The 142,472-nt window shown below is 51.2% G+C and overlaps 1 protein-coding gene, 1 long non-coding RNA gene and 2 pseudogenes across 10 annotated transcripts; 3 read left to right on the top strand and 1 right to left on the bottom strand.

Moving 5' to 3' along the window:
- Nucleotides 1-22,821: 22,821 nt before the first annotated feature.
- On the top strand, nucleotides 22,822-69,548 carry LOC142365512 (talin-1-like; annotated as a pseudogene).
- Nucleotides 69,549-73,951: 4,403 nt separating this feature from the next.
- LOC142365555 (tropomyosin beta chain) lies at nucleotides 73,952-87,908 on the top strand. 9 transcript variants are annotated; one of them, XM_075446419.1, is made up of 9 exons: nucleotides 73,952-74,155; nucleotides 74,794-74,919; nucleotides 81,183-81,316; nucleotides 82,371-82,488; nucleotides 82,602-82,672; nucleotides 82,923-82,998; nucleotides 83,648-83,710; nucleotides 84,428-84,497; nucleotides 87,604-87,908. In XM_075446419.1, the coding sequence occupies exons 1-9, from the start codon at nucleotides 74,042-74,044 to the stop codon at nucleotides 87,684-87,686; spliced, it is 855 nt and encodes a 284-aa protein (XP_075302534.1). In that variant the 5' UTR covers nucleotides 73,952-74,041; the 3' UTR covers nucleotides 87,687-87,908. The 9 variants fall into 9 exon arrangements, with proteins under 9 accessions (XP_075302534.1, XP_075302533.1, XP_075302532.1 ...); XM_075446418.1 differs by lacking the exon at nucleotides 87,604-87,908 and adding an exon at nucleotides 84,857-85,681; XM_075446417.1 differs by lacking the exon at nucleotides 82,923-82,998 and adding an exon at nucleotides 83,443-83,518 and having other exon boundaries at nucleotides 73,953-74,155.
- A 27,778-nt stretch (nucleotides 87,909-115,686) lies between these two features.
- On the top strand, nucleotides 115,687-117,264 carry LOC142365513 (atrial natriuretic peptide receptor 2-like; annotated as a pseudogene).
- Nucleotides 117,265-133,103: 15,839 nt separating this feature from the next.
- On the bottom strand, nucleotides 133,104-142,230 carry LOC142365703 (uncharacterized). Its single transcript, XR_012766572.1, has 4 exons — nucleotides 141,867-142,230; nucleotides 138,768-138,891; nucleotides 136,434-136,568; nucleotides 133,104-133,176 (listed from the first exon to the last, which is right to left on the bottom strand). It is a non-coding gene; the product is annotated as an uncharacterized LOC142365703 (long non-coding RNA).
- Nucleotides 142,231-142,472: the final 242 nt, after the last annotated feature.

Below are 142,472 nucleotides of genomic sequence, written 5' to 3' on the forward strand. Positions count from 1 at the left end.
CCAACAGTCTGCAGGTTGGAGATGTTGATCTTGATGAAGGTGCTGGGTGCCAGTTGCTGAAAACCAGGTCCAGTTCCATCATCGCTGTGCTCTGCTAGGTTTCATCCTTCTTTAATCTGGACGATTCTTACTATGCTACTAATGGTATAACATATAACAATTATAACAGTGATAACAGGGAGTGACAGGGTTATTATAACAATGAACTTTATACAATTTATTTATGGACTATTCTCACCCAAAATCAAATCCCCATGAGGTACACATCGGACTTGCCCATCCTTCCGCATTACCCACCAGGTACACCCAGGTCCTTGAGCAAAAGCAATCCTGCAGACGGGCTTGCCTTTGCCCGAGGCAGGACTAACCCAAACCATCTTCCCTAACACGTTCCGCATGTTCACTATGGGGACTTTATCCCCTTCTACGGGGCACTGAGGTTTTGACTGGGCAGGACCAGCCCGGTTGGTGGATCCTCTGGTGTTAACCAACCAGGTGGCCTTTGCTAAATGAGTATCCCAGTTTTTGAAAGTCCCACCCCCCATTGCTCTCAAAGTGGTTTTTAGCAGCCCATTGTAACGTTCGATCTTTCCTGAGGCTGGTGCATGGTAGGGGATGTGATACACCCACTCGATACCGTGTTCTTTGGCCCAGGTGTCTATGAGGCTGCTACGAAAGTGAGTCCCGTTGTCCGACTCAATTCTTTCTGGGGTGCCATGTCGCCACAGGACTTGTTTTTCAAGGCCCAGGATGGTATTCCGGGCGGTGGCATGGGGCACAGGGTAGGTTTCCAGCCATCCGATGGTGGCCTCCACCACTGTGAGCACATAGCGCTTGCCTTGGCGGGTTTGTGGCAGTGTGATGTAGTCAATCTGCCAAGCCTCCCCATATTTATATTTTAGCCATCGTCCTCCATACCACTGAGGCTTTACCCGCTTGGCTTGCTTGATTGCAGCGCATGTTTCACATTCATGGATAACCTGTGCAATGGTGTCCATGGTCAAGTCCACCCCTCGGTCACGAGCCCATCTGTATGTCGCATCTCTTCCTTGGTGGCCCGAGGTGTCATGGGCCCACCGAGCTATAAACAGTTCACCCTTATGTTGCCAGTCCAGATCCACCTGAGATACTTCAATCTTGGCAGCCTGATCCACCTGGTGGTTGTTTTGATGTTCCTCAGTGGCCCGACTCTAAGGGACGTGGGCGTCCACGTGACGGACTTTTACAGCCAACTGCTCCAGCAGGGCCGCAGTATCTTGCCACAATGGGGCAGCCCAGATAGGTTTGCCTCTGCACTGCCAGTTGTTCTTCTTCCATTGCTGCAGCCACCCCCCAACAAGGCATTGGCCACCATCCAAGAGTCGGTGTCAAGATAGAGCACTGGCCACTTCTCTCGAATGGCAATGTCTAAAGCCAGCTGGATGGCTTTCAGCTCTGCAAACTGGCTGGACTCACCTTCTCCCTCTGCAGTTTCTGCGACTTGTCGTGTAGGGCTCCATACAGCAGCCTTCCACCTCCGCTGCTTCCCCACAATGCGACAGGACCCATCTGTGAAGAGGGCATACTGTTTCTCATCTTCTGGCAGCTTGTTATACAGTGGGGCCTCTTCAGCATGTGACACCTCCTCCTCTGGTGATACTCCAAAATCTTTGCCTTCTGGCCAGTCCATGATTACCTCCAGAATTCCTGGGCGACTGGGGTTTCCCATTCAGGTGCGCTGGGTGATCAGCACGACCCACTTACTCCACGTAGCATCGGTGGCATGATGCGTAGAGGGGACCCTCTCTTTGAACATCCAGCCCAGGACCGGCAATCGTGGTGCTAGGAGGAGCTGTGCTTCAGTGCCGACCACTTCTGAAGCAGCTCAAACGCCTTCATATGCTGCCAGAATCTCTTTTTCAGTGGGAGTATAGCGGGCCTCCGATCCTTTGTATCCCCGGCTCCAAAACCCCAGGGGTCGACCTCGAGTCTCTCCTGGTGCTTTCTGCCAGAGACTCCAGGTTGGGCCATTCTCCCTGGCTGCGATGTAGAGCACGTTTTTAACATCTTGCCCTGACTGGACTGGACCAAGGGCTACGGCACGAACTATCTCCCGTTTAATTTGTTCAAATGCCTGTCGTTGCTCAGGGCCCCATTCAAAATCATTCTTCTTCCGGGTCACTTGATAGAGGGGACTTTCAATGTGGCTGTAATTTGGGATGTGCATCCTCCAAAAACCCACAGCACCCAGAAAGGCCTGTGCTTCCTTTTTGCTGGTTTGTGAAGCCATAGCTGCTATTTTGTTGATGACATCCATTGGGATTTGACGGCGCCCATCCTGCCATTTTATCCCCAAAAACTGGATCTCTTGCGCAGGTCCCTTGACTTTACTTCGCTTAATGGCGAAACCGGCTTTCAGAAGGATCTGAACTATTTTCTCCCCTTTCTCAAAAACTTCCTCTGCTCTGTCACCCCATACAATGATGTCATCGATGTACTGCAGATGTTCTGGAGCTTCACCCTTTTCCAGTGCAGTCTGGATCAGTCCATGGCAAATGGTGGGACTGTGTTTCCACCCCTGGGGCAGTCGATTCCAGGTGTACTGGATGCCCCTCCAGGTGAAAGCAAACTGTGGCCTGCACTCTGCTGCCAAAGGGATGGAGAAGAATGCATTAGCGATGTCAATTGTAGCATACCACTTGGCTGCCTTTGACTCCAGCTGATATTGAAGTTCTAGCATGTCTGGCACGGCAGCACTCAGCGGTGGTGTGACTTCATTCAGGCCACGGTAGTCTATTGTCAGTCTCCACTCTCCAGTAGATTTTCTCACTGGCCATATGGGACTATTAAAGGGTGAGCGAGTTTTGGTGATCACTCCTTGACTCTCCAGCTGGTGGATCAGCTGATGAATGGGGATAAGGGAGTCTCTGTTGGTACGATATTGTCGCCGGTGCACCGTTGTGGTTGCGATGGGCACCTGTTGTTCTTCAACCCTCAGCAACCCCACAACGGAAGGATCCTCCGAGAGACCAGGCAAAATGGACAGCTGTTTAATTTCTTCCGTCTCCAAAGCAGCTATGCCAAAAGCCCACCGATACCCCCTTGGGTCCTTGAAATACCCTCTCCTAAAACAGTCTATCCGAAGGATGCACGGAGCCTCGGGGCCAGTCACAATGGGGTGCTTCTGCCACTCCTTCCCAGTGAGGCTCACTTCAGCCTCCAATACACTCAGCTCTTGGGACCTCCCTTTCACTCCCGAAATACAAATGGACTCTGACCCTTTGAAATCTGATGGCATTGAAGTACACTGTGCACCAGTGTCCACTAGAGCTTTATACTCTTTGGATCTGGCGTGCCAGGCCACCAAATCCACACCGTCCAATAAACCCGGTTGTCCCTTTCCTCCACCTGGCTGGAGGCAGGGTCCCTCTAATCCTGGTCAGAGAATTTGCTGCTCACTTGCTGTAAGAATGACTTGGAGGTCCCCTCCAGAGGATCGGAATCAAGATCAAACTGCCTACCTGGTCTGGAGAGCTGGCTGCTGGAAACTGGAGTGGCATTTTTCCTAGCAGAATCCCCTTTTGTGACTATTTTACCTCGCAACTCACGCACTCGTGCCTCTAGACTTGAGGTGGGTTTTCCATCCCACTTCCTCATGTCCTCTCCATGGTCACGCGGGTAGAACCACAGGGTGCCCCGGGGTGTTTAGCCTCTGTATTCCCTCTCCTGAGCAGAGAAACACTTGCCCCTAATAGCTGAGACACTGGCCCATACAGGTGGGGAGTGGGATATATTCTCTTTGATTTGCCGCACCTCCCGGGCCAGTTTCTCCACAGCGGAGACAAGGGAGGAAGAGAGACTTTCCTCATATTGCTGGAGTCTGACAGCCACCTCATCCACTGTTGGTGCCTCTTTATCTTTCCAGTCTACTAGTGCCAGTGAGTTGGCATATGAGGATGGCGCGCTCCGCACAAACTTCCTCCACATAGATGGTGTGCACTGGACTTCATCTGGGTCTGTGGGTAACTGCTCATCGTCTGGGTCATAGTAAACCAGCTCCCGCACAGCTAATTCCCTCAAGTACTGAATACCCCTTTCCATATTGGTCCACTTGCCAGGATAGCATACAACATCCTCACTGAAGGGGTACCTCTCCCTCACGCCTGAGAGAAGTCTCCTCCAGAGGCTGAGGACTTGTTCCTTTTTCCCAATGGCCTTGTCAATGCCCCCTTCCCTGGCCAGGGATCCCAGCTGCTTGGCTTCCCTGCCCTCTAACTCCAAGCTGCTGGCCCCATTATCCCAGCACCGCAGCAGCCAGGTGACAATGTGCTCACCTGGGTGGCGGCTGAAATCTTTGCGCATGTCTCGCAGCTCGCCCAGGGACAGGGACCGGGTGATGATCTCTGTCTCTGTCTCCTGCGATGACCCTGGCTCACTGTCATCCCTCCCAGAACGATCTGCTCTCTTTGCGTCTTTAGTTTTACAGGGGCAACTGCTACCGGCACAGGTTGGTTTTTGGGCTCAGCCGCGATGCCTGCTGCTGGAGCTGGGGCTGGAGCAGCTGCCGTGCGTGCCGGGCGAACCGGGGCCGCCCCTGCCGCTGTGGCAGCGGCAGCGGTGGTGCCGGTCGGAGGGGCTGTGACTGCCTGCTGGGCTGGAGGGGCTGCAGGGCCGGCTGGGGGGGCAGCGCCAGTCGCAGCGCCTGCCACTTCGTTTCCCCCCCTTTCCCTTTTAGGTCACTGAATCAGGTTGAACAGAGCTCGGTAGGCGGGGGCCAGACCCCAGCACGTGGCGGTGATTTGTGTCTGTCTGGAGTTCCCAGGGTGGCAGCACACTTTTTGCAGATATTTTACTAGATTGTCCGGATTCTGCACTTTCTCAGGGGTGAGTTTAAAACACACCGGGGGTGCCCACTGCCCTAGGTACTTGCCCATGCTGTCCCACACACCCAGCCACTCACAGCTATCCGGCCCCGGGGCAGGTCTCTGCATGATGTTCTTAACTACTTGTTTAACCCTAAACAAAACCTGAAACACATTCAGGAGGCAGAACAATAGAAACACACTGGCCTGAGCATCCCATGGGTACTTGAAATTCTCAAAAGCCTTTAGGACTAGCCTGAGGGAGAGAGGGGGGGTGACAGAGTGGGGGAAGGTATCCCCTCCGGTTTTCCCCACAGATTGGGTTCGATTATTAACAAACTCCAAGACATAGGATCGGAGTTACGGAAATGACTGCAGTGCCGCTTGCAAATACAAGCCTAATTTCATGCACAGTGATGTTATCATGTCATAAGTCGACATCATACAGTACAACAAAATCATCATCCTGATCCTTTTCCCCGAGGTAAGGAACATCACCACAGATAATGCGTACACCAGATACGGATTTACATACCACAGCCATTTGATCAAAGTCAGCAACATTTTTACCGGCGACTGTTTAACTAACACAGTAAATGCGTACAACAAATTATAACAAAATCTAAGAAAACTGTTCTAATACACGCTGCTCAGCCCTGCCGTTATCCCCGCCCCACGTTGGGCACCAAATTAATGTTCTGGTTTGGCTGCGGCCGGCAACAAAAGCGCCATGCGGCCACCCCTCCCCCCGCCGGGGTGTGGAGGAGAATGGTAAGAAACAGACAGAAACTGGTGGGTCGGGATAAGGGCAGTTTAACAGAACAGCAAACAAAGGGAACAGTAACAACAACGATACAGATGAGGAGAAAAGCACAACACAAACTGCACGACCCAGAGAGCTGTTCTCCCAGACTAGACCCGGCGCTCGCGCTCCTGAGCCGCAAGTGAGTTCCCGCTGCCCCGCTCTCCCCCACCGGAACCCAGCATGACGGCACATGGTATGGAATACCCTGCTCTGGTTGTCCAGGTTGGGTCAGCCCGCCCCGGCTGTGCCCCTTCCTGGAGTCCGGTGAAAATTAACCCCGTCCTGGCCAAACCCAGGACACCATTCCTGTAATTGCTTCCCAACTCCTCACTATCAGTATGCCACAAGCAAAGGCATTAGATTTAAGAACATTAATGTTCTGTATTCCTCTTCACATTATATGTACATCAATACTTACAAAGCAATGACTAAGTCACTGGTGTAGCTTAGAAAATATAATAGTGCTCTCACCCTGTGGTCTTCGGGCTTCACCTCTGGGAGGAGCTCTCCCAGCAGCTGCAGATCCAAGTAGTCTTGTGAACCAGGTAATAAAGAAATCAGTGATATTTGGGGAAGGAACTTGTGGTCAAAAGAGGGGTGGTCTTATATGCAACAGACTGAAAGAAACCTCTAAGACAGCATAAACTGAGGCATTTATGTCTTATTTTCTTAATTTCAAGCAGGTAACTAGGTATAAATAACATTGTTCATGAATATGCAATTTTAAGTAAATTTGTTAAATGTCAAATGTTATGTTTATAGCTGTCCTGGTTTTGGTTAAAACAGAACCGATTCCCTTTTAGTGAATCTTCCTTACAGCTGAGGTCTTCTAAGTAACTGCTTTTTTCTGAAGTTGCCTGCATATTTTATAGACGCTATCTGCTCCAAAGGTGATAACACCTAATGTTTACAGTTGCACTGAGCTAATGGTAGGAATGGAATGCAGAAAAAGGCCCCTGTTTATAATTATTACTATAGCAGCCAAGGTCACCAACAGATCTCTTAGGTCCCGCAAGTGAGGATTCATAAAGGGCTGTACTTGCAAGGAGGGGCAGACAGAACAGGTGACCTGATATTGACCAGTGAGCTATTCCATGCCATGCACGTCATACTCACTTTAAAGCTGGGGGATCATGAGGGTCTCGCTCTCTTTGTCCATGGCCAGCTTCTGAAGACGACCCTGCTCCTTGTTCTGCCTGCAATCCTGATCCAGATTCTCATCTCTGCATTCCTGAGTCCAGTTCCTGTGTACTGCTGAGGCCAATCGAGGACTTCCTGGTGCCTGCTTGGCAGCTGCTGGGCTGAGGCCAGCACCCTGGCACCCAACTCCGGGAAACTCAGTATCGTTTTTGTATATTTTGTTTTATTTCTCTTATTATTAGTATTATTAGTGTTATTAGTAAAGCTGGTTTTATATCCAGTTTGTAAGTGTCTCTCCCTTTTCCTCCTTTTTCCCTTCCTCTGGTGGGAGGGTGGGGATTAACAGAGAGCATCTGCCACTCAGTTTATTGCTGCCCTGCTCTAAACGGTGACAATAGCATAGCATAGTTCAGTTGGAAGGGACCTGTAATGATCATCTAGTCTAACTGCCTGACCACTTCAGGGCTGACCAAAAGTTAAAGCATCTTATTAAGGGCATTGTCCAAATGCCTCTTAAACACTCACAGGCATGGGGCATCAACCATCTCTCTAGGAAGCCTCTTCCAGTGTCTGACCACCCTCTCACAGTAAAGAAATGCTTCCTAATGTCAAGTCTGAACCTCCCCTGGCACAGCTTTGAACCATTCCCATGCTCACTGGATACCAAGGAGAAGAGCTCAGCACCTCCCTCTCCACTTGCCCTCCTCAGGAAGCAGTAGAGAGCAATGAGGCCACCCCTCAGCCTCCTTCTCTCCAAACTAGACAAACCCAGAGTCCTTAGCCACTCCTCATAGGACATGCCTTCCAGCCCTGTCACCAGCTTTTTTGCCCTCCTCTGGATGCATTCAAGGACCTTCACATCCTTCTTAAACTGTGGGGCCCAGAACTGCACACAACACTCAAGGTGAGGCTGCATCAACGCTGAATACAGCGGGATAATCACTTCTCTTGACTGGCTGGTTATACTGTGTTTAATGCATCCCAGGATGCGGTTTGCCCTCTTGGCTGCCAGGGCACACTGCTGACTCATATTGAGCCTGCTGTCGACCAACACCCCCAGATCCCATTCTGCAGGGCTGCTCTCCAGCCTCTCCTTTCCCAATTTATACTTGTGCCTGGTGTTACTCCATCCTGGGTGCAGAATCTGGCATTTCGACTTGTTAAATTTCATGCCATTAATCCTAGCCCAATGCTCCAATCTACCTAGATGCCTCTGCAAGGCCTCTTGTGCCTCAAAAGAATCAACAGCACCTCCCAGTTTAGTATCATCAGAAAACTTGCTAATGGTGCATTCGACTCCTGCATCCAGATCATTGATAAATATATTGAACAGAACTGTCCCTAGAATTGAACCCTGAGGAATGCCGCTGGTGACCGGTTGGCAGCCAGATGTAGCCCCATTCACTACAACCCTTTGAGCCCTGCCCTTCAGCCAGTTCTTCACCCAGTGCACCATGAACCCGCTCATCCCACAGTTGGACAACTTGTCCAGAAGGATGCTGTGAGGGACAGTATCAAAAGCCTTACTAAAATCCAGAAAAACTACATCCACCGCCTTCCCTTCATCCACTAGGCAGGTGCCCTTATCATAGAAGGATATCAAATTAGTTAGACAGGACTTTCCCTTTGTGAACCCATGTTGACTGTGCCTGATGATTGCATTGTTCTTTTAATGCCTTTCAATACTACCCAGTATGATCTTCTCCATAAATTTTCCAGGAACTGAGGTTAGACTAACAGGTCTGTAGTTCCCTGGGTCTTCCCTCAAGCCCTTCCTGTAAACTGGAATAACATTGGCTAGCTTCCAGTCAGAGGGGACCTCCCCAGACTCCCAAGACCTTTGGTAGATGATCGAGAGGGGTCTTGCTGTAACATCTGCTAGCTCCTTCAGTACTCTGGGATGAATCCCATTAGGCCTCATGGACTTGTGAACATTCAGCTGATAAACTCTTGTAACTCTTGCAAATTAAACTTTTTGCCTTTTTCCTTCTGATTCTCCTCCCCATCCCACCGGGGAGGGGGAAGGAGTGAGAGAGTGACCGCATGGTTCTTTGTTGCCAGCTGAGGCTAAACCATGACAGTTACCTAAAACTGGTGGCTGAGCTGAGCAGTGCCACGGCCATGCAGCAAACTAACAGAGGTAGCGATGTTGCCTCTGCTTGGGGCCCCTTAGCCAGGTGTGCTGGTTCTCTTCACCTTCCACCTTCTGCATGTGCATATTCTCCTGTGTGTGATCCCAGGAGAACATTACCATTCTTAGAAGAAGTGAGAGAGTCCTTTCCTACTGTGTTTAGTTAAAAAGCGTGGTCAGGACCTTTGAGGAACTGAAAGCAGCATTTGATAGTTTGCAACTGATCTTAAGGGACTCAGGAATGGGATCGCAACCAAAGTGATCCCTTCAAAGGGCCCCTGCCTCTGACCTTGCGTTCATGCCCACTTTCCCCCTCTCCCCACTTTCAGTCCACTCCTTTCGATAACTTCCTGGACCCTTCTGCACTTCGCCCTGTTCTGGGGACAGAGGAACAGACTGGAGAAGAGGCAAAAATGAAGAAACTCAGAGAGGAGCAACTCTCTACTGGTTCAGAGACACACAGGCTCAGAAAGTCATGCAGGATGATGGGGCCTTTCCAAGCTGGCTGCATGGGATGATCAGCCGGAGGTGAGTATGCTGGACACAGTGGCCACAGCTTGGGCTGTGTCAGGCAGGTAGAAGCTGCTGTGTCCTTAGGAAAAGCATATAGGTTGGATTCGCTGGGATTTGCCTCCTTAAGGAATGGGAGTGACCTGCATAACCTTTCACTTTTAGGCTGTGAGCTTCAAACCATGAGATGGAGGCTTGGAGCTCTCCTTCACAGGATGCAAATACTGAAACTTTACATGGGTCCAGGGAAAGACTGTGGAAACTCATTGGAAATAAATACACTGTGGGTTCCTAAATACAGATCCAGTGCAGGGAAGGGAGACTGGGAAAGTACTTAGAGAGGAAGAGTACACACATGCGTTCACCCTGTTCTGGACCATTTGCAGAGACATGATACGGAATGAAGATGGACTTTTGGTCTGACTCATTATGACTGTTCTCATATCTCTCAGTTTAGGTCAGGAGGAGACCTCAGATTACAGCAGGAGAATACAGAACTCAATGTACATTTATTTTTAAAAGTATTAAGAGGGGCTTTAGTGAGTATCCAATAGCAAGATTCCCCAAAGCCCCCAGATACGGGAGAAGGAAGGCTTTTTGTAGATACCTCTGCCCACCTAAGGAGAATGCAGCATAGGTGGAATTTACAACCCTTTAGGCTGGGAGAGACATCCACAAAGCCCTACCTTCTTTTGAATATGTTTAGGAGACTCTGAACTCTCAAGCTTTTTTGGGAAAACCTTTATTTAAATGCCTGAAATTCTGCTACTGGGTATGCCTTCACTTCACTGTCTTGGCTGAGCCAAGCACTACTTCTTTCCAAGCAGTGTGATAATCAGCAAAATGCTGATTATGCCAGTGATCAGATAGGAGCAAGACAGTGGAATTAGTAGGTAGACGTCAGAGTTGCTGGCTATAGCTTCCTCTGTGTGCAAATTAATGAATGGTGTTGCATGCTTGCTAACTGACAGTGTCCTTTATTTAGGGGGACTTGTGTGTGGGCATTGCTGTCAAACATGCCTGTCATTTGAACACCCTTATCACCTTGTTCCAGTTTGTAACTTTTTTCTATTTATGCTTCAAGTCTCCTTCAGTCTTATTAGATCACAAGTTGCTGGATTTTGTTAGCTTATCAATGTGAACATTACTCAGAGACATTACACAGCACATTATCTTAATAAAGGACACTACAGTAGTTGACAACTCTTTGGTAGCTGCAATTTTTTTTTTTTAAGATAATTAACAAGGTCCCCACCTGTGTTAATGCTTTCGTCCATGGATCCAAGAATGTAGGAGAGGAACTAGCGCCTGGAAGACAAAACTGAATTCGAATATAGGCTAGCCATGAGCACTTCACAATGAAGGACACAGCAGGTTCTCTGCCTGAAGATCCTTCCCAAAGATACTGAAGATATTAAATACTTTTTAAGTGGTGTTTCCTGTTGCTGGGTTTAAGTCTCCGTACAGCAGTGAAAGCTCAGCCTCATATAACAGAGCAGCCAGAGCAATCCCAAATTACACTGGTGATTTGCAGTCACCTTTAGCCTGGAGCAAGGCAAATGACAAGCACTAAGTGGTGTGCCGGGTTTCAGCATCCATGCAGGGACAGGAACGACTCTCACACATTGATACAATGCACAGCCGATTCCCGATTTATTGGTCTGCTTGCGTGGTTATATACATTTTTCATATCTGCACATGTGATCACGCTTATTCGGATAGGCTACAGACATAAATCACGCGCTGTTCACGCACCCCATATTCCCTTATGATTGGTAACTATGCACTAGCGCTAATAGCAACAGACCGCCTCCACGTCCTTGAACACATCTTGTTTTTGCTAACCCACATCATGTACACTATCAGAACTTTCTCAATTGTTATTCTTAACTGCCCTTTCCAGCAGCCTGTTCAGTTATGCTAACTGTTTTGCTTAAGCGGCCTAGTCACGCTAACTGTCAAGCTACATCGACCCCAACAGTGGTGCTTTGTCTGTTGGGCAGACAGGGGGAAGACCTCCTTCCAGCAGGAAGTTTAGAGAGGCCAGAGTGGTGTCATCCAAGTTGGTGTTTTTCCAAGGCACTGGGCTTACCTTGTGCTGAGCACCACCACCCCATAGCATCCTGACTTCTTCCATCAGCCCTGGAGCATAGGAAATGCACATGTACACAGCCTCCTCATCTCAGCGACACTTTGCAATGTGCTCTGTGCTGGAAGGCAGCTGTTGCTATTGTACTAGTCAGACTGCTGGAGCAGGTTTGGAGCAGCCCTGCTTGGAGAGGCTTTGGCTGAGAGTATTATGCCTTCTCAGCATGCTAATGCCTCACTGCACCTGATATCTGTGAATGTAGCAAATGTAGCAGATGTAGCGGATGTAGATAAAGTTATCACTTTAAGTCATCAGAATCATTGCACAACGGATGCAACTAAACAAAGGCAAATTTTGGTTCTTTGTGAATAATTGGGATGGCTGTAAGATAAGAGACTCCCAAATAAACCCACTCTAGACAGCTCAGCCTTGGGAGAGCAGATGTGCGAACTATAAAGAAGCCTACAAGACCAGAACAAAGCAACCATGAAGGACATGGTAGACGTGATCTTAGAACTGAGTTTGCGCAGAAGCAAAAGTCAACTAGCGGACACCGTGATGAAGCATACAAGCCTTCATCTGAAGACCCTCGACGACCATCCAGAGGTGCCAACAGACATGTGCGAAAGACATTAACATATGCTAATGAGTTCCCGGAAAAGCCATGAATATGATAAGCATTTCTCAGAAATATAAGGAATATGTATACTAACATAGCATAAATACCTAGTAGTTGTGTCTTTTTGGTACAGACATTTGGGCGGAGCTATCCCCTGTGCATCCAGTGCTGCAGTAAAGAATGCCTGCTTTCTAAAACTCCCCAAACTTAAGTTTTAGAGAGTGAATTATTTTGCCGCTTTCTGGTAACAGATTTTGGTGACCCAGGTGGGACACTGCTTCTGACTCCCTACAGATCTGTGGGATCATGGGACCTCCAGCCAGCACTGGGAACTTCTCAGGGAGAACTTCTGATCCCTGGACTGAGAGACTCGAAGTAAGACCCCTGGTAAATGGAAAAAGGCATTCTCTTGGGTATTTGGTAAACCTGCCTGTCAGACTGGGTGAAAGCCGAGCACAGTTGGGTTAAAAAGGTCCTTAGGGGCTAGAGTCCCCATTTGGAAGTCCCCTAAGACGAAAGTCTTGGAGACGCCCGAGTTTTGGAGGGGTTAGAATCCCCATCTGAATTGGATAAAGGTGCAGGACCTCTTAAATGTAACAGTGATAATAATTGTAAGTCCCTGTCTGTTTGTAATATTTGGTCTCTGTCTGTCTGTGATATTTGGACTGTTGTTTTAAAACTTGGTGTGCCTGTGCCTGTGCTATCGTGACTATAATTGTGTGGGTTTGTGTGTTTGTTGTCATAGTGTTTGTAATTGTGTGATCTGATGGATTTATTTGATTTCTGTCATCTAATGGATTTGTCTGGATTAAGTGACTTCTTTTGCGCTTTTCGGTTTGGTAAATTCTGCAGGTATTGATTATTTCCAGTTTTTGACTTGGGACTGTTGTATTTGGACTCTGATTCATCGGGGCTGCGGTTTATAATCTCTTAAGTATTGGTGCAGGGAAATTTTGAAAAAGTCTCCCCCAGGATGTATATTGAAACATTGGAAAAGTAGGGGGAGACCCCCCCCTTCACTCGAAAACAGCTTAGTAATGTATGGGGTTTGGTTTGTTTAAAGGGAAATTGGCACAATTTAGGAATTAAATTGGGAATTTGGGAATTGGTTTTGGGATACTTACAAGTTGGCAGGTATTGTGGGGTTACAAGTTCTCAGGTTATTTGGCATTGATCAATCATTTCGGGACTCTGGTTTTGGGATATATATTATACTGTATATATTGTTTTGAATGAGCTCTGTGTATCTGTATATATAAATATATTGGCTGAGGTAGTTTGGTTATATATTGTATATATTGTTGTACTTAAGTGACACACAGTTTGTAGAAAGAGGGATTTTAAAAAGATCCCCTCTAGGATATGTGTGTGTATATTGTGTTAACTGATCGGTGGAGAAGTTGAGAGGTTATTTTGTTGTAACATGAGCTTCGGAGGGAGGTGATCCTCTCACAAGAAAGCAATTAATTGAATTATGATATGCTGTTACAATTGATGCTGTTTTGTACACAGTTAGAAAAGTACAGGAGATGAAAAGTTTAACCCGGTATTAGAAAAGAAACCAGAGGAAAATCCCTCTGGATTTTACGAATGGTTGTGTAAAGCGATTAGGACAGAAAGGTATCAGGTTACAGGCTGCTTTGCTAGCTACTGCTCTGAATGGAAAAAGCAGAGGAGTACTTAGAAGTCAAGAGACAGAAAAACAGAACGAAAGGGGGGGGGGGGAGACAGGGTAGTCTTCCTCAGCAAACAAAGGCGAGTAAACAGAGTGTTGGGGTTGATGTAGTTTGAGAGTTAGCATGACTAGGCTGCTTAAGCAAAACAGTTAGCATAGCTGGACAGGCCGCTGGAAAGAACAGCTAAGAATAAACATGATGTGGGTTAGCAAAAACAAGATGTGTTCAAGGACGTGCAGGTGGTCTGTTGCTATTAGCGTCAGTGCATAGTTACCAATCATAAGGGAATATGGGGTGCGTGAACAGCGCGTGATTTATGTCTGTAGCCTATCCGAATAAGCGTGATCACGTGTGCAGATATGAAAAATGTATATAACCACGCAAGCAGACCAATAAATCGGGAATCGGCTGTGCATTGTATCAATGTGTGAGAGTCATTCCTGTCCCTGCATGGATGCTGAAACTCGGCAACAGAGGAAGATTTCGGGAAGGTAGAAATGGATTCCTAGGAAGAGGATGAGGTAGAGATCTTAGAAATCAATGCACTTATTGTAAAAATGAGGGACACTGGAAAGCAAACCGCCCTTCCCGACAGGGAATAAAAAGAGCTCAGTTTGCTTTAACAACAATAAATGCAGTTAACACTGAGGAATGAAGGGGACCGGAGGAATCTTCCCTAGCAGAACCTCTGGTTAAAATGCAACTGGGGGAAGATCAAACTGAAATATTATTCTTAGTAGACACTGAGGCTGATTATTTGGTTTTGAATGAAACAGGTTTTGAACTTAGTAACAAGAAAATCAAAGTTGTTGGTGTTGTAATAGACTAGAAGATGATTCGTGTCGAGTGCACATATTGTGCAACTGTGGAAACTAGCATAATGTGAAATAACAAAACCACATAAGGCATGGAACAATAGACAGGATATCTGTGGGTTTGAGATTGGGTTAATATAGAAGTCCAGTGCGGTTTGAGACTGGGCTAACGTATATTGCTTATGCAAGATGAGTGGGCAGCGGCGGGGAAGCTGTGGCAGCGCGCCAAAAAAGGACATTTAGAGAACACCAAGGAAGAAGAGACACAGAGGTCCCTTCCAACCCCTAACATTCTGTGATTCTGTGATTCTGTGATTTGCCTTTGAGTGGGAAAATCCAGAAACTAGTCACAAATCACAGTACACTTGGACAGTGTTGCCTCAAGGATTTAAAAATAGTCCCACAATATTTGGAAATCAATTAGCCAAAGAATTGTAAACCTGGAAAAGAAGACAAGAGACAGGGATTGTGTTGCAGTATGTCGATGATATTCGAATTGCAGCTGTGACCCGGGAAGAATGTTTAAAATCAACTACAGTAGTAAACCCAGCAGTTTTCCTGTCATCTCGACAACTGAAAGAGGAAGAACCTACACAGGACTCTCTATAGACCATCGAGGAAGTATATGCCAGCCGACCTGACCTGAAAGACACCCCTCTGGAAAACCCAGACTGGGAACTGTATCGTACGGGAGCAGTTTTGTGAGAGATGGGATCCGGATGTCAGGCTATGCTGTGACTACAGTGGATACTGTTGTAGAAGCAGAGGCTCTGCAATCAAAAATGTCAGCCCAAAAGGCAGAACTAATTGCACTGACAAGAGCTTTAGAGTTAAGAGAAGGAAAGCGAGTGAATGTATGGACTGATTCCAAGTATGCCTTTGGGGTATTACATGCACACGGGGCAATTTGGAAAGAAAGGAGTGGAATTAAACATGCTACTTGAAGGTGTACAGAAACCAAAAGAAGTGGCTGTTATGCACTGCAAAGCTCACCAAAGCAGACAAACCCCTCAAGAGAAAAGCAATCAATTGGCCGATCTGACCATTTGTAAGGTTGCAGAAAAGGGTAAAGGAATATTGGCAATAATATCAGAGAAGAAAATAGAATTAGGAGAATACCCTAATTATGATAGTCAGGGTCGAAACTTAATTGAAACATTAAGAGCTAAGATAAGCCTTCTATAGGTAGAAGACCTGGTTACCCGGGATATGGAGAAAGCTGAGGTGTTTAACGACTTTTTTGCCTCAGTCTTCAACAGCAAGTGCTTTAGCCACACTGCCCAAGTTGCAGAAGGCAAAGGCAGGGACTGGGAGAATGAAGAACCGCCCACTGTAGGAGAAGACTAGGTTCGAGACTGCCTAAGGAACCTGAAGGTGCACAAGTCCATGGGGCCTGATGAGATGCATCTGAGAGTCCTGAGGGAACTGGTGGACAAAGTTTCCAAACCATTCTCCATCATATTTGAGAGGTCGTGGCGGTCTGGGGAGGTCCCCACCGACTGCAGAAGGGGCAACATCACCCCCATTTTTAAAAAGGAAAAAAGGAAGACCTGGGGGACTACAGGCCAGTCAGCCTCACCTCTGTGCCTGGCAAGATCCTGGAGCAGATCCTCCTCGAAACCATGCTAAGGCACATGGATAACAAGGAGGTGATAGGGGACAGCCAACATGGCTTCACCAAGGGCAAATTGTGCCTGACCAACTTGGTAGCCTTCTATGATGGGGTTATAGTGTTGGTGGACAAAGGGTGGGAAACTGACATCGTCTACTTGGACTTGTGCAAGGCATTTGACACTGTCCCGCATGATGTCCTTGTCTCTAAATTGGAAGGACATGGAGTTGACAGATGGACCACTTGTTGGATAAGGAACTGGCTCGATGGACGCACTCAAAGAGTTGCAGTCAATGGCTCGATGTCCAGGTGGAGACCAGTGACGAGTGGTGTGCCTCAGGGGTCAGTACTGGGGCCGGTGCTGTTCAATATCTTTGTCGGCGACATGGACAGTGGAACTGAGTGCACCCTCAGCAAGTTTGCCGACGACACCAAGCTGTGTGGTGTGATTGACAAGCTGGAGGGAAGGGATGCCATTCAGAGGGACCTTGACAGGCTGGAGACGTGGGCCTGCATGAACCACATGAAGTTCAACAAGGCCAAGTGCAAGGTCCTGCACCTGGGTCGGGGCAATCCCAAACACAAGTACAGGCTGGGCGCAGAGTGGCTCGAGAGCAGCCCTGAGGAGAAGGACTTGGGGGTACTGGGGGATGAGAAGCTCAACATGAGCCGGCAATGTGTGCTTGCAGCCCAGAAAGCCAACCATATCCTGGGCTGCATCAAGAGAAGCATGGCCAGCAGGTCCAGGGAGGGGATTCTGCCCCTCTACTCCGCTCTCGTGAGACCCCACCTGGAGTACTGCGTCCAGCTCTGGAGCCCCCAGCACAAGAAGGACATGGATGTGTTGGAGCGGGTCCAGAGGAGGGCCACAAACATGATCCGAGGGCTGGAGCACCTCTCCTACAAGGACAGGCTGAGGGAGTTGGGGCTGTTCAGCCTGGACAAGAGAAGGCTCTGGGGTGACCTTATAGCAGCCTTCCAGTACCTAAAGGGGGCCTAGGAAGGATGGAGAGGGACTTTTCACAAGGGTGTTTAGTGATAGGACAAGGGAGAATGGCTGTAAACTCAAAGAGGGCAGATTTCGATTAGATATTAGGAAGACATTCTTCACCATGAGGGTGGTGAAACACTGGAACAGGTTGCCCAGAGAAGTTGCGGAGGCCCCCTCCGTGGAAGTGTTCAAGGCCAGGTTGGCTGGAGCTCTGAGCAATCCGGTCTAGTGGAAGATGCCCCTGCTCATGGCAGGGGAGTTGGAACCAGATGATCTTTAAGGTCCCTTCCAACCCTTACCATTCTATGATTCTAAGATACAGAAAGATGGATGGGCTGTTATTCCTATGGGGCAGGTAATTCTAACCTCAATTTTGATGCATGAAGTAGTAAAGAAAGAACATAAGAGTGTTCATTGGGGAACCAAGAATTTACTGAAACATCTGCAAAAGTCAGTGGTGAGTTGTAATATGGTAAAAATTATAAGATCTGTAGTTGAGAGGTGTGAAACATGCCTTAGAAATAATGAAAAAACACAGAATAAAATTCAGCTTCAATCCACAAAAACAGAAAACACTCCCGGAGAGCACTGGCAAATAGATTTCACTGAACTGCCAAGAAAAGAAGGGTTAAGATATCTGTTAGTATTGGTAGATACTTTTACAGGATGGCCTGAAGCCTTCCCATGTCACACCAACAAGGCCAGGGAAGTTGTCAAAATCTTACTTAAAGAAATAATACTGCAATTTGGTGTTCCTTTGGGGATTTACTCTGGTAGGGGGCCACATTTTGTTGCAGACATTGTCCGACAAGTAAGTAGAGTATTACAAATAACATGGGAACTGCATGTCCCCTATTGCCCACAGTCTAGTGGACGGGTAGAGTGCATGAATCAGACTTTAAAGCTGCAATTGAATAAAATTTACCAGGAAACCTCCATGACTTGGATACAAGCACTTCCACTTGCTCTGTTAAGAATTCGAGTTCAGCCTAAAGGAAAACATCGGTTAAGCCCTTATGAGTTGTTATATGGGAGACCGTACCAGATTCCTAAATTACCAGGAGAATTAAACATCAGAGGTGAAACAGATTTACAGAAGTATCGAATATCCCTAGGGACAGTGATGCAAGAAATGAAAAAGAATGTGGTTGTAAATAAATCTCTGAATCTCGATTCCCCAGTATATCCGTTCCAGCCCAGAAATTAGGTATACCTGAAGTCGTGGACTGGAGAACCCCTGCAAGAAAAGTGGAAAGGACCATTTCAGGTTTTACTTACAATATATATAGCTCTAAAGCTAGATAAGAAAAACCCTAGGTTCATTACTCAAGAGTCAAAAAGGCTCCTAAACCATGGACTTCCAAGGAGACAGCTCTTCTCAAGCTCGTTTTCAAACAACAACTCTAGTTTCTTTGTTATTGATAAGTTTAGAAGTGTCTGGGCAGAAACTAGGAAGTCCATGGCATGAGAATGTCCATGTGAAATTAGTGGCAGAAGTGGATTCAGCCACTAATGCAAGCAAATGTTGGGTCTGTACTAGATTCCCAAAGCATAGCATTCAATCTACTGTAATACTAATTGGAATCCACAAGTTTGGGAAATCCGGACTCCTCAGTGAATGGACAAGGTTAAGTGCATTAATGACTGGAATTCAGAACGAAAAGGAAACTATTCTGTAAGGAATTATTCACAATATGATTGGTACATGCAATTGCGATTACAAAAAAACCAACAGAAATATCGAGGAAAATTTTGGAAAGTGCCCAAAAGGGACAAGATGATATTGGCTGTGTAGAAATCAAGCTCAGAAATTGCTACCTTTAGGATGGAAAGGAGTGTGCACTCTGGGAGTTTTAGTCCCCAATCTGACAATAACCAACAAGTAATATCAACAGAAAGGATGGGTTAAAACTTTTATTAGGCGAACTAAAAGGACCCATAATGCCATTACAGAAAGACATAGTGGTTTTCATAGCTTCGTTAGGTAATTACTTCCATAGCTTGGAGTAGTGAATTAGAAAAGACCATTGTAAACACATCGGCATTAACAGAAAACATCGAAAATAGAACCACGGATGTCATAAATGCCCTGCAAACTGAAGTATCCAGCCTATCAAAGGTAGTGATCCAAAACAGGATAGCCCTTGATTTATTACTGGCCTCACAAGGTGGTGTTTGCACAATCATAAACACAAGCTGTTGTGTATATGTAGACCAAAGTGGTAAAATATCCACAGACCTAGAGGAGATGTGGAAACAAACCAGAATATTACATGAAGTAACTAAAGATGATAGTTTCTGGGGATTTAAAGAGATATGGAATAAGCTCACCTCATGGCTACCAAATTTATCCTGGTTGAAGAACCTGGGGGTTTTTTTTTTTATTCTTGTGGTAATAGGTGTATGTGTCTTAGCTTGTATAACGATTCAATGCTGCAATTGCTGCAATCAATTATGTTGGAAGTGTAAGTATGGGAGAATGATCTAACAATTATTAAGACTTTTGACCTGAAAGGGACAAAAGTCTAAAGAAAAGGGGGGATTGATAGAAGGGATAATAAGAAATGTGAAACTATAACAAAGTAGTTTTAATGATATTTTCTAGTTGTTAGTAGTTTTTATTATTGCAGTTTGTATTCTTGCACATATAATGATCCAATGCTGTAACTGTTGTACTAACCCCTGTTTCAAAATATATGTTACCTGTGAATGTAGCGAATTAGTAGATGCAGTGGATGTAGATATAAGTTATCACTTTAAGTCGTCAGAACCATTGCACAACAGACTAATTAAAACCAAAGCAATTCTTGGTTCTCAGGAAATAATTGGGATAGCTTTAGGATAAGAGACTCCCAAATAATTCCACCCCAGACAGCTCGGCCTTGGGAGAGCAGATGCACCAAACTACAGAGATAAAGAGGCACCAAGAAGACTACAAGACCAGAAAAAAACAACCTTGAAGGACATGGTATATGTGATCTTAGAACTGAGTTTGCACAGAAACAAAGGTCAATCAGCAGACACTGTGATGAGGAGTATAAGCCTTCATCTGAAGACCCCCGACGACCACCCAGAGGTGCCAACAGACATGCGTGAAAGATATTAACATAAGCTAATTAGTTCTCAGAAAAATCCATGAATATGTATATTGTGACTATTTAACCTGGAATGAAAAGGGTGTTTGGTGTGCACGTTTGGAGGAAAGATCCCCCGTGTGCCTGGTGCCGTAACAAAGAATACCTGCTTAACAGTATACATTGTACTGTTATTACCGGATCTTCAAATCAGTTTTTCAGGAGGAAGTCAAGCAGGTCCTCATCTGTCAGGGCAGCCAATTCCTCTGGGCACGACATCTGAGCAAGACGCCCAAGGTGAACACAGGCTCCGGGGGAAACACCAGCACTCCTTTGGGATGTCACTCAGCCCCTACTGACAAAGTCTCCCCATGCAATGGCAACAGCTGCCATGGCCCTGCAGCAACGACCAGGCTATGAGTACTGTCCCAACAAGGCTGTTAGCAGCACTGGCTGCCCCCACCAGACTACTGGGACCCAGCCACAGCAGCCAGGCTCCACTCAGAATGCAAAAGCTTCAGGAAAGGAGAGGGAAAGTAGAAGGGCCCCAGACTTTTTGCCACGGAGGGTATGCAAGATCCTGCCATTCCACTGAAGCCTGAAGGTGATGGCATGCAGCCAGCTGGAACAGCCTCCCCATTAGCATCATTAAGATTTCAGATCTAGCTGACAGGTGTCACAGTCCACACACACACAAAAAAAAAGCAGACCCCGGCCACAGGGCTGCTGTGCCAGCTGCCTAGGAGCAGGAAGTTTGTATGCAGGGCTGCCCTGCCAGATGGCATGGAGAGCAGTCTAGCCATCAGGAAGCAGAGCAATGAGAGGAAGGGGAGGCAGGCAAAGTCTAGGCAATGCTGGGGCCCGTTGTTTCCACAGACATGAGGACTTTCTATCTAGGAAGTGATAGAGGGGATTGTAAGAAATGTGAAACTATAACAAAAAGCCTTAATATTTTCTAGTTTTTAGTAGTCTTCAGTACTGTAACTTGTATTTCTGCATTCATAGTGATCTAATGATGTAACTGTTACACTAATCCCTGTTTTCTCATTAAGGAATGTAGTGGAAGGACATGGGCACAAGCTATCACTTAGTCGTTAGACAAAATAATTAAGTGAAACAAAAGTGGTCTTGGTTCTCAGCAAATAATTGGGATAATTGTGGGATAAAAGAGACTCCTAAATAGTTCTACTCCAGACAGCTCGGCCTTGGGAGGGCAAATGTGCCAAAGCTACAGAGATAAGGAGGCACCAAGAGAGCAACAAGACCGGAGCAAAACAACCTGAAGGACATGATATACGTGATGCTAGAACTGAGTTTGCGCAGAAACAAATGTCAACCAGTGAACAGCGTGATGAAGAGGATGGGCCTTCATCTTGGGACCCCCGAAGACCACCCAAAGATGCTAACAGACACGCGTGAAAGATATTTACATATGCTAATTAGTTCCTAGAAATATAATGAGTATTTACATGTGCGATTGCATTTAACCTGAAGCAACAGGGTGTCTGGTGCGCATGTTTGGAGGAGAAATCCCCCGTGTGCCTGGCACCGCAATAAAGAATACCTGCTTAACAGTATACATTGTACTGTTAAGTTTTTTCCTACCAGATCTTCGAATCAGAAGCATGCACTGGGCAGGCAGCAAGGAGAGGAAGAGAACAAGAGGAGACAACAGCACATGAGGTAGAAGGAAGGGTCACAGGAGCGTACAGGACAGGAACCGTTCCCCCCAGCTGGACACCTACCCAAAGGAAACCAAAAAACCTCTCACAGCCACAGCCATGGGGCTGGCCCACAGGCAAGCACGGCGTGCCGCTGCCTGGGGCACAGCCACAGCCTGCAGCCAGCGAGTCCCTGCCGGGCAGCACAACCCGAGGCCTGACAGCGTAGCCCCACGCGGGAGAAGGGCCGAGGCCCCAGGCGCTCCACCGACAGGCTGTCAGCAGCAGGCCATGCCACAGCTGCGAGCTCCCCTAGCCGCCAGCCCCCGCGCCCAACGCCCCGCAGGACACCCTGGCCGAGGACGGGAGGGCGGCGGTCCCAGCCCATCCCGTCCCTCACCTCAGGGCGGCACCACCCAGCCGCGCCGCTTCCAACGCACCACCAGTGACATTACCCGCCTCCCAGGCGGCCGCGCACGCTCAGCAGCCCTGCCTCTCCCAGGAGCGGCGCGGCGGTGCCGGCGCCTGTTGGCCGGCGGTGCGTGCGTGGTGGGAGCGCGCGGCGACCGGGAGGGGGTGTGGTGTGTGTACGTCTAGGGGTGCCCGGACCCCGGTTGTGTGGCGGCTCGGGCCGTGCCGGGTGGGGGCTCGGGGGTGTGGACAGCGGGCGGAGCACAGCCCCAGGGTGCGGGCGTAGGGTCGTGCCGCTTGGGCGCTGGGCAGCGCGCAGCCCTGAGCGTGAGGCCGGAATGCGGAGGGACCGGGCGGAGCGTAGCTCCGGGATGCTGTACGGTGCCATGCCAAACCGTGCCGCCCGGCGGTGCGCGATGCTCCGACGCATGCGCGGCGGGGGGCGGTGGGGCGGGAAGCAGGCGGGGCCGTTCTGCTCCGCACAGCCTTGTTGGGGTTGTCGTGCTGCTCCTGCCTGCGTACAGGTATGGGGGACGGGGGGGAGCACGGGGTCCCGGTAACCGGCAGCACCCTGGCTCCTGCCGGAAGCGGATATCCTGGAGGGAGTCGGTTACTCGGGGCTGAGCTCTTTCTACTCCCACTGGGGCGCCTCCCCGGCAAGGAGAGGTTGCGGTCACCCCAGGGGCTTCCTAGGGCACGGTCACGCCTTAGCCTGGTTTTGAAGCGTGCCCTATTGCCCCTGGGGCTGGTGACATCCCCCTGCCAGGTACTGGCACTTGCCCGTATTGGTGACCCCCGGGCAGTGTGGGCAGGTACGGCTGGGCTGGGCCTGGCCTTGTCCTGCCCCAAAATAGCTGCCACAGGCCTCAGCCTGAAGTTAGCACTCACCAGGCCCTGGTTGGCATCCCTGCTTTGGGGATCCCTGGGGACTGAGCGGGAGAGACCTGGATGTAGCCACAGGCACTCAAACCAGGGGGACGAGTTTTGGCATTGGTCGGTTACGGTGGTGAAGCTTTCCCACTGCCCTTCCTGCCCACCCTGCCTACATGCAGGGGGAAGTGAGTGGGAAGGGTATCTCTGGCCTGTGGTGCGGTTTTGGGTGGGGACGCTGGAGGACATGCTCCCCACAGCCGTGATGCAGCTAGGGGAGATAACCCTGGCAGCTTCTGATGATCGTCCTGGCACAGAAGGCTGGTTGTGGAGTTGGGTGCTGCAGAGCAGGACTGACCCCCAACAGGAAAAAGCACGGGGTCCTCACCATGCCCTGGCTTGAGCAGCTAACCAGGCAAGGGAAACACTGTCACATCCTCTGCCTCTTCCCTGCCCAGCCTTGCTCTATGATGGCTCCTGCCCACGCCCCTGCAAGCTCCCCGGCCCTTTGAGTCTTCTTGCAGGATGTCTACATGCTTCTGCTATGGCTTCATTGCTGGCTGTTAGACCCATATTTGGTAGCAATAATTGTATAGTCCCTTCTTTCTCCCTGCGCCTCTGTGCTGAGAAGGGGAGGGGATGTATGTTTTGGGATCTTCAGTTTTGCCGGAGCCCGCAGGTTGCCTGGTAAAGGGTCTGAACTCCCCCCCCCATCCCCACAGACCATGGGGTGAAAGCCCCCAAGTGCTAAAAGAGCAGCTGCTGCTGCACAACATACATGGTAGTGTGTGGTGAGCACCAGCCCGAGTGCATGGCTTGCTTGCTGAATGGCAGCGTGGGAGTTTGGGGCATCCTGAAGTGGCACATCCTGGCAGATTTGGGGAAGGGGAGCAGGAAGGCTGGGGAACAGGGACCTGTGGGGTGCCCTTCTTTTCACTGGCTGAGCACACCATCCTCCTGCCCCTGCTTGCCCCTGTGCCTACCTTGGTGGTGGGCAGCCTGGGGATGCCGTTGTTTGTGCCCCCTCCCTTTGGAGGGCAGGGGATGCCTGGCAGGAGCAGATGGGCCTGGGGATGTGTGGGAAACACCAGTGGTTAATGGCCAGAGCTGCTTCACCCCGGTGCGGGTGAGCTTGTGGGCTGCCTGCAGCTGTGGCTGTGATCCCCTAGCCCTGCTGCCCATCCCCTGCCCATTTCCCATGCCGAGCAGGGCTGCCCTCCCTGCAGGGGCAAGAGGATGCTCCTGCCCCAGCCACAGGTAATAGCCAGGTGGTCGCAGAGGTTCTGCAGGGCCGGGCTCACCAGCCACTTATGTTCCCCAGGAGCAAGCTTGACCCCGGCTGGAAGAAACCATCTCACCGTCCAGTGTGGCCATGCAGCTGGGAAAGAGGATGTGGGCTGAATTGGCTCAGCAGTGTGCAGCACCGTCACTGGTCAGGGCTGCTGGCTCAGCCTTCCCATCAGCATGAGGCTGAGCCACCCGTGCCCCCAGTGCTTGTCATGGCTGTGTATACTAGTCCTATACTGGAAGACCTGTCCAGAGCCGGGTCTGGCTTCTTACTGGGTTATTTTTTGACCTAGTTCCTTCTGCTGTTGTGCAAATGCTAGTGTGCAGGCCGAGCTGCCACTGGCAGACACTGCAGTGGCCTGGGACCTGCCTGGCTATGTTTGCAGCTGTGCTGGCCAGGCAGGCATCCCTGTGCCTGTGGAAAGCCCCAGCAGTCGGGCAGTTTGCAGCTGATAAAGCTTCCTGCAGCCAGCTCCCGGTGCTGCTTCAGGGCCTTTCCCAAATGAAATTTTGGCATTGCTGTAAAAAAAAAAAAAAAATCAAAACCACCAAAAAACCCAAACCTCATCCAGAGTCTCCCTTGGAAAGGGCACGTTAAAAATGGTGAAATTGTTGTGTTTGAACATTTGTGGCTTGTTCTGGAAACTTGCTGTGAGTGCACCGGCAGGCTGCTTCAATGCTATTTAATTTTGGTTGGGGTTTGGGGGGGGGGGTTTGTTGTTTGTTTTTTTTTTTTTTTAAGATCTAAAACCTTTGTAACCATTCTCACAGTGCTAAACTCAGCTGATACAAATATAGCAGTTATGTCATGTGATGGAAAACTTGCTCTCAGTGGTCCTGGCAATGATGCAGTGGTTCCTCGGGCTGGCGTGGCACTGGTTCCCCACGGCTGTCCTTACTTGTGCTGGCCCTGCCTTTAAGCAGAGCCCCACCACTGTAATGGTTTTGCTCACCTAGTGGCGGAGTGAGATGGAGGCAGCCGGGACGGCTCCCGAGAGGGTTGGACACCACCAAGAAATCCCCACCCCCCATTTTGGGATCGGCTCAGGAGCATGCTCGTGGCTCAAAGGCTTGCACACAGTTTACCATAAAATGCAGAAGTGCCTTAATCTGGCTGCCAGATGGCCGGCTTGCTGCTCTGGTGCCTTATCTGCCTTTGCATACCAACAAACAATTGCAAATGGGTTTGCTTGCTCTGGAGGTGAGCCAACGCATAAATTTGGTGTGTGTTCATTGAGACTTGGTTTGTTTGTTTTTGTTTTTTTTTTATTTCCAGAGGGACAGCTTGAATTTTGCTGTCCTTTTCCTTTATTTTTCTGGTTTGCAGAACCAGGCTCCCATGCTGTCCTGTCCCTTATGTCTAGTCTGGCTTTTCCTTCCCCATGTGGTATCCAGAGGGGAGAGGTCTGCAGGGGCCGAGCCCTGCATCGGTGTCCTCTCACAGAAGGACGTGTGCGGGCAGATTTGCAAACCCCATGTGATTAATTGCTGCGTTTGCTGACAAATCTCTCTAGGGTTTGAGGAGGTGTACTTCTTACGCAGTAGAGAGTGTTTCTGCTTTGGACATTGATATCAGCAAAGTTCAACTGGTGGAGCCTGAACTGTTTCCATAGAATATGGGAATTAAAATGAACCATCTGTCTCCCTTTCCTCCGAGGGCTTGCTTGATGTTGTAAGCACCTTCCCCTCTAAGCTCTGTCATTTTTGTAAGAGCTCGGGAGTAGGAAAGCTTGAGCAGTCATCCTTCTGCGAGGTCTTGCAAAGTGCCGTGGCCCCCGTGAAGGGTGCCTCCAGTGTAGTGCCTGATTTTGGTTGGCTCTGGGAGGGCAAGAGGAGACTGCAGAAATGGCTGGGGCAGGAGCGACACCAGCATGGCCTGACTCCTCTTGCTTCTTCTCTGCCATCTGGCATCCTCCCCTCCTCTTCCTTTATGGTGTCTGACCTTGTCCTGGTGGTGACATGTTCTTATTTTCCTGCAGAGGGACAGAGAGCAGCTTTATGCTCAACTCGAGAATATTTTTAGATATAGAGAAGATGTTGAGTACTGGCCTGGTGACCACAGCAGCCTGCTCTGTGTATGAAATATTCAAAAAGCCCTTTCTACAGCAGGGTGTTCCTTGTCCCTTTGGTTCTGCAGCTTTGCTGGTGCTTTTGGGTGGACAGCAATGGCACACGCGGGCACCTCTGCTGCCTCCTTCCCGCTGCCAGTGGACTCCCTCGCTCCAGACTCAATATGCATTTCATTCCTCCTCAGCAGAGCCAGTGGGGGGCACAGGCCTCTACAGAAACATTGCTGAACGGCTCAAGAATATGGAGCTGGAGCGGCTCTGTGTGCTGGCAGAGGTGGTAAGCTCCTCTGTCCCTGCCTCCCACCCGGCTTTGTGGCTCTGCGTGAGTGGGACCCCTGCCCTCTGCTTCTCCTTCCTCTGACTAACTCCTGCCCAAAATCAGATGCAGGAACTTTTTATCCATTGCAGGTCCTGCCCCTAGCCCGCTTGGGTCCGTGGTTGGAAGCAGCCCATGCCAGTGTACCCCCTTCTGCGGGGAACTGAAGCCGGCAGCGCCAGGCAGGGATGCACAGACTTGCTGTCTGCTGCTGTAGTGCAAGGCAGGCAAGGGAGGCTGCTAGCAAGCCTTGCCCAAGAACCTGCCTGGGCCAGGCTGATGATGCACATGGCCAGTAACCTTTCTCTGACAGCCATAATAGGAGGTCTGGTAGGAGAAAATCAATCTAAAAGAGAACAAACAGATATGGTGCATCCCACCAGTGCTCTTGTGTCTTCCTACCAGCTGGGGTTTAAAGACAAGGCAGCCTGGGTCAAGGCAGAGCAGGGGACTCCTTCCCCATGAGCAGGCTCTCAGGGAGAGGAAAAGGGGTGTCACTACTGGAGAGCGTTGGGTTGGGGCTGGCTGAGGACTGGGGATGCTGAGAAGGGCAGGGAGGACCTAGCACAGGGATCCCAAGGCATGCAGCAACCTGGGAAAGCACTGAAAGCTTCTGCATGGCGGGTAAACCCAAAGGAAAGCGCTCACCCTACAAGCCACAGCAGGCAAGTGGGGGGGCTTATTTACAACCTTCTTTAGTTAGTTATTTCAAATTTTGCTCTGCTGTAAGAATATCGTCATTCTAATTGAGTGCTATTAAACCTGGTGTTTTGGAGCCCTGTTGAGGGGTGCTTGCTCTAAAGCTGATCTACGCAATCCTTCAAGCTTCAAGCTGGACCCAGCTTGGGGCCCATTTCAGATGGCATGGTGTGGCTCTCGTGCCCTTGCAGCAAGAGCTGCAGCAGCTGGGTCCCTCGCCCTCCTGCGTGTTGCCCTGCGCATGGGCTCCCCTGCCCTGGTTTTGTGCCAGGGCTGCTGCCATAGACCCCAGTCTCCAAGCACCAATGCAGTACTTGGTGTGAGTGGTGCTTTCCCCAGATATTTTTTTTTAATGGGCAGGTTCAAGTGCCTGGTGCCCTTATCTCACCTCCCCAAGCGACTCTAGGCTTTTCTGTCCCTCCAGGTCCCTCTGTGCTCAGGTTGCTGGCTCAGCACAGTCCGCTGGCAATGTGGGGGACCCTGATAGCCGGGGCAGGGCCCCACCAGCTCCAGGTCAAAGCTTGGTTTTCCTCTTGAGGTTTCAGTGTCACAGCAGGTTTAATTATAACCCCTTCCGTCACACTCTCCCAGCTTATCTCACATGCTCCCGCGTGGTAGCTTCCTCCTTGCTGGCAGCATCTCTGCCAAGTACCAGTCACTGTCACTCCTGCAGGCAAGCAAAATTGGCTTTGGGACCTTGGGACGGGGAGACGAGCATCTCAACGCTGGCCAGAGATTCCATGGTCAGCATGGGGCTGGAAAACGGGACCCCTTCGTGGGCTCGCCAGAACGAGATGCAGCCTTTGCTTGCTGCTAGAAGCCAGGTCCCAGATTTTGGGGAGCAGAGGTGCTGCCGGAGGAAGAGGAAGGACCCTGCGCATCAGAAGGGACTGCACAGGGACGGCAGTCAGAGCTAACCTGGCTGTCTCCTCCAGCAGGTGACACAGGAGTGGGGACAGCCGAGCTGCCACCATGGTCGCCCTCTCGCTGAAGATCAGCATTGGCAAAATGATGAAGATGACGCAGTTCGAGCCCTCCACCATGGTGTATGATGCCTGCCGGATGAACCACAAGCAGGTGCCTGAGGCCCAGATGGGACAGCGTAAGTCTGCAGTGGGGCTGTCCGCCATGCTGCTGTGCCAGGGCCACCCTGGCTTGGCTCCTGGCATTTCACTGGCTTCCCTTTCCTCTCTTGTCCCTGTGTCTGTCTGGGTTTTCCCAGCCGGCACACAGCAGTGGGGCTGTGGGGGAAGCAAGGTCCAAGTCCTCCTGCCCAGTTGAGGTGAGGGGCTGAGCTCCTCGGGCTCCCTTCTTGACACCCCAGAAGAAATTTGGGGGCTTGGGAGGTAGGAAAACACATTTGGAAGCGAAATACTCATTGAGCTCTTTGAGCCTGCTGCCCTTTCTGTCTCTGCTCTGCCCTCCTACTTGCATTCATCACCACTAGCCAGGACTACATGGGTTTAAACAGTCGCAGGGGTCGTAGCGAGCATTAATAAACCATATAAGTTAATTTTTCCTTTCTTGGGGAATATATAGTCCTCTGTCAGATCTGTCCCCTCCAGCAGCTCTCTGCCAGACTCTGTGCTGGTGCTCTGTTACCTTGCTGAGCTTTCTCAGCTTTAATGTGTCCCTGCTGCCGCAAGGCTCAAAAGTAAGTTTATGGCACATGAGCTCATGATGCGATTCATGCCCACACGGATGTGGCCTGTCCCTGGCATGGATGGGGGGGCTGGAGTGCTGGGACACCGTCTTGGGGGCTCTCCTGGGTCCCTGCTGCCTCAGAAAGCAGCTCTGCTATGGAGGAGAGCCATGCATCGGACAGGCAGCAAACAGGAGGTCAGGAGTTGAGGGAAGAGGAGGGGGATCGCATCGACATCTGGGAGCTGCGAATTCCATGACCTGCAGAGGGGAAAGCCTTAAAGGGAACTGCTTATTCCCGTGTTCCTTTTCAGTTGCTCACAGCTTTTCTTTTCCTATTGGTTCCTTGCAGCTTTTTTTTTCTCTTTGCTCTCCTTACCCAGTGGCACTCAGGGGTCCCTTTTTGAGCTGCCCTGGTTTTTTTTGTGGCCTTTGGACTGGGGGAGCTTCAGTGTAGGTTTCCAGCCCTGCTCTTGCTCTGTCTCTGGAAGCACCTCTCCCTGCCCAAGATATGGATCTGGGGCAAGCTGCTTAGTTTTCAGTGCTTTAGAATTATTGCATTAGAATTTGCTTTGAAAATAGCTTTTTTTTTTTCCTTTTTTTAAAAAAAGTTTTAAAAAAAGCAAGCCTCAGTGATTTTTCTGCTCCCTGTTTAGTAGGATCCTAACAGCAGTGTTAGCCAGGCAGGAGCGGGGTGCCTCAGGAATTTGTCCCTCCCCCGCAGAGAACTGCCAATGGGATGACTCATTATAAACTTAGCAGCCAGCCAAGACAGCCTGCTGCACGGAGTTGTTGGAAAGGTGGAGAAGGACCTTTCCCAGGGCAAAGCCAGGCGTGGTTCTGGCCTCTTGCAGCAAGAAGACTGGGCCATCCCCGTGGATCAAAGCTGGGGTGCCACTGCCTGGGCATCAGCAGCAGCACTCTCACTGGGTACCCCAGCCCCAAGGGAGCAGGATTTGGTGAACAGCACTTCTACACTTTCTCACCACCTCTGAGACCTTGTAAGCTTCTATCCCATCCTCCTTCAGCTTCCTCCCCAAACAGAGGAGTCCCAACTCCTTTAGTCCCTTGTACCAAGGCTCCATCTTTTAAGTTGCCCCTCTCTGTATCTTTTCAAACTCCACTGTGTCCTGGGGAGGTGCAAACTACACCACCATGGAGTACTCAAAGTGTGGATGTGCCTAGGTTTTATAGACCAATTCCCAGCACCCTGCCTGGTGATACCCAGCATTTTACTACCTTGCTTTGGCTGCTGCTACATGTTGCACTGAAGATTTCAGAGAGCTGTCAACCATGACTCCAAGCTCTTTCTTCAGTTGTGGTCAGTTCCAAGTTTGGCATTGCGTAGGCATGCTTCTGATAGAGGGGATTGTAAGAAACATGAAACTATAACAAAAAAAGCCTTAATATTTTCTAGTTTTTAGTAGTCTTCAGTACTGTAACTTGTATTTCTGCATTCATAGTGATCTAATGATGTAACTGTTGCACTAATCCCTGTTTTCTCATTAAGGAATGTAGTGGAAGGACATGGGCACAAGCTATCACTTAGTCGTTAGACAAAATAATTAAGTGAAACAAAAGTGGTCTTGGTTCTCAGCAAATAATTGGGATAATTGTGGGATAAAAGACACTCCTAAATAACTCTACTCCAGACAGCTCGGCCTTGGGAGGGCAAATGCGCCAAAGCTACAGAGACAAGGAGGCACCAAGAGAGCAACAAGACCGGAGCAAAACACCCTGAAGGACGTGATATACGTGATCCTGGAACTGAGTTTGCGCAGAAACAAATGTCAACCAGTGAACAGCATGATGAAGAGGATGGGCCTTCATCTTGGGACCCCCGAAGACCACCCAAAGATGCTAACAGACATGCGTGAAAGATATTTACATATGCTAATTAGTTCCTAGAAATATAATGAGTATTTACATGTGTGATTGTATTTAACCTGAAGCAACAGGGTGTCTGGCGCGCACGTTTGGAGGAGAAATCCCTCGTGTGCCTGGCCTCGCAATAAAGAATATCTGCTTAACAGTATACATTGTACTGTTAGGTTTTTCCTACCGGATCTTCGAATCACTTCAGATTATTTTTTCCATATATAACTATATGGTAAAACATGTACTTTGAAGCTCACTTGCCAGCTTTTTACTGGGCTCCAGCGTGCACAGTACTGCTATGCTTCATGTGCTGAGCTGCAGGCACATCCCTGGGTGTTGGGGTTGATGTAGCTTGAGAGTTAGCACGACTAGGCCGCTTAAGCAAAACAGCATAACTGAACAGGCCACTGGAAAGGGCAGCTAAGAATAACAATTGAGAAAGTGCTGACAGTGCACATGATGTGGGTTAGCAAAAACAAGATGTGCTCAAGGACGTGGAGGCGGTCTGTTGCTATTGGCGTTAGTGCATAGTTACCAATCATAAGGGAATATGGGGCGCGTGAACAGCGCGTGATTTATGTCTGTAGCCTATCCGAATAAGCGTGATCGCATGTACAGATATGAAAAATGTATATAACCACGCAAACGGAGCAATGAAGTGAACTGACTGTGCATTGTATCAATGTGTGAGAGTCGTTCCTGTCCCTGCACAGATGCTGAAACTCGGCACCTGGGTGCAGGCTGGCATCTTGGTGGCCCTGTCCTGCTCAGGATTACCCTGGCAGAGACTTTACCTGGTTTTCAGCCAATGATTTTGGGCTGTTCCTCTCAGATGAAGACCCAAAGAAAGGGATCTGGCAGGAGGCTGGGAAGGCTCTGGACTACTGTATGCTTCGCAACAGGATAAGCATCCATCCCATGTCCTTCCAGCTGGTACCCACCTTGGCTCTGTGGTCAGACGTGCCCACGGTGGGGAGGTGCTGCAGGTTCCTGCCCTGCTTCCTTGCATCGCACCTGGATGTACCCCATGCCCCCCTCCCCCACAATTGCACCGGGGAGATGGGAGCTGTCAGTACTGTGGCAGGATGCGGGCACCCTGCACCAGTGCTACTGCTGGGAGCTGTGCTCCACTGTGCTCACAGGACACCATGGAGTACAAGAACAAGCAGCGGCCCCTGAAGATCCGCATGCTGGATGGGACAGTGAAAACGTTGATGGTGGATGACTCCAAAACAGTCGTGGACATGGTCATGATGATCTGTGCCTGGATCGGTGAGAGGAGGGGCCAGCAGCAAGGAGGAGGAAGAGAAGTGGGGAGAGATGGCAGTGTCTGGTGGGGGATACCAGGGTACTGGCAGTAGCTCTGCGGCAGATAGCCTGGCAGTGGGGATGTCCGAGGGGTACGTGATGCTGGGGAGGGGACACCCCTCTGCACCCCATATTGGTCCGGGCTCTGTATTTGGTAGTGATGACATGCTGAGCTCAGTCCTCTGCACTTCTGCAGGCATCACCAACTACAATGAGTACTCACTTGTTCGGGAGATTATGGAAGAGAAGAAAGAGGAGGTTACCGGCACCCTCAGGAAGGACAAGACCCTGCTGCAAGATGAGAAGAAGGTGATGAAGCTCAAGCAGAAGTTGCACACAGATGAAGAGTGTATGTGCCTGCACATGCTGGGGATGGGGTCAGCCTGTGCCGAAGGCAGTGGGGAGGAGAGCTGGCAGGCAGGGAGGGAAGCAGGGTCCCCCCCGCAAGGGGAAGACCCAATGCGGGGGAGTGGAGAGGACTGTGACGAGGGGGCATGCACCCACGCTCCTTGGAGCCTCTCCTGTGTGGAGGCCCAGGGCAGAGGGATGAGAGCTGGGATGTACCAAATGGACATCCATTTCTTGCTCCGCATGAGCAGCCCCCGGGCCAGGACGAGTTCTGCTTGGTTGTCTGTCCCTGCTCACGCCCTGGTGTTGCCTGCAGTGAATTGGCTGGACCATGGCCGGACCCTGCGTGAACAAGGTATTGACAACAATGAAATGCTGCTGCTGCGGCGCAAGTTCTACTCTGACTAGAACGTGGACTCGCGAGACCCTGTGCAGCTCAACCTGCTCTATGTGCAGATACAACCCCCTGGAGCACCTCTCTCTGCTGCCCACTGCCAGTCCCCTGCCAGGGCTGGTGGCTGCGGAGCAGCATCTCCTGGGAGAGATTTCCTGGGTAAGAGCCAATGTTGGCAATCCCAGCCCTGCCCTCTGTACTCTAGAGCTTCCCAGGGAATCCTGTGTGTCCTCTGCCTGGTAGGAACCATCCTGAAGTCATAGAATCATAGAATGCTTTGGGTTGGAAAGGACCTTTAGAGGCCATCTAGCCCAACCCCCCTGCAGTGAGCAGGGACATCTTCAACTACACCAGGTTGCTCAGAGCCCCATCCAACCTGACCCTGAATGTTTCCAGGGATGGGACCTCCACTACCACTCTGGGCAATCCGTTCCAGTGTTTCACCACCCTCATGGTAAAAAATTTCTTCCTTATATCCAGCCTAAATCTACCCTCCCTTAGTTTAAAGCCATTATTCCTTGTGCTATCGCATCAAGCCCTGCTGAAAATATTTTCCCCATCTTTCCTATAGTCCCCCTTCAGGTACTGAAAGGCTGCAATAATGTCTCCCCAGAGCCTTCTCTTCTCCAGGCTGAACAAGCCCAACTCTCTCAGCCTGTCCTCATAGGAGAGGTGCTCTAGCCCTCGGATCATCTTTGTGGCCCTCCTCTGGACCCGCTCCAACAGCTCCATATCCTTCTTGTGCTGGGGGCTCCAGAGCTGGATGCAGGACTCCAGGTGAGGTCTCACGAGAGCGGAGCAGAGGGGCAGAATCCCCTCCCTCGACCTGCTGGCCATGCTTCTCTTGATGCAGCCCAGGATACGGTTGGCCCTCTGGGCTGCGTGTGCACATTGCTGGCTCATGTCCAGCTTTTCATCCACCAGTACCCCCAAATCCTTCTTGGCAGGGCCGCTCTCAATCCCTTCATCCCCCAGCCTGTATTGATAGTGGGGATTACCCCGACCCAGGTGCAGGACCTTGCACTTGGCCTTATTGAACCTCATGAGGTTCACACAGGCCCACTTCTCCAGCTTGTCCAGGTCCCTCTGGATGGTATCCCGTCCTTCTGGTGTGTCAACTGCACCACTCAGCTTGGTGTCGTCTGCAAACTTGAGAGGGTGCACTCGATCTCGCTGAGTCATTGATGAAAATGTTAAACAGCACCGGTCCCAGTACGGACCCCTGAGGGACACGACTTGTCACTGGCATCCATCTGGACATCGAGCCGTTGACCACTACCCTTTGGCTGCAATCTTCCAACCAATTCCTTAGCCACTGAACAGTCCACCCATCAAATCCATATTTCTCCACTTTAGAGAGAAGGATGTTGTGAGGGACTGTGTCAAAGGCTTTACAGAAGTCCAGATAAATCACATCCATAGCTCTTCCCTTGTCCACTGATTTAGTCATGCCATCATACAAAGCCACTAGGTTGGTGAGGCAGGACTTGCCCTTGGTGAAGCCATGCTGGCTGTCTCGAATCACCTCCCTGTCCTCCATGTGCCTTAGCAGAGCTTCTAGGAGGATCTGTTCCCTGGTCTTCCCAGGCACAGAGGTGAGGCTGACAGGTCAGTAGTTCCCAGGGTCCTCCTTCCTACCCTTTTTAAAAATGGGCGCACTGTTTCCCTTCCTCCAGTCACCAGGGACTTTGCCTGACTGCCATGACCTTTCAAATATTATGGAGAGTGGCTTGGCAAGGACATCAGCCAGTTCCCTCAGGACTCTGGGATGCATCTCGTCAGGTCCTATAGACTTATGTATATTCAGGTTCCTCAGGTGGTCCCAAACCTCGTCTTCCCTTACAGTGGGAAGGGCTTTGCCCCTCTGGACCCCATTTTGCAATTCATAGACTCGGGAGGGGCGAGGAGAGAGGTTGCCAGTGAAGACTGAGGCAAAAAAGTGGTTGAGTACCTCAGCCTTCTCCTCATCTGTTGATATGAGGTTGCCATTCTTTCTTATCAGGGGGGTTACGCTTTCTTTGACCTTCCTTTTCCGGCTGACATACCTGTAGAAGCCCTTCTTGTTATTCTTTGCATCCCTTGCCAAGTTCAGTTCCAGCTGCACCCTGACCCCATCCCTACACAACCGGGCAGCATCCCTATACTCTTCCCAAGATACCTGTCCCTGCTTCCACTGCCTGTGCAGTTCCCTCTTGCCCTTTAGTTTGACCAGCAGGTCTTGACTCAGCCATGCTGGTCTCTTTCCTCCCTTGCCTGACTTCTTACACCTGGGGACTAAGAGCTCCTGCGCTCTATGGAAAGTGTCCTTAAAGATCTGCCAGCTCTGTTGTGCTCCCCTGTCCCTGAGGACCGTTTCCCAGGGGGTCCTACTGACTGACTCCTTCAAGAGCTGGAAGTTGGCTTTCCTAAAATTTAGGGTCTTGACTATACTCCTCACTGTTCCCATATCCCTCAGGAGTGTGAACTCCACTAATGCATGATCACTGCAGCCCAGGCTGCCTCCAGTCTTGATGTCACCAATGAGCTCACTTGCATTGGTGAGCATCAGGTCCAGTATTGTATCCCCTTGGGTAGGGGTGTCTATTATCTGGCCTAAAAAGTTATCCTCAGTGCATTCTAGGAATCTCCTGGATTGCCTACAGCTTGCCGTGTTGCTTTTCCAGCAGATGTTGGGGTGGTTGAAGTCCCCCAGCAGGATGAGAGACTGCGAGCGCGAAGCCTCCTGGAGCTGGAGGAAGAAGGCTTCATCAGTAGGCTCCCCTTGATCAGGCGGCCTGTAGTAGACACCCACGACCAGGTTCCCTTTGATGCCTCTGCCTCTGATTCTTACCCGTAGGCTTTCAACCTGCTCGTGGCTATTCTTCAGGGACAGCTCTTCATACTGCATTGATTTCTTGATGTAGAGGGCAATGCCTCCAGCCTTCTTTCCCCACCTGTCCCTTCTGAACAGCCTGTCGCCATCGATAGCCACGCTCCACTCATGGGATTCATCCCACCAAGTTTCAGTAAGGGCAATCAGATCATAGCTTTTTAGCAGCCCGGTAGCTTCCAACTCTTCCTGTTTGTTTCCCATGCTGCATGCATTCGTGTAGAGGCACTTCATCTGGGCTGTTGGCCATGTCACCTTCTTAGAGGAACACCCCTTGTTTCCCTTGGGGTGTTTCACAGAAGCCTCCTTGTTGGCTCCTACTACCTCAGGAGCTCCCAGCTCATCTCCGCAATACTTTGACTGTGCTGCAGTGTCCCCAGCATGCTTCTGGGCAACAGGCTGAGGGCCCGTACTAGCACCCTGTCCCTCCAACCATTGTGTGTCACCCCATAGTTTGTCACCGGCAAGCCTGATATGTTCCTCCTCCCCCTTCACATCTAGTTTAAAGCCCTGCCAATGAGCCCTGCAAGCTCTTGAGCAAAGACCCTCTTTCCCCTTTGAGAAAGGTGAATCCCATCTGACGCCAGCAAGCCTGATGCTGTGTAGGCCATCCCGTTGTCAAAGAACCCAATGTTGTGTTGGTGACACCAGCCACGGAGCCATGTATTAATAGATTGGGTCCGCCTGTTCCTTGCAACGTCACTGCCTGCCACTGGAAGGAGGGAGGAAAAAATAACCTGTGCCCCGGATTCCCTCACTAGTTGCCCCAAGGCCCTGAAGTCTCTTTTGATCACCCTTGGGCTATGTACTGCAACTTCGTCCCCACCCACGTGGAAGAGCAGTAGCAGGTAGTAGAAGTCCTGCTTCTGTTCCTCTCCCAGGCATGGTGATGGTCCCTGTAGGGGACAGCCTGCTCCTAGATCCTCTTTTTCGTGGCCATTTCTTTTCTGTCTGGAAAATGCGTCCTGCCCAGAGTGGAGGGGAGCGGTGGCAGGGCTGCGTGGCTGCCCAGCCCACAGCGGTGTCTTCTCTTCCCACACAGGCTTGCGATGACATCCTTAATGGTTCCCACCCTGTCTCCTTTGATAAAGCCTGTGAGTTTTCTGGTTACCAGTACCAGATCCAGTTTGGGCCACACAACGAGCAGAAGCATAAGCCTGGCTTTCTGGAGTGAGTGTCCCGGGGAATCCCTGAGCTTGTCTCCAGGTGGCTCAAGCAGCTCAGCAGCCCCCAGCACTGCGCCAGCACACAGCACTCGGGGATGCGGACGTCTCTGGAGTGACCTCTCTCTTCTCTGCATCACAGTGCCCAAGCGTGGAGGTCCATGCCAGCTACAAGGGGTGCCAGCCCCCCGTCTTGCTCCCTCTGCCACCTCCCTGGGACATGCAGCCAGCTCCCCTTCTGATGAGGGGGACCTCAGCCTGCCATACAGCCTCTCCTGATGCCACGTGAGGGGCTGCATCCTTAGCACCTCCAACCTGCTCTTGGCAGGGTGGCTCCTGGGACAGCTTTCATTACTGCAGCAACCTCTCCCACATCCTTCCTGCTCCCCAAAACTCCCAGCCCATGCCCTGGCAGGGGTTTGTCCAAAGTTCTGGGTTGGGCCTCTTTGTAGGCAAACACTGGCTTTGGGCTCTGCCACTAACAGCTGGCTTGGCTGTCTCTTGGCAGACTCAAGGATTTCCTGCCCAAGGAGTACATCAAGCAGAAAGGGGAGCGCAAGATCTCCATGGTGGTTGAGGCTGTTCTTGTCCCTGGAGGCAGCATGTAGTGGCTTAGCAGGTGAGAAATAGGAGCATGAATCTGTAGGTGGGCATACAAGGCAGCTCCTGAGGTCTCAGAGGGTCAGAGGGATGATGTAGCAGGGGCAGGTGATGCCGGTGGGGCAGGGAGAGCCTGGAAAGGCAATGATAAAGTGATGGTGGCACAGCCAGGGGACTGTGGAGCTAGTGTGATGTTCTCTTTTTGCTGTTGCAGGCCCATAAGAACTGTGGGAACATGAGCAAGATTGAGGCCAAAGTTTGCTACGTGAAACTTGCCCGTTCCCTCAAGACCTACAGGGTTTCCCTCTTCCTGGTCAAGGGAGAGCAGTGGATCCCCTGGCCAAAATTTCCCTTCTCCAGCATCTCTCCATCTGTTTTTGAGCTGCTTCCCATCAACCAATGTTGCTCCAGTTTTCCCTGCATCCCCACTATCTGCCTGTCCTTCTTGGCCTTCCCTGTGCACTGCCTTCCCGCTTCTTGGTTCACAATTTTTCTCATTTTCAAGCCCCACGTCATTGTTGTCACCACCTGGAAGTGTGGCCTTGGGGGTGTTTGGCAGCCAAGGGAGGCTGTCGTGGTTTAACCCCAGCTGACAACTAAGCACCAGACAGCCACTTGCTCACTCACCCCCGGTGGGATGGGAGAGAGAATCGGAAGGGTAAAAGTGAGATAACTTGTGGGTTGAGATAAAGACAGTTTAATAGGGAAAGCAAAAGCCATGCACACAAGCAAAGCAAAACAAGGAATTCATTCACTACTTCCCATCGGCAGGCAGGTGTTCAGCCATCTCCAGGAAAGCAGGGCTCCATCATGCATAACGGTTACTTGGGAAGGCAAACACCATCACTCCGAACGTCCTCACCTTCCTTCTTCTTCCCTTAGCTTTATATTGCTGAGCATGATGTCATATGGCATGGACTATCCCTTTGGTCAGTTTGGGTCAGCTGTCCTAGCTGTGTCCCCTCCCAGCTTCCCATGCACCTGGCAGCATGAGAAGCTGAGAAGTCCTTGACTGCCTAGCAACAACTGAAAACATAAACATATTATCAACATTCTTCTCATACTAAATCCAAAACATAGCCCCATACTAGCTAATATGAAGAAAATTAACTCTATGCCAGCTGAAACCAGGACAGTATTCACTCCTTATTCGATACTATTTACATCATGCTCAGGTCCCACACTATCCAATACATCCTCATTAACCACCCTACCCCCCTTCCCATTCTTTGATATAATACTGCTTTGGTTTGGCCTGGATAAATGCCAGGTGCCCACCAAAACCACTCTATCACTCCCCCTCCTCAGCTGGACAGGGGAGAGGAAATATGATGAAAGGCTCGAGGGTCGAGATAAGGACAGGGAAAGATCCCTCACCAATTACTGTCACAGAATCACAGAATAGTAGGGGTTGGAAGGGACCTCTGTGGGTCATCTAGTCCAACCCCCCCGCCGAAGCAGGGTCACCTACAGCAGGCTGCACAGGACCTTGTCCAGGCGGGTCTTGAATATCTCCAGAGAAGGAGACTCCACAACCTCCCTGGGCAGCCTGTTCCAGTGCTCCGTCACCCTCAGAGGGAAGAAGTTCTTCCTCATGTTCAGACGGAACTTCCTGTGCCTCAGTTTGTGCCCATTGCCCCTTGTCCTGTCACTGGGCACCACTGAAAAGAGCTTGGCCCCATCCTCCTGACACCCACCCTTCAGATATTTGTAGGCATTTATAAGGTCCCCTCGCAGCCTTCTCTTCTTCAGGCTGAACAAGCCCAGTTCCCTCAACCTCTCCTCGTAGGGGAGATGCTCCAGTCCCCTCACCATCCTTGTAGCCCTCCGCTGGACTCTCTCCAGTAGCTCTTCATCCTTCTTGAACTGGGGAGCCCAGAACTGGACACAGTACTCCAGATGAGGCCTCACCAGGGCAGTGTAGAGGGGAAGGAGAACCTCCCTTGTCCTGCTGGCCACACTCTTCTTGATGCACCCCAGGATCCCATTGGCCTTCTTGGCACCCAGGGCACACTGCTGGCTCATAGTTAACCTGTCGTCCACCAGGACACCCAGGTCCCTCTCCGCAGAGCAAAGTCACGGACGAAACAGACTGAACTTGGGGAGAAAAGGGAGTTTAATTCATCACCAATCAAATCAGAGTAGGATAGGGAGAAATAAAACCAGATCTTAAAACACCTTCCCCCCACCCCTCCCTTCTTCCCGGCCTCAACTTCACTCCTATTTCTCCACATTCTCCCCCCCCTGAGCGGCGCAGGGGGATGGGGAATGGGGGTTACAGTCAGTTCATCACACATTGTCTGTGCCGCTCCTTCCTCCTCAGGGGGAGGACTCCTCACACTCTTCCCCTGCTCCAGCGTGAGGTCCCTCTCACAGGAGACAGTTCTCCACAAACTTCTCCAACGTGAGTCCTTCCCATGGGCTGCAGCTCTTCACAAACTGCCCCAGCGTGGGTCCTTCCCACGGGGTGCAGTCCTTCAGGAACAGGCTGCTCCAGCGTGGGTCCCCCATGGGGTCACAAGTCCTGCCAGCAAACCTGCTCCGGCGTGGGCTCCTCTCTCTCCACAGGTCCGCAGGTCTTGGCAGGAGCCTGCTCCAGCACGGGGCTCCCCACGGGGTCACAGCCTCCTTCGGGCATCCACCTGCTCCAGTGTGGGGTCCCTTCCACGGGCTACAGGTGTATATCTGCTCCACCGTGGACCTCCATGGACTGCAGGGCTACATCCTGCCTCACCATGGTCTTCATCACGGGTCGCAAGGGAAAACTCTCTGCTTTGGCATCTCGAGCACCTCCTCCCCCCTCCTTCTTCACTGACTTTGGTGTCTGCAGAGTTTTTTCTCTCACATCGTCTCACTCCTCTATCTCAACTGCCATTTTACCGCATTTTTTTCCCCCTTCTTAAATATGTTATCCCAGAGGCACTACCAACATCGCTGATTGGCTTGGCCTTGGCCAGCGGTGGGTCCATCTTAGAGCCAGCTGGCACTGGCTTTATCAGACATGGGGGAAGCTTCTAGCAGCTTCTCACAGAAGCCACCCCTATAGCCCTTCCGCTACCAAAACCTTGCCATGCAAACTCATAACAAATACACAGATATCGTTCCCCTAGTCCATGGACTACCCCTGTAAAATGTCTGTAAAATGTCCACAAATCATAGAATCATAGAATCATTAAGGTTGGAAAAGACCTCTAAGATCATCAAGTCCAACCGTCAACCCATCACCACCATTCCTACTAAACCATGTCGTGAAGTTCCATGTCTACACATTTTTTTGACACCTCCAGGGATGGTGATTCCACCACTTCTCTGGGTAATGTCCATTGAATTAATTTAGTCCATGACTTTGGGCTCCATCTGTTATGGTGGTCAATCAGGACAGGAGAGGTGGTGTGTTGTGTGGATTTACTCAGCACCAAAGCCAGCTCAGTTTGAGTCACTGCTGCACTTGCACTGTTTCTCATAAGGCTTGTCCTCCATTGGTTCAGGTGGTTCCTGCTACAGTAATTCCTATAACATGAAACTCAAATCATGGGTTACAACAATTTAAAGGTATTTCTGTTACAATCTCCACCCCTGGTCCTTTTGGGCCAGCTTACAGGGTTTAACACTGCAATGAACTCCTCCCCTTGCTCCTAGCCTGGCTAGCAACAAGGGGTTCCTGCTACAGTAATTCCCATAAAATGCAACTCAAATCCTGGGTTTAACTTTACTCCTGAATTCTCTACCTCCTTTGTCCCCCCCACCAAGTGGCACAGGTGGATGGGGAATAGGGGTTGCGGTCAGTTCATCACACGTTGTCTCTGCTGCTCCTTCCTCCTCAGGGGGAGGACTCCTCACGCTCTTCCCCTGCTCCAGCGTAGGGTGCAGTCCTTCAGAAATCCACCTGCTCCAGTATGTGGTCTTCCACGGGCTGCAGGTGGAGATCTGCTCCACCGTGGACCTCCATGGGCTGCAGGGGGACAGCCTGCCTCACCATGGTCTTCACAATGGGCTGCAGAGGAATCTCTGCTCTGGCACCTGGAGCACCTCCTCCCCCTCCTTCATTGTCCTTGGCGTCTGCAGAGTCGTTTTGACTTGAGTTCATGCTGCAGTTCCAGCCTGTCCAGTACAGCAGCACAGAAACAGCAGCGATGACCTGGCCATCTGTCAGCCCAGGCACATCGCCATTGCTGTTATCAAAAACATAGAATCATAGAATAGCACATTCCAATCAAACCTGTCATTATCTTGAACCTTTCAAGTCCCTGTTTGGGCCTTAAAGGTCTCTGCCTGGACAGATCCGTCCCAGGAGCAGCCTGTAATCTTTCTGTCATGGCCCACAGGAGAAGATGAAGGAGAAGAGCAAGCTGGTGCCACGGCTGCTGGGGATCACTAAGGAATACGTGATGCGCATGGATGAGAAGACCAAAAGTGATTCAGGAGTGGAGCCTGACCAATATCAAGCACTGGGCAGCCTTGCCCAAAAGCTTTACCCTGGTAGGGGCCAGCCCTGGTCCTCCACCCCGCCTCCCTGGTGGTGCCCCTGTGGGGGGCTGCTCTCACGCCAACCCCTCTCTTGGGTATTGCCCTGCAGTGGGACAGCCTTGCCTTCCTCTGGTGCCTCTCCCAGCCCCAGCTTCTGTTTTGGAGGCCGGCACTGGGTGCTTAGTGCATACCAGAGGGGCTCAGGATAGCCGCGCCCTGCTCCAGTGCTACCCTGTGTTGTGCCATTGCAGGATTTGAGAGATTACCAGGATGGTTACTACTTGGTGCAGACGATGGAGGGGGAGCAGATTGCCTAGCTGATTGCTGGCTACATTGACATCATCCTGAAAAAGGTTAGGATTTAAAGCATTTAAAAAGGTCCCTCTGCATCTGCTCCCTACGAGCAACCTAACTGCGGGACTCACTCATACCCACCCTGGGCAGACACTTTGCAGTGGTATGGGGCATTTCCCAGAGGGTGGTGCAGAGGGGAGACCCCCTTTTTTCTGGATGCACCCCCTTTTGCAGAGGCGCTTTCCTAGAGTGCTGCCATCAACAGCATGTTATACCATGTTGTGAGGGGGTGCATGAGATGAATATTTGAGCCTGAACACAGAGCCCCTGGCATACCTCAGTCTGTCCCTGTGTTGTAGGCTTCAGCTCAGCAAGCCCTGACTGGCACCATCGACTCCAGCATGCAGGCTGTGCACGCAGTCCAGGCCACACTGGACGACTTCAAGACCTTGCCACCCCTTGGGCAGGATGCTGTGAGTGCTGGGTGAAGAGGAGGTGCTGGGGGGAACCTTGCTGGAGGTTGCTGACCAATCTGGGTGAGGCTGGCCGCATTCCTAGGAGAGGTGTCAGCAGCTCCCAGGAAGAGCTGCTGCTTGCAAAGAGGTGGGGTTGTATCCAGCTCTAGGGGCAGGAGCGGAGAGGGGTGCTTGGTCATGTCAATTGGTCAGGATGGGCTGGGGAGTTTTGGGTGGTGACAGCTCTTCCTTCCCTCTTTCTTGTCTCCTCTCTCCTGCATCGTTCTGTGTGAACGTGGGCGCAGCTCCCCACCTCCACCATCACCTCCTGACCTTGTTCTCCCAATTTCAGGCATCCAAAACTTGGCACAAAAACAAGATGGATGAGTCGAAGCATGAGATCCACTCCCAAGTGGATGCTATCACTGTTGGCACAGCCTTGGTGGTCAACCTCACTGCAGGTATATGGAGGGTTAGAGAAGAGGGATGCCCCGTCTCTGGAGGAGGCTTGGTCTCTCATCTGGCAGAAGGTTGCATCTCCTGTCCTCCATCAGAGACTGGAGGAGTCAGCCTGCCCTAGCTAGAGCTAAATCAGCCCTGACTGCTGCTAATGTGCCCGTAGAGCTGGCTGTGCCCCCACAGCTCGCCCTGCCTTTACATCCCCCAACATCCCTGCTTGTGCCCAGCCCAATCCTTCCTCCCAGACTTTGGCTGACCTGCCATCCTCTGAACCAAGAGTGTGTTATCCAGTCCCTGCTATAGCTCCGGGCACAGCCACAGCATGGTGTAGCTCTTCTTCCCCAGGCTCTCTTGCCCAAACTGCAAATGTCTTTCAGGCTTAGGAGCCAGGGCATCTCTACCCCTGCTCCTGGGAAGGAGGACCACATCAGTGACAGGTGCGAGGATGCTCTTGAAGCATCACTGAAGCACATCCCATCCTGACTTGTCTCCTCCTTGTGCAGGGGATCCAGCAGACACAGACTATACTGCCGTGGGCTGCACCATCACCACCATTTCTTCCAACCTGATGGAGATGTCCAAGGGCGTGAAGCTGCTGGCCGCACTGATGGAGGATAAGGGAGGGAATGGGCAGCAGCTTCTGCAGGCAGCCAAGAACCTGGCAAGAGCTGTCTCGGACCTGCTGAAAACGGCACAGCCTGCCAGTGCTGAGGTGGGAGGCAGGAGGGGCAGTGGGGCCAAGAGGCAGGTGGAACACAAGGGGAGCCATTAGGAGAGTTTTTAGGGCTTGCTCATGAGCCTGGTGTTGCTTTTGCCTCATTCCTCACAGCTTCGCCAAATCTCCTGCAGGCTGCTGGCTTTGTGGACCAGACCAGAGGGGAGGTGCTGCAGCAGATTGGGGAGAGTGACACTGACCCTTGGTTCCAGGTGAGTGCACCTGGCGGCACCCAGGGACACCTGCTCCCTAAAATCTTTGGCCTTTGCACAGGACCGGCAGGAGGGCTCCAGGCCAAAGCTTAGCCTGGTGCATGGCAGTGACTTTGCCCATCTCCAGCCCTAGAGCCACTGTGATATAACATCTCTTATCTTGTGGATTCCCACGTAGATCCCAGAAAGCCAGTGTGCTTGGATTCTGCCTGCCTCTGACCTAAAGATGGTAAAAGGGGGCTATAAGCATGGCTTGGTGGTCCCTGACCTCTCTGATGTGAGGAGTGCTCCTCTGGGGATGATCAGCTGAACTCTTTGGAGAAGGATTGTTGTCAAAAATCTGCTTTTCTGATTGGTGGTCAGCTCTCAGAAGTCCATGCACTCAGGTCACCGCTCAGGCAAGTGCTGCCCCAGGAATCCTCCCTTGCAGCCACCTTGGCTCCTGCCTGCTGCCCTCTGTCCGTGGTCAGGAGCTGCCTGCCTGCCCTCATGGGGAAACTGGAGTGGCTGGAGCCACGTGGGATTTTGGGGGGGGGGGGGTTCTTTTTTTTTTTTGACTGAGCTGGCTTCCAGCTGGCCTGTTTTCCCACAGCTGCTGCTTCCAGCACAAGGGAGGTAGCACACTGTGCTGGGGAGGGGGATCCAGCAATAGTATAGACCAAAACAGACGCCAGAAAGGAGTTTCTGTTCACTGCAGCCACACGGCCTCAACACGAGAGGAAAAGCCTGGACAGAGAGCCAAGGAGAGCAGAAAAGCTAGCACCAGGGCAGGGGGCCGTGCACAGCCAGGCAGCAGTATCAGAACAGGGCAGCCCCAAGGGGCAGATTTAGGACCTGGAAGACGATTTGCACACGTGTGAGGTGCTCTACCCTGCAGCTGCCAGGCCCGAGTGTATCTACTTCTCTCCCTGGGCTCCGCTGGTGGGATGGCTGCTTCTTTGCCACAGTTGGATGCTGCAGACTGGGGACTCTGGAGCTGGGTGCGTGTGCTCTCCAGCCTCTCCTCCTGTCGGGAAGGGTGATGGTTTGCAACAGGAGTAGTCTTGGCTTGCAGGAGGTGAGGGGATGCTGTGACATTTTTGGCTTGGTGGCTGGAGGCTTAGCTGCCATGGAGAGCGGGGCCACTCACCGCAGGTCGGGTGCCAAGTGGGGAAGCAGTTTGCTGTGTGCTGGTCACTGCCTGTTGCATGCTGACAGGGTGGCTTCATGCCTTCCCTGCTGCCCCTGGGGGAGAGGAGGCTGGTTGCTGTGTCATACCCCTCCTTTAGCCCCAGGAATGACAGCAGAGATGTAGCCTGTCACTAAAGTGCTAGAAAATTGCTGGCATGCCTGCAGTACAGGTGACCAGTGTGGGCAGCAGCTCCTGCTCACCTCCTGCTGGTGGGGTGAGCCCATGGGCAGGCAGTGCCGTGGGACGGCACTGATGTTGCCCACAGTGTAGCTGTGCCCATGGCTGGCTTGTGCCTGCTGTTTGGCCAGAGCCCGGTGCAGGGTGCGAAGCTGGGTAGTGCTGGCAGTGTCTCACAGCAGCTTGTCACTGTGGTACAGTCAGGGACTCGGTACAGGTTGTTGCCTGGGGAGTGGGCAGTGAATAAAATAGGTTATGGGTGTTGGGGTGATGCTGAGTGTTGCCCGAGCTGCTCTGAGCAGTGGTCATGGAAGCATCCTGGCGCAAGGAGGTGCCGCAGTGCAGGCTGCAGCTGGAAGCCAGGTTACAACATGCATGCGGTAGGGATGGGAGTTCGAGGTGTTGCCAGTCACTCCAGGTGTTTGGTGCTGCCGATGCTGTGGTGGATGAAAGCCCCCCCCTCCCCCCCGCTGCTGGTTCTCCCACTGCTGCTCCCGCCTTGACCCTCTCAGTCGTTGTCGCGTTAATTTGGCAGAAAATAAACCCCCTTGCTTTCTAACGCTCTTCACCGCAGTGAGAGGCTAGGTGCGGCTAGGTTTAAATTCTGAGTGATGTCCAATTTGCCACTACCAGTCCAGTCGCGTTTAATATGTATATTAAACTCCCACGATTCTGGATACACTAATAGCAGTCTGCACCTTCAGTCCAGTCGCGCTCATGAACTAGCACGGCCGCATTCGGTCGTGTTCAGTGAGAAACTGTGACAACTGGCTCCTTAAACAGTGCAGTTTTATTTGTGCAACAGGTATAGAGGTTTTCTGAATTGCCGGTGATAGTGACTGTCTGCAAGAAAGCACGTGCAAATATAAAACGCGTGAAAAGGTTGTAGGAACTATTCCCAAGAAAAGCGAAACATTAGGGAGTAACTATTCCCGAGAAAAGCGCTTAGTTTAAGTCTCACCCAAGGTATCCCGAGGGGGGGAGAAGCAAGGCTCAGCCCGTCGGCCAGTCACGGCTGTCGGAGGCAGTCTGAGGTGGAGTTTCCCTTGACTTGCTCACTGTGTTATCTTCTTTTCCTCTGAAAATCTACGGTGTTATCTTCTTCTCCGAAAATCCCCCATTTCCCTGGCTATTTTTATATCCTTTCTACCTTTAAGGTGGAGTTTGAGTGACTGTAGTCATACATACCTTTTATCATGATTGGTGTAAATTCTCTCGCTTCACATTTAAAGGTATAGTTTACAAAAAATCGAGAGCGCAGACTTGAAGAGGGGTGGTCGCACCTCGGAGGCGGGTAGCCTTCGGGATGGAGGTGTGTTTTGGTATTAAAATGATATTAGAACGAGCAAAGTTCACGAGAGGGTAGCACTTTGGCAGGGTTTCGAAAACCTGTTGGCTCAGGGGGCCAGATGAGCTGCTGATCAGTTCTAGAGAACCGTTTCTTCCCGCTTTATCATCACAGTGTCCACTCTGCTCCATCCTCTATGGTACGTTGCAGGGAGTTGCTGTGTTAGTGGATTCCTCGCATGCCTGCTGCAGCTGTGTCCCATCCTCAGAGCTCCTTTTGATTTCATGCTTTTCCTCAATGGGTGAACACTGCTACGTTTTTCATATAAACCTTAATTTTCAGATGTAAAACCTTAATTTTACTAATAATTCCACATATTCCACCCCGTGACTAAAGTCACTCAAACTTCACTAGATTTGGGATTAATCTGGAATGTCACACGTGTTCCTATGGTAAGGGTTGTCAAGTACAAATAAATTTTGGGGAGCTAGCAAGCGAGTTAACTTTTTCATCATAAGCCAAAGTTTAACATACAAAGCAAGTGTTAAAACAAAGCACAATATGATGAGTATTAATAAAACAACAACGGGATGCAACATCTTGTTAAAGAGTCCTGTAGCTGTTGGCGACCATCCAAAAAGAGTGTCCCACCATTTGTGTCCTCCGTCTTCTTTGACTCTCTCCAGTACTTGATGTATCTCTTCCACATCATGATGGACAGTAATTAGAGTCTTTTGTCCATTTTCTTGGGCCTCCTTTAACAGTCATTTCAAGTCATCATGTTGTAGCAGCTTTTTCACCAATCTGATGTTCATTCCAATGGGGACAGGCAGCAAATCGTGAATCAGTGTATAGTTGGTCTGTAACAGTTGGTGAGACGTAACAGGAGTCGAATAACTGAAATCGCATCCAACAATGTTAGTGAAATTACAAACACAAAAATTCAAATGATTATCAATATCTGTGACCATGTTATCTATGAATATAAAATTACAAGGAGATCTCATGCAAACACATCCTTTCCCAATATATACAAGCACAGTGTTGGGGGTATCTCAAAATGACAAATGTTTTGTTTGGTGTCGAGACAAATGTCTTGTGCTTTAAGGGTATTACTGTCACAAATAAAGTCTTGTTGTTTTCGTGTGATACATGCAGCGACGTCAACAGTTTGCCATTTGTCACCATCTTTTTTGGCCCACACTCTATGCTCAATAGGATAGAGTACCGTTCCATTGTGATTTAATCCTAATGCGATGATCGGGTGTATGGTATATACCGAGGCATTTTGTATCGTTAAGACAAAAGCAGTGGCCTTACTCTCAGTGGGGTCGTAGGTGAAATTAACTAGGTACCACCAGGACTGAAATTTTCTCTCAGTCAATTGCATTATCCCATATCACTTTTTGAATTTCAGTAGGTAAGGTGCCTTCTTCACCTTCCCTTATAATTGCAGCAGTCATCAATTGCATCCAAAGCTGGGCTTGGATACAGCTGAGTGCTAAAGAAATATTGCTTTGGGCTGCACCAAGTGCACTTGCAATCAGCTGATGGGCCTTTTCACTTGTTTCTTCCCACTGAGGTAATATATTAGAAAAAAGCCATTGGTGATTTCCCAGAGTTAAAAGGGAAGACCGTAGGGAGTGTTCTAACCTATTCAAGTCACCTGTAGTTGTGACTAGTTTGTTAGCAAGTACTTCAGCATCTATACTGTTTAAGACTCCCAAGCTTGTTCCTAAGATACCAGTTACATCTCTCTTCAATCGCTGTGAGGAGGTAAGGGTTCGTTCATGTAACCATGCATACCATCCCACATAGGATGTACCTAGGACAGGTGAGCAAATAGGTTTGATGGCAGAGACATTAATCTGCATTGATAGAGAATAGGTCGGGTTAAACAATATTTGTTGTTGACCGGTATTTTTGATAACGTAAGGACCAATGTTAAAAATGTAAGGATTTAGACCTGTGGATGTCTGAATGGATTAATTCTCAAAATTTTGTTAGGGTGACATTGTGATTGGTACAGGCATAGCCGTAGTTGAAGTCTTTTCCTGTGATATGTCTAACCCAAAATTTAAATGATAGTGCTTTGTCTCCTTTGTCAGTGCTTCCCAAACAGACAACAGATACTGACTGAATTATAGTAAAATTGAACCAACAAACATCAGATGCACAATGCTTCCTATCTATTGTGGGTTCTGTTTTTTGTTCAGGAAATTTCCTGATAGTAACTTGGGTTGAAGGAGGGAAATCTTTTCTACTACTAGCATTAAAGGTTCGACAACCTATGTGGATTGTTTTCCCTTTTTCGACCTTCCATCTATGCATCGAATGCTTCCATTCTGATTCATGTATTTGCAATTCTCTGTTGTCATATATGATGACAGTTGCTAAATTCATTCCTGCTAAGTCTTTTCCCATAATCCCTGTATATCCGAAATAGGCTTTTGACCAAGGGTCATCAGAGGTTGTGGTGTTAAGGGGTAGATTTTTAGATCCACTTTGCAGGGTCTTTATGAGATCATTGTCAGATGGTTCAAATGAAGGGAGTGAAGTTGAAATAGGTTGTTTAGTCCTGTCAGATTTGATTGTGTCTAATAAAGGCTTGAGACCATGGCCACTTCGGGTCATGTTGACTACAGATCAAAGGGAAATGTATTGGTAAGATCAAACATAATATAATGAAATTCATCATTCTAAAACTTGGGTTTACAAATGATTATGTATGTGAAAAATACTGTTACAGCTAGACTGAGGGACAGAATTCTGTGGATGCACTCGAGGTTAGCGTAAGCCAATGCGTCCGTCCACGTGCAGTTCATCCAGAATTCCTGTGAACACAAAAAGAAGAAAAGCACGCTCGGTCTTTGTTGACCGACGGGGTTAAAAGGAAGGTGAAATCCACCGGGTGCTGATCCGGTGTATCTTTCCTGAGCAATCTTTAGCTTCCCATGCATAGGGATTTTTAGGAGTGACTAGTACCATTGGTACTGCTCCAATTTGAGGCATTTCTACTAGCACAGGTTGTCTTGCATAAAAACTTGTAGGGTATTTTACCACTTCAGCAATATTTGGAACTGCGGCAGTTAGGGGTGTAGTACTGGCATTTACTTCTTTTTTCCGATTTTACTACCACCCCGTCAATACCGGCAAGTGCTGCTGCTGGCAATGGGTATTGCCGAACATTAGTGATTTTAGAGGGGGGTAATGGTATGGAGGTTTCTAGGAGACTTAATGCTATTGTGCCTAACCCCTTTTCATGTCCTGCAAAGCTCCACACAGTTCCATCGGGGAGTTTCCACACTCGCCCGTGCAGCAAATCAAATCCTAAAAGATTAGTGTGTGCAACACCCACTAACACTTCTTTCCTGGTCATTCTCTGTTCTCCTGGTAACCAGAGGGTGATTTTTGCAGTGGGGCATGTTTTTATCACGCCATCAATCCCCATAAATTTGACTTTGCGTTGGGTGGGTTTTATGCCTAGAAGTTGTGCTGTTTTATTAGCGATTACTGACATTTGGGCCCCGGTATCGATAAGAAATTCGGTTAATATTTTTCAGGGTCCAATGGGAAGGGCAACAATAGGTTCGTTAATGTTACCAGGGAGCCATTGAATCGCTAGTATCCGCCGGGCAGGGTGGCTCACTGCCCTCCCCGGGGATGGGAGTTTTTTTTTGCTGGGACTCTGACAAATCAATCAAGTTAGATTCTGGTGCAAAAGGCACAACACTGTCATAACCGGGAGATTCTCCGGTTGGACGCTTTACCCCAACCGAATTATTTTTTCTAGTTAAGGATTGGACCAGTGCACGGAGATCTTCCATAGGGCACCGTGCAAGTGCCGTCGAGGTATTCCCAAGTCAAGGGCTTTACGCCACAACTCATTTCGCTCCTTATCAGGTTTAAATCTCCCGTCAGGTTTAGGGCTGTGAGTATGCATTTGATCAGATTTGGAGTTTTTTATGTGGACCTGGCAAATCCTTCAGGTAGGATCGGGGGGCTTTTCACCAGTTAGGGTAGCCCAGCCCATTTGGCGTCTGTACTTGTCTATTTCCTGTACATATTCATTCCAGGTGGGTATATGGTTACGCCGACCCCGACCGTGGTTAGGGTTATCACAAATCTCCCGTATGCGGTTTCAAGTTTCGACCGTAAATGGCTGAAGGAAATCGGGGAAACCACGAATGAGAGGGGCTAGTCAGTCTGGGTCAATAGGAGCTAACATCGGGGATTTTTGGAACTCCTCCCGGTCATACATAGCTTGCAGACAAGCTGCTTTTCGTACTGCTGCAGACAGGTCAGAGTAACCCTTAGTTCTAATCTCTAACAGCTCTCCCCTCTCCCGCGGATCCATGCCGCCTGCCCAGTGGACTGCTCGAGTGGGTAGGGAATAACAATGATCTCCTGGCATAGTGGTCAAAAACACTCCAGGTCCCCAGGTGTCTCCCGCTTCATCCTCACTTAACATAATTCTGTCTCCACCCTCAGCAGAAACTCACCACACATATTCAACAGCTGACTAGATTGGCTGCCTGGAGTACTTCTCTCTTATTCTTTCCAACTCTGTTGGTGTCCATGGCACGGTACGTGTAGTGGTATGGATTTCATCATCATCATCAACAGCTGTTTCAGTTTTAACTAGAGGTCGCAAGGGAATCACTTTGGATTTAAAAGTCCCTTCGACTTCACTGACTTCCTCATCATCACTGTTACACCAAAAATCTTCAGTCTGCATTCCTGAGCTCGGGTAACGCATTAACTTACGAATCTGCTGGACCTGGGCAGAAGGCTGCATTTTATCTAAAAGCCCATTCATCTTTTCCAACAACATCCTAAGCTGCTGAGCCTCACCCCTGAGTCTAGCATTACGATATTCTAAGTTTCTATTTTCCCCCAAGAGCTCATCAACTTGGTTTTCTAATTTCTCATTTTCGCTTGTACGTTTGGTAACCTGAATTTCTAATTTTTCTCCTCTCTCCTTCTGGAAAGCTAATGGTGATTTCAGCACCTCATTTTCTGATTTTAAAGCTGCATGTTCTACGGCAGAGACCAGAGTAGGAGCAGGGGCTTCCTTAGCTTCTTTTTGTGCAAAAGATAAACAGGCGCCTAACAGTGCACAAATCACTCAGAATCACAGAATAGTAGGGGTTGGAAGGGACCACTGTGGGTCAGCTAGTCCAACCCTCCTGCTGAAGCAGGGTCACCTACAGCAGGCTGCACAGGACCTTGTCCAGGTGGGTCTTGAATATCTCCAGAGAAGGAGACTCCACAACCTCCCTGGGCAGCCTGTTCCAGGGCTCCGTCACCCTCAGAGGGAAGAAGTTCTTCCTCATGTTCAGACGGATCTTCCTGTGCTTCAGTTTGTGCCCATTGCCCCTTGTCCTGTCGCTGGGCACCACTGAAAAGAGTCTGGCCCCATCCTCCTGACACCCACCCTTCGGATATTTATAAGCATTTATTAGGTCCCCTCGCAGCCTTCTCTTCTTCAGGCTGAACAAGCCCAGCTCCCTCAGCCTCTCCTCGTAGCAGAGGTGTTCCAGTCCCCTCACCATCCTTGTAGCCCTCCGCTGGACTCTCTCCAGTAGCTCTTCATCTTTCTTGAAGTGGGGAGCCCAGAACTGGACAGAGTACTCCAGATGGGGCCTCACCAGGGCAGTGTAGAGGGGAAGGAGAACCTCCCTCGTCCTGCTGGCCACATTCTTCTTGATGCACCCCAGGATTCCATTGGCTTTCTTGGCAGCCAGGGCACACTGCTGGCTCATGGTTAACCTGTCGTCCACCAGGACACCCAGGTCCCTCTCCGCAGAGCTGATCTCCAGCAGGTCCACCCCAAGCCTGGACTGGTGCATGGGGTTGTTCCTCCCCAGGTGCAGGACCCTGCACTTGCCCTTGTTGAACCTCATCAGGTTCCTCTCTGCCCAGCTTTCCAGCCTATCCAGGTCACGCTGAATGGCAGCACAGCCTTCCGGTGTGTCTACCAGACCTCCCAGTTTGGTGTCATCAGCAAACTTGCTGAGGGTACATTCTAACTCTTCATCCAGGTCGTTGATGAAGAAGTTAAACAAGACTGGGCCCAGTACTGACCCCTGGGGGACACCACTTGTCACCAGCCTCCAACTAGACTCAGCGCCGCTGATGACAACCCTCTGAGTTCTGCCATTCAGCCAGTTCTCAATCCACCGCACCGACCACTCATCCAGCCCACACTTCCTCAGCTTCCCTAGGAGGATATCATGGGAGACTGTGTCGAAAGCCTTGCTGAAGGCTTTCGCCTTTACCTTTAGCCGTTCAGAGCTTTAGTGAAACCTGACACTGTTTAACACATTCGACTACTTTCTTTTCCCAAGTCGGGAAGGAGTGGGAAGGGACACAACCATATTGTTGCATCAGTTTATCCATGGCAATCCTGTCCGTGACGCCAATTTTCTGTCGTGTTAATTTGGCAGAAAATAAACCCCCTTGCTTTCTAACGCTCTTCACCAAAGTGAGAGGCTAGGTGCGGCTAGGTTTAAATTCTGAGTGATGTCCAATTTGCCACTACCAGTCCAGTCACGTTTAATATGTATATTCAACTCCCACGATTCTGGATACACTAATAGCAGTCTGCACCTTCAGTCCAGTCGCGCTCATGAACTAGCACGGCCGCATTCGGTCGCGTTCAGTGAGAAACTGTGACAACTGGCTCCTTAAACAGTGCAATTTTATTCGTGCAACAGGTATAGAGGTTTTCTGAATTGCCGGTGATAGTGACTGTCTGCAAGAAAGCACGTGCAAATCCAAAACGCGTGAAAAGATTATAAATAATACAGCCTGGCTATAAACATTAGGGAGTAAACATTAGGAAGTAACTATTCCCGAGAAAAGCGCTTAGTTTAAGTCTCACCCAAGGTATCCCGAGGGGGGGAGAAGCAAGGCTCAGCCCGTCGGCCAGTCACGGCTGTCAGAGGCAGTCTGAGGTGGAGTTTCCCTTGACTTGCTCACGGTGTTATATTCTTTTCCTCTGAAAATCTACGGTGTTATCTTCTCCAAATATCCCCCATTTCCCTGGCTATTTTTATATCCTTTCTACCTTTAAGGTGGAGTTTGAGTGACTGTAGTCATACATACCTTTTATCATGATTGGTGTAAATTTTCTCACTTCACATTTAAAGGTATAGTTTACGAAAAATCGAGAGCGCAGACACGAAGAGGGGTGGTCGCACCTCGGAGGCGGGTAGCCTTCGGGATGGAGGTGTGTTTTGGTATTAAAATGATATTAAAACGAGCAAAGTTCACGAGAGGGTAGCACTTTGGCAAGGTCTCGAAAACCTGTTGGCTCAGGGGGCCAGATGAGCTGCTTATCAGTTCTAGAGAACCATCTCTTCCCGCTTTATCATCAGGGAGCAGGGCCACGGAGTCTCCACCCCGCTCCATCCTCTATGGTACGTTGCAGGGAGTTGCTGTGTTAGTGGATTCCTCGCATGCCTGCTGCAGCTGTGTCCCATCCTCAGAGCTCCTTTTGATTTCATGCTTTTCCTCAATGGGTGAACACTGCTACGTTTTTCATATAAACCTTAATTTTCAGATGTAAAACCTTAATTTTACTAATAATTCCACAGTCGGCCCCCCAGGATATGCTTATGCAGCTGGCAAAGGTGGTGGTCAGTGCACTGCCCGCTGGTGCTCAAAGCCAAGAATGTGGCTCAGATAATGGAGGACTCAGCGGCTGCAGAGGAAGGTGATCACTGCCGCCACCCAGTGCACCCTCTCCACCTCCCAGCTGGTGGCCTGCACCAAGGTAAGTAGCATTAACCCTTGCCTCAGTGTGGCTGCAAGCATCACCTGAGTGGTGGCAGCTCTAGCTGGTGGGGCTCTAGGTGTGCCAGGGCCACATGTCCTCAGGTGTGACGTTAGGGGTCTGGCACCAGAAGCATGGGTGCCTCAGGTGTTAGCCACCCCTGAATGCTGAATATCCTCTTTCGAGGAGCAGAAGTTGGGGACAGTCGTCCCTGCACAGCTCCTACAAGGAGCACACTACACTCACTGCCCAGCCTTTCCTCCTTCCCTCCAGGTAGTGGCTCCCACAATCAGCTGCCCGGTCTGCCAGGAGCAGCTGATCAAGGCTGGCAAGTTGGTGGCCAAATCAGCAGAGGGCTGCGTGGAGGCCTCCAAGGCAGCCACCAACGATGACCAGCTCCTGAAGCAGGTGGGGATGGCAGCCACAGCTGTCACCTAGGCCCTGAACGACCTCCAACAGCATATCAAGCAGCACACCACAGACAGGCAGCCCATCAGGCACTATGACCAGGCCACTGACACCGTCCTCAACGTCACCAAGAACATATTCAGCTCCACAGGTGACGCTAGTGAGAGCAGCTGATAGCACCTGGGATAGAGCACAATGGATGGGGAGATATTGGGAAGTCCATGGGACTTGCTAATGGGCCACCCTTCCTTTCTTTCCCAGGGGAAATGGTGCGTCAGGCTCGTATTCTGGCCCAGGCCACCTCTGACTTTGTCAGTGCCATCAAAGCCGATGCGAAGGGAGAGACAGACCTGGAGAACTCGCACAAGCTGCTGAGCACGGCCAAGATCCTGGCTGACGTGGTGGTAGCAGAGGAGCTGTTAGCTCTCCTGCTGCTGAGCTCTCTGGGAGAGGCTTCGGGCATATCCCCAGCACCACAAGCAGCCAGGCTGCCTGGAAGCGCAGCCGCTGCTGTCAGGAAGACAAGGGACCCGGTAGCCCCTGAAAGGTGTGATGGGTTTCCTGCTTTCTTCAGGGAGCCACAGACCACCCAGACAGCAAAGAGCAGCAGCAGCGGTTGCACAAGGCAGCAGAGGGGCTCCGCATGGCGACCAATGCTGCAGCCCAGAACGCCATCAAGAAGCAGCTTGTGCACAAGCTGGAGGTGAGATGCTGGGCAAGGGGCTGTAGAAGGCGAGCAGGCAGGGAGCCCCCATGTCCCTGAGCTTTCTGGAGGGATAAAGTCCTTTTCATGTACAGTGTCCATGCTGCATCCTGCAGAGACCTCCCCACTGCTCCCTTCCCTTCCCTTGTGTGCACCGTGTTGCTTTGGGATGGCAGGCATCAAGGGTGCTGGGGATGCTCCTTTGTCACAGGTGGAGGCACAGGAGAAGAAGCTTAGGGGGAGCTGGGCCCCGGTGCATGACAGGGAGGCTCCGGGGTAGGCTGCCCTGCCGCCGCTGCTAACCCATGCCTCCCTCCACCAGCACACAGCCAAGCAAGCTACTGTCTCTGCCACCCAGACCATCACCACCACTCAACATGCTGCCTCCTCCAAGAACCCCATTGCACAGCAGCAGCTGGTACAAAGCTGCAAGGTAAGGGCCTGGGCCAGATCCTGGCATCTCCTACTCCACCTGTCCCTGTCCCTTCTCCCATCAGCCATGCCAGGGTTCCGTGCTTGGCCTCAGTGGGCAGGCAGACCTTGGGGTCCTCATGCAACTCCCCCAGGAGCCAGTCTTCCGGTCACTGGTCCCGGATTAGATGCATGGGGAGTGCCATCTCCTCCCAGCTGAGCCTCTCCAGTGACCCTCCTCTCTGGCAGGTGGTGGCAGAGCAGATCCCAATGCTGGTGCAGGGCGCATAAGGAAGCCGGTCCCAGCCAGACAGCCCCAGCACCCAGCTGGCTCTCATTGCTGCCAGCCAGAACTTCCTACAGGTACCCACACTGCCTGGAGCCTCCCATGCCGGCTCCGGCACAGGTGTTACAGCTTTCATACCATGCTTGGCCCTCCTAAGGTACTGGGAAACCTACTGCATGTAGGAAGCAGAGAGATGCTGTGTGTTTGTCCCTTTCTCATGACTTTTTCTTTTGACCCAGCAGCCCGGTGGGGAAATGGTAGCTGCAGCCAAGGCCACTGTCCCCACCATCATGGACCAAGCCTCTGCGATGCAGCTCAGCCAGTGTGCCAAGACCTTGGCCGTGGCTCTGGCTGAGTTCCCCACGGCCACCCAGAAGGTGAGAGGCTGGGTCCCATCGTGTGACGGAACCTCGGCTACACAGAGCAGGGTGAGGACATCGGGGCGATGGAGACAGCCTGGTGGCAGGTCATGGTCTCTGCCGCTGCAGGGCAGGCTTGGCAGTTGCCCCGCTCGCCTTCCCTTCTCCCCTGTTTGCAGGCTCAGGAGGTGTGTGGACCCCTGGAGATATACAGACTCTGTGCTGGGTCTCATGCAGAGCCTGGAGAGGGACTTGCAGGAAGCTAAGGCAGCTGCCCATGACAGCAAGCTCAAGCCTCTGCCAGGAGAGATGGTGAGGACGTGGGGAAGGGTGGTGTGGGATGGGTGCTGGGGCAGGGGAGCCACCGGGGTGGAGGTTGGAGGTGCAGCCCACCAGCATGTCCCCACTCATCCCCCCCACAGATCGAGAAGTGTGCCCAAGACCTGGGGAACAGCACAAAAGCCGTCAGCTCCACCATTGCTCACCTCCTGGGAGAGGTGGCCCAGGGCAACAAGAACTACACAGGTGCTGGCCTCCACACTGGGGCTGGGAGAGGGGAAGAGGCTGTGCCAGCAGCGACTGACTTCTCCACCTGCCCAGGGATCGCCGCCTGAGAGGTGGCCCAGGCCCTGTGCTCACTCAGCCAGGCTGCCCGTGGTGTGGCAGCCAGCACCCCCGACCCACAGGTGCAGAGTGCCATGCTGGAGTGCACTGGCGACATCATGGATAAAGCCAACAACCTCATCAAGGAGGCACAGAAAGCAGTGGCCAAGCCCAGTGACCCGGAGAGCCAGCAGCACCTGGCCCAGGTGGGGGGAGCCCTGGTGCCTCCCACCAGCCCACGGGAAGGGTATGGGGCTGGCTGGGAGACAGTGACTGCTCTTTGCTTCTTCGCAGGTAGCCAAGGCGGTGTCACAGGCCCTCAGCTGCTGCGTCAACTGCCTGCCAGGACAGTGGGATGTGGATGCTGCCATGTGCATGGTGGGAGAGGTCAGCAAAAGGCTGCTCGTGGATTTGGTGAGATGAGCTGGGGCGGGAGGGGAAGGGGGAAGCCTTGTAGGGATGCAAGCCAGTCCATCTGCGCTGGGTTCCTCCCTAGCGTGTCCCCAAGCAGGTGTCAGATCTTCATCCTCCATTTCCATCCTCTTCGCCGCCTCTCCTAACCCCTCTCCCTGCCTCCAGTTTCTTCCCAACACCAAGAGCTTCCAGGAGGCACAGAGCCAGCTGAACCAGGCAGTCGTGGGGCTCAACCAGTCCACCAGTGAGCTGATGCAGGCGTCATGTGGCACCCCTCAAGACCTGGCCATGTCCTCTGGCAAATTTGGGCAGGACTTCAATGAGTTCCTGCAGGCGGGAGTGGAGATGGCCAGCCAGTCCCCGGTGAGAGCAAATGCCTATTGGGGGATCCTTGGTACGGTGAGAGGTTTGGGGTGCCTGGGAAAGCAGCTGACTGCAGACAGGGTGGCCGGGCAGCGGTGGTTAGGGTAGCTGTGGCCAACACAGCCAGTGAGATGGGGGTCTGGGGCTGTGCAAAACTGCAGCAGCAGGGAGAAAGTGGCTTGGGTTGGTTCAGCAAGCGTTGCTGCCATATCCTTGCTGTTGGCAGATGAGTTGGATGAAGGGAACTGGCTCAGTCTGGAAACTACTGGAGAAGACCCAGGGTTTGTGTGGAGCTTGGAAACCTGTTGCAGGTAACTCTTCTTTGCTCCTTGCAGAATAAGAAAGACCAAGTGCAGGTGGTGTCAAACTTGAAGAGCATCCTGATGTCCTCCAGTAAGCTGCTGATGGCTGCAGAGGTTCTCTCTGCCGACCCCGCATCCCCCAACCTCAAGAATCAGCTGGCAGCAGCAGCATGGCAGGAGGAACTGTTCCCCGTGAGCTGTTTGCTGCAGCAGTGGGGCCAAGTGACGGAGCCAGTGTTGATCCATGGGTCTCTCTCCCCTGTCCTCGGCAGGGCTGTGACCGACAGCATTAACCAGCATCACCATGTGCACCCAGCAGGCACCAGGCCAGAAGGAGTGCGACAACGCCCTGTGGGAGCTGGAGGTGAGAAGACACATCTCGCCAAGGCAGTGGAGGGGCTGAGATGGCTGGGTGCTGAGATGGTGAGGAGGGGGCAGCTGCACCCCGCTGCGAAGGGTGGGAAGGAGTGAAGAGGAGGTGCAAGTGGAGGGCACAGACTCTTCCCCTGGATGTGACAGCCATGTCCCTGCAGACAGTGAAGGAGCTGTTAGAGAAACCCACCCAGACCATCAACAACATGTCCTACTTCAACTGTCTCGACAGTGTCATGGAGAACTCCAAGGTGAGCCCTGAGCTGGGGGCAGAGGTTTGGGGAAAGATGGGGAGGTTTGGGAAGGATGTAGGGACAAAAGGAAAGGTGGTTCCTCCCCTGCTGATGAAGCACAGTGAGCTCTGAGCCTGGGAGCACTGTGGGAGTGGGAGGCAGTCTCTAACCGGTGCATGGTGTGTCCTGCAGGTGCTGGGCGAGTCCATGGCTGGCATCTCCCAGAACGCCAAGAACAGCAAACTGCCTGAGTTTGGCGAGTCTATCAGTGCCACCTCCAAAGCTCTCTGTGGACTGACAGAGGCAGCTGCCCAGGTGAGACACTTGGTCCCAGCCCCAAGCGCTACGTCTGGTGCATAGTTGCCATATGCACCCCTCCCCTGTCCCTCCAAGCCTGGCCCCATGGAACAGTGCTGCTAGCCTCCTCCCCAGCCCATGCCTGCTCTGAGTCTCCCCACCACACACAAGCTCTCACTGCCTCTCTTGTGCTCCCAGGCTGCCTACCTTGTGGGGATCTCAGACCCCAACAGCCACGCTGGACAGCAGGGCTTGGTAGACCCCACTCAGTTTACCAGAGCTAACCAAGCCATCCAGATGGCCTGCCAGAACCTGGTGGAACCTGCCTGCGCCCAGTCCCAGGTGAGCATGAGATGGAGCACCATTACAGACATTTTCTTGCACGAAAGGGAGTGTGAGGCTAGTGGGAAGAACTGTATCCAAAGAGTTGGCCAAAATTAGGGGTAGTGTCTCATCAGGCCCCATCAGCTGTACTGAGAACTAGCTGGCAACAGTGTATGGGCATGCAGGACCTTGATGATCCTTCTTGGGTCCCAAGAGGGTCCTGCTTGGACCCAAGTTGTCCTTTGAGATGAGATGTCCTGAGATCAGGTTGGTCCTGCTTGACCAACCTGATCTCCTTCTATGACCAGGTGACCCGCCTAGTGGATGAGGGAAAGGCTGTGGATGTTGTCTACCTGGACTTTAGTAAGGCCTTTGACACTGTTCCCCACAGTATCCTCCTGGAGAAACCAGCTGCCCATGGTTTGGATGGGTGTACTCTCTGCTGGATAAAGAACTGGCTGGATGGCCAAGCGCAGAGAGTGGTGGTGAATGGAGTTAGATCCAGCTGGCAGCCAGTCACGAGTGGTGGCCCCCAGGGCTCGGTTTTGGGTCCGGTCTTGTTTAATTTCTTTATCAATGATCTGGATGAGGGGATTGAGTGCTCTATCAGTAAGTTTGCAGATGACACCAAGCTGAGCGGATGACACCAAGCTGACATCCTGGGGTGCATTAAGAAGAGTGTGGCCAGCAGGACGAGGGAGGTTATCCTCCCCCTCTACTCTGCCCTAGTGAGGCCCCATCTGGAGTACTGTGTCTAGTTCTGGGCTCCCCACTTCAAGAAAGATGAAGAGCTACTGGAGAGAGTCCAGTGAAGGGCTACGAGGATGATGAGGGGACAGGAGCATCTGTCCTATGAGGAAAGGCTGAGGGAGTTGGGCTTGTTCAGCCTGAAGAAGAGAAGACTTAGAGGAGACCTAATAAATGCTTATAAATATCCGAAGGGTGGGTGTCAGGAGGATGGGGCCAGACTCTTTTCAGTGGTGCCCAGCGACAGGACAAGGGGCAATGGGCACAAACTGAGGCACAGGAAGTTCCGTCTGAACATGAGGAAGAACTTCTTCCCTCTGAGGGTGACGGAGCCCTGGAACAGGCTGCCCAGGGAGGTTGTGGAGTCTCCTTCTCTGGAGATATTCAAGACCCGCCTGGACAAGGTCCTGTGCAGCCTACTGTAGGTGACCCTGCTTCGGCAGGGGGGATGGACTAGATGATCCCCAGAGGTCCCTTCCAACCCCTACCATTCTGTGATTCTGTAATTCTATGGGAGTGTCGATCTGCTTGAGGGTAGGAAGGCTCTGCAGAGGGATCTGGACAGGCTGGATCAATGGGCAGAGGCCAGTTGTATGAGGTTTAAGAAGGCCAAGTGCCAGGTCCTGCACTTGGGTCACAACAACCCCATGCAATGCTACAGGCTTGGGGAAGAGTGGCTGGAAAGCTGCCTGGCAGAAAAGGACCTTGGGGTGCTGGTCGACTGCTGTCTGAACATGAGCCAGCAGTGTGCCCAGGTGGCCATGAAGGCCAACGGCATCCTGCCTTGTGTCAGGAATAGTGTGGCCAGCAGGAGTAGGGAGGTGATCGTGCCCCAGTACTCGGCACTGGTGAGGCCGCACCTCGAGTACTGTGTTCAGTTTTGGGCCCCTCAACTGCAAGAAAGGCATTGAGGTGCTGGAGCATGTCCAGAGAAGGGCAACGAGGCTGGTGAGGGGTCTAGAGAACAAGTCTTACAAGGAGCAGCTGAAGGAACTGGGGCTGTTTAGTCTGGAGAAAAGGAGGCTGAGGAGGGACCTTATTGCTCTCTACAACTACCTGAAAGGAGGTTGTAGTGAGGCAGGTGTTGGTCTCTTCTCCCAAGTAACTAGATGTAGGACGAGAGGCAATGGCCTCAAGTTGCGTCAGGGGAGGTTTAGATTGGATATTAGGAAAAATTTCTTTACTGAGAGAGTGGTCAGGTGTTGGAATAGGCTGCCCAGGGAAGTGGTGGAGTCCCCATCCCTTGAGGTGTTCAAAAAATGTGTAGATGTGGCACTTTGGGATATGGTTTAGTAGGCATGGTGTTGTTAGGTGGATGGTTGGACTTGATGATCTTAGAGGTCTTTTCCAACCCATGATTCTATGATTCTCTGCAGTCACTGGTGCCCCGTGTGGGACTGGCGGGAAGGGAGAGCTGCGGGGATGGGGAGATATGGTGGTCCTGCCTCACCCTGCTCTCCCCCACAGGTGCTGTCAGCAGCTACCATTGTAGCGAAGCACACCTCGGCCCTGTGCAACACATGCCACCTGGCCTCCTCCCACACTGCCAGCCCTGTGGCCAAACATCAGTTTGTCCAGTCAGCCAAGGAGGTGGCCAACAGCATGGCCAACCTGGTGAAGACCATCACGGTACGGTCTCCCTGCTGGGGTGCCATTGTGGGGATGGGATTTGGGACATGGTGGAGGCTGGATGACTGCCCCGGTCTCTCCATGCCAGGCCCTGGATGGCGCGTTCAACAAGGAGACTTGGGAGTGGTGCCGCGCCGCCACCGCCCCTCTCATAGAGGCCATGGATAACCTGACAGCCTTTGCCTCCAACCTGGAGTTTGCCACCATTCCTGCCCAGATCAGCCAAGAGGTAGGATGCTGCAGGGGCAGGGAGGGGATGGCCCGGCTGTGATGGGGGCTGCTGAAGGGTGGGGAGGAGCTGTGCCTCCCCCGAGCTTGGGATGGGGCCCCAGTGCTGGGCTGGAGCTTGTGGGGGTGTGATGGGGAGGTGGCAGCAAGCCTTGGGCTTCGAGGGGCTGCTCCGGGATGAGGGTCATGGTAGAGGGAGGGGATAACTTCCCATGCACAGTCCCTCGTGTGCGTCACCAGCCTATCATCTCCCCATGCAGGTGTGCAGAGCCATGAAGCCCATCGTCTCTTTGGCCAAGACCATGCTGGAGAACTCTGCCAGCCTCATCCAGACTGCCTGCTCTCTGGCTGTCAACCCCAAGGACCTGCCACAGTGGTCGATGCTGGCCAGCCACTCTCGCATCATCTCAGACTCCATCAAGAAGCTGATCACCAACATGAGGTGAGGCAAGTCCTGCCTGCTTGGCTATGGACCTGTCCTCACTGGTGGGTACCCCTGCTCAGGGTTACACCAAGTGAGCATCCCCAGGGACGTTTTGGCTCATCTCCTTGGCCTCTGCCAGGGAGGAGGCAAGGGATGGAATGGAAGATGCCATCCCTCGTCCTGTATGGGAGCTGATCCTCCAGCCATGGCACAGGTTGATGGGGACGCATGCCAGTGTGCCTGGGCTCTGACACTGGGTTGCCCCTGGCCCAGGAGAAGGGGTCCTGCTCCTCACCAGCACCAGCTGAGGCTGGGGGCAAAGGGGTGGCATAGCGCCTGCCAGCATCAGGCTGATCCGTCTGTCACGCAGGGACAAAGCTCCAGGAGAGCGGGAGTGTGACAAGGCCATCAAGGTGCTGGACAGATGCATGTGGGAGGTGGACCAGGCCTCCCTTGCTGCCGTCAGCCAGCAGCTGTCCCCCCGAGAAGATATCTTCTAGTAGGTGGGTTGGGGACACACTGCTGCAAGCTCAACTGGGGTGGGTGTCCTTCCCCCTGGCTCCCAGTAGCATGTGGTGACCCCAGCCCCCCTGCAGCCTCATGCAATGCCCTCTCTTTGTGACAGGCTTTGCACAACCAGATGATCATGGCTGTTCAGGAGATCAGCAACCTGACTGAGCCCATGGCCAGCACGCCACAGGCCGAGGCGTTGCAGCTGGGGCACAAGGTAATGCGGGGATGGGGATGGGGATGGGGACCTGCTGCTGAGGCACTCGGTGCACGTGGAGGAGCTCACAGTGGGAGGAGAGGCGTGAGGCAGCCGGGGCTAGAAGCTGCTGGCACTGATGCTGCTCTTCCCTAGGTGTCCCAGATGGCTCAGTACTTTGAGCTGCTCATTACAGCAGCTATCGGCACTGCCTCCAAAACACCCAACCACCAGCAGCAGGTGAACCTCCTGGACCGGACCAAAACGCTGGCCGAGTCCGTCCTGCAGATGCTGTATACAGCCAAGAAGGCTGGTAGGAACCCAAAGGTGAGGAAGAGGGGCACGTGTTGACAGTGTGCTCCCCTTTGCACATGGGTGCCACATGAGAGGCTTGGCTGTGTGCTGCACATGTGTATGCCAGACACAGAAACCTGGCTGGGGCTGCCATAAGTGTGCAGCATCCCCAGCGGGAGGGGAGCTGCTGCCTGATTTATCTCACTCTGGCTCATCCTTGCAGCAAGCTGCCCACACCCAGGAGGCTCTGGAGGAGGCCATGCAGATGATGAAGGAAGCGGTGGAGGACCTGACCACCACCCTGAATGAGGCAGACAGCGCTTTGGGTGTTGTGGGGGGCATGGTGGACTCCATCACTCAGACCATCAAACAGGTGAGGGGAGTGCGGAGAGGACCTGGCCAGGGCTGGGGGTGGGAGAGAGGAAGAGTCAGGGTCAAACCCTACAAGGTCTGTGGGCTGGGGCTTGAGCCAGACTCTCCTGATGGTCTCTTGCAGCTGGACAAGGGGCTGATGGGTGAGCCAGAGGGGACCTTTGTGGACTACCAGACCACGATAGTAAAGACAGCCAAGGCCATCGCAGTGACTGTGCAGGAGATGAGGAGTGCAAGCAAGCCTGTCACCACAGAAAGCGGTATCTGCCACCCAGGCAGGGCAATCACCCTCCTTGTTTGCCCGTCCCAGTATAGGACACTTCCATCTCCTGCTCTTCTTCCATTGGCAGGTCACCAAATCCACCACCAACCCAGATGAGCTGGGCATGCTGGCCAACCAGCTCACCAATGACTACAGGCAGCTGGCACAAGAGGCCAAGCCAGCTGCGCTCACTGCCGAGAATGAGGAGGTGCAAGTGTGGGGTGTGCCATGAGCAGGATCTGCTGGGGCATGAGAGCAGAGGACAAGGGCGCTCAAACTTCCCGTCAGAGCTGGGGGCAGGCAGCATTCAGACCTCCCTTGCAACACGGTGTGGAAATGTGGAGCAAAGCCATGTTTCCTTTTTCCTCCTCCTGAGTTGGGAAGACTGGGAGAGAGGAGTTGGGTGGGGGTGGCTGGTGTTTCACAGATGCAGGGCTTAGTTCCCTGCTGACTCTCACACATGTGTTCCCCTCCAGATCAGCTCCCACATCAAGTGTCAGGTGCAGGAGCTGGGTCACAGCTGTCCTGTCCTGGTCACTAAGTCTGGAGCCCTGCAGTGCAGCCCCAGCGATGCCTATACCAAGAAGGAGCTGATAGAGAGCGCACTCAAGGTTTCTGAGAAGGTGAGCGGCACGGAGAGTGGTGCAATGGCGTGGCAAGGTGGGAGGGATGCTGGATTGAGCCACATGCCCTTGGAGCCACTGCACTGGGTTCTACCCTGGTCCTGTTGGGCTCTGTCGGCTCTCTCAACCATGCTTGCCCTGGCCTGATTCAGCTGATGGGGTGGAGGATGGATCCCTCTCTCCAGGCACTTGTAACAGCAGTTGGTGCTGTGATGGGTGAGTGGGACATCCAGGTGCTGCCTGCTGACATGCTGATGATGTCCTGCCAGGGAAGACTAATGTACATGCTGGTGGCAGCCCAAGGCCCTCCAAATCAGCTCTTGCAGTGGTAGGTGTAGCATTTGCTGTGTCTCTAGCCAGCCTGCAGCTCATGCTGGGTGATCAGTCTCTCCTGTACCTTTTGCTGGCATGGTGGAAAGCATCCTGTCCATTAGTCAATCTAAAGAGCACACTTCTGAATAACAAAAATATGGCTAAAAACCTCTAGTTGATAAGGGTAGAGCAGTAATGCTTGTAAGCAAGGTTGCAAAAGCAAAACACTTGTTCATAGTTCCTGGCACATGTCTGCACACTCAGGGCCTCCCGCAGGTCCTTCCTTTCCAAGACTGCTTTCCATCAGGAAACATGTTCTTCTATGAGTGCTTGCCCAAGTACAGAAATTGAGTTGAGCAGTTAAAGAAGGAATGAGCTGCGATGTTCTGATGCCCATCATGCAAACCTTATTCATTTGGAAACTAGCAGAGTCCAATATCTCCTGGACTCCCAAACACGATAGGTACAAGGTAAAAAAATGGAAGCTAAGAAGTGGTGTCCAGACCACGCGATTCCCAGTTCCCCTCCTTGGTGTGAAGTGTCTCTGTCCTGGGGAGGTTTGAGAGGATCTGTGCGGTGGAGGTTGCCTGAACCTGCTCTGCTTCTCCAGTCACCCTGATCGTACCCTGCAGGTGTCTCACATGCTGGCAGCCCTACAGTCTGGGAACCGCGGAACACAAGCCTGCATCACAGCAGCCAGCACCGTCTCTGGCATCATTGCTTACCTCGACACCACCATCATGTTTGCCACGGCAGGAACCCTCAACTGGGAGAACTCAGAGACCTTTGCTGACCACAGGTACCTGGGCGCCTCACCCAGCCTCTGCTCAGCCAGAGATGGGAGGGTAAGGCTGTGTCTTGCAGTCTCTCATCTTTCTGAGCTGTGGACCAGCCCCAAGGAGAGCTTCAAGTTCAGGTCATGCTGGCTCTGTTTCCCCTCCAGCTTGTACATACAGAAGGCAGGGTCTAGAGTCTCTCTACACCTCAAGGAGCACGTGTGTGTGTAGAGGGCTGTGTCCTCTCTGATTCCCTTCTTCTCCCTAGGGAGGGCATCTTGAAGACAGCCAAGGTACTGGTGGAGGACACCAAGATGCTGGTGCAGAATGCCACGGCCAGCCAGGAGAAGCTATCCCAGGCTGCCCAGTCCTCTGTGTCCACCATCACCCACCTGGTGGAGGTGGTAAAGCTGGGTGCTGCCAGCCTGGGATCTGAAGACACGGAGACTCAGGTGGGATGGTGTGTATGGGGTGAATGCCCTTAAGCAACAGATACGGGGCTCTGGAATGTGAGGGCCCGGCAAATGAGGATGCGGGTGAAGGCCCATCCAGGGGGTTGCCTAGGACGAGTCGGTCAGCCCCACGTATTACGACTGCCCTAACATTCTGTGATTCTGTAATGGAGGCTGCTCATAGCTTGCTTGAAGGGGCTGAGGGTTGAAGGTGTTGTGTGGTGCTCTAGACTGGACTCTGTGTGTTGTGGAGAGGGATGACTGGGCTGGACTGCATGTATACCGTATGCCCTGGGGTGTCCAAATTTCCCACTACTGGGCCACACCAGCCCCAGCCTGAGTGTAACCATAACCAAACTGTTGCCCTGGTCTTGTTCTACCCCAGGTGGTCCTGATCAATTCTGTGAAGGATGTGGCCAAGGCACTTGGGGACCTGATCAGTGCCACCAAGGCAGCTGCTGGCAAAGGTGGGGATGACCCTGCTGTCTACCAGCTGAAGAACTCTGCCAAGGTCTGAGCTGGACATGATGGGAAGGAGGGGATGGGACAGGGGGCTGGAGAAAGAGCAGGGGGGCTTCTCTGCCTGCCTGGGGGCAGGAGGACAATTGGGGGGCAGTCAGAGCAAGGGGGGAGGAAGGAGCACATAAAAGGTGGAGCACAACATGCAGAGGAGGCATTGATGGGAGAACAAGATAAGGTGGTGTGAGTAGAGTATGGGGATGGGGAAGTTTTGGACCAAACCACAAGGGAGGGACAGGTGCCAGCAGCAGCCCAGAGCTTGCGTGCGGCTTCACTTGGTGCTCTTCTTCCTTCCACAGGTGATGGTGACAAACGTCACTTCCTTGCTGAAGACGGTGAAGGCTATCGAGGACAAGGCCATGAAGGGAACATGGGCACTGGAAGACACGATAGAGCACATATGCCAAGAGCTGGCAGTGAGTACAGCTGTGGCAGCGCAGCTGCCATCCCACCCGCTGGTTGCCCCCACGCTTCACCACTGCCTCTTGCCTTGCAGGTCTTCTCCTCCCCCATGCCTCCTTGCCAAGGTCTCCACCCTGGAGGACTTCATCCGTATGACAAAAGGCATCACATTGGCCATGGCCAAGCCCCTGCCATGGAAGCCAATGTCGGAGAGATGAACAGGCTCTGAAGAAAGGTATTTGGCTAACAACAGATGGAGATTAACTGGCTGTAAACAGGTGGAGGCTGGAAATTCAGCAACACAGGAGCAAAATCCTGAAGCAGCTTCCAGTGAGAGTGGTGGGAGTAAGAGACTTCAGCCAGTGGGAGAAGGGCAGTGCCCACAATGGCAGAGGTGATGACTGCAAGCACCAGCTGCACCCTTTTGATCCAGTCTTCCTCTAGCTTAGTCCTCCCAAGGACTTCAGCTGGCTGCTTTAATTAACTGTCCTACAAGATGAGTGTAGCTTACAAGAAGCAAATTAAGACCGCATTAACCAAGAGAGTGGTAGAAAGGATCCAGTGAGGTCCTCCCAGCAATGTGCATTCTTGGCGAGATCACAAAGGTGGAGTTGAGGACGCTGGAGGGATGCACAGGCCCACACCCACAGAGCTGCGAGAGCCCTCAAACTGGGGTCAGGACAAAGATTGAGGGTGAGTCAGCTCTGCAGCAGGGTTTCACTAAGCTGGTTAGAAGGTCTTGGTAAGAGTGTGCCATTCAGGTTCATCATAAAAAAGCCCCTTTAGGCAGAGGGTAACCAGTGCTAGCAGCACAATGAGTAGGCGTGCTCCTTTTCTCTCTTCTCCCTTCCTCCATCAGCTGTTGAGTAAGGCAACATTGGGGTGCCTGCCAGTGTCTGACATCAGCATGAACCTCGCTCACAACATGTCTGCATGCTCAGCCCAGTGCTGGGGTGGCACTTGCGTGTGTCCACAAGGACCCTGGGGTCTGTGTGTGTGTGTGCAGCACACCTGCTCTAGCTGACGGAGTGGCTGCAGCCTGTGCAGGGCAAGTCAGGCCAGCAGTGAGCTCTGCTTGTGCATACAGACCCTGCATGTGTGCACACACATGTGCCGTGGTATGTGCATATCTGCACCCCTGCCCCGGTGAAGGACCTCTGCGGCTCTGCCTGCCACCTTGCACTGGTGGGGCCAGCCCTCCTGGGCTGGGACACGGCTCCAGGGTCCCCCCCCTTGCCCAGCTTGTGTTTGCAGGCAAGCCTCCAAAATGGGGACAGCAAGAAGGGAATGCTTCTGGAGCTTGAAATACTTTTTTTGGGGGGGTTGGGAATCCTGGAGGGAGTAGTCACTGAGTGCAGGAAGGCTTGCACTGAGGGACTTGTGTCTGCGAGATGTCCCAGAAGCTGTGGATGCTCATCCCATCCTTGGGCAGGAGAAGACCAGTCAGGGTCACTTGACAAAGCATCGCAGACAATGCCCAATACATATGCACATGCAGTGGGGCTGGGGGATCCCACTCTCCTTCCCTGGGGAGCACACCCCAAACAGGCCAGTGGGGCCCTCCTTTTTCCAGGTGCTTACCTCTGCTCCTTCCCCACAGATCCTGCAGAAGCCAACTCACGAGCTGAAGCAGCCACTGGCAGGCTACTCCAAGCATGTGGCCAGCTCCATCACCGAGCTCATTCAGGCAGCCAAGGCCATGAAAGTTAAGGAAAGGTCCTGCTCAAGGGGGCAGGACTAAGGACTGAGATTAGGGTGGAGGGCTCAGCAGCTGCTGGAGGAGGTAGGGCAAGTCAGAAATGAAGTTGCACACAGGTTTAATCTGCCTTGCTTCCTGTTTTTTCTAGGGACAAAGTGGGTTGACCCAGAAGACCCCACTGTCATAGCTGTGAACGAGCTGCTGGGAGCAGCAGCTGCCATTGAGGCTGCAGCCAAGAAGATGGAGCAGCTGAAACCAAGGGCCAAGTCCAAGGTGCAGTGGTGCTGAGCCCCATGCTCAGCTTGGGGCGGGCTGGGTCTCTCCTGCCTGGGCCTTGGCCAGATGTGAAGGGTCACATGTGGGAAGCCCCATCCAACAGCCAGTCTCCCTTCCTGCGCTCCTGCTGCCTCCCACGTCCCTGGCTGCACCTTCCTCAGGCATCGGAACCTGGGTTGCTCAACGCACCAAACTATGTCCCCTCTCATCCAGCCAGGACTCCACAATTCCCCCTTCTTGTTTTTGAGCAAGCCAGGTTTGCTTCATCATCTTGGAGAGAGCCTTTTTAAGACAGCTAAAGCAAATACATATTATAACTCCAACAGCAAGTAACACGATACATATGCGCAAAATTTCTGTAATTAAACTGTTAAGCCAAGCAGGCAGATTACCAAAGAGGGAGGTGAGCAATCCATCAAAAAATCCCTGGTTTTGTTGTATTTGATTGGCGTGCTGTTCAAGCCATTGTAATTGCTTGTGGATGGACTTACTATGATCAGACAAGTTCATACAGCACATGCCTTCAAAATCCTCACAACCATGTCCCTGGGCCAGCAGTAAAAAATCAATTGCGGCTCTATTTTGCAATACTGCATGTCGTAGACTACTCTGATCTTCTAGCAGGGATTGCAAGACTTTTGTGGTAACACTGGCTTGCTCCTCTGCCCAGCGTTCCGTGTTCACCAATCTACTTCTGTAGCCGTGTTCCGTGTTCGCTACTTTCAAGGTCTATCTCCGTTACCAAGCCTGGGTTGCTCAACAGCACCAAACTATGTCCCCTCTCGTCCAGCCAGGACTCCACACGTTCATCAATAAAATCTGGTTTTCCTGCTTTCTCACCGCCTGGGTGTCAACAGGACACCCTAGGAGAAAGGGGAGGCAGGGGGGCCCACAGGCATCTGCCCTCCCAGAGGGGTGGGGAATGCTGTGTGGATGCTTATACAGTATGGAAAATATTTGAGGCATGTCCAGTCCCAGGCGCCCAGTGGGCTGAACCCCTGCTGCCAGCCATGTGCCGGCCCTCACAGGTGCTACTTGGGGTGCTACCGCTGCATGAGGGGGCCTTAAGGATTTTGTTGCTGGGGGATTTGGGCTTCGGGGGGGACCAGACGGGTTCCTGGCCATACTCCTGCCACTAGCCAAAATATCTCTGGATAGGGTGCTATGGGGGTGCAGGTGGGGGGCCCCCTGGTCACCAGCAGCCCACCAGTGGGGAAGCAGTGGTACTTGGTGTGCAGCAGGGTCGCGAATGTGTCTGGAGCCCTCCCAGGTGCTGGCACTGAGCTCACACCCTGAAGTAGCCCCCCCACTGGGGCTAACCTGTGTGGGCAGCAGCTGCCCCAAGCATGTCCCCACCTGTTCCCACCCCATCACTCAGCGGGGGTTCAGGGGGCCCAAGCAGTGGTGGGGCAGGCAGGGATGCTGTGGGGTGGAGCAGGGACACGGCTGGGCTGGCATGTGTCCCCTGTCTCTAGGACGTGTCCACAGCAGCATGAGCTACAAGCAGCATGAGTAGCAAAGGCAGCATCCCACAGCATCACTGCCAGTGACCCCCTGTCCCCTCGCAGGCACGTCCCTGGGGGTGCAGAGGGTCTGTCCCTCCTGGTATGCTCGCCCCTGGCCAGGCTCCAGGATGGATTTGTGGCTCTTGCAGTCATCCCAATCCTCCCAGCTGTCCCCTGACAATCTGCATTAGCCTGACCTGGCACCAGGTTCTCACTCAGGTACCAGGCAGGCATGGGGCCCCTCTGAGTAGCCAGCAAGGACAGTGAGTGGGTGCAGTGTGACAGCAGCCCCAGCCTTATCCGGCACACCTGGCACGGGGCTGCAAGTGCACACATCCCTCTGCCGTGTCCTCCAGGCTGGGATACAGGCAAGGGGTGGTGGCACAAACACCAGGGGAGGGACACGGGGTGCGATTCGCCCCGTCTCCCTAAATCTTCCCTGCCAGAGTGAGGAGTTATTTTGGCAGGCAGGTTTGGGCAAGCACACGCTGGGGCTTGAAGCTGGGACGCTGCAGCCATGAGGCACCAGCACCTCTGTGGAGACCCAAATCTGGCCGAGCTGGAGGTGGGCAGGGAAGCCACAGCCTGTCTTCTCAGGGAGTCCAGGGATAGGGCAAGACACTGAGGCACGGATTGTACCTGGGAAGTTCCTGTTAGATGGCGGGACAAGCCTTTCCCTAGGAGGGGCAGTCAGACCCTGGAGTGGGGCATGGAGGGGGGATCCCCATCCTTGGAGACCTTAGCCCAAGGTGGGGCTGGGCATAGGGCAGCAATGGGAGGGATGAGCACCCACACCACTCTGCAACCCCTTGTCCTGGAGGCCACCCCAGAGGACAGCTTTGAGGGCAGACTTGTGGGTCCAGGCACCTGGATGGCCCCAGCTGTGCCGGTCAGACATGACCCTGATGCCTGGAGCAAAGGGGAGTGGGCAGCAAGGGGGAACTGCTCCTTCAGGGGGAACGTTTGAGGGCTGAAGCCCTGCCTTGCCTTTCCTGGCTGCTGACACCATGCACATCATCGTCTTTCCCCTGAGTGCTGAGCCCATGAAGTTGCTCTGGGCCGAAGCATCTCACAGAAAGCCATCCATCCTCGCCCAGGAATGACGGGAGACTCATTTTCCCCCTCCCCTCAGAAGCCACGTGCCGGCAGTTACTGACTCTCCTTGTCCAAATATGCGCTTAATTTGTCAGTATTAATAGCTGCTCTCCAGATCCCAGCAGTGGCTCTTCTGCTGCTTTCTCCATGGCGCTAGCAGCCTCTCGGTCCTCAGCTGCTCCCGTCCCTCCTATGCCCCCTGCAACCCAGGGCTGAGCCTTCCTAGACAGCCACTTTCTCCAGCTCTCAAAAACTTTTTGCTCCTCTCTGCTTGGAGCACTGGTGCCGAAAAGTTGCGGCAGGCAGGGGCTGAATGTAGTCCTAGGGCAATGGGCTGGGGGACCCTGTGCACCCCTCCTCTCCCCATCCCATCCGAGCCTCCCCACGTGCCACACGGCTCCTGCGGCCCCTCCGCTGGCTCCTTCCAGCCCCCGTGGTCCAGAGCCCTCCCTGCAGCTGGGAATGCACCAGAAGCATTTATGAGTGTTATTAAAGTGCGTGTCAGTTTTGGAGGAGCCAGGATCTGAAAGGTTTGCATTTTTTTGCCTGTGGAATACAGTTTATTTAGAGCAGAAAGACAGAGTGGGGCAGCGGGCTGCACGTGCACCCTGTGTCATCCTGAAATGCCACCCTATGGGCTGTGCACGGGCTGGGTGTCCCTGTGGGTGCTAGGGATGGTGGCACCAGGGTGCAAGGCAATGGGGAGATGGGTGCCAGGGAGCCTGCACGGAGCCGAGGCCCTCCTGTCCCACCGTGACGCAGAAGCTGGACAGGGAGGCTGGGGGCTCGGCTCACTTCTCTCCCAGAGGATTTTCCCCATGTGGGCAGTGCCAGCCCACAGTGTCCCCAAGTGCCATCACAACCCATGAGTGTCCCTGAGCACACTGCCAGCCCGTGATGTCCCCAATTGCAATAACAGCTTACGGGTGTCCCCAACTGCAATCACAGCCCGCAGGTGTCCCTGAGTGCAATCAGCCTGTGAGTGTCTCCAAGACTGCAGTGCCAGCCCATGGGTGCCCCCAATTGCTGTGCCTGCCCCTAAGGTGCCCCCAAGCCAGTGCCAGGAAGCAGGGTCCCCCAGGGTGCAGTGTGGGTGTGCCTAGGACAGTGCCAGCCGTGCGATGCCCTCTAGCACAGAGACAGCTCTGGCCAGAGCAGAAGCAGGTTTCAGGCCCTAGGGGTGGACGGCTGGTGGTGTCCCTGGGGCATGGTAACAGCACACTGCCAGCCCATGGGTGTCCCAAGTGCAGGGCCAGCTGCGGGATGTCCCCCACAGTGGTGAGAGGCAACAGGGTGTCCCCCTAGCCCAGTGCCACCAGGATGTCCCTAGAGAAGTGCCACCAGAAATGCCCCTACCGAAGTGCTCCAAGGTGTCCCTAGCACAGTGGCCCCCCAGGGTGTCCCTAGTGCAATACCCCCGGGGTGTCCTTTGTCCAGTGCCCCCGGGGTACCCCTAGTGCAGTGCCCCCGGGTGTCCCTCTCACAGTGCCACTGGGGTGTCCCTAGTGCATTGTCCCGGGGTGTCCCTCGCCTGGTGCCCCCGTGGGAGCCCGGCGCCGGGGCTGCGGTAGTGCCCGCCGGGGGTGCCGCTCCCCGTCCCGCTCGGCGCGGCGGGGCCGGTGGCGAGCCTGTCCCTAAAAGGTGCTGGCGGGCGGCGGGGGAGGTGCCGGGACAGCCCCCGCCTGGTGCGGCCCCTCCCCGGCTCTTAGGCGTCGCGGCGGGGCGGGGGGCGCAGTGCCGGTGCTCTCGCCGCCCCTGGTGGTCCCGCCGCCCCCGCTGCTCCGCGCCCTGCCGCCGCCCCGCCGCCACCATGGAGGCCATCAAGAAGAAGATGCAGATGCTGAAACTGGACAAGGAGAACGCCATCGACCGCGCCGAGCAGGCGGAGGCCGACAAGAAGCAGGCAGAAGACCGCTGCAAGCAGGTGGGTGTCCCACGGACCCCCCCCCCCCGGCATTGCCCGGGAACCCCCGCCTTAAGGGTGTCCAGCCCCGGGGACCCCGTCCTGTTGGGTGTCCAGCCTGTGGATCCCAGCTCTAGGGGTGCCCAGCTCTTGGGATCTCACCCCACTGGGTGCCTGTACCTGGGGACTTCAACCCTGCTGGGTGCCCATCTCCAGGGACCACCACTCCAGCCTATTGCCCCTGACCACTCACAACAGTCCTCCGCAAACATGCCATGTCTCAGTGGGACACCACAGTGCCACCTCCTGTCCCTCTGCCAAGGAGACCCTTGGGGACAGTGTACTCCCACCCCAGCCACAGAGATGGGAACCTTCTCTGTGCCCCCTGGAGCTGTGTCCCCCAGTCAGGACCTCTCTGGTCCCTTGCACAGGGAGGGAGCCCACCATCCCCTTACCCCCACCAGGCTCAAGGATGCTGGGGGCTGCTCTGGCCCTGGGAACCAAGGGTTCCCTGAGGATGCATGGCCCCAAAGTTGACAGTGAGCGTGCCTGCATCCTCCTGCTGTGCCCCCAGCCTCGGCCACCCCAGGAGGAGAATGGCCATCCCCTCCCCAGCCTTGCAGGCACTACCTGACCCCCACCCTCTGTCCCTTCTCCAGCTGGAGGAGGAACAGCAGGGCCTGCAGAAGAAGCTGAAAGGCACGGAGGATGAGGTGGAAAAGTACTCCGAGTCCGTCAAGGAGGCCCAGGAGAAGCTGGAGCAGGCGGAGAAGAAAGCTACAGACGTATGTAGGCGCACCAGCAACTCCTCCCCTGCGCGGGCGCCGGACCTCGGGGGGGGGTGAAGGAAGAGGGGGGCCTTATATGGAAAGTGTCCATGGGGAAGACTGTCAGGATCCCATTCCTGTGACGCTGACACTGAACCCGGCTGAGATGCAGGGCAGGGACAGGCTGGATCCTGCTTGGGGTGCGGGGGCCAGGCAGGCTGTGGCAGGCACCACCTGATCAGCTCTGAAGCTTCATGTGCATGCCACCTGCTCGGCTCCCCGAAGTTAATGGGGATGAGTGTCACAAGTTGTGTCACTGGTCCCCAGGCACGTGCCTCCGTGATGATTGTAGAAAAAAAAGTCTGCGGCACTTGCTAAACTGGCAGGAAAGCGAAAAAAGAACAGAGAAATGGAAAAAGCTCTTGCCCGTGGCCAGCTGATGAGAGTGTGTGGGGGACTCGGTCATTTTGGGGTCCAATGTGCCACCCTGTACCCTGGGAAGGGCAAGGCCAGGAAGAGTTTTATTTAGTGCCGTGACTGATGTTTCTCTTGGGAAATGGATTCCACCAGGGACATGTTAGGAAGGTGTTGAAATTGGCTTGTGCCTGGCCAGGATGAAGGATGGAACAGCTGTGTGCAGCCACGGAGCTGCTCAGGAATGGAGTATAATGACCTGCGGTGCCACACAGGGTATTTGACACCCTATAAATAAATCCTCCTTTTGATAGCCAGCCCTTCTTTGATGAAAACCAACCCTGGAAACTGGAGGAGAAGCTAAAGGGGAGCCGGCTGGAGCATGGCCAGCAGGGTACGGCCAGGCTTTTTAGGACTGAGAACAAAAAATTCAATCCCAGCTGGTTTATGGAGCTAAGTGGGGGAGATGCATCAAATGTCTGAGGCAGCCGCCAAGGACAGGGGCAAGCAGACAAGGATGAGCAGCAGCAGCACAAGTCCCCAGGGCAGCCTGGACCCCCTGGGGAGCAGCTGGGGGGCTCCCCAGCCTTGTTTGCTGACCCTACAGACCTGCCCCAGTTTAGTTAGATACTAAACCAAGTAGTTAAAACATTAAAAATCCTCTGGAAGGGCACATTTTTCCTGGCGTGGGGCAGGCACATCAAGCTGGACAGGGCGGCTGCCGTGTGTAGCGGGGGTCTGTACTGGTCTGAGTGGATCCATGCTGGTGCGGGACAGGGCAAGCTCGGTGAGGGATCTGGCTGAGCATGGATGGGATGTCCCCAGTGAGGGGCTTAGAGGAAGGGGCAAATGGTGGCACAGGGCAGACGTTGGCTGCGAGGTGTGGAGCAGTTTGCTGCTGGCAGCGGGCCGTGTGATGCCATCCTGGGCAGGGAGGGTGCGTTACCGCGCTCTTGGTTCATAGCAGCTTGGCAAGTCTGAGGGCTTTGACAAGGAGAGTCCTGTCTCAGCAGATACGAGGGATGGGAACCACCAGCCCCTCCAGGGAAGGGTTGGACGGGGACTCATGGAGAAGGAGCACTCCTGCAGCGTCAGGGAGGGCAGGCTGGCTGCAGGAGGGTGTTGTGGGCAGGGCTGGGAGCCCATCACCAGCACAGCTGCCTCAGTGCCATGCCAAAGCCTGGACAGTCGCCAGGTCCCTGCGCCAGGGACCTGAATATACCAACAGCACTAAGTTCCAGGGCTGATGTTACCTCCTCCCCAGGAGAAGGCACAGTGCTGCTCCTGGCTCTGGCGGAGGAGGCACAGGGTAGACCCTCCAGAGCCCACCCACCCGCCTTCCCGGGAACCCTCGTGCCTCCCTTGGCTGCCAGGACAGTGTGTGCCTGTGAGCACAGAGCGTCCCCATCCCTTGGCCAGGTCAGGGCCCATCACAGCAATCCAGGCAGGCTCCTGGGCTTGGCAAAAATGTCAACAAATGCCTTAAAAGAATAAATCTCCCCCTGCTCCGGCACTGCCCTGCCTCCGGCATGGGGTGACAGCACACGAAGCTCACGGGGACTGCACTAAGGGGTGTAAATGCAACCTTCCCAGGCAATTGGAGTGGGATCAAATGGTGGCACGGACCGGAGAGCACCTGACCCCAGATTGGCACCTCCATGGTGCTGGCAGCCCCTTCCCAGCAGCTCTGTGAGGCCACTGTGGCTCTACCACCTCCTTGTTCCCAGGAGGGACAGCCTGTGGGGCCCATGGCAGGATGCTGGCAGGGGCTGCTGGACACGGTGCAGCCGGGACAGCAGGTTTAGCCAGAGCAGCCCCCTCCAGCCCCCCGCATCCCCAGTTGGTGGCCTGTCCCTGGCCACCGCGTGGGGTGCAGCAGGGACTTGGGGAAACTCCGCAGTTCCCAGGCCATGATCCCAAAGGCTTCACCCAAGTTCCCACCCCGGTTGCTCTCCCCGGCTGAGACTTTGCTCTTATTTGGCAATTCCCTGAGCTGGTGGGAGGGAATGGGGCTCTGCTGGGAAGTGACTGCATCCCTGGGTGGGGTCAGAACAAGAGGCACCCAGCCCAGCTGGGTAGCTGCCCCGCAACCTGCCCCCTTCCTGCCCACAGCCAGCTTGCCCCTGCCCCACTGCTGTCAGGGATCCCGCTTTCTGCTCGGGGCCCCGTGCGCCAGCCTGGGAGCTCTCTCGGCACCCAGGCGTTGGGCTGGGAGCGGTGCAGGACCAGCCAGGACTGGGGCCAAGCCTGAGGCCATGTGCTCCCAGGGGACCCACAGCACTGCCTCTTCCACTGCCGCTTAGCAGGGGGAAGCGGGGTTGCAGGGCTCTGCCGCTGTTGTGGCCAGGTCCCCCCCAGGCCCCCTGACCCCGGAGCCAAGGGCAGCCGGCGGGGTCAGCCCAGGAATTGGCATCCCTGGAGGCAGGTGTGAAGCACAGCTGGGGCTGCCCAGGAGCTGTGAGAGCTCCTTAAGGGAAAATTGAGTGCCACCAGTGCCAGCCCCTCCTGATGGATCAGGGCATATGCCCCAGCCAGGATGCAGAGCCAGGAGCTGGGAACTGCCCTCCCCTATGGGGCAGAGTCCCCAGGGCAGCTAAGGAGTGCAGGGGGCTCCACGGGCCCCATGGGTCTCTGTGGGGCTGCTGTCCAGGTCCCTGCTTGGGGGAGCCAATGCCAAGGAGCTAAGTGGGATGGCTGCTGGGGACCTGGCTGTGCCCTGAAGCTCAAGTCCCAGGTCCCCCAGGGGGATGCCCGGGAGTGGGCTCTGCCCCATGGCCCCTATGGCTCTGCAGCAGGGGGTGTGGGGGGCAGAGCTTTGGGAGCACCCATGGGTATGTTACTCCCATGTCCATGGAGGCTCACAGGTGCCAGGCTCTGGCACCCCCAGACTCCCTGGGCTCCTCTCCATCACTCTAGGGGAGCTTGATAGGACTGTGCACCCCTGTCTGGGGGGGCACCATGTGCCCTGCTTTGTGGGGGCTGAGTCCTGTATCCTAGGGGGCGCCATATACCCTGCCTGGGGGCACCATGTGCCCTGCCCATAGACGCTGTGCATCTGCCTGGAGTGGGGGGATGGCGTGCCCTGTCCAGAAGCCACTGTGCATCTTGCCTTGGGGGGTAGGGACAGTGACCCCTGCCTGGGGAGGACCATGTGTCCTGCCCAGGAGGGCACACTATTTGGGGTGGGGGGGACTGTGCACCCCGCCTGATGGGGCACTGTCCCCTGCCGGGGGTGGGCACCATGCACCCTGCCCGGGGGTCTGTGTGCGCTGCCTGGGGGAGCGGCGGCCCAGCTCGGTCCGTGGCAGCAGGAGGAGGAGGAGCAGGAAGAGCAGGAAGGGATGGAGACAGGGCGGGCGGCGGGAGCGGTTGCAGCCTGATCGCTTCCTGCTCGAGCCGGGCGGATCCCACAAAGGGCTCGGCGGCGCGGCCTCCCCACGCTCCCCGTCGGCCGCTCCCCGCCATGGCTGGCGCCAGCTCCATCGATGCCGTCAAGAAGAAGATCCAGAGCCTGCAGCAGGTGGCCGACGAAGCGGAGGAGCGCGCCGAGCACCTGCAGCGGGAGGCCGATGCCGAGCGGCAGGCCCGGGAGCGGGTAAGGCGCAGGGCGGGAGGGCTGCCGGGGGGGGGGGCACGGCGCGGCGGGGCGCGCCCCGGCAGCTCCCCGGGATGCCCCACCGGCTCCAGCAGCGCTGCCAGCATCCTTCCCCGCAGGCTGGCCGCGGCCGCCTCCCCCGCCCCGGTAGCCGGGCTGGCTGCACCTGGGGCGGAGCGCCGGGAGGTCCTGGGGAAGCTGGGAGGGCGCCGCCATCCAGGTGCCGCGGCAGCGTCCCTACCTCTGAGCTGCCTCCTCCAGCTACCTCCTTCATGGATCTTGCTAGGGATGCTCCGTGCGGCGGGGTTCCCCAGGACTTCCCCGGGGCTTCCCCGGCTGCTGGGGCACGGGGGAGCAGTCAGCAGCCAGGTCTGCCTTGGTTCTGCTTGGAGTCGGGCAGATCTTGGGAAAGGATCCCCTCCCTCGGAGGCCAGCTGTGTGAACAGCTAAAAATCCCACACCCAGGCTCTTGTCTAGCTTCCAGCAGACTCTGCAGTCTGGGTCACAGCAGTCACAGAGCCTTTGGCTCTCCAGCGTGTCCCTTTGTGGGGATGAGCTACCTCTTTGCACTGCTGTGGGCCAAAATTTCCACTCTGTGGCAGTGGGACAGCATTTCTAGGCTGCAGCTTGTTCCTGGTTTGGCTTTTTTATTGTTATTAGAGCTTGTGAGGGTTTTTTTCTCTCTTTTTCCTATGCCCACTCCTTTAACATCTTCACCATATCAGGGGCGGCAGAGCTGGGTGCGGTACTTGGGCTGTGTGCGGAGGAAATGGCCCCTTCCTGCAGTCGCAGATCCGGTTCCCCAGTCACTGGGCACTGCTGGAGAGCTCATGTTCCCAAGTGTCCATCGGGCAGCTCTGACTCACTTTAGGGAATAAAGCTCCTGCCAGGGTGAGGCAGATGCCACAAGCAGAGCATCACCCTGGCAGGGGCCAGCCCCAGCTCCTTATTGGACAGTTTGGCTGGGGGTGAGCTCTCGGTAAGCCCAGAAAGAGGGTGTTCACAGGGTGGAGGTGGCTGTTGTGCCAGCCATGAGGCTAGCCGCCCACTCGGCACACCACTGGGGTGCTCCATTTGGAGTGGTGCTGGCTGTGCCCATCCCCACCCTGCCAGCTCGCCACAGGGGACCATGGGTAGTCAACGGGCCACGCAGGGAGACAGCCTTTGTTTCTCCCACAGGACTGCTTGGCCAGTGTCCCCCAGGGCATTCCCAGTGATGGAGCACAAGGCCGACCAGGACCGGGTGCTGCAGTCAGCCAGGCCTGCTCCAGCCTGTGAATAAGCAGGAGACATTATCCCCCGTGTTGATGCATGCCTCCCTGCATCTTGGTGCATGGGGCTGCTCCCCGCAGCAAGGTCTCATTGCCGCTCATCTCTTTGCATCTGGGGTTTTGTTTCCCCACAGCCCCTCTGGCGGGAAGCAGAGCCAGGAGCTGCTGAGGCAGCGTTTCCTGGCAGTGGTGATGGAGCAGGCAGGAGGCCTTTACCAAATGGGTAAGGCCTTTACCACAGGGCCAGGCACCATGGGACTGGCAGGGGCCAGGGCCACTGCTCCCGGCCGGCCTTGGCTCCTGGCCCCGAGTGCGGGGAGCCTGGGAAAGCAGGGAACCCCAGTCCCATGGGCCCCAGTGGCTGTGGCTTGCCTGGGCTCCAGCCTGCTGAGGGTGACTCGCTCCATTGCCCTTAGTGCCGTGCTGTACATCAGCCGGGGGGAGGAGTTGGGGGGGGGGTGCAGGGGGCCACGCTCAGCTTTGGGCTGCCCCATTGCACAGGGCAGGAGGGGTCTCCACAGAAGAGGCTCCCGGCTTGCTCTGCCACCTCTGTAAACAGAAAATCCACAAGCAGCTCCAATCTCCTTTTCAGGAGCAAAGCCGCACAAGGCATTCCTTCCCCTTTACTCACTGCTTCATAAACCCCAAATGCCATCCCTGTGATGGTGCAGCTGCTCTGGCTATCCTACTCTGGCGAGTGCACCTCGTCCCTCTCCAAGATGGGAGCCAGAGGTGCAAGGATGCGATGGAGGGGCTGCACATGCTGGGCTCAGGTTGCGTGGCCTGGAGGAGCCAGTGTCAAGCAGGGCGTTAGGGATGGAGAGAGCCCCATTGTCCCTACAGAAAGGTGATGGGATGTGTGCCCCAGCCGGGCTTGTTGCACAGTGCCAAGGGGTGTCCTGGATAGCAAGTGCAAAAGTAACTGCTGAAAATGCTTTATATATATGTGTGTGTGTGTGTATGTGTCACATGGGGTGACTGAGGGGTTTCTGCTCCCCCAGGCCGAGGCTGAAGTGGCTTCTCTGAACCGCCGTATCCAGCTGGTGGAGGAGGAGCTGGACCGAGCCCAGGAACGCCTGGCCACTGCCCTGCAGAAGCTGGAGGAGGCTGAGAAGGCAGCTGATGAGAGTGAGAGGTATGATGGGGAGGGACAGTGAGGGTAGTGTCAGGTCACCCTTAATTTCAGGCAGCCCCCTTGGTTTTGCAGTGATCTTATGGGGTTTGCATTGGTTTTCCTGCAGACTCCAAAGGGAAAGAGCAAAGCCACAATGCAGAGAAGTCCCCCAGATATGGGTGTTCTTGGCATGCTTTGAAATTTCCAGGGCACCCATAAAATCCTGAAAAATTTGATCTGGTGCTTATACAAATAACAGTCTGTAACTGAAGCCAGAGGGTGCTCAGAGCCTGTTTTCTGCCCCAGAGCAGCCTCCTCTGCTCAAGAGCTGAGCAACAGCCCAGGAAGGGAATTGTGCACCTGGTAACTGCAGTTGACCTTTGAAAATGAACCAGCCTCACTCAAAAAAAAGTCCCGCAGAGTGTGTTTCCCCATCCTCGCGGCAAGCAGGTTTACTGGGCAGGAGCCATGCAGGCGAGGGCACTCAGATTGTATGGGAATGCCTGGACATGTCGCAGCGTTCCTGACAGTTACGTGAGCTCTTCCCTGCATTGGCAAAGACCAGTTTGAGAAACAGCATCTGAGCGAGAGAAGAGTCTGCAGGAGTCCCTGCCATGGGGGTTCATGGGGTTTTATTGACTCCCTGCTTGTGAGCATCACCCCTGAATGGGAAAAGGCTTTGCCACAGGATGTTTTCTAGCATTTCCTAAAGGTTGCTGACCTGTCAGGCTGCTTTTGTGGAGGTTGCGGCCAGTTTGTCCTGGGCTGCACACATTTTTATTCCCCTGGACAATGGGTTCAGGACCTGCCTGGTTGAGAGGCACTGTGGCCACATCTCACTCTGGGACACGGCCCTGGGATGCCCTTGAAGTCAGCTCCGCTGCTTTAATTGTGTGCAGGAGCATCCTTGGGGTACTGCTGGTGTGACCCTACTGCATGAGGTGGCCAGCGAGTGCCGGTGTCCCAAGTCTCTGGAGCTGGAGAATGGCAGGGTCAGGGCAAAGTGGGTGAGCAGGAGGTGCAGGTGCCACCTCAACCCACAGCAGTTACATCTTCTGCCTTGGGCTTTCCTCAGAGGCATGAAGGTCATTGAAAACAGGGCCATGAAGGATGAGGAGAAGATGGAGCTCCAGGAAATGCAGCTGAAGGAGGCGAAGCACATAGCAGAGGAGGCTGACCGCAAATATGAGGAGGTATGTGCGCGCACCCGCATGCCCCCTTCCCCCAGGGCTGCCTTCCCCACAGCCCTGTGCCCCAAGCCAGGGCAAGTGCAAGGCTGACGCATGCCCCTTGCTGCCATCAACAGGTTGCCCGCAAGCTGGTTGTCCTTGAGGGAGAGCTGGAGCGCTCGGAGGAGAGGGCAGAGGTGGCAGAGAGGTGAGTGGGGCTCCCAGCAGGCAGCATGAGGGGGTCCCACGCAGCCCTTGCCCTGAGTCCCTGGCAGCTGGGGGTGGCTGTGTGTCTGTGTGGGGATGGGGATGTCCCTCCCCAGGAACAGCAGGGTCTGCTGTCAGGGTGGTCCCTGGTCTCACTGGCTGGGGGCAGGGGGATGCCAACCTGCCAGCAGCACGTCCTTGACCTTGTTCTCTGCTGTCCCCTCACCTGGGGTGCCCCTCTTCCACCCCAGCCGAGTGAGACAGTTGGAAGAAGAGCTGCGGACCATGGACCAGACTCTCAAATCCCTCATTGCCTCAGAGGAAGAGGTACTGGGGCAGGGGCACAGGGCGACGCGCAGCAGCCCCCCCTCTCTGTTGCTGTCTCTTGAACTGTATGAGCCACCTCTCTCCTCTCTGCACCACTGCCTCTGCCACCGACCTCACCTCCCTCTCTGGCAGGCACAGGCTGGGCATGTTCCTCCATCCCTCCGTGCCTGCTCTCCTTCTCGGCGGGGCTGATGGGAGCCCATCTGGCAGCGATGCACAAGGAGTCTGTGCGAGGAGGCACGAGGAATGGATGAATGGATGCATCCTGGCAGCTTCCGCTTGCAGTGGCTCTGCTCCTTCTCCACCTGCTCTGCCTGAGTTTTCTCCTCTCTCAACTTGTTCTCTCTTTCTTTCCTCCTTCCCCACACCCGCTCTTTCTGCTCCCTACTTTCACCTGCCCCTCGGCCCCGCTTCCCCGCCTGGCGGCCCCTGCTTGGGATGTAGTAAATGTGGTGACCTAGAGGAGGAGCTGAAAATTGTCACCAACAACTTGAAGTCCCTGGAGGCCCAGGCTGACAAGGTAGGACCCGGTGGGGCTGCTGGGGCTGGGCAGAGTGCACGGGGTCTGGGGGTGCTGGGGTCCCCCACCAGGGCAAAGGATGGCCAGAGGCATCCTGTGGGGCTCATGGGTGTCCGTCTGTCTCTGCAGTATTCCACCAAGGAGGACAAGTACGAGGAGGAAATCAAGCTTCTAGGGGAAAAACTGAAGGAGGTAAGGGGTGTGGGGGCAGGACCCCCAAGAGAGGGTCTGGCACTGCATCGGTGCAGGCACGAGTTTGCCATCCCATTTGGGTTTTGACCCTATTATGCCAGTGTCCTCTCACCCTTCCCCAAATTGCAGCCCTGCAGCATGGTGGGTGGCTGGGTCTGGGATGCCCACGTGGAGTCCCACTACCCCAGAGAGGGTCCCTGTCCCATCTGGAGGGCTGGTGTTTGCGTCTCCAGGGAGCACAGCCTTGCTGGGGTGCATCCTGCAGCCCCATGCTGTGCTCTGCTCCTGCTCTGCTCACCTCTTCCCTGCGTGGTGTCCTGCTCCCAGGACATGTGCTGGCAGGAGCTCATGCCCTGCACACATCAACTTCAAGCCATGTCTGATTTGGGGTGATTCGTCTAGCATTGGTTGCACACACAACCTGTGAAGCGTGTGGGCTCCCATGACACCTCTGCTTTTGGTGGTCAGGACATGTTGGGATAAACAGGAAGCCCAACATGGAGGCACTTTGCCCAGCTGCCTCCTTTGAGGGCAAGCTCTCACCCCTGCTACTGGTTTAGGGTATGGGGGTCCATGGGGCCCTTGTCCCTTGCCTTTCCCAGAGGGGGGCTTATGGGAGGGGATACAGGAGATGCAGACGGGGCAGATTTGGGGTGCAGTGCAGCCTGCGCCATCCCCGTTGTGCCCCACAGCTCACTCCCCCCTGCACTCCTGCAGGCTGAGACCCGGGCGGAGTTTGCGGAGCGGTCTGTGGCAAAGCTGGAGAAAACCATTGATGATCTAGAAGGTAAAATGTCCTCACTGGCCCCGTGTCCCTCTTTCCTGGGGAGCACTGGCCAGGATGTGCCCCCGGTGAGGCCAGACAAGGCTTGGCTGGGGTGAGGGGGTGGGCAGGGGTCCTGGGAGGGGGGAGGCTGGATGCCATGGTGTCCAGTGTGGGGGCGCAGAGCTGCTGGGGTCTGTGGCTCTGCCCTCAGGTGGGCAATAGGGCCACATCCACACCACCTGTGCTCACAAGATCCCACTGCCCTCGGCTCCCTGCTCACAGCCACTCTCTCTCTTCTCTCTCTTCTCTCTCTCTCTCTCCGCTGCCCACCCCCCCAACCTTGCTCCACCGCCTGCCCCCTGCCTGCCCCCCACCTGCAGACGAAGTGTATGCACAGAAGATGAAGTACAAAGCCATCAGCGAGGAGCTGGACAATGCACTTAATGACATCACCTCCCTCTGAGCCCCCCACCAGGCACCAGCACCGCACCCCCCGCCTGCCTCACCCCTCCCCAACTCAGCCGCTTGCCTGCCCGGCTATCCCACTGCTCTCTCTGCATGTTCTGTCCCCTCTGTCCTTCCCAGCCCGCACCTTTCCATTGGCTCCTTTGGGACAGGAACTGGCCTGGGGTGTTCCTGCAATACCCCTCTTTGTGGGGAGATGAGATGTAGGTGCTTAGGGGTGTTTGACAAGGAAGGGGAGGAGCGCCCAGGACCCCCATGCGCTGGGTGGACAGTGCCTACGCTGTTGCAGGTCCATGCCCCAGCACTGCCCATCAGGGAACAGAGCTGTGCCCAGGAGCCCTTTGCTCCACCAGCTCCCTCCTCGGCTTCCTGGCAGCACAAGCACCAGGGACCCCACAGCTCTGATGCTAGGGGGACACCTGCCCCCCACATCCCCCCAGCAAAGCCCCCGGTTCTGCTTGCTGAGCCCAGGGTGGGGGGGACCTGCACAGGGGAAGTGGCACCTCCACTGACAAAACAGAGAGGAGGGCTTAGGCCTGGAGTATGGAGGGGGGGTCTGGCTGTGCAGGCAGCCTGTCCCCAGGCAGGCAGCCCCCAGCCCCCTGCTCCTCCCTCCCTCACCCCTGTCTCCCTTTCCTTTGCACATCACTCTTCAGTTTGCATTTCATGACTTTTTCTTTTCTGTTCTGTCCCTCTGGGTTACTGAATTGGTCTCAATAAAGTATTTTCTCTTCTCCGTTTCTCCTTTGTTTTCTTCGTGCTGCTCTGTCCCTCATCTTCTGCCTGTCTCACACAGGTGCCAGCAGCCGGGTGGTAGGAGGTGGTTGCAGGCAGCTTGCAGCCAGGGGACCCCTGGGATGGCCGTGGCTGAGCCCTGAGCAGCTCCCACACTGCCAGGCTGAGTGGGACAGGGCCCTTTGTGCCGCCACCCAGGGGATGACCCCCACCGCCCCCTGGCTCTCGGGCACAGCTTTCCTCATCTCGGGCCACCTTCTCCATGACTCTTTTGGCCTGAAATGGCAGGGTTAGACCTGGTCCTGTCCATTCCCTGTACCCACTCCCAGACATTGCCCACAAGCAGCAGTCTCAGCCCTGGCATCTCTCCTGCGTCACCCTCCCATACCAAAGGGGCTGACCCTACCCTTCAGCAGCTATCCCTGGCCCTAAATGGGTCCCTGATCCTCCTCCTCCTCCTCCTTCCTCAGCATTCCTGCCCCAGGACTGGCTGTCTTTTCCTGCCAGCCCAGCTCATTCCCCACTGCTGGGGAATGCTGTCTGTTTTCACTAACTTGTCTTTCTCTCTTCCCTCTGCTGCGCTGACGTGTCTGTTTTCTGTAGAGTGCTCCCAGCAGGAGGCCGAGAAAAAACACATTCTCATTAACAAGCTGCGGGTCATCCTTACCAAACTTAACAACTGAGCTGCTGAGAACTGACCCCAGCCCAGCCTCCTGTACCTGGCTGCCACCAGCCTCACTCCCTGCTTCATTTTGGCCAGGCTGCCTCTAGACTGGGAGCCCCTCCCCACTCCCCACTGTGGTTAGGCGGTTTGTGGAGCCTTGGCTTATCCCCCTGGGGGTTACCACCTTGCTTGGGGGAGGACAGGGAGCCCTCTGGAGCTGATCGTATTTTCTTGGGAGAGGAACAAGAGTTTTTGCGATGTCCTGGGATGCCCACACAGTGATGGTTGTCCCCCAGCATCAGTCTGGTCCTGCCGGGGAGGGATGCAGTGGCTTGTATTGCTGCCTTCCTCCCCTTGTCCCAGGAGTCAGCGGCCAGCCTCTTCCCCCTCACTCTGGTCACCCCAAACTATACAGGGAGGATCCTATCAGAGCGGGTCCCTGCAGGGTGCTGGGAGGGCTGATACAGGAGCTGGGAACCCGGCAGCACCCATTGCCCCAAACCTAGGACAGGGCACGGGGAAGAGCCTGGCCAGGAATGCTGGGAGATGGGGCTGGGTGGGCAGAGCTCTCATCCAATTCCCATCTCTAGAGGGAAGGAGGATGCTGTTTGGAAGTGAGCGCCAGAGGAGGCTGCCTTGGTAGCAGGCTGTCTAGCAGAGCTCATCCCTGCAGCCTTGTTAGCTCTGCTTATTCTCTCTCTGCTGTCTTCTCTGCCCGCCTTCCCAGGCTGCTGTCTCACTCTCTTCACGGAGCACCGCTGGGTCATAAAGCAGGCACTGGCTCTCCTCTTTTGCTCGCCAAGGGTTTGTGTGTGAGCCCACAGCTGGACAGTGGTGATGCCCTGGGGCAGAATGTGCTGTGGGCAGAGTAGGGAGATGGGGCTGTGCTGGTGGCTGGCCAGGGAGGGGTACCCATCAGCGGTATCCATGCTGCGGAGGGCCTGCCTGTGGGCAACGGGAAACCATGGGAGGATGAAAATGCTGAAGAGCAGGGACCGCCCACCCCCAGCAACCAGCCTGGCTGGCCTGGCCACCCCAGCAGATCCCAGAGTGGCTAGACTCATCCCTGCCAGCGGTGGGGCTGCTTGTGCAGACTCTGCTCCACAGGGACACCCTGCATGGCTGGAGCCTGGTGCTATACTGAAATGTCTGTCTCTGTGTGTGTGTCTGTGCTTGGTGTGGTGTGTATGGGTCCGGCTGTGCCTGGGTACACTTGGGCTGTGTCCATGTGTATGGCTGGCTGCGTGTCCCTTGCGTTCACAGAGAGTCTGGCCAGTGCCAAAGAGGAGAACGTGGGCATCCACCAGGTCCTGGACCAGACCTTGTTGGAGCTGAACAACCTCTGAGCTGCCCTGAGGAGACTCTGTCCCTCTTCCCTACCCCACATGTACACCTCACTGGCATGCTCAGGACGTCATCAACTGAACTGCGTCTTGTCCAAATCCACACATCCATTGAGAAAGGAAGCCCTGCAGCCTTACACCATGGCTTCGGGGTGTCTTGTCTGTGCACAGCCTGAATGGCTCTGTCCTGTCTTCATGTCCAAATATTAAAGCAGTTTGACAAGATGGATGGGTGTGCTTGGTCCTTGCGGGTGGGCACAGACACTGGGAGATGTGGAGGGTCTGTCGCGTTAATTTGGCAGAAAATAAACCCCTTTGCGTTCTAACTCTCTTCACCGGAGTGAGAGGCTAGGTGTGGCTAGGTTTAAAATCTGAGTGATGTCCAATTTGCTACTACCAGTCCAGTCGCGTTTAATATGTATGTTAAACTCCCACGATTCTGGATACACTAATAGCAGTCTGCACCTTCAGTCCAGTTGTGCTCATGAACTAGCACGGCCGCATTCGGTCACGTTCAGTGAGAAACTGTGACAACTGGCTCCTTAAACAGTGCAATTTTATTCGTGCAACAGGTATATAGGTTTTCTGAATTGCCGGTGATAGTGACTGCAAGAAAGCACATGCAAATATAAAACGCGTGAAAAGGTTATAAATAATACAGCCTGGCTATAAACATTAGGGAGTAAACATTAGGGAGTAACTATTCCCGAGAAAAGCGCTTAGTTTAAGTCTCACCCAAGGTATCCCGAGGGGGGGAGAAGCAAGGCTCAGCCCGTCGGCCAATCCCGGTTGTCGGAGGCAGTCTGAGGTGGAGTTTCCCTTGACTTGCTCACATTGTTATCTTCTTTTCCTCCGAAAATCTACGGTGTTATCTTCTTCTCCAAAAATCCCCCATTTCCCTGGCTATTTTTATATCCTTTCTACCTTTAAGGTGGAGTTTGAGTGACTGTAGTCATACATACCTTTTATCATGATTGGTGTAAATTTTCTCGCTTCACGTTTAAAGGTATAGTTTACAAAAAATCGAGAGCGCAGACTTGAAGAGGGGTGGTCGCACCTCGGAGGCGGGTAGCCTTCGGGATGGAGGTGTGTTTTGGTATTAAAATGATATTAGAACGAGCAAAGTTCACGAGAGGGTGGCACTTTGGCAGGGTTTCGAAAACCTGTTGGCTCAGGGGGCCAGATGAGCTGCTGATCAGTTCTAGAGAACCGTTTCTTCCCGCTTTATCATCACAGTGTCCACTCTGCTCCATCCTCTATGGTACGTTGCAGGGAGTTGCTGTGTTAGTGGATTCCTCGCATGCCTGCTGCAGCTGTGTCCCATCCTCAGAGCTCCTTTTGATTTCATGCTTTTCCTCAATGGGTGAACACTGCTACGTTTTTCATATAAACCTTAATTTTCAGATGTAAAACCTTAATTTTACTAATAATTCCACATATTCCACCCCGTGACTAAAGTCACTCAAACTTCACTAGATTTGGGATTAATCTGGAATGTCACACGTGTTCCTATGGTAAGGGTTGTCAAGTACAAATAAATTTTGGGGAGCTAGCAAGCGAGTTAACTTTTTCATCATAAGCCAAAGTTTAACATACAAAGCAAGTGTTAAAACAAAGCACAATATGATGAGTATTAATAAAACAACAACGGGATGCAACATCTTGTTAAAGAGTCCTGTAGCTGTTGGCGACCATCCAAAAAGAGTGTCCCACCATTTGTGTCCTCCGTCTTCTTTGACTCTCTCCAGTACTTGATGTATCTCTTCCACATCATGATGGACAGTAATTAGAGTCTTTTGTCCATTTTCTTGGGCCTCCTTTAACAGTCATTTCAAGTCATCATGTTGTAGCAGCTTTTTCACCAATCTGATGTTCATTCCAATGGGGACAGGCAGCAAATCGTGAATCAGTGTATAGTTGGTCTGTAACAGTTGGTGAGACGTAACAGGAGTCGAATAACTGAAATCGCATCCAACAATGTTAGTGAAATTACAAACACAAAAATTCAAATGATTATCAATATCTGTGACCATGTTATCTATGAATATAAAATTACAAGGAGATCTCATGCAAACACATCCTTTCCCAATATATACAAGCACAGTGTTGGGGGTATCTCAAAATGACAAATGTTTTGTTTGGTGTCGAGACAAATGTCTTGTGCTTTAAGGGTATTACTGTCACAAATAAAGTCTTGTTGTTTTCGTGTGATACATGCAGCGACGTCAACAGTTTGCCATTTGTCACCATCTTTTTTGGCCCACACTCTATGCTCAATAGGATAGAGTACCGTTCCATTGTGATTTAATCCTAATGCGATGATCGGGTGTATGGTATATACCGAGGCATTTTGTATCGTTAAGACAAAAGCAGTGGCCTTACTCTCAGTGGGGTCGTAGGTGAAATTAACTAGGTACCACCAGGACTGAAATTTTCTCTCAGTCAATTGCATTATCCCATATCACTTTTTGAATTTCAGTAGGTAAGGTGCCTTCTTCACCTTCCCTTATAATTGCAGCAGTCATCAATTGCATCCAAAGCTGGGCTTGGATACAGCTGAGTGCTAAAGAAATATTGCTTTGGGCTGCACCAAGTGCACTTGCAATCAGCTGATGGGCCTTTTCACTTGTTTCTTCCCACTGAGGTAATATATTAGAAAAAAGCCATTGGTGATTTCCCAGAGTTAAAAGGGAAGACCGTAGGGGGTGTTCTAACCTATTCAAGTCACCTGTAGTTGTGACTAGTTTGTTAGCAAGTACTTCAGCATCTATACTGTTTAAGACTCCCAAGCTTGTTCCTAAGATACCAGTTACATCTCTCTTCAATCGCTGTGAGGAGGTAAGGGTTCGTTCATGTAACCATGCATACCATCCCACATAGGATGTACCTAGGACAGGTGAGCAAATAGGTTTGATGGCAGAGACATTAATCTGCATTGATAGAGAATAGGTCGGGTTAAACAATATTTGTTGTTGACCGGTATTTTTGATAACGTAAGGACCAATGTTAAAAATGTAAGGATTTAGACCTGTGGGTGTCTGAATGGATTAATTCTCAAAATTTTGTTAGGGTGACATTGTGATTGGTACAGGCATAGCCGTAGTTGAAGTCTTTTCCTGTGATATGTCTAACCCAAAATTTAAATGATAGTGCTTTGTCTCCTTTGTCAGTGCTTCCCAAACAGACAACAGATACTGACTGAATTATAGTAAAATTGAACCAACAAACATCAGATGCACAATGCTTCCTATCTATTGTGGGTTCTGTTTTTTGTTCAGGAAATTTCCTGATAGTAACTTGGGTTGAAGGAGGGAAATCTTTTCTACTACTAGCATTAAAGGTTCGACAACCTATGTGGATTGTTTTCCCTTTTTCGACCTTCCATCTATGCATCGAATGCTTCCATTCTGATTCATGTATTTGCAATTCTCTGTTGTCATATATGATGACAGTTGCTAAATTCATTCCTGCTAAGTCTTTTCCCATAATCCCTGTATATCCGAAATAGGCTTTTGACCAAGGGTCATCAGAGGTTGTGGTGTTAAGGGGTAGATTTTTAGATCCACTTTGCAGGGTCTTTATGAGATCATTGTCAGATGGTTCAAATGAAGGGAGTGAAGTTGAAATAGGTTGTTTAGTCCTGTCAGATTTGATTGTGTCTATTTGAAATTCGAAGTGTAATGCCATTTCACGCTGTTGCCACCGACAACTTATGAAAGTGGGTTCTACGAGAGTAAAATTGTGCCAGCAATCCCACTGTTCAGTGACGCAGTACTTGGTTGTCACTTGGCTTGAGTTCCCGGGACGAGATATCCCTATTCTTGTAACTTTCTCATGAGTTGAGCCATTGACCATCCTACATCCTATATGGATTTCTTCTCCTACTTTACCTCTTAGGGATGGATACCAACTATTCCAAACCCACTCATGTTTTGGAAACACTTTGTCGTTATGTAAGACCACAGTTGCCAGAGTTATTTTTTCTTTTGACACCCCTGTCCTTGCATTGTGTCTAATAAAGGCTTGAGACCATGGCCACTTCGGGTCATGTTGACTACAGATCAAAGGGAAATGTATTGGTAAGATCAAACATAATATAATGGAATTCATCATTCTAAAACTTGGGTTTACAAATGATTATGCATGTGAAAAATACTATTACAGCTAGAATGAGGGACAAAATTCTGTGGATGCACTCGAGGTTAGCGTAAGCCAATGCGTCCATCCACGTGCAGTTCATCCAGAATTCCTGTGAACACAAAAAGAAGAAAAGCACGCTCGGTCTTTGTTGACCGACGGGGTTAAAAGGAAGGTGAAATCCACCGGGTGCTGATCCGGTGTATCTTTCCTGAGCAATCTTTAGCTTCCCATGCATAGGGATTTTTAGGAGTGACTAGTACCATTGGTACTGCTCCAATTTGAGGCATTTCTACTAGCACAGGTTGTCCAGCATAAAAACCTGTAGGGTATTCTCCCGGTTTGGTATGTATTTTTGGAGTAATAGTGGTAGCTGTTACACAGAAAGCCTTCATTTTGGGGCAACCATCTCCACTTCACCTGTTATTTAATTGATAGATGGCATTAGGTAGTCGCAGATGCCATTCAGGCTTGTGAGTTTTCACAAAGCGTTTAACCAATCCATTGGTGCGCTCAACAATGCCATTCGCTTGAGGATAATGGGGAGTGTGGAATACCCACCGAATCCCTTCCTCTTTGGCCCAATCTTGTACCACTCTAGCTGTGAAGTGTGAACCGTTATCACTTTGGATTTCCTCTAGAAGGGGGAGTGTGCTAAACCACTCCTTAAGGGCCTTTACTGTGTTTTCTCCTGTGGTTGATCCTACACTAGTGGCCATAGTGAGGCTAGAGATGATTTCTACTCCTACTAGGATATATTTCCTTTTGCCTGAGGGTCTTAAAGGTCCAATATAATCAATTTGCCAGGAGTGCCACAATGTTTTCTTGTCCCGAATGTGTAAGGGAGGTGCCTTACTGGGATGATCTGTATTGATTCGTAAACGACATTATGAACAGGCAGTTACTATTTGTTCACACAGTTTAACTGATACGGGCCATCCTCGGGCTAAACCTTCCCGATATAAATCTGCTCATCCGGTGTGGCCACGCTTAACGTGTAACCATTCGAGCAAGCGTTTCCATTCTTGGCCGTCGTCCACGATGTCAATTTGTTGTAGCCGTGTGAGGCTATCTACCTGTTGATTGAGCTGAGCAGTAATCGTGTTGGAGCGATCATGACCTTTTACCCAACTGATGTGTAACACTCTCTTTTCTCCTATTTCCAACAATTGCCTCCGGCTATTGGTTTCCCAAACTGGAACCCTGTTTACCTGCCAATCATTGGCTGCCCAGTGACCTATCCATTCAGTGGCTCCCTTAAAGACAGCATATGAATCAGTGTAAATGTGACTAGCTCCATGCTGTGCAGCCAATAGGACTGCTTTGAGTTCTCCCACCTGTGCACTACCTTCACCTGTTTCAGACACTCTTTTTCCTGTAGCTACCTCCAGCGCTACGGCTTTGTATTTCCACTTATTGCTCTCTCGATGAGATGAGGCATTGTGAACCACACTCCCGTGAGATCACTGCCTTCCTGTAGAGAAGGTGCTTCATGGATCGAGGGTGGTTTGTTTGGTGAAGGTTGGAACAATAGGGTACTATCTATGTCCTTTTGTAGCTTGGATACTTTAGTACTGCCTTCGGAAATTGGCATTATTTCATTAATACCTTCAAGATAAGCATACCACTTCCTAACTGTGGGTTTCTGGGCAATGCCAGCTGGTGGTGCTGTTCCTTTACGGACTACATCTAGGAGACAGAAAGGGCCCCGAATGATCACACTCTGTTCTTTTCTTATTTGTTCTGCTCTTTTTAATGCTTGTACTAAGGACAGCAAACCTTTCTCAAGATCTGAATATCTTTTCTCAGTATCTTTTCTCAGTAAGGAGTGAGAGCTAAACTCCAAAGGTCTTTCTGGTCCTGCAGGTCCCTTTTGCCATAAGTTACAGTGGGAACTGTGTTCACTGAACCCCCATTCTACGTGGATAGGGTCAGTCGGGTGTATAGGGCCAAGTTGTTGGAATAACCTTAACTCCTTTATCAATGATTCTAGGGCATTAGTATGCTGATTAGTCCATTCCCATGATTTTCCCTTTTTGAGTAAATTACAAAGGGGACGAGCAATAATGGAGAAGCCAGGAATATGTTTGCGCCAATAACTTAGAGCTCCTAGAATTTGCTGCAGCTCTTTCACATTAGATGGATTTTGTCCTTCTTTTTTTCAGGGTATCCTGAGGAATAGAAGCAGCTCCTTTAATCCACCAGACCCTCAGGAATTTAACTTCCTGTGCAGGTCCCTGACACTTTGAGTCTGGAATTTCCAGTCCCAATTTAAGCAGTGTTGTCCGGATTATTTCCATGGTGTCTTTTACACTCTCTTGATCTTTTCCCCCTATCAGGATATCATCAATGTACTGGTATACTGTACATCCAGGAGAAACAGGGATTTCTGCTAAAACCTTAGCTAAAGCATTGTGGGCAATGGTGGGGGAATGTTTATACCCCTGTGGAAGTCGGTTAAAAGTATATTGGATGCCTTTCCAAGTGAATGAAAACTGTGCTTTGTCCTGCTCCCGGATGGGAATCATGAAAAATGTGTCTTTAACATCTAAGGCAGCCATCCAGGAATGGGCAGCTCCTTGTATTATTGTCACCACTTCAGCAATATTTGGAACGGCGGCAGTTAGGGGTGCAGTATCAGCATTTAGGCGTCGATAATCTACTTTGAAATGCCATTGTCCGGTGGGTTTCTTTACTGGCCACACTGGTGAATTATAAGGTGAATGAGTTCTTTCAGTGATACCTCTTTTTTCTAATTCTACTACCACCCCGTCAATACCAGCAAGTGCCGCTACTGGCAATGAGTATTGCCGAACATTAGTGATTTTAGAGGGGGGTAATGGTATGGAGGTTTCTAGGAGACTTAGTGCTATTGTGCCTAATCCCTTTTCACATCCTGCAAAGCTCCACACAGTTCCATCGGGGAGTTTCCACACTCGCCCGTGCAGCAAATCAAATCCTAAAAGATTAGTGTGTGCAATACCCACTAACACTTCTTTCCTGGTCATTCTCTGTTCTCCTGGTAACCAGAGGGTGATTTTTGCAGTGGGGCATGTTTTTATCACGCCATCAATCCCCATAAATTTGACTTTGCGTTGGGTGGGTTTTATGCCTAAAAGTTGTGCTGTTTTATTAGTGATTACTGACATTTGGGCCCTGGTATCGATAAGAAATTCGGTTAATATTTTTCAGGGTCCAATGGGAAGGGCGATAATAGGTTTGTTGATTTTACCAGGGAGCCATTGAATCGTTGGTACCCGCCGGGCAGGGTGGCTCACTGCCCTCCCCAGGGATGGGAGTTTTTTTGCTGGGACTCTGACAAATCAATCAAGTTAGATTCTGGTGCAGAAGGCACAACACTGTCATAACCGGGAGATTCTCCGGTTGGACGCTTTACCCCAACCGAATTATTTTTTCTAGTTAAGGATTGGACCAGTGCACGGAGATCTTCCATAGGGCACCGTGCAAGTGCCGTCGAGGTATTCCCAAGTCAAGGGCTTTACGCCACAACTCATTTCGCTCCTTATCAGGTTTAAATCTCCCGTCAGGTTTAGGGCTGTGAGTATGCATTTGATCAGATTTGGAGTTTTTTATGTGGACCTGGCAAATCCTTCGGGTAGGATCGGGGGGCTTTTCACCAGTTAGGGTAGCCCAGCCCATTTGGCGTCCGTATTTGTCTATTTCCTGTACATATTCATTCCAGGTGGGTATATGGTTACGCCGACCCCGACCACGGTTAGGGTTATCACAAATCTCCCGTATGCGGTTTCAAGTTTCGACCGTAAATGGCTGAAGGAAATCGGGGAAACCACGAATGAGAGGGGCTAGTCAGTCTGGGTCAATAGGAGCTAACATCGGGGATTTTTGGAACTCCTCCCGGTCATACATAGCTTGCAGACAAGCTGCTTTTCGTACTGCTGCAGACAGGTCAGAGTAACCCTTAGTTCTAATCTCTAACAGCTCTCCCCTCTCCCGCGGATCCATGCCGCCTGCCCAGTGGACTGCTCGAGTGGGTAGGGAATAACAATGATCTCCTGGCATAGTGGTCAAAAACACTCCAGGTCCCCAGGTGTCTCCCGCTTCATCCTCACTTAACATAATTCTGTCTCCACCCTCAGCAGAAACTCACCACACATATTCAACAGCTGACTAGATTGGCTGCCTGGAGTATTTCTCTTTTATTCTTTCCAACTCTGTTGGTGTCCATGGCACGGTACGTGTAGTGGTATGGATTTCATCATCATCATCAACAGCTGTTTCAGTTTTAACTAGAGGTCGCAAGGGAATCACTTTGGATTTAAAAGTCCCTTCGACTTCACTGACTTCCTCATCATCACTGTTACACCAAAAATCTTCAGTCTGCATTCCTGAGCTCGGGTAACGCATTAACTTACGAATCTGCTGGACCTGGGCAGAAGGCTGCATTTTATCTAAAAGCCCATTCATCTTTTCCAACAACATCCTAGAGTTGCTAATTTTCCCCCGAGAGCTCATCAACTTGGTTTGTAAGTTTACTAACCTGAGTTTCTAATTTTTCTCCTCTCTCCTTCTGGAAAGTTAATGCTGATTTCAGCACCTCATTTTCTGATTTTAAAGCTGCCTGTTCTACGGCAGAGACCAGAGTAGGAGCAGGGGCTTCCTTAGCTGCTTTTTTGTGCACAAGATAAACAGGCGCCTAACACCACATAAATCACTCCTTTACCTTTACCCGTTCAGAGCTTTTGTGAAGCCTGACACTGTTTAATACGTTCGACTACTTTCTCTTTGTCCTTCCAAAACTTCTGGGCCCACTCCTTTCTGGCTTGGGAAGGGGCACAACCATATTTTTGCAGCAGTTTATCCATGGCAATCCTGTCCGTGATGCCAATTTTCTGTCGCGCTAATTTGGCAGAAAATAAACCCCCTTGCGTTCTAACTCTCTTCACCGGAGTGAGAGGCTAGGTGCGGCTAGGTTTAAATTCTGAGTGATGTCCAATTTGCCACTACCAGTCCAGTCGCGTTTAATATGTATGTTAAACTCCCACGATTCTGGATACACTAATAGCAGTCTGCACCTTCAGTCCAGTCGTGCTCATGAAATAGCACAGCCGCGTTTGGTCATGTTCAGTGAGAAACTGTGACAACTGGCTCCTTAAACAGTGCAATTTTATTCGTGCAACAGGTATATATGTTTTCTGAATTGCCGGTGATAGTGACTGCAAGAAAGCACATGCAAATATAAAACGCGTGAAAAGGTTATAAATAATACAGCCTGGCTATAAACATTAGGGAGTAAACATTAGGGAGTAACTATTCCCGAGAAAAGCGCTTAGTTTAAGTCTCACCCAAGGCGTCCCAAGGGGGGGAGAAGCAAGGCTCAGCAGCCCGTCGGCAAATCATGGCTGTCGGAGGCAGTCTGAAGTGGAGTTTCCCTTGACTTGCTCACGGTGTTATCTTCTTTTCCTCCGAAAATCTACAGTGTTATCTTCTTCTCCAAAAATCCCCCATTTCCCTGGCTATTTTTATATCCTTTCTACTTTTAAGGTGGAGTTTGAGTGACTGTAGTCATACATACCTTTTATCATGATTGGTGTAAATTTTCTCGCTTCACGTTTAAAGGTATAGTTTACGAAAAATTGAGAGCGCAGACTCGAAGAGGGGTGGTCGCACCTCAGAGGTGGGTAGCCTTCGGGATGGAGGTGTGTTTTGGTATTAAAATGATATTAGAACGAGCAAAGTTCACGAGAGGGTAGCACTTTGGCAAGGTTTCGAAAACCTGTTGGCTCAGGGGGCCAGATGAGCTGCTTATCAGTTCTAGAGAACCATTTCTTCCCGCTTTATCATCACAGAGTGTCCGCTCTGCTCCATCCTCTATGGTACGTTGCAGGGAGTTGCTGTGTTAGTGGATTCCTTGCATGCCTGCTGCAGCTGTGTCCCATCCTCAGAGCTCCTTTTGATTTCATGCTTTTCCTCAATGGGTGAACACTGCTACGTTTTTCATATAAACCTTAATTTTCAGATGTAAAACCTTAATTTTACTAATAATTCCACAGGGTCTCCCTGCCCCATTCACACATGGATGCTCTGCAGAGTCTTGGGTCTGGGGTGGGTATGGCCAGCATGGTAAGGATGTCCTCTGCAGCTGTGGGGGGCTGGGAGCGATAACATGCACGTTTTGGGCTGCGTTCCCATGTCTCCATCAGCTTGGGATGCACAGAAAACCTCCAAGTCTCAAGCTCAGTCCAAACTGACCACCCTCCTCAAGTGCACGGTGATAGAGATATGTCACTGGCATATCCCCTTCCACAGCCGGCATGTTACCTGCCTGGCACTTGGGGAAACCACAAGGTCTTTGATCTCTTCATGGAGTCTGCTCCATGGTTCATGTTCAGGATGCCACCTGAGCACGCATACAAGCGTGTGACCATGCATGCACACACTGTTACTTACCAGGGTCTTCTCCAGGTCTGTGGTTAGCTGCTTTCCCCATGTACTAGTTGCATTTTCTATTACCAGTTGCTGAATGCCTGTCTGAGGGACAACTGTATTAACTAGCATATTAATGCAGTAGGCAACCAATTTCCAAAGTGTTCATGAAGTTTCCTCCTGGCTTGCTGTGTTTTCTCCAACACAAAAAGAGTGGCAGGATGTGTCTCATTGCTGCCACCAAAAATGACTGGAATCCCTGGGGATGCCCAAAGTCATGATCTAGCCCTGCCCTCCGCTTCGGGCCCTTCCACAATGTGCGCCAAGCCCTGTTGTCCCACGCTACCCGGCAAATATTCCTCTAAAAGCACAGCCTCATGCTGCCAGGAAACATAATTCATGCTGCCCCCTTGCTGAGCCAGGCCATCGCCCCATCAAGTGGCCAGCAGGGATAGCTTTCATTATCTGCTTTCCTGTATTTGCTGCACCTCTCAGCTCAGAAAAAGAGGATGTTGAGATTGCATCTCTTTCCTGCCCAGGTGCTGCCGGCCTCCTGCCCTCCCCCCTGGCCCGGGACCTCTGGTTTGTGGCTCCAAGAGCTTCTCTTACAGGGAAAAGGGCTCCCCTCACATGGGGTACTCATTTTCTAGCTGTCCTCCTGGGGTTCAGGACATGCTGGGAGTCACAGCCTCCCTCCTTGGGGCATGCTGGAGAGGAAGGACGGTGCACAGCTGTCCTGGCTGGCAGAGCTGGCCCTGCACAATGGCTGGGGCGCCACCTTGGGTCCTCCTTGCTTTTCCATAGCACATCAGCTGAGCCATTTTGTTGTTTGGTCAAAGCACCTTCCAGGCAGGGGTTTGTCTGGCTGCAAAAGGAATGAGTGCAAAACTACCTCTTCTGCAGGAGCCTGTCCCAGCGAGCAGTGCCTGGCACTGCAAACAAGTCTGCCCTGCACTCCTATCAGGATGAATCCACTGTGTCCAGCCTCTGTGTGCCCTCGCCTTCCTGCTGGGACAAAGAACCCTTTCACAACCAGTGTTTTTCCCAGCCTCCTAGTTTGAACCAGTCCATTTAACTTAACCATTTACATCCTGCTTCAAGGGCCTTTTTTTCCCTCTGAACTTTCTGTAGTTTGGCAGTGAGATCCTGGCAGCTGTTCCCAGGTGATGCTCTGCCCCAAAGATGTGAGGCTATCTTTCACGGTTGAGCAAAGCTTTGCATTTTCTCCATCCTCCCACCTATCTGCTTCCCGCACGTGATCCTGCAGAAAGATGCAGGACAGGGTAAGCTCTGGGAGGCCGGGCAGCAGGGAGGGCTCGACCTGGAGGTATGTCTCCCCACTCATGCCCATGCTGAGGACCATCACAACTGCGTTTTAATGAGACATCACAGAATCACAGAATCACAGAGTGGTAGGGGTTGGAAGGGACCACTGTGGGTCAGCTAGTCCAACCCCCCTGCCGAAGCAGGGTCACCTAGAACAGGCTGCACAGGACCTTGTCCAGGTGGGTCTTGAATATCTCCAGAGAAGGAGACTCCACAACCTCCCTGGGCAGCCTGTTCCAGTGCTCCGTCACCCTCAGAGGGAAGAAGTTCTTCCTCATGTTCAGACGGAACTTCCTATGCTTCGGTTTGTGCCTGTTGCCCCTTGGCCTGTCGCTGGGCACCACTGAAAAGAGTCTGGCCCCATCCTCCTGACACCCACCCTTGAGATATTTATGAGCATTTATAAGGTCCCCTCTCACTCAGCCTTCTCTTCTTCAGGCTAAACAAGCCCAGCTCCCTCAGCCTCTCCTCGTAGGAGAGATGCTCCAGTCCCCTCATCATCCTTGTAGCCCTCCGCTGGACTCTCTCCAGTAGTTCCTCATCTTTCTTGAAGTGGGGAGCCCAGAACTGGACACAGTACTCCAGATGAGGCCTCACTAGGGCAGTGTAGAGGGGAAGGAGAACCTCCCTCGTCCTGCTGGCCACACTCTTCTTAATGCACCTCAGAATACCACTGACCTTCTTGGCAACCAAGGCACACTGCTGGCTCATGGTCAACCTGTCCTCCACCAGGACACCCAGGTCCCTCTCCGTAGAGCTGCTCTCCAGCAGGTCCACCCCAAGCCTGTCCTGGTGCATGGGGTTGTTCCTCCCCAGGTGCAGGACCCTGCACTTGCCCTTGTTCAACTTCATCAGGTTCCTCTCTGCCCAGCTTTCCAGCCTGCCCAGGTCTCGCTGAATGGCAGCACAGACTTCCGGTGTATCCACCACTCCTCCCGGTGTTGTGTCATCAGAAAACTTGCTGAGGGTACACTCTGTCCCTTCATCCAGGTCACTGATGAAGAAGTTGAACAAGACTGGGCCCAGTACTGACCCCTGGGGGACACCACTAGTTACAGGCCTCCAAATAGACTCAGCGCCACTGACGACAACCCTCTGAGCTCTGCCATTCAGCCAGTTCTCAATTCACCTCACCGACCACTCATCTAGCCCTTCCTGAGCTTCCCTAGGAGGATGTCATGGGAGACTGTGTTTAAAGCCTTGCTGAAGTCGAGGTAGACAACATCCACGGCTCTCCCCTCATCTACCCAGCCAGTCACGCCATCATACAAACCTATCAGATTGGTCAGGCATGATTTCCCCTTGGTGAATCCATGCTGACTACTCCTGATAACCTTCTTTTCTTCCACTTGCTTGATGATGGCCTCCAGGATAAGCTGCTCCATCACCTTTCCCGGGATGGAGGTGAGGCTGACCAGCCTGTAGTTCCCTGGGTCCTCCTTCTTGCCCTTTTTGAAGATTGGAGTGACACTGGCCTTTCTCCAGTCCTCGGGCACCTCTCCTGTCCTCCAGGACCTCTCAAAGATGATGGAGAGTGGCTCAGCAATGACATCCGCCAGCTCCCTCAGCACTCGTGGGTGCATTCCATCGGGGCCCATGGATTTGTGGACGTCCAGATCGCTTAAGCGATCCCTCACACAGTCCTCCTCGACCAAGGGAAGGTCATCCTCTCTGTAGGCTTCTTCTCTTACCTCCAGGGCCTGGGATTCCTGAGGGCCTGCCTTGGCACTGAAGACTGAAGCAAAGGCGGCATTCAGTAACTCTGCCTTCTCTGCATCCTCCGTCACCAGGACACCCGCCTCATTCAGCAGCGGCCCCACATTGTCCCTAGCCTTCCTTTTGCTGCTGATGTAGTTGAAGAAGCCCTTCTTGTTGTTTTTGACATCCCTTGCCAGCTTCAATTCCAGGTGGGCCTTGGCCTTCCTCGTCGCATCCCTGCACGCTCTGACCACATTCCTGTATTCTTCCCAAGTGGCCTGCCCCTCTTTCCACATTCCATGGACCTTTCTCTTCCACCTGAGCTCCGCTAGAAGCTCCTTGTTTAACCATGCAGGTCTCCTGCCTTCTTTGCTAGATTTCTTGCTCAGGGGGGATGCACCGATCCCGAGCATGGAGGAAGTGATGCTTAAACAGCGACCAGCACCCCTGGACCCCCCTGCCTTTGAGAGCCCTGGCCCACGGGATTCCTCCCAGTAGCTCCTTGAAGAGGCCAAAGTTAGCCCTCCTGAAGTCCAGGGTTTTGATCCTGCTTATCGCCCTGCTTCCTCCACGCAGGATCCTGAACTCCACCATTTCATGGTCACTGCAGCCGAGGCTACCTCCAACCTTCACATCCTCCACCAGGCCCTCCTTGTTTGTTAATACAAGGTCACAGAATCACAGAATCACAGAATAGTAGGGGTTGGAAGGGACCTCTGTGGGTCATCTAGTCCAACCCCCCCGCCGAAGCAGGGTCACCTACAGCAGGCTGCACAGGACCTTGTCCAGGCGGGTCTTGAATATCTCCAGAGAAGGAGACTCCACCACCTCCCTGGGCAGCCTGTTCCAGTGCTCCGTCACCCTCAGAGGGAAGAAGTTCCTCCTCATGTTCAGACGGAACTTCCTGTGCCTCAGTTTGTGCCCATTACCCCTTGTCCTGTCACTGGGCACCACTGAAAAGAGCTTGGCCCCATCCTCCTGACACCCACCCTTCAGACATTTGTAGGCATTTATAAGGTCCCCTCGCAGCCTTCTCTTCTTCAGGCTGAACAAGCCCAGTTCCCTCAACCTCTCCTCGTAGTGGAGATGCTCCAGTCCCCTCACCATCCTTGTAGCCCTCCGCTGGACTCTCTCCAGTAGCTCTTCATCCTTCTTGAACTGGGGAGCCCAGAACTGGACACAGTACTCCAGATGAGGCCTCACCAGGGCAGTGTAGAGGGGAAGGAGAACCTCCCTCATCCTGCTGGCCACACTCTTCTTGATGCACCCCAGGATCCCATTGGCCTTCTTGGCAGCCAGGGCACACTGCTGGCTCATAGTTAACCTGTCGTCCACCAGGACACCCAGGTCCCTCTCCGCAGAGCTGCTCTCCAGCAGGTCCACCCCAAGCCTGTACTGGTGCATGAGGTTGTTCCTCCCCAGGTGCAGGACCCTGCACTTGCCCTTGTTGAACCTCATCAGGTTCCTCTCTGCCCAGCTCTCCAGCCTATCCAGGTCACGCTGAATGGCAGCACAGCCTTCCGGTGTGTCTACCAGACCTCCCAGTTTGGTGTCATCAGCAAACTTGCTGAGGGTACATTCTAACTCTTCATCCAGGTCGTTGATGAAGAAGTTAAACAAGACTGGGCCCAGTACTGACCCCTGGGGGACACCACTTGTCACCAGCCTCCAACTAGACTCAGCGCCGCTGATGACAACCCTCTGAGTTCTGCCATTCAGCCAGTTCTCTATCCACTTCACCGACCACTCATCCAGCCCACACTTCCTCAGCTTCCCCAGGAGGATATCATGGGAGACTGTGTCGAAAGCCTTGCTGAAGTCAAGGTAGATAACATCCACAGCTCTCCCTTCGTCTACCCAGCCAGTCATGTCATCGTAGAAAGCGATCAGATTGGTCAGGTCCAGCAGAGCACCTCTCCTTGTTGGTTCCTCCACCACTTGCATCAGAAATTTATCATCAGTGCTCTGTAGGAACCTCCAGGACTGCGCATGCCTGTCTGTGGTGTCTTCCCAGCTGATGTCAGGGTGGTTGAAGTCCCCCATGAGAACCAGGGCCTGTGACTGTGAGGCTGCTTGCAGCTGCCTGTAGAAGGCCTCATCAACCTCCTCCTCCTGGTCAGGTGGCCTGTAGTACACACCCACAATAACATCACCCATATGAGGCTGTCCCTTAATTCTAACCCACAAGCTTTCAACTCGTTCCTCATTTGCCCCCAGGCAAAGCTCAACACATTCCAGTTGCTCCTTCATATATAAAGCAACTCCCCCACCTCTCCTTGTTGGCCTGTCTTTCCTAAATAGTCTGTAGCCATCCATGACAGCATGCCAGTCATGAGAGTTGTCCCACCACGTTTCTGTGATGGCGACCAAGTCGTAGCTGTCCTGCTGTATAATGGCTTCCAGCTCCTCCTGTTTATTGCCCATGCTACATGCATTGGTGTAGACGCACTTGAGCTGGGCTGTCAATCTCACCCCTAACCCTGGCATGCCAAGCCTGGGCTCATCCCTAGTGAGCTGGGTGATGTCCCTTTCCCCCTTCGGACCTAGTTTAAAGCCCTCTCAATGACCCCCGCCAGCTCTTGGGCGAGAATCCTTTTCCCCCTTTGAGACAGCTGGACTCTGTCTGTCACCAGCAGGCCTGGTGCTGTGTACTCCTCCCCATGATCAAAGAAACCAAAACTCCACCAATAGCACCAGTCCCTGAGCCATCTGTTAATCAGGTGAGTTTTCCTGCCCCTTTCAATGCTCTTCCCTGCCACTGATGGGATTGAGGAAAACACTACCTGTGCCCCTGATCCCTCAGCCAGTCGCCCCAGTGCCCTGAAGTCCCTTTTGGTGGCCTTGGGACTTCTCTCTGCGATCTCATCACCGCTAATTATCATTATCATCATGCTAATTAGTTCTTGGAAAATCCATGAATATGCTAAACATTTCTTGGAAATATAATGAATATGTATATTGTGATTGTATTTAACCTGAAATGACAGGGTGTTTGGCGCACACGTTTGGAGGAGAAATACCTTGTGTGCCCGGTGCTGTAATAAAGAATACCTGCTTAACAGCATACATTGTACTGTTAGGTTATTACTGGATCTTTGCATCAGCCAGGGTTGTCGCCTTTGTTGGCTGCATTCTGCCTGTGGCAGGTCCTGCAAGAGCATCACCACCTCCCAGATAAGTGACTGGCTGCCTGCTTCCTGCCCGCTGCAGGCAGGGAGAGGACAGGTCAGAGAAGGCTTTTCCCACCTGGACTGCTGCCAGCCTCTTTGCCCCACAGTGCACCCTGGCCCTTGCCACCGAGTGAGCCCAGTCCAAGGCTCAGAGATGCCGTCGTGGCTGAGGACACAAGCCCCGGGGATGGACTGCCTGGCGTGGGAGCACGTGAGGGGCTGAGGACCGGGCACCATCAGCACCTTGTGACCCCCCCCCCTCGGCAGCAGGGGCTATTTTGCTGAGGCCCTAGTCCCCAGCAGGACTGCCACCAACCTGCCATGCCTAGCCCCACACCCCATGGGGAAGCTCTTCCATACCCTCCCAGTTTTTCCTTTCTTGCCTATATTCGCTGCCGGTTGGACTTTATCGTCCTGCAGCAGCACTGTCCTTTGGCTCAGGCACTGCTGCTAGCTCCATGCCACGACCGCTCGGGTGAGCTTAGCTCCGCGACCCCACGATGATGGGAAGGACATATCATGGCAGGGACACCTGCAGTGGCACCGGCAGGGGGAGCGAGAGGGGCCGTGATTCCCAGCAGTGTGCTGGGGCACGTGGGGGTGCCATGCCTGCAGTTCCGCACGGGTAGCTCTGATGGCCTGCCCCAAATCCCAGGAGGGGACAAAGACCCCCTGCCCGCCGCTCAGTGAAGCATCCCTCACGCATCCGATCCCCGCAGGACCTTGCAGGGACAGTGGTACCAGCAAGATCCGCGGCGTCTCTGTGCAGCCACTGGGCTCCCCCTGCGCTCCCCCCCTGTGCCCCACACACGCATGCTGCCCCCCATACTTCTGAGCCGTGAGGCAGGGGCTGGACACCCCATGGGAGCAGGCAGCAGGCTGGGAATGAGAGGAATGCACTGTAGGCATGGGACCTGTGTAGGGCACAGCAAGGAGACGGGAGCACACAGTGAGACCCTTGTGGGGCAAAGCAAGAGACTAGGAGGGCAGTGGGACCCATGTGGGGCACAGCAAAGGGGCAAGGACACAGTAGGACTTTTGTGGGGCACAGCGAGGGTCTGAGGACACAGCGGGACCTGTGTGGGGCACAGTGGGGGGCCAAGGACGTGGTGGGACCTATGTGGGGTGCAGCAGGGAGTGAGCACAGTAGGACCTTTGTGTGGCACAGCAAGGGGCCAGGGGTGCAGTGGGACCCACGTGGAGCATGGGGAGGGGTGGACAAAGCAGGTTCTACATAGAGCTCAGTGAGGGGTAGGTGCATTTGGTTACAGTGGGGCTGGGGGAGCAGCGGGACCTGCTCTGGCAGCCCCCAGTTGGTGGATGCACAGGGGACAAGGGATCCCTGGGCCACCCCAGTGCCAGCAGGGAGTCCAGGGCAGGGCGGGGGGTCATGGGGTCCTCCTGTCACCCTGTGCCGGGGGAGAGCTGGGGCAGACCCTCACCCTGGTGGGATGCATTGGTGTGAGGGGCACCAAGGCCACCCTGTCCTCTGTGTTAGCAGGATTATTGTGTCCCCAGGAGCAGGCTGGACCCAGCCACCACTTTGGAGGCTGTGGGTGACAGTGTGGACGTGGCCAGCTGAAGGGCAGTGCTGGCTGCAGTTACACATCTGGAGCAGCCAGGTGCCAACACACTAAGGCAGCCATGCCCTGCTCTGGGAGAGCCCCCCTCAGCCTGGCACCTGGGTGTCCTGTGCTGTGCTGATCCCCAATGCATCCCAGGGACAGGACTGGGGACATACCCACCCTGCTGTGTCGCCTTCGTCGGCGTGGCGACCTGGTTCAGGGACGGCTCGGCGACCCACCCCTCGGCTGCTCGGGTCATCAGCACGCAGACACCAATGTGGTGGATGGCAAATGGCGTTTATTGATAAATAACACAGCGTTATATAGCCTAGGTTTACAGCATCATTTCCGTCTGCTTACTTCACGGGTTAAATGCTATTGGCTATTAGGAGAGGGGGGGGGACACTACCTTTCCGTACAGCGTGACATCTTCAGACCGCCAAGCCTTAACTACCCACACTGCTGATGGAGGGATAAATCAGTTTGGTACCTTGCGGGTGCCCTGGGACAGCAGCTGTATTGGGAGTGGGAGGAAAGGGAGGGGCTTATGGAGGCAGCTGGAGAGCAAGGGCAGCCTGATGCTCTTTCATTATTGATGAGCAGGGTGTATCAATCCTGGAGCCAGCTGCTCCGTTATGATTCTTAATGGATCCTAAGATGCTGTGTCATTAAGAATGACATCGAGCTGGGAGGAGTGGAGCCAGATGGGCCAGTGGGAGACGTGGCGGAGGCTGCATGGGGCCAGGCTGGGGGCGTGTGGCTGGGGTGCTTTGGGGTGCTGGACTGGGTTCCCCCAGGACTGAGGCCAGTGTGGCTGGGTCCATGGGGCTGGGCATCCCTTGGCAAGCTGCGGGAGCTGAGCAGCTTGTGGCTGCCCCTCATTTGCTTGGCTGAAGGGCTGGGATGGAGGCTCCCTGTGTGTGCTGTCACCAGCCGTGGGGTGTGGAACTTCACGTGGGACAGAGACAGAGGACCACGCAGGGAAAAAAGATAAAAGCAGCAATTCCCATCAGCATTTCCAGCTTGGTGCCATAAATCATCCCGATGGGAATTGATCCCTCCTGGTGCAGGCAGGGGATAGTGGCTGCTGGGGGCCAGAGGAGGAGGCTGGGTGTGGGCAGAGACCTGGGGGCCCTCCGAGCCAGGATGTGGGGGTGTCTGGGCCCTCTGGCCAAAGCCCGGAGCTGGGGGCAGGGTGTGAGGCTGGATGCTTGGCCCCATGGGAATGGGTGTTCAGGGCTGTGATGCTGTCATTAGATGCTTTCCTAACCCGGGGGTGTGGGGCAGGGAGCAGGGACCCTGCAAGGCTGTCCTAGGGGTGCCCAGCATAGAGAGGGAAACAGGAGCTTCGGTCACAGCTGCATCCATGTCCACGCCCTGCAATGACACCGCATGTCATCCCTCTTGGCATCACCTTCCTTCTCCCAGGTGAACCTTTCCTGGGGAAAGCCACTGCCCTGTTGTGCCATGCCATGTACTTCCTGTTGCCCCTCTCGCTGGTGCCTAGGTGACATGCAGGGGCCCACATCTCTCCTGCCACTTGCAAACGTGCTGATATAATTAGAGCTGTGGTTGAGGGAACTACTGGAGCATCTTCCTGCAAAGCCCAGATCCCTTGCCTCGGGAGATGGTGTGGAATTATTAGTAAAATTAAGGTTTTACATCTGAAAATTAAGGTTTATATGAAAAACGTAGCAGTGTTCACCCATTGAGGAAAAGCATGAAATCAAAAGGAGCTCTGAGGATGGGACACAGCTGCAGCAGGCATGCGAGGAATCCACTAACACAGCAACTCCCTGCAACGTACCATAGAGGACGGAACGGAGTGGAGACTCCATGGCCCTGCTCCGTGATGATAAAGCGGGAAGAAATGGTTCTCTAGAACTGATAAGCAGCTCATCTGGCCCCCTGAGCCAACAGGTTTTCAAAATGCGGCCGTGCTAGTTCATGAGCATGACTGGACTGAAGGTGCAGACTGCTATTAGTGTATCCAGAATCTTGGTAATTTAATATATATATTAAACACGACTGGACCGGTAGTGGCAAATTGGACATCACTCAGAATTTAAACCTAGCCGCACCTAGCCTCTCACTGCGGTGAAGAGAGTTAGAACGCAAGGGGGTTTATTTTCTGCCAAATTAGCGTGACAGATGGCCAGGTTCTGCTGCCGGGAGAAGAATGCATTTGGTCCCCATCCCTGCAATCTCTGTGGGTACGGGACAGCCGCTTGGATGTGGCAGGGGTCTCTGTGCTGCAGTGCCCTGCACTGGTGGGGCTGCCCAAAACCAGGATTTGCCCTCACTTTAGGGTTTTCTTCCATCATGCAGGGGTCAGACAGTGTCTTGCCACCCCAGCTGCATGCTCGGGGTCCTGCCCATCCCCTGGGGCAATGCACTCTGTTTCCTGCATCATGGGTACCCTCTAAATAAATGCCTGGGGGCTGCATGCACCTCAGCCTTACAGGACCCCATTCCCCCTGTCCTCAGTGATGCTGAGGCTGCCTTTGGGAATTTGTCAACCCCTCTGGGGTGGGGTGTGAGCAGGCAGGGGTGCTGTTGGCCAGAGGCTGGCAGCTGGAGGCTGTTGCCAGCATCATGGAGAGCCCCGAGCATTGACCCTTCCCTTCTGCATGGCTCCTGCAACCTGTCCCTGGGGAGCCGCTGAGCCACCATCTCTCCCCACTTAGTGGCCTTTGACCAGGTGGGGTTTTGCCACTGCCACCGCAGGGGCTGGCTGCCTGGGGTGTCCCACCATCTGACGCAAGCTTTTGTGGCTCCCCAGCCTTTGCGGTGCCACGGGCTGCCTTTACCTGATGCCTGCACTGGGATGGGGAGGGTCCCATGCTGTGTCCCCATAGGGAGACCCTCAGCCTCTGCGTGCTGGGAAGATGCTGGGTTGCCTGTCCTGGCAGAGTGATTTGGGGAGTGGGAGATGGCACATTTCTGGGTGCAGGACTGGTGAAGTGAGGAAGAGAGAGTGTTTATTAGATGCATTGCAGCACTAGGAGGGAAACCATTTCTGACCCTGAAATGGGCTTTTGCTCATGCACAGCCCAAGCTACTGCAATTTCTCTCTCCCCTGTGCCCAGGAGCAGCTCCCCACATTGCTGCAGGTTTCCTGTGCCCAGGGTGACTGCACCGCGTTTCTTCTCCCACCCACAGGGAGCTGGTGCCGGGGTCTGCATCCCCTGGGTGGCTTTGGCTGGAGTGGGGTGCACATGGGTCCCAGAGTGGGGTGTGTGGGGTCTGTGCATGGGCACACATGGGGTGTCTGCCCCATATTTCGAAGCATTGTCCTTTTGGCCCCTTCAGCCCAAGGTGGCTGATGGGGCAAGAGTGGGTCGGAGCCAGCGAGGGCAATGGGGCCAAGCAGGCTCTGTGTCCGTGAGGCACATGGCATGAGAAAGCGGTGAACTGAGCCCTGCCCCATCTGCCTGCTCCATCCTCCACTCCTCGCAGCCGCTGAGTGTGCCCCCACAATGGCCCTGAGGGAAAGCATCCCACCCCATGCCTGGCCGGGGTGCCCTGGGGTGGAATGGTCCCCCTGACACCCCGCGTCTTGCCAGCAGTGGTGTATCTGTGGGCCGCCAGAAATGCTGCACCAGACCATGCCGCGACTGAGAGACGGGACACCGCTTGATGCAAGCAGGATGATCGTTTTATTGTTCTTACACACATACATTTATACAGATCAGAAGGCAGCGTGTTTTGAACTGATTGGTTAAGTTTCAAACTAGGCACCTATTGATTGGTTAACACAGTTGCTAATACAGACACATTCTTTTCCTAAGCTCATCTAAACTAAGGCCATGCAGACACATTCTTTTCTTATCTTATCCAAGGCCTTGCTTCCTCCTTCAGGATGGCTCGGCACTATCTCTCTTCTTCTCAGGGTCAGGATGGCTGGGCACTAACTCCCTTCTTCCCAGGGTTTATGGCCCACAAGTTCCAACACATCCTCCCTCATCAATTGCACCACGCTGGGGGCCCTGCTGAGGCCCACATCTCCCCCTTCCTGTTGTACAATAAGAATTCCTTTTACTGAGCGTGTTATTAGTTTTTGCAAACACTGCAACAGGCATGGAAGGAGCAATAACAGAAAAATAAAAACAGCCAAAGCATACACTGCTGTCTTTATAGCATTTACACAAAACCCATGGTTCACAAGTGTTACAGAAAAGACACGAAACTTTCGTGACTGGTGTTTCTATATGCTGGTTCATACAGTCCTTCTATTTTTATGATTCAACCGTCCTGATTGTCCCGGTCCTCTGGAGGAGGTTCACCAACTTGCTGCTCTGAAGGTTGGTCCCGGGTGCGATCCGATTCGTCCTCAGACGGTTGTGGCAACGATTCACGGAAAGGCCGCACGCTTTTCGCTGGAATCCATCGGGGGCCTCTTTCTGTGGAAACACAAGCATAACCTCTGCCCCACGTGATAAGGGGGTAGGGTCCCATGATCTTACCTGTTTCAGGATCTCGAATCAATACTGGGGCCTTGATTGTTGCTTCAAACGAAGCGTTTGTATTAAAATGACGAACTATCGGAGGGTTGCTGTCTAACAGAGAACAATTCAAAAAATTAAAAACATATAAGGCTTTCTGCAGACGCTCCTCAGGGGTAGCAGTCCCTACTCCCCCTTTTTGTTGTTGTAATAAACGTTTCAGAGATTGATGAGAGCGTTCAATTAAGGATTGGCCTGTAGGGGAGTGAGGAATGCCTGTAACGTGAGTAATCCCCCAGGAGTTAAAAAAGGCTTTTGTTGCGGCGGACACGTAGGCAGGGCCGTTGTCCGTCTTGATTTGAGAGGGTATACCTAAAGTGGCAAAGGCACGCATTAAATGTTTTTGAACATCACGTGTCTTTTCTCCTGTGTGGCAGGAGGCAAATAGGGCACCAGAAAAGGTATCAATGGAAGAGTGAATACATTTTAGATGACTAAATTCTGAAAAGTGGGTTACATCAGTTTGCCACAGTTGTAAGCTCTGCAGTCCCCTAGGATTAACCCCTCCCGCTACCGACGGAAAGGAGTGTTTTTGACAGTCAGGACACACAGTGATAATGTTAGTTGCTTGCTGGGTAGTGAGGCCAAATTGCCGTTTAAGACCTCCAGCATTCTGGTGAAAGAAAGAATGGCTGAGTTTAGCCTGTGCTACGCGATCCGGTAATACTTGCACTGGCAACGTAAGCATATCAGCTCGTCGATTCCCTTCTGCAATAAAACCAGGTAAAACAGTATGTGCCCTGACGTGCATGACAAAATAGGGATGAGGGCGCGAGTCCAGGAGGAAAATAAGTTCCTGCAATAAAGCAAACAATTCAGAATGTGAGACATCACGTAACACAGATGCTTCAGCCCGTTCAACAATTCCTGTAACATAAGCTGAGTCAGTAATTATGTTAAGCGGTGTGGACCACTTTTGGAAAACTCGAACAACTGCGTTCAGTTCTACTATCTGAGGAGAACCAGGTACAGTCTCTGTATCCGAGTCCCATTGTCCACGCTGGTCATCCCACCATAAGATGACCGATTTATGCGACTTTCCAGAGCCGTCCGTAAACACGGTGAAGGCCTGCAAGGGTTGGTCACTTCTTTTTGGCCTGGACAGAAGACGAAAGTCAGCATTGAGTAGCTTATGAGATGGTGGGTGAGAAGTAAGTTGTCCTGTGTAGCCAGCTATTGCTACACTGAAGGCATCGGATTGTTGGTGGAGCCACTGTAAGTAAGTACTTGCCACAGGCAAACAGATGCAGGCAAAGTCCATCCCTGATAGTGTCAGTAAACGTTGCCGGGCTCTAATGATTAAAGATGCAAACATCTCGTGCTGTGTTGAAATAGTCTTTGAAGACTGATTGGGTAAGAAAACCCATTCAATAATCAGCAGTGGGTCTGATTTCTGAGAATCCCACTGAAATATTAGCGCATGAGGTTGTCGAGCGGGGTTCAAAATAATCAGAAAAAAGGGTAGCTCGGGAGCCCATCGGTGTGCTTGTCGGAGACTAATTGCTGTAGCAACTTTTTGCAGGGAAGTAGTGGCTTCAGGGTCAAGACTGCGGGGGGAGCGTAAGTCAGTGTCCCCTTTTAGCAGTCTAAATAAAGGACTTAAATCTGCATTAGAAATCCCCAACAGTGGTCGAACCCAATTGATTGTTCCCAACAATTTCTGTACATCATGTAAATTCTGTATGTCTGTCTGTATCTGCAGAGGTTGGGGAATTATAGTCTGGGCCCTGATGCGCCAACCTAAGTATTTCCATGGAGATATTTTTTGAACCTTTTCCGGTGCAATACAGAGGCCTGCCGAGTTAACGGCAGCCATGACAAGAGCTACGGCTTCCTCCATGACCTCATGGAGTTGTGCAGCCACCAGGATGTCATCCATATAGTGATACAACAAGACACTAGGCATTGTAGTTCTAACAGGGGTAAGTACTTTAGCTACGTACCACTGACAAATCGTAGGACTATTCTTCATTCCCTGTGGCAGCACAGTCCACTGGTATCTTTGCAACGGGGCTTGCATGTTGACGCTTGGAACTGAAAAGGCAAATTTAGGAGCATCGTCTGGATGCAGTGGGATATTAAAAAAGCAGTCTTTGAGGTCAATAACAGTCAAGTGCCAATCTCGAGGGATCATAGTAGGGGACGGGAGTCCTGGTTGAAGGTCTCCCATGTCTTCCATAGCGTCATTAATTTTTCTAAGGTCATGGAGTAAGCGCCACTTGTCAGTTTGTTTCTTGATGACAAAGACAGGTGAATTCCAAGGGCTAGTGGAGGGCACAATGTGCCCTTTTGTTAACTGCTCCGTGACTAATTCCTGGAGGGCGCGAAGCTTTTCCAGAGGGAGGGGCCATTGATCTACCCAAATAGGGTCATCGGTTTTCCAAGTTAATTTCAGGGTGTCGCACACTTCAATGGCCCCACCTAAAAATGGGTCCGAATGGACATTCCCCACTGAGACAGTACGTCGCGCCCCCACAGGACCATAGGAACAGGCAACACAAAAGGCTTAACAGAAGCTGTATGCCCTTCCGGACCTTGGATTTGGATTAATTCTACGCTTTGGTGGCTTTTACCAGTTCCCCCAATTCCAGCCAATGTCTGGGAAACGTTAGCCAGAGGCCATTGTGGAGGCCACTTGGCCTGGGATATTACTGTGACATCAGCTCCAGTATCAATAATCCCATTTAATATTACTTGCTGCCCCCCACGAATAAGGGTACATTGGTACACAGGTCGTTTTTGGGAAATAGACTGTATCCACAAAATTTGTGGGTCCCCCGTAGATTTAAACCCTCTCTGCCTTTGTTGAGGCTGGTTAGGAACTGGGGAGTCCGTCACTGTGGGAATCAATATCAGTTGTGCTATACGGCTGCCTTCTGGTACCGTGCAAGGAGGAAACGGGGTCCATGCCGTGATTTTAATTTCATCAGTACTGTCAGAATCAATAACCTCTGGTAGTACAAAAAGTCCTGACAAGGTGGTAGATGATCTTCCTAACAAAAGCGCTTGAGTTTTTGGGGGTAGGGGCCCCGAAACATTTGTTAACAATAAGTGAACCGAGGAATCGAGCAACGTTACTGTGTGGGAGGTTGCCAGGTCCAATCCGGCGCTACCAGCTGCTGTTGGGTGGAGACTTGAGACACTGCTGGTTCCCTCTGTAGGGGTTGAAACATCGGTTGCGGTACTTGTGTCTGCGCGCGTCGCTGCCCCGCGCTCCGCGATCGGTTTCCCTGTATCGGTTGACCCTGGAAATCATACTTAGACCGACATTGATTAGCATAATGACGCCCTTTTCGGCATCTAGGGCAGACCCCAAGGGCCTGGGACCTGGCACCAGCATTGGTAGCCAAACAGTTTTTTTTTCAAATGACCTGGTTTGCCGCAACTATAACAATTCCCGGGCCCCCCAGAGCTGTGCATGGCCGCAAAAGCAGCAGCCATGGCTTCAAATTTATGATCCATAGTGCCAATTCTATTACAAGCTTCTACCATTTCCACCAGTGTGGGGTTTGGATTTGGGAGAGATTTCAGTAACTTTTTACAATCCACATTAGCATTTTTTACAGCCAATTTTAACAACAAAATCTCCCGCGCTTCCGTATTGTCTATCTGACGCTCCAGAGCTTGCTTCAGCCTGTCAATAAACTGCATATAAGGTTCCCGGGGGTCCTGGGTAATCGTAGTGAAGGTTTTTTGCGGTTTTTGTGAGTCAGGGACCTTAAAAAGGGCTTTTTTAGCTTCTTCACGAGTTGCTTCAAGAGCTTCCCGTGGGATATCCCGGGCTTGAGCCACCGGATCAGAATACTGACCCGTGCCAGTAAGGTGCTCGATAGTCAGCGCAGCTATAGCTGCATTGCCGTGACCCACGTAAGTCGTGAGAAGTGCCTGGAGTCCCCCCCTCCAATGTGACTCCCACAGGGAGTACTGTGTCGGAGTCAGTAACAGTTGCGCTAAAGATTTTAAATCATGCGGAGTCATAACATAAGTGTCGAAAACAGAAGACAACAAACTTGCAAAATACGGAGAAGAAAGCCCGTGCTCAGTAACAGTACGACGCAGTTCCTTAATTACCGAGAAAGATAAAGCCTCCCACTGAGCCCCCCGACCCTGATAGATCACGGGGGCTACAATTGTTTTAGAGATTTCTAACTCCCCCTCCTTCAAGGCTTGGTGTTTTATATTAGCCCACACATCGCGCGGGTTAGGGGGGTAGAGATCCGGTTCTGTTTCCGGATCCACCGGACCTGGGTCAAAAGGATCCCCCCCTGGGGGGTATCCTGCAGCACACACTCTTAAAGGTTTGTTCTCCGGCAGCACCGGAGATGCCGTGGGAGAGTTATCCTCCTCCCCTGCTTTGTCTTTATGATTTTTCTCTTGCGCTTTTAAAGTCTCAAAAACACTCCTCCACCAGGGGAGCATATGCTGTGCTTCAGCGTTCCCTGTTGTTGCCGCGTCCCATAGTTTCACCCCCACATCGTCCCAAAGTTCCTGCGTAAAGATAGTACACGCAGTTACGGTGGGCATCTTCACTTGTACCCATTTAAGCATTAGTTTAAGATCATGCCCAGAAATATTCTTTCCATGTTTTTTAAGGAGAGCTTTCATAAGCTCATATACGTCTCTCTCTGGGGAAGACGTCTGACTTCCCATGTTTCCCACAGCTCACCTCTCAGCTCCGGAGGGATTGTTTAAGCCGGCTCCTGCTTCCTTTCAGCAGCTCATTCAACGTCCTGTGGGACTCGCAGCATGCCACGCAGATAGGTGGTTTTTCTCCGAATCACGTCGGGGTCACCAATTTGCCGCAATTGAGAGACGGGACACCGCTTGATGCAAGCAGGATGATCGTTTTATTGTTCTTACACACATACATTTATACAGATCAGAAGGCAGCGTGTTTTGAACTGATTGGTTAAGTTTCAAACTAGGCACCTATTGATTGGTTAACACAGTTGCTAATACAGACACATTCTTTTCCTAAGCTCATCTAAACTAAGGCCATGCAGACACATTCTTTTCTTATCTTATCCAAGGCCTTGCTTCCTCCTTCAGGATGGCTCGGCACTATCTCTCTTCTTCTCAGGGTCAGGATGGCTGGGCACTAACTCCCTTCTTCCCAGGGTTTATGGCCCACAAGTTCCAACACATCCTCCCTCATCAATTGCACCGCGCTGGGGGCCCTGCTGAGGCCCACAAGACCATGCAGCTGGTGCAGTGGGAGAACTTTACCAATGGCGACTACGTTTTCTTCTACCTGAACATCTTTGGGGAGAGCCTGCGGAGCAACTCTGTCCACAACCCCTTCAAGCCCTGGCAGCACAGCCCAGGCCAGGACTTGGGGCTGCGCAAGGCTTTCCAGTGAGCTGCACCTGCCTGCCTGGGGATGTGGACCTCCTCAGCTTGGCCCCCGTGCGTGAACTGAGGTGCTGTGCTCAGTGCCAGATGGCGCTGGTGATCACCTACTATGAGCCCCAAAACCCCAAGTACCAGCACTTCCAAACCCAGCTCATCCTGTGAGACAAGCAGAAATTTGGGGTGCAGCTCAACTGCCATCTACTTCAACGACATTGTGGGCTTCACTGCCCTCTTGGTGGAGAGCACCCTCATGCAGGTGAGAGCAGGGTTTTGGGGGGGGGGGTTGTACCCTGGCAATGTTGTCCCTGGGTCTGGGGGGGGGTGTGCCCACTCCCAGCCCCACATATCCCCTTGCTCCTTCCCAGTCGTGACATTGCTGAATGATCTTTACACTTGCTTTGATGCCATCATCAATAACTTTGATGTCTACAAGGTGAGGGGTGAGGGGGAGGGTGAGCAAGTGCAGCCCCCACAAAGTGAGGTGGGTAGTGGGGAGCCCAGGGTTTACTCACTCCCCCTGACCCTGCAGGTGGAGACCATCGGGGATGCCCACATAGTGGTGTCAGGGCTGTGGGTGCACAACCAGAAGCTGCATGCCCACAAGATTGTCCACATGGCCCTGGCCCTGCTTGAGGCCGTCAAAACCTTCAAGATCCATCACAGCCTAATGACCAGCTCCACCTGTGCATTGGCGTACACACCGGTGAGTCACTGCACCAGCTGGCACCACGGCTGGGGGGTGCTCGCCCACCCTGCAGCAACCCCGGGCATCTCTGTGCCTGCAGGTCCTGTGTGCACCAGAGTCATGGATCTGAAGATGCCACGGCACTGCCTGTTTGGGGACATGGTGAACACCACACTCCGCATGGAGTCCAATGGCCAGTGTGAGCCGCGGGGCTGGCAGCTGGGGTCTGGTGCCGCAGGTTGTGCCTCGCTCCCAGATCCAGCCATGTCCCTTTTGCCCCTCTGTGCCACCCAGCCCTGAAGATCCACGTCTCCTCCACCACCAAGGAAGTCCAGTAAGAGTTTGACTGCTTTGAGCTAGAGCTGTGCGGGGATGTGGAGATGAAGTTGAGGGTGCAGGGACCCCGGCGGGGTGCTACCTCTTCCAGCCACAGGGACGTGCACTGGGTGGATGGATCAGGGCTGGGACCCTCTGTCCCCCTCGGTACTGGGGATGGCACCTGAGGGGCAGCACTGGGAGATGGGGAGGGTGTCACCACCACCCTCTACCCCACAGGACAAGGGGATGATGCGGACGTACTGGCTACTGGGTGAGAGGAAAGACCTCAAAGTCATTTATGCTCAGTGGCGGAGCCCCCAACCCCAAAGGGCCACTATGCTTCCCAGCTCCTGGCCCCCTGGGATGCACCAGGGCCCCCCACCACTGCAGCCACCCCCCAGCTCCCCCCAGCTGTGGTGAATGATTGCACGGACTACAATCTTGTGCTAGATCAGAATCATTTTATTGCTCAAATGAATACCTTATATACTAATAGTTACTAGAACCAATCAGCTTTGAATTCGTGGCTTTGCGAATGCCAGTTCACGGTTGCTGTTTTCCAGGATCTTTTGCAGCTGGATGTGTGAAAACAGCTTATCTCCTGAGAACAGAGAAGGGAGGCACAGGATGCGCTGATCCTTCAGGGTCATGAGACAGGGCTGTTCTGTCTCAAGTTATATGGTTTCCCACATCTCCCCCTTTTCTGTTTAGCCAGACCCTGCTGACGATAAGAGCTGACATAATTCGGCCTTCAGCTTTCTACAGTCTTCTCATTGAGGCCCACACAAACTGCAACACTAAAAACAGACATAAGAACACAAATGCTATTAAAAAGACATATAGAGGTGAAGTGCATACCATAACCTGCCGGGTGTAAAGAAAGATCAAATTAGCCTGAGAATGGGACATATTGATGGCAAATCTGTAACCTAACATATGGGTGTAGATTGATTAACTTGCATCCAATGTTCTTTCTGTGTGGATGGTGGGATCCAAGCACTGCCTGACCACAACATATCGTTATTGCCAATTGGAGGGGATGCATCCCCCCATGTCAGGAGTCAAAATAATGGTGGATCAATGATATGAGCTCAGTAAATTTGCACTTGGGTTATAGGTATGCTCATCACACATACAAACATCCATAACAGTTAGTATTGGGTATCCATATTAATCACCTAGGCTAAGATCAATGTGTCTAAGGGCATAACTCATTAACTATATAGGCTAAAATTAATGTACATAAAAGCATAAATCTGCAAACTTCACCCCATCTATCCCGTGCTGCATCAAATGCTTCCGCAGCCCCGAGAAATCAGAGTCCAAATATTACAGTCCAAAGTCAAAAACCGGAAATAATCAATACCTGCAGAACTCACCAAACCAGAAGACACAAAAACAGTTACTTAGTCCAGACATATCCATTAGATCGCAGAAACCAAATAAATCCATCAGATCACAGAAATACAAACACTAGGACAACAAACACATAAAACCACACAATCATAGTCGTGACCGCACAGGCACACCGAGTTTTCCACATAAATCCAAATATTACAAATAGACAGAGACTTACAAACAGACAGGGACTTACAATAATATTCAACATTTAACAGACAAATTCCCGAGCCTCAGTTTCAGGAAGAGTACTTTCTTTTCAATTCTGTTTTAGGAAGAGTACTTTCCCTTCTCCCCAGGGATATAGCCCAACCCTGCGAAGCTTTCGCTACGACTAGCAGGCAGGCAACAAGAAATAATACTAGAAGAATGCCTTTACCTTATTAATGGTCCTTGCTCAGAACTCTTTCGTCCAGGGATTGGAGGTTCTCCCCAAGAATCCCTCGGTGCCGGCTGGAGGTCCTGCGATCCCTCGGACCATTGATGTTCAAGAGCAGGGTCCCACCTGGGTACCCAAAATCTGTTACCAGAAAGCGGCAAAATAATTAACTCTCTAAAACTTAATTTTGGAGTACTAGAAAGCAGGCATTCTTTATTGCAGTACTGGATGCACAGGGGATAGCTCCGCCTAAATGTGTGTGCCGAAAAGACACAACTACTAGATATTTATGCCATGTTAACATACATATTCATTACATTTCTGAGAAGTGCTTATCATTACTTTTTTTTTTTATTATTTTAGCATATATTAATATCCTTTGCACGTGCCCATTGGCACCTCTGGGCAGTTGTCGGGGGTCCTCAGATGAAGGTTCATACTTTTCCTCATGGTGTCTGCTAGCTGACCTTTGCTTCTGCGCAAACTCAGTTCTGAGATCATGTATACCATGTCCTTCAAGATTGCTTCGTTGTACAAAGAGCTGTTGTGGGAGATAATTGCCAAATATGCAAGGAATGTATTAATCGGAGTGGGTGGTGCACCCACTGCAGCCATCAGAGTACTTGTGTTTGCTGTATTTTTTTCAGTTTTCCCTGTGTAATAGGATCATCCAGAGTGGATATCTTCTGCTTCCACGTCAGAGGTTGCTCCTTGAGAGTGAGCGTGGTCATCTCTGGCATCGGATTCTGGGTTGCGTTCTTTTAGCTCATGATATGGTTTCACATATTTTGCTGGTAATCGTCGAGGGCCTGTTGAAAGAAGAACACATGCATACCCTCTTACCCACGTTATTAGTTCTACAGGACCTGTCCATTGTGATTCCCCAAATTCTTTATACCATACTTTTGGTCAAGCCACAGATGGAGGGACCATTCCAAATTGGCGGTCAACTGTTGTAAATAACTGATGATCAGAACGATTTTAACAATTAAGGACATATAATGCTTTGTCTAATTGTTCCTGTGGGGTAACACTGCCCATAGGATTCCCCCTTTTTTGTTTATTTAGCATAGCTTTGAGGGTCCCACGGACACGTTCAGCAATGGCTTGTCCAGTGGGAGAATGCGGTATACCTGTAACATGTCTTGTACCCCAGTCCTGTAGGAAAATACAAATTGTCTGTGAAACATAAGCAGGGACATTATCAGTTTTCATTGTTTTTGGAATGCTCATAGTGGCAAAACATCTTAGTCAGTGGCGTTTCACATCGTGTGCCTTTTCTCTCTCGTATGTGCAGTGGCTACCAGAAACACTGAGAAAGTATCCACACTAATACGTACATAACGCAGTCGACCAAATGTTGATATATGTGTAACATCACTCTGCCACAACTCATTAGCTTGTAAACCACGAGGGTTCACTCCTGTATATGATGATAGGGGTGTAATACATTGACAATCAGGGCATGCGCGAACAATTTCTGTGGCTTGCCCTCGGGACAAAGCAAATAGTTTATGCAAGGAAGAGGCATTTTGATGAAAGAAGTTGTGAGGTAATCGGGCTTGCTCAAAACTGCACGGCAGTACTGCTGCCATTGTCAGTTTGTCTGCTACAGCATTTCCTTCAGTTATGGGTCCTGGTAGAGTAGTATGTGACCGTATATGCATTATAAAACATACATGTACACGATTCTTAAGTAGTGTGGCTAATTTCAATAGCAAGGAAAAAAGTTGTTTGTTATTGACCTCTTTTATCATTGCATCTTCCATGCATTGAACAACACCCACAACATCTGCAATCTGCCACAACATTGAGGGGTTCAGTCGAAAACAATTCAAAGTCGTGCAAGGCCGCTGATAGTTCAACAATTTGTGTGGATCCTTCAACAATTAAAATAGATGATTGCCAGTCTGACAAATCTGTTTGTTTCCACACAACCACAGCTTTGTGTGTTTTCCCTGATCCGTCCAGAAACACTGTTCGTGCTCCTTTAAGAGGAACAGGAACACATCATTTTTTTGGCTGCAATGGAATTTGAGAGAGGGAATGTAACAGCTTATGTTGTGGGAGTGTATAACGTATCTCCTTTAAATAATCAGCTAGAGTGGCTTGCAGTGATAAGGATTCTCTATTTAATAGCACAAAATCATCTTTAGCCAGCAGCAGGTAAATAGCATCAGGATCATGTCCTGTCAATTGCTGACAACGATTCCGACCTTGTGCTATTAAGGACACTATCATGTCTGCTCTCGTGGTTAATGTTTTTGTGGGCGTATGAGACAAAAAGATCCATTCCAGAGTCTGCAACTCCTGCGCATTAGCACACCACTGACCTAAAAGAGCATAGGGCTGGAAAAAAGCATAAATTATATACAAATCTATTGGTAACTTGACATTGATTCTGGAGGCAAAGGAAGTTGCGATTTTATCCGAAACTTTCTGCAAGACCGTTTTTGCTTCTGGCGTCAATCTCCTGGAAGATAACAAATCTGAGTCCCTTTCAACAAGGTAAATAGAGGGGACAACTCTTCAGTCGTAATGCCCAGAAGGGGTCATACCCAATTAATTGTTCCTAATAATTTTTGTAGATCATGAAGAGTGGTGGCCTGGTCAACAATATGCAATGGTTGTGGGAACACTTGTGAAGTAAAAAGTTTCCATCCTAGATACTTCCAGGGCTGCTCTGTCTGCACCTTTTCCGGGGCTATCTGTAACCCATTGTCCTGGGTTTGGCCAGAACAGGGTTAATTTTCACCGGAATCCAGGAAGGGGCACAGCCGGGGAGTGGGGGCTGACCCCACCTGGCCAAACAGAGCCTGGTATTCCATACCATGTGACGTCACGCGGGGTTCCGGTGGGGGGGGCGGCGTGGCGGGAACGCACTCGCGGCTTGGGGGGGCGCGGCGCCGGTCCTGTTTTGGGAGAGTGGCTGTCTGGGTCGTTACGGTTCGTTGTTGTGTTTTCTCCTTATTTGTATCGTTGTTGTTCCTGTTTCCCTCTGTTTGCTGTTCTGTTAAACTGCCCTTATCCCGACCCACCAGTTTCTGCCTTTTTCTTTCCATTCTCCTCCGCACGCCGGCGGGGGGAGGGGCGGCCGCGTGGCGCTTTTGTTGCCGGCGGCAGCCGAAACCGAAACACCCATGGATCTTTAATGACGATTCTAATTTAGCGAAAGCAGTAAACAGCACAATTTGTGTTTCAGCAGCAAGGAGGATGTCGTCCATGTAGTGATAGAAGTAAATCTGTTTAAAAGATTGCCGCACTTCTTCCAGTGCTGCATCCACGACTATCTGGCAAATCGTGGGGCTATTCATCATGCCTTGTGGCAGAACGACCCAATGGTATCGCTGCATGGGTTTGCTGTTGTTAATTGAAGGCCCAGAAAATGCAGAATGGGCACAATCATCAGGGTGTAAAAAAATTGTAAAAACCCAGTCCTTTAAATCAATAACAAAAAGAGGCCAATCTTCTGGGATCATAGCTGGGTGAGGGACACCAGGCTGTAGTGGCTGTATTGGGCTCGTTACTGCATTTATAGCCCACAGATCTTGTAATACTCTCCATTTACCAGACTTTTTTGGAATGACAAATCTAGGGGTGTTCCGTGGGCCAGCAGATGGCACCAGGTGACCTAATGCCAGCTGCTTGTCCACAAGGAGTTCTGCTGCAGTAACGGAGCTGTACACACTTTTTCCAACCAAGGCCTTGAATGCAAGGAAAATGGTTCTGGCCGCGCCGCTTTCGGGTCGGGCCGGGCCGGGCGCACGCGCCGGGGACGGGGACGGGGGGGCCGGGGGAGGAGGAGACGGCAGAGGAAGGCTCGCCGCCCGCCCTTTGTCGGGCCGGCGCGGGCTAGCGCGCAGCTGGGCCCGCCGCGGAGGCCCCGGCGCGTCCCCGCTGCTGGGTCACGGCGTGCTGCCGCCGCTGGGACGGGACGTGCCACCCCGCGCTGCCGGTTGCCGAGCGAGGGGAGCCCGCCGGCGGGAAGGGGCGGAGCGCGGCAGGCTCGGCCCGCGGGGGGGTCCCAGGCCCCAGCAGTGTCCGGTTCGCTGACCCGTCCGGTGCGGTGACCGCTGGGGCTGCGGCCAGACCCGGCCCGGCGCTGCGGCTGGGCTGTGTCGGAGGGGTTGCACGGCTTTACGCTGGAGTTCACCCTGCTCTGATCCTGGGTCGGGTATGCCAGTTGCTGTACAGGGACCCTGTTGTACTTTTTTGGTTGCAAGCTGCGATAGTAAGATCTCAGTGGCTTCCTCTTGTTCAATTTGCCTCATAATAGCAGTTTGTAACCCATCTAAAAACTGAACATAGGCTTCCCGAGATCCCTGTCGAATTGACGCAAAAAGACGCTTCTCGCCAGCCGAAATCTGGCACCTTTCGCAAGGCCTTGAGAGTTAAATCCGCAGCTTGCGTGTAATAGACTAGAAGATGATTCGTGTTGAGTGCACATATTGTGCAACTGTGGAAACTAGCATAATGTGAAATAACAAAACCACATAAGGCATGGAACAATAGACAGGATATCTGTGGGTTTGAGATTGGGCTAATGTATATTGCTTATGCAAGATAGAAGTCCAGTGCGGTTTGAGACTGGGCTAACTATATCGCTTATACAAGAAAAAACCAAGTGCGCACGTGCTTATAGGAAAAGGACATTTAGAGGACAACGAGGAAGAAGAGACTCTTCATCCCGAAGACCACCAGAGGAACTATAAAGACCACCAACATCATAAGACGCATGCATCAATAAATGATGCCACGTAAGCACAGAGAATCAAAAGAAGGAGGAGACTTCGCAGAAATGAACAGCTCGGAGAGAATATAAAGACCACCGGTGCCATTAGAAGGTGTGCGTGTTGGTGGAGCAGCGACTCCCCGCGCACCCAGCACTGTTTGCTTGCTTTTTATTGCCTTAAATATTAATAAAGCAAAAGATAATGTAAATGACGTATTGTCATTTATAACAATTTGGTGACCCCGACGTGATCTCCTTGGATCATCTGGGTGCTGCCTGAATCAGGGGGGCGCCCCACAATTTTGTGGCTCTGGTTGGGGTGGCTCCAGAGACCAACGAGATTATGAAAAATAAGAAGCAAGCAAAGAATTGAGCTCCCCGAAATCTGCAGAAAAATACACCCGTAATTCTAGTGCATGAAGACCCGGACGAGAACATCGGACTGTAAGTATCATTCGGTTGGGTGAGAGAAAGTCTGTGTGCATGAGTGAGACGCAACTTAGTTGTGGAGTGAGTGCGGAGTCCTTCTAGCTGCGGTTCCAATCTCCCGTGAGGGACTTGGCCAGCGAAGGGACGAAGTGGCTGTAGGGGGGGAAATTTTTGGGACCCCACCCTCAGGAGCACCAGTCAGGATGGGTCAAGGGAAAAGTAAAAATCCCAGCCCAAAGGACCCACAGAGAGGTCCTAGGACCCACAGAGAGATGCTGGAAACGAAAGGAAGGGGAGCGACTTAACCCCAGGACAGTCCCCTAGGGTTAATGATTAAATATTGGGATGTATGAGAGTAGTTAATGATTAAATATTGGGATATATGGGAGTCTAGAAAAGGGAAAAGTAAGGAGAAAATTATTCAATACTGTATGGACAGGCTCCTCTAAGCCTGCGTTATTATTGCCAATAAAAGCAAAGGGGAAGGAGAAAAACTGGGAACCTTTAGATCATTTGCCACCGCCCTACAGACAGGACCAGAATCCTGCTCCCCTACCTCCCCCGCAGAACCCTTCAGCTCCTACCTCACCCCCACCCCCATCACCCCTGTCGAGAGTACCTGCTTTCTAGGGCTCTGGAGTTAAGTTTTGGAGAGTGAATTGTTTTGATGCTTTCTGGTGAGGGAGTTTGGGTACCCAGGTAGGACCCTGCTCTTGAACATAAATAGTCCGAGGGATCGCAGGACCTCCAGCCGGCACCGAGGGATTCTCGGGGAGAACCTCTGATCCCTGGACCAAAAAGTTCTGAGCAGGGACCATTAATAAGGTAAAGGCATTCTTCTAGTATTATTTCTTGTTGCTTGCTTGTTAGTTGTAGTGAAGCTTCACAGCATTGGGCTATATCCCTGGGGAGAAGGGACAGTACTCTTCCTAAGACAGAATTGAAAAGAGAGTACTCTTCCTGAAACTGAGGCTCGGGAATTTGTCTGTTAAATGTTGAATATTATTGTAAGTCCTTGTCTGTTCATAAGTCTTTGCAATATTTGGATTTATGTTGAAAACTTGGTGTGCCTGTGTGTGGTTGAAAAATCTCCAGACGTATTCAGGGGTGGATCAATTTGTAGCCAGATCTTGGGGAGACATCAGAAAGAAATCAGAGAAAATAGAAGATTGGTAAGATCAAGGATTACAGGAACTTATACGGGAGGCTCAAAAGGTTTATGTCAGGAGAGATGAGGAGAAACGAAAAGCTAAAGCCAAAATATTTGTGGCAACTGTTCGGGAAACCCAGAAAAGGGTAACAGAGCCCTTGATAAAACTTAATAGGTCCCCAGAAAGAGAAAGTAATATTTTTAGTTGATACAGGCGCTGAAAAATCAACCACTAGGAGTATACCAAAAGGAATCAAGAAGGGGAACAAAACTGCCTTGGTCGTTGGGGCCAAGGGAGAACCCTTTAGAGTTTCTATCATAGATAATGTTGAAATTGAATCAGATGAACATATATGCCTAAACGATTTATTTGTAGTACCTGAGGCAGAAAATAACTTATTGGGGAGGGATTTAATCATTGCACTAGGATTAAATATAGAAACTAAAAATGGGAAACTTGAAATAAAGTTGTGCACTTTAACCATAGAAGATGAAAATAAGATAGATCCTAGAGTTTGGCACAATACTGGGGATATTGGGAAATTGTAAATTGAACCCATGAAAATAGAAATGAAAGATTCGCATATTCCTATTAGGGTACGACAATATCCCGTATCCTTAGAAGGGAGAAAGGGTTTAAAACCTGTCATAGATAGCCTTTTAAAACAGGGCACATTAGAACCGTGCATGTCCCCACACAATACCCCCATATTACTGGTGAAGAAGTCGGATGGGTCCTACCACCTAGTTCAAGATTTGAGAGCAGTAAATCAAAGGACAATTACCCGATTTCCAGTGGTGGCCAATCCCTATACCTTGTTAAGCCATTTGTCCCCTGAGAATGTTTGGTATAGTGTGATAGACTTAAAGGACGCCTTTTGGGCTTGCCCTTTAGATGAGGAAAGTAGAGATTATTTTGCTTTTGAATGGGAAGATCCGGAAACAAATAGGAAGCAACAACTCCGATGGACCGTCCTTCCTCAAGGATTCACGGAGTCCCCCAACTTATTTGGCAAGCCCTAGAAAAATTATTAGATTTTGAACCCCCTGAAGGGACCAAGCTATTACAATATGTAGATGACCTATTAGTTGCAGGAAAAACTGAAGACCAAGTGAAGGATGGGACTATTAAATTATTAAACTTTTTAGGAAATAAGGGACTCAAAGTATCAAAATCAAAATTACAATTTGCTGAGCCAGAGGTAAAATACCTAAGGACATTGGCTAAGTCAAGGGAAAAAGAAACTGGACCCAGAATCTCAGGGATTCTGTCCATGCAGCCCCCTCGATCCAAAAGAGAAATTAGACAGGTTCTAGGACTATTAGGATACTGCCATCAATGGATTGAGGGATTCAGTGAAAAGGTGACGTTTGTGTATGAGAAATTAACTACTCTTTAAGGTGGACTCTGGAAGAGGATCAATTGTTTGATAAGATTAAGCACTCCCTGGCTGAAGCCCCAGGTGTTGAGCCTCCCTGATCTACACAGACCCTTCCACCTCTTTGTAAATGTATCTAACCAAACAGCCTACAGACCATTTGAAAAGATCCAAGTAGATTTTACCGAGTTGCCCAAAGCAGGGAGGTGGAGGTATCTACTTGTAATTGTAGAGCAACTTACCCATTGGGTTGAAGCATTTCCCACGGCAAGGGCCACCGCCTCTTCAGTAGCAAAGATTTTATTAGAACATATTATCCCCAGATATGGAATAGTGCGGGTGATAGACTCTGACCAAGGTTCGCACTTTACCTCAAAGGTTGTTAAAGCGCATACTACTGCTTTGGGTATCACCTGGGAATATCATACTCCGTGGCACCCACAAAGTTCAGGAAGGGTAGAACGAATGAATCAAACCTTGAAACAACAATTGTCTAAATTAATAATAGAAACCAAACTATCATGGGTTAAATGTCTACCGTTAGCTTTACTAAATATAAGAACTATGCCAAATACGTATACGGGGATTTCCCCTTTGTCGCGTTAAAGGGGGGGGGTAAGGGGATTCTGATATTCAACTTGCCTGCCAGAGCCCTTCCAAGGACTTTCACTGAAACAATTTCGCAAAGTTGAAACAATAGGTAATTTATTCAAGCGACAGGTATCACAGATTTGGAATTGCCGTTGATAAATTCACTGTCTACAAAAGTTGAGCTCAAAGTAATAGTTTAGCGCTTTAGTTAATAATGTGTTCCCGGGGATACGTCTGACAAAGTCAGAGGCGTGACTCTTACCAAAAAGGCGTCCCTTCTTGGGGGGGGAAGAGAGGTTCAGGCCCGTCGACCCATCCGTCAGGTGAAGTTCTCGCTTGGCTCCTCCTCCCAAAGAGAGTTTTCAAGTGCCAATTTTTATATGTTTCGAAATCTTTTTGCGAGGTGGGACTAAGTCAATTATTGTGTATCGATTGGCTCTTGGCATGGAATGTCGTGTCGTCAGAAGTGGGACTCAGCAGTGTGACATCCTTTCAGAGCAGGCATCTTGGTATGTGTATTCGGGGGCCATCTGTGCTTTGTCCAAAGCAATCTCTGAAGCAATCTCTGGCTGCGCCGCAGCGCCCCACAGATCACTGAGTTTACAGTGATGGGCTATCCCCCCTTACTTTTGTCTGATAAGATAAGCACCAGTTATTTACTTCCTTTGTTAGCTCTTAGCTCTTCGGCTCTTGATGCCTCAGTCGAGAGACACCTCAGTCCCTTTGTCTTTCGTCTTGCATTCGACAAGTCCAGCAAGGCCATCGATTACATTATCCACCCCGTGACTTTAGTCACATCTTGTCAAAAAGGAATATTAGATGAATTTAGGTTCAGACGGGTTGAGGGGCTCATCTTCCTCCCTAATAGGAGAAGGAATTAAAGGTACATAATCAGGGTTATGAACTTTAAGCATTCTAATATGCATACTAAAAGTTTTAACTAGTGAAGATTGTACACGATAAACCCACACAAATAACAATAAGGAGTACAATAAACATCAATACATATTGAATCAAACTTTGTATCCATCCACTAATGTTTAGTCCAAGTCCATTAAAAACTTTCGAGATCCACTCCCAGGTCCATTCCCAGGGCTTCTGTTTCATATTTTCACGAAGTTCTCGAGACTGTTCCACTGTCTTACACATTTCATCCATGGCTTGATGTAAAGTGACGGATACATTTGGGATAGAAACACAACAGGTTTCATCAGGATAGGAGGCATTTAGCCATCCACAAACACCACTTTCTTTTAACAAAATCATATCTAAGGCTAACCTATTTTGAGGCATCATTTTGGATGTAGCTTGCAGCTGCAAGTCAACTGCATTAATTGCTGTTTTTGTCCAGTTTGCTAAGGATTCTACTTGCCATGTCAAATTTTATATATATATAATCGATTATTGGTTATTACTGTCCAATAACCCCAAAAAGCTTTCATTCCCAAGTTTATTCTCATTGCTGGTGTATAATAGCTCGGCCAGGCAAAAAGATTACCATTTTCTTGCATAGAGTTCCACATTTGTGACTGTCTTTTAGCTCTATGTCCTCGTGATTTTGTTAAGGATTGAATGAAATTGAAAGCTATAGTCGGACACGAGCTTGGAATACCTAGAGTACATTCTAATCCATCCCAACAGGGTTGAATGTAGTCTGATATTTGTCTATTAGAACACACCCATACAGTTTCAGGCGGTGCAGGCAGCATTAAAGTGCTACACGTACTATTTTCGAGTTCATCGAGGCTATTATGTCCATTTAGATAATGTTGGAAAGGAACTCGGCATCTTTTGGCCTGTGGCTCAGCATTGGTGCTAGAAACTATATGATATGCCCATGTGTTAACCTGTTTGGGATCCACTTTTATAATACAAGAAAAGGGAGTCCTTCTGCAGGGGTCATTGGCAACATAAGACGAGTGGTTCCCTGAGTCCAATTCATCATTCTAAGAAATCCTTGTAACAACTTAAAGGCTGTGTTTTCCTCTATCATACCCAAAGACTTTTTTGTTTTTTGATTATAATCTCTATGGAACACATGCACAATTATTACACCTAATATGTAAACACATGTTAAACTTACACATATTTGTCTACCACTGCCAATGCATGATAGAAGATTCATATTGACAATTCTATAGTAAATTATAACTATCAAAACCACAACAAAAGAAAAGTATTTTGCATTATAAAAACAGTAACCTAAACAATAAAGCAAAAAGGTGAAAAAGGTCACATAGGTCACATAATATACAAGTAAAATTAGAAATCAGTATTCCTATCAAAATTAAATCACTATTGTCCTTTTTGTTAGATTGTTTTGACCTTCTGGAAACTTTGGTTCACAGATGATTCCACAGACTAGGACTAGAAGTATCAATCAGCAGTCCTTGATGGCAGTCTGTTTTAACACGTGACAGTCCATGTTTTTAGGCATAGTTTCCCAGCATTTGGAAAATACCTGTAAATAGAAAAGAAAGGAAAATGCTCGGTTGTCATTGAAACCGGCATATAATAGGTTAAAAGGTAGGTACTATCCATCTAGTACTGGTTCGATGCAGTTTTCCAGAGCTATCTTTCGCTTCCCAAGCGTAAAGATTTTTTGGTTTTGTTAATACTAGTGCCACTGTTCCAATCTGAGGCATTTTGACCAGCACTGGCTGCCCTGTGTAAAAGCCAGTAGGGTGTTCTGGTTTTACGTCTGCCTTTGGCATCAAAGTTGTGTCAGAAGCAGAGAAGGCTTTCATTTTGGGACAGCCGTCTCCGGTCCATCTATTATTTAATTGATAGATGGCATTGGATAGTCGCAGATGCCACCCAGATTCATGGGTTTTAGCAAATCGCTTAACTAACCCGTTTGTTCGCTCAGCAATACCATTTGCTTGGGGGTAGTATGGAGTATGGAATACCCACCGAATTGCTTCTTCTTTTGCCCAGTCTTGTACCACTGTGGCTGTAAAGTGTGATCCGTTGTCACTTGGAATCTCCTCAGGAAGGGGGAGGGTGCTGAACCATTCCTTCAGGCTGTAAACTGTGTTATCTCCTGTTGTAGCGGGGACAGCTGTTACCATGGTAATTCCTGAAACAACTTCCACCCCTACTAATATATGTTTTTTTACCCCCTGAGGGTCTCAATGGACCTATGTAATCAATTTGCCAGGTGTGCCACAGTGTTTTTTTATTTCAGATGTGCATGGGAGGTGCCTTACTTGGATGATCTTTGTTAAGTCGCCGGCGACACTGTGAACAGGCAGGGACCACTTGTTCACACAGTTTTGTTGACACAGGCCATCCTTGAGCTATGCCTTCCGGATACAAATCAGCTCGGCGGTGTGCCCTCGTTTTACATGTAGCCATTCAAGTAAACATTCCCATTCTAATTCATCACTTAAAATATCAATTTTGTGTATCCGTGTGAGGCTATCAACTTGTTGATTGAACTGGGCAGCAATAGAGGCTGATCAATCATGCCCTTTCACCCAACCAATGTGCAGTATCCTTTGTTCTCCTATTTTTAGCAATTGTTTCCAGCTGTCAGTTTGCCAGACTGGGACTCTATTTACCTGCCAGTCGTTGGCTGCCCAGTGGCTCACCCACTATGTGGAGTCCTGGCTGGACAAGAGGGGACATAGCTTGGTGCGTTGAGCAACCCAGGTTCTGATCCGGAGGTGAGCCTTGGGAGCAGCTGACACGGAACCCTGCTGGGAAGGCAGAGCGACGAGCTCGGGACACTGGAGCAGGGGGAACGTCACCGTTTCCTGCCGCACTGTCACTTCCTTCCTGCCATGTTGCTGTTTCCTGCCACAGTACTGTTTTCACTTTGAGATGCAGCTCTGCACCAATCACAACGAGTTGCAGTAGTTTTGCCTATATATGGATTGGGGGTTTAACCATTCAGATGCTGTAATAGTTTTGCTATATAAACCTTGTTTTTGCTGACTAATAAAGGTGAACGATCATACTCATATTGGGGTCACATCGTTACAACGGATCCGTAACCCATGCCAACACCACTAGGTAGCTCCTTTAAAAACAGCATATGAGTCAGTGTAAATATAGTCAGCACCGTGTTGTGCAGCTAATAAATCTGCCCTAAGCTCCCCCACTTGTGCACTTCCTTTACCTGTTTTGTTGACCTGTTCTCCCGTGGCTACTTCCAGCGCCACTGCAGTATAATTCCACTCCTTGTTTCGCCTGTAAGATGATGCATCAGTGAACCATATCCCTTCGAGGTTGCTGGTTTCTGTTAGAGGAAGCGCCTCCTGAATTGGAGATGGTTTGCTTGGAGGAGTTTGGAACAGCAAAGTACTGTCTATATCTTTTTGTAATTTAGACACTTTAGTGCTGCCCTCTGTAATAGGCATAATGTCATGAATGCTTTCCAGATAGGCGTACCACTTACAGACCGTGGGCTTTTGGGCAATGCCAGCAGGCGGCACCGTCCCTTTACAAATTGTGTCTAGGAGGCAGAAAGGTCCCCGAATGATTACACTCTGGTTTTTTTTTCTTATTTGTTCCACTCGCTTTACAGCTCGTACCAAAGACAATAGTCCCTTTTCCAGGTCTGAGTATCGCGATTCAGTATCATTAAAGGACTTTGAACTGAACTCAAGTGGACGCTCAGGCCCTTCAGGTCCTCTTTGCCAAACATTACAGTGAGAACCGTGTTCACTAAATCCCCATTCCACATGAATTGGATCAGAGGGATGTACAGGACCTAGCTGCTGAAATAGTCTCAATTCTTTCACCAGTGTCTCCAGGGCATTAGAATGTTGATTTGTCCACTCCCATGATTTCTTTTTTCGCTGTAAATTGTAATGGGGTCGAGCAATGATAGAAAATCCAGGGACATGTTTACGCCAGTATACTAAAGTTCCTAAAACTTGTTGCAATTCCTTAACATTAGAGGGGTCCTGTCCTTGTTCTATTTTCTCCAGTGTGCCAGGAGGGATAGATAAGGCTCCTTTGATCCAGCAGACCCCGAGGAATTTAACTTCCTGTGCGGGTCCCTGACACTTGGATGGGGGAATTTCCAGACCCAAGGTTGTTAATTGCAATGTCACATCATCCACAGCCTGTTTAACAGTGTCAAATTGTTCCCCTCCAATCAAAAGATCATCTATATATTGATATATAGTAACGTCTGATGGAATAGGAATTCCACTCAGTGTTTTAGCTAAAGCATTGTGAGCAATGGTGGGGGAATGTTTATATCCCTGAGGCAGCCTGTTAAAGGTGTATTGTATCCCTTTCCAGGTAAAAGCAAATTGGGCCTTATTGTCACCGAAAATCCGGGAATAAACCTCGTAACACCAATGTAGTGTTAAAAGGCAGGCATTCTTTATTGCGACGTTGGATGCACGGGGGATAATTCCACGGAACGTGCATACCCCATACCCTTTCCGTGCAGTTTATATAGATCAAAATATACATATTCATCTGATTGGTTGGACTTTTTGCATTCCCATTTCATGATTGTTCGACTAACGTTTCTCTTAACCAGTTCATCCTAAGCACACCAACCTATATTGGGGAAAAATATTTGGACAAAAACATAATTTAGTAACTTCTCACAATTTGCTTTACTCCCAGGGGTTTTCCATTGTTTTTTAACATAATCTATTTGTTCCTGCCACTCAACAACGGGAACTTCTTCGCAATGAGTACAGTCATTGTTGGGTTCTTTGTTACTCAGATATGTTGTCAAGATTCCCCACGGGACTGATTCTCCTACCGCCCTTGGGATTGGAAGACATGCAGTTATTTGGGTCACGTTTTGTATATTTGCAAATTCTTTTATAAGCCCGATCATCAAATTTTCTTCTGGAGTCCTCCTTGGGAGGTATATTAATTGTTCTGCTTTTATTGGCAGTGAATCAACGTTTTCTGTTCTTACTTCTAATACACTGAACAGTGCTCCTATTATCATCAGTTTCCAGATCGAGATACAGTTTCCCCGCATTTTACAGCAATAACTACTCTTTTTAGATACATTTCAAAGTCAGTTTTGCAGTCTCTGGATCTCTATTGATGACTCTCCACGAAGGGGCCTTCTTCACTCGAGTGTAGTGTATCCATGGTTCCACCCCTTCTACTTTGATCGCAGTGTAAGTTAAGAGTACCTGAAAAGGTCCTTTCCACTTCTCCTGCAGTGGTTCAGAGTTCCAAGTCTTTATGTACACAAAATCACCTGGTTGATACTGATGCACAGGTGTATCCAAAGCAAGCGATCTGGTCAGCACAACGTATTTTCAGAGTGCTTCAAGTGTTTTTCCTAAAGAAATCAAATACATTTTTAAATCTGTTTCCCCTGCTATTTTCATATCCCCTGGGATTAGAGGAGTCTGATAAGGTTTGCCATACAAAATTTCGTATGGACAATCTTTAGAACTTGGTTGAATTCTGATTTTCAGAAGTGCTAATGGTAAAGCTTGTGGCCATTTTAAAGACACCTCTTGACAAATTTTACTTATTTATCTTTTTAATGTTTGGTTCATTCTTTCAATTCTCCCACTTGATTGTGGCCTCCAGGGGGTATGTAAATCCCAATTTATTCCTAAAATTTTACTTACTTGTTGAACTATTTCTGCTACAAAATGTGGTCCCCTAGCGGAAGACATGCCAATTGGTACCCCAAACCTTGGTATTATTTCTTTCAGCAATATTTTAACCACTTCTCTCGCTTTGTTGGTGTGACAAGGAAAGGCTTCCGGCCATCCAGAAAAAGTATCAATTAATACTAATAGACACCTGAATCCATTCTGCCTGGGCAGTTCAGAAAAATCAACTTGCCAATAATCTCCTGGGGTGTTACCCTGTTTTGTTACCCCTAGGGCTGCCCTTTTCCGATTTAAAGGGATTATTTTTGAGACAAATTGGACACTTGGCTATTATTGATTTAATTACTCCTGTCATTCCTACACACACTGCAGATGATTTTAGGCTCGAGACCATAGCATCTACACCCCAATGTGTCTGCGCATGCTTTTCTTTTGCAAGTTCTAACATGACTTGCAGGGTTACAATTACTTGTTTTTCTGGCGTTACCCACCACCCTTCTGTATTTTGTGATGCCTTTAATTGTCCTGCCAATTGCTCATCCAACTTACTATATTTTGGTTTCAGATTCGGGATTTTTATTTGTTTTACTGGTACTAGTGCAAGGATACCTTGCTCCGCAGCCTCCTTTGCTGTTTTGTCTGCCAATCGATTACCTATGTTTACAGCTGTCTGACCAAATTGATGAGCCTTGCAGTGCATCACTGCCACTTCCTTTGGTTTCTGCACCTCTTCGAGGAGCTAAAGGATTTCTTCTTTATGTTTTTTCGATGATCCTTGGGCTGAGAGCAGTCCTCTTTCTTTCCAGATGGCTCCATGAGCATGAATCACACCAAATGCATATTTGGAATCAGTTCGTATATTTACCCTCTTTCCTTCTGCCATTCACAAGGCTTGCTTCAACGCCACCAGTTCTGCTTTCTGTGCCGAAGTATTTTCAGGTAGCGTTCCTGACTCCAGTACCTCGGTGGTGGTGACAACAGCATATCCGGCCATTTGTCTTCTTTCTTGCACAAAGCTGCTTCCATCTGTGAACAACTCCAAATCAGGATTTTCCAGAGGTTCATCTTTCAGGTCCGGTCTGCTGGAATAGACTTGTTCAACAGTTAGCAGGCAGTCATGTTCTAGATTTTCTGTCGGATTCTCCGTCGACAGAAACATTGCTGGATTTACGATGGTTGTGGTTTTTAATTCCACATCATCTTGCTCCAGCAAGACAACCTGATATTTCAGCATTCTGCTGGGGGATAGCCAATGACCCCCCTTTTGTTCTAAAACAGTTACCACCATGTGTGGTACATACACCACCATCTTTTGGCCCATAGTCAATTTTTGATCTTCCTGAATCAGCAATACTGTTGCTGCCACAGCACGCAAACATCCCGGCCATCCTTTACTCACATTTTCAAGTTGTTTAGAGAAGTATCCTACTGGTCGCTTCCAAGATCCCAGACGTTGTGCCAGCACTCCAAGGGCCAGATGCTGTCTCTCATGGACAAACAGTTCAAAAGGTTTGGTTAAATCGGGTAAACCCAAAGCAGGGGCCATCATCAATGCTTTTTTAAGTTCTTTAAACAATTCTTGGTATTCAGGTGTCCATGTCAGATACAAATCTTTGGATTCTCTTAAAGCTTCGTAGAGTGGCTTCACATATAGTCCATAGTTTGGAATCCAAAGCCGACACCATCCAATCATTCCCAAAAAGGTTCTCAGCTCCTTTGGACTGTTAGGTTCTGGGATTTGGCAGATGGCTTCCTTCCTTTCATTACTTAATTGCCTTTGCCCTTGAGATATTTCAAATCCCAGATAAATCACCACTTCTCTTCCTATCTGGGCCTTATTTCTGGAGACTCTATATCCTCCTTGGCCCAGAAAATTCAACAAACTGATAGTAATTTCAAAACATTCTTTTTTGCTTTCTGCTGCAAAAGTGCTGGAGTACTGTGTCCAGTTCTGGGCTCCCCAGTTCAAGAAAGATGAAGAGCTACTGGAGAGAGTCCAGCGGAGGGCTACGAGGATGGTGAGGGGACTGGAACATCTCCCCTACGAGGAGAGGTTGAGGGAGCTGGGCTTGTTCAGCCTGAAGAAGAGAAGGCTGCGAGGGGACCTTATAAATGCCTACAAATATCTGAAGGGTGGGTGTCAGGAGGATGGGGCCAAGCTCTTTTCAGTGGTGCCCAGTGACAGGACAAGGGGCAATGGGCACAAACTGAGGCACAGGAAGTTCCGTCTGAACATGAGGAAGAACTTCTTCCCTCTGAGGGTGACGGAGTACTGGAACAGGCTGCCCAGGGAGGTTGTGGAGTCTCCTTCTCTGGAGATATTCAAGACCCGCCTGGACAAGGTCCTGTGCAGCCTGCTGTAGGTGACCCTGCTTCGGCAGGGGGGTTGGACTAGATGACCCACAAAAGTCCCTTCCAACCCCTACTATTCTGTGATTCTGTGATTCTGTGATTCTGCTATCAGAATATCATCCACATATTGTAACAATGTCCCCTTTTCCTGGTTCTGTCTTTTCCATATTTCTAATTCCTTTGCCAACTGGTTTCCAAATATTGTGGGGCTATTTTTGAATCCTTGTGGAAGTACAGTCCATGTCATTTGCATCTTTCGTGCTGTTGTAGGGCTCTCCCATTCAAAAGCAAATATGCTTTGACTTTGTGCATCCAGAGGTATGCAAAAGAAGGCATCCTTTAAATCTAGTACAGTAAACCATTTATGTTCCTCTTTCAGGGATTTCAATAAAGTATAAGGATTGGCCACTACTGGGTGTATATCTTGAACTATTTGATTTATAGCTCTTAGATCCTGGACTAGTCGATACTCCCGTCCCCCAGTTTTCTTTACCGGTAATACAGGAGTGTTATATTCTGACTCGCATTGTACCAAAAGCACATATTCCAAAAATTTCCTGATTAACCCCTCTAATCCTTTTCATGCCTCCCACTTAATAGGATACTGTTTTTGTCTTACCGGTTTGGATCCGGGTTTTAAGGTCACTTTTACCGGTTTAGCCAGTTTAGATCGTCCTGGAACTTCACTTGCCCAAACCAAGGGGGTTACGGCATTTTCCACCTCTTCTGGAATTCATTCTTCTTTAAAAGAATCCTGTAACATAAACACTCTTGCCTCTCTGGCTTTTGATTCAGGTATCAATAATTCAATTTCCCCATTTTTAAAAGTTATTTGTGCCTCCAATTTACTTAGCAAGTCTCGCCCTAACAAAGGCAAAGGGCATTCAGGCATATATAAAAACTGGTGTGTTACCCACTGTTTTCCCAATTTAAATTTTAATGGTTCCAGAAAAGGCCAATTTTCTCTTTGTCCTGTCGCACCAACGACATCTACCAACTGATGGCTGCATTTTCCTTTACATGTGTTTAATACCGAATAAGTGGCTCCTGTATCTACTAAAAATTCTATTTCTTCATTCCCTAGCTTTAATGTAACCAGGGGTTCAGCTAGGGTTGACTCCCCCGGTCCTCTTCATGATTACTCATCTAAGGTCATCAATTTAATCGCGCGAAGAGTCGGATCTAATTCCCCGGCCTTAGGACATTCTCTTTTCCAGTGCCCACGTTCCTTACAAATAGCACATTGGTCTGGTGCTAATCGAAGATTTATCCTTTCCCTTTCTCCAATATTCATCCCTCTTCCTCTTCCTCTTCCTCTGCCTTTTCTATTATTCCCAGTCAGAGCCGCCAATAACTTTCCATCTCTCCGAGCCTGTTTTACTTCCTTCTCTTTTTCTCTATTATTATACACAGTCCATGCTACTTCAAGCATTTTTCCCAAATCTCTGGATTCAGGTCCTTCCAATTTCTAGAGCTTTTTCCTAATATCGGGAGCCGATTGACCCATGAATATGGAGGCCAATTGTATTGCTTCGTCTGGTTGTTCTGGGTCCAGATTAGTATACTTTCAGGCAGATTCCTTCAGTCTCTCCATGAAAGCTGAAGGAGACTCATTTAATTCCTGCCTTACTTCATAAATTTTTGACCAATTTATTGCCTTCGGCATCGCATGTTTAACACCAAACAAAATCCACCTCTGATATCTGGTCAACATTCCTCTGGGTCCCGGCTGATTCAGGTCCCAGTCAGGATCTGAAGAGGGAAAGTTCTGATCTGCCCTTCCCTGCAAATCTCCATGGGCGTGAGCTCCCTCTACCTGTTTCTTAGCAGTATTCAATACCATCCTTTTCTCTGTGCCATCAAGCAAAGTATTTAAAATCACCTGCAAATCATTCCAATCAGGATCCTGGGTCCTAATTATTGTCTCAAAGACCTTTGCTACTCTCTCAGGGTCTTCTCGATAAGTGCCTGCTACCTCCTTCCACGACCTTAAATCAGTTATTGAAAACGGAACCTTTACTGTCACTGGACCAGTATTTCCTACTGCCTCTCGGAGAGGAGCCTGGAGGGGAGCTGGCTCCGCTACCTCCCCTGTCCTTCCCCGCGTTCTTCCCGAAACCAGGCTAAATCCTCCCACCCCCTCCCCCAGAGGGGAGGTGGAAGGGCTACCGATCTCAGATTCCTTTTCCTGATTATCCTCCCATCTCCGACGCGGTGCCACCATTAGCTCAACATCATCCTCCTCAGACTCAAATTTCAAACAGTCTTTCCCGACGCTACAAGCGGCGCAGCATTTTTTGAACCTTTTTCACATTTTCCCTTTCCCAAAGCCATTACCACAGAACTATGCGGATGTATCCCACACTGCCTTTGCCATTCCGAATGATTTCTCAACGAGAAAAACAAATCTACATATGTCATTTCTTCCCATTTACCTTCCCTTTTACAAAACAACATCAATTGCAAAATGGTATTATAACGCAGTGTCCCGTCCTCCGGCCACCTCTCCCCGTCATCCAGAGTATATAACGGCCACCAACGATTACAACACTCAATTAACTGTTTCCGAGTTAAAGGGTCCCCCCCAGCTCTTTTTAGTGTTTTAAAATACATCCCAAAGGCGTGCCCCTTGGGATGGGTCTTTTACTCGGAAAGGTGCCCATCCTTCAAATGACCAGTGGTAGTGATTGTGCACTATATCACAAACACTAATCAGAGGGACCCCAACCCTTGTTGGAGCTCCCTTTGGGATCCCAGCCCCCTGCTGAGATCTTGGAGACTTCAATCCCCTGTTGAAGACCTCCCCCTTGGGCCCCGCTCCACCGGCTTTCACCAAGGAGAGACTTTCCACAAAGGTACCTTTTAGCCCAACTCTACGAGGCTTTCACCGCGATTTATGAGCAGGCATATATTATACCTAAAGAATGCCTTAATTAAATTCCAGGGGACTTACTTGGAATCCTTCGGTCTGGGGATCAGAGGTTCTCCTCGAGAATCCCTCGATGCCGGCTGGAGGTCCCGTGATCCCGCGGATCCGTCGGTATTCACAAGCAGGATCCCATCTGGGTCGCCAGAAACTGTCACCGAAAATCCGGGAATAAACCTCGTAACACCAATGTAGTGTTAAAAGGCAGGCATTCTTTATTGCGACGTCGGATGCACGGGGGATAATTCCACCGAACGTGCATACCCCATACGCTTTCCGTGCAGTTTATATAGATCAAAATATACATATTCATCTGATTACATAAGCCCTTCCTTTCATAGTCAAATCAGTCCATTTTCATACACTCCTCCCACCCGCACTTGCGCAGTGCCTCCTAGTGGTGGTCGTCGGGGGTCCCAAGATGAAGGCTTATCCTCTTCATCACAGTTTCTGCGCAAACTCAGTCCTCTTCTGGCTCTTGTCCCTGCGGCACGGGTCGTCTTGACCAGTTCTAGGCAACTGCTAGTTTTAATTAAAACTAACTTCTTTGGGGGGAGATGTATGACTTTTTGCTTCAATTAATTCACACAATAGATAGGTACCACAAATACACCTGCAACTATTTGGTAACGCTATTTCTATTAAAAATCCCCCTTCACCATTATTGTTTAACATTAATGATTACCTAGGGACTAAACCCTCTGTTCCCAGACCTAATGTCCAGATGGGCAGGGCTGTACAAGGGACATAGCAGCATTGTTCGTGCTTTATGATTAACTAATTCCATCACCTTGGTTACATTATCATGTTCCTGGAGTGGAACCATAAAAACATATCTTTTACGTCTATAGTTGCCATCCATGTGTGATATGCTTCCTGTATCTGAGTTACCAATTCTGCAATGCTCGGTACAGCTGCAGTTAAAGGTGCAGTGTTGGCATTTAATCGCCTGTAATCAATCGTGAGTCTCCACTGTCCGTTTGGTTTTTTTACTGGCCAGACAGGGGAATTATAGGGTGAGTGTGTACGAGTGATGATGCCTCGGTTTTCTAAGTCTCTTACCACCCCGTCAATACCCGATTGCGCAGCTGCTGGTAAGGTGTACTGCTTTGTGTGTGTAATTTTTGATGGTGGTAAAGATATGGACATTTCTAATAAATTAATTTTTTTAGGCTCATTCTCTTTAATTTCTCGCCCAGCAAAACTCCAAACTGAACCATCGGGGAGTTTCCACACTCTGCCATACAACAAATCAAATCCTAAAATATTAGTGTCGGCAGCACCAACCAGTACTTCAGTGCGGGTTAATCTTTGTTCGCCCGGGAGCCACAGGGTAAGTTTTGCTGTAGGGCATTTCCTTATGACTCCATCAATGCCTGTAAATTTTACTTTACGGCGACCAGGTTTTAGATTTAAGCATGTTGCAGTCTCCTTGGTGATTACCAAAATTTGAGCACCCGTATCAATGAGAAAATTTACAAAAACTTTCTTTGGTCCCACCGGGATGGCAATTGCAGGTTCGGGAGGTGTATCAGAGAGCCGCTGTATAGCTAGTACCCACCGAGGAAGGAGGCTCACAGCCCTCCCCGGGGATATGCATTTTTTTGCCTGAGGGTCTGTTAGATCAATTAGCTCCTGCTGTGAGGCAGAGGGTGCAGTGTTAACAGGAGTTGCTTTGTTTTCTGCCGGCTGACCTTTCTTTGTTGAATTCAGCTTATGGCTTAACGACTGTACGAGAATTTTTAGGTCAGTCGTGGATATACCAATCAATAGGTGCCGTGGCACCCCAATAGCTCGAGCTTTACGCCAGAGCTCGTTAAGCTCCTTATCAAATTTTAATTTGCATTTGGGCTTAGCCTTAGGGCTGTGAATCTGGCGAAGTCGCCGAGGTGGCGGATCAGATAACTGTGAGGATCTGACCCATCCCATCCTGCGCCCGTAGTTTACTATATCTTGTACAAATTCACTCCAAATGATTACTTGATTTTGATCTTGGTCCTGATCCTGATCTTGCCTTCGACATGGGCGTTGGCCTTGTCTGGGGCGAGCGACTTGAAGTCGATCTTGTATATTGGCCACATATGTTTTTAAACTGTCTGGGAGGCCTTGGATCAGTGGAGTTAATCTTGCTGGATCTATGGGGGCTAACATTGGGGATCTTATTAACACATCCCGCTCATGATTGCTTGTATGCAGGCAGCCTTTTGCACAGATGTCACCAAATCAGAGAACCCTGAGGTTTTTATAACAGAAGGTTCTCCTCTGTCATGAGGGTCTATGCCACCAGCCTAATAAGCAGCTCGCATAGTTAATGAATAATTATGAGTACCTGGAGTGGTAGTTAGGAATACTCCAGGACCCCAGTAGCCTCCTGCTTCTTAAATGTTTAAAGCTTGACAAATCCAATCTTCAAACGAACCGTACGCTGGCCAATATAAATGATCTTGTCTTATCTGTTTTTCCCCCCAAAAAGACAAAGTGCGTCTTAAGTAGAGCTTCACCAACTGATGAATTTGGATCCACCCCTGAATACATCTGGAAATTTTTCGACCACACACACAGAGGCACACCAAATTTTCAACATAAATCCAAATATTACAAAGACTTATGAACAGACAAGGACTTACAATAATATTCAACATTTAACAGACAAATTCCCGAGCCTCGGTTTCCAGAAGAGTGCTCTCTTCTCAATTCTGTTTTAAGAAGGATACTTTTTTCCCTTGACTTCCCTTTCCTAGAGGGGTAATCATCCCAATATTTTATCATTAGTCCTAAAGGACTATCTGGGGGTATATCAGGTAACCCTACCTTAAAATTACCCATGGGAGCAGAGGATTTACTCTTCTTCTGTCCCATCTTCCGAAAGTGCCTTCTCACACACTCGGGTAACCCTACCTTAAAATTACCCATGGGAGCAGAGGATTTACTCTTCTTCTGTCCCATCTTCCGTAAGTGCCTTCTCACACACTCACACTCGCTTCCCTTCTTTGGTGGCTTATGCCCTCGCGGGCTATAAGAACCGCACTACTAGAAGGTCCACACTCGCTTCGTCCCAAAGGACATCTCAACTGCTGCACTTCAGGAACCCTTATTCCCCGACCGAACGGAACCACATATACTTACTCGCTCCTGAGTCTTCGTTCGGATCTTCATGCACAAAAATTACGGGGAACTGCAGTATATTCCTTTGCTCACTTGTCTTAGAAATTTGGTCGGATATCCAGAGCCTGTACCGCAGGAGGTCCTCCCCAGGACCGTCAAAAGACGGGGGCGCCCTCCTGGAGATAAAGCCCCGCAGCACAGGAGATCTGGATCCGAGTCACGGCACCAAATTGTTATAGTCAAAGAGACTGAAATATTTTAAATTTGTAAAAAATTTATTTAAGGCAAATGAGCAAAGCAGCGCTGGGCGGCCGGGGAGTCTCCTGCTCCACCAACAGTCCGCAAATTCAGGAAATTACAGTCCATATTTTATACTTCCACGACTTCCTCCTTTTCGGCAATCTCCTCCCCGCTTTTTACGTCTTTAGTCCTTTCTGCGCAAACTCAGTCTTGTTGCTAGGAGGTCGGTCCTCTTCTTCGGCTGGTCTCGGGATTAAGGCAGTAGGTCTTCCTTAAGCAGCTTTATCTCTTGCGCTTGTGTATTTTGTTCGTCTTGCATAATTCTATGCATTTCTTCCTTATCAGTACATTTCAAGGCTTACAGCTATCACAACAGGATATCGCTCA

This window comes from Opisthocomus hoazin, chromosome W (assembly GCF_030867145.1).
Source record: "Opisthocomus hoazin isolate bOpiHoa1 chromosome W, bOpiHoa1.hap1, whole genome shotgun sequence".
In the NCBI taxonomy this organism is placed as follows: domain Eukaryota; kingdom Metazoa; phylum Chordata; class Aves; order Opisthocomiformes; family Opisthocomidae; genus Opisthocomus; species Opisthocomus hoazin.

Coding starts and splice junctions, on each gene's coding strand:
- LOC142365555 (XM_075446419.1), top strand. CDS start 74,042: ATGGAGGCCATCAAGAAGAAGATGCAGATGCTGAAACTGGACAAGGAG. Junction 74,920..81,182: donor CGGAGAAGAAAGCTACAGAC/GTATGTAGGCGC, acceptor CTGCTCCCCCAG/GCCGAGGCTGAAGTGGCTTC. Junction 82,489..82,601: donor CTGACCGCAAATATGAGGAG/GTATGTGCGCGC, acceptor TGCCATCAACAG/GTTGCCCGCAAGCTGGTTGT.